General features: G+C 35.7%; 1 protein-coding gene across 5 annotated transcripts; it reads left to right on the top strand.

Annotated features, from left to right (window-relative positions):
* The first annotated feature begins 44,212 nt into the window (after window positions 1–44,212).
* On the top strand, window positions 44,213–106,441 carry LOC141506686 (granulocyte-macrophage colony-stimulating factor receptor subunit alpha-like). Of its 5 annotated transcripts, XM_074213671.1 has the most exons (13): window positions 44,213–44,411; window positions 54,427–54,490; window positions 81,652–81,756; window positions 84,995–85,122; window positions 85,921–86,035; window positions 86,144–86,267; window positions 86,354–86,532; window positions 89,148–89,281; window positions 92,668–92,694; window positions 94,381–94,510; window positions 97,811–97,910; window positions 102,292–102,373; window positions 102,998–106,441. In XM_074213671.1, the coding sequence occupies exons 3-13, from the start codon at window positions 81,657–81,659 to the stop codon at window positions 103,067–103,069; spliced, it is 1,191 nt and encodes a 396-aa protein (XP_074069772.1). In that variant the 5' UTR covers window positions 44,213–44,411; window positions 54,427–54,490; window positions 81,652–81,656; the 3' UTR covers window positions 103,070–106,441. The 5 variants fall into 5 exon arrangements, 3 of the variants coding, with proteins under 3 accessions (XP_074069772.1, XP_074069775.1, XP_074069773.1); XR_012473960.1 differs by lacking the exon at window positions 102,998–106,441 and having other exon boundaries at window positions 97,811–99,434; XR_012473959.1 differs by lacking the exon at window positions 102,998–106,441 and having other exon boundaries at window positions 97,811–100,436; window positions 102,292–102,372.
* The last annotated feature ends 37,738 nt before the right edge of the window (window positions 106,442–144,179 follow it).

Below are 144,179 nucleotides of genomic sequence, written 5' to 3'. Positions count from 1 at the left end.
CAGTTAGTAAGTGTTTGGGATCATATATGAACTCAGATCCTCCCGACTTCAGGATTAGTGCTCTATCCACTGTGCTGTCTAGCTGTCAATATTAAATAGTACATATAGTAAAAATAATAAATCAATTCTAAGAGGATAGTAACAATAATATAACAGCAACAGTCTCTCTCGGTCTTTTTCTCTCCCTCTGTCTCTCTGTCTCTATCACTATTTATACCAAACTTTATTTGTATTAATTTTATTTTCTTAACATGCAAGTCTGACCATGTAACCTTGCTACTCAATAAAATCCCGAAGTCACCCATCACCTCCAGGATTAAATAAGAAAATCTTCTGTTTAAAAATTTAAAGTTCTTCATGGTCCTATCCTATACTCTTGTACCTCATTCCCTGTCCCATACTCTTTGATCCAATGACTAATCCTTGCTGCACCATGAACAACACATTCCAACTCATGACTCCAGATCTTTTCTCTGGTCATTCCCCAAAATGGGTATGTGTTCTCTCCTCATCTCCACCTACTGGCTTCATTGGCTTCCTTTCAAGTTCCAGATGAAACACAGAAATTCCACAGGAAGACTTTCCTAACCCCTCTTAATTCTAGTGCTTCTCCTCTGTTATTTTCTGTTTATCCTGCAAAAAGCTTGTTCATTTCTTCTTTCCTTTGGCAAAGATTTTTTTTTGTACTCTCAGGATTTAACACAAGACTGGCTCATTTAACAAATGTGTGCTTATTTTTGTCTTCATAAAATATAATAAAAATAACAACAATGATGATGATGATGGTGGCAGTCTTTATATAGTGCTTTAAGCATGGAAAGCACTTTATAGATAACTCATCTTTACTCAGGTCATGCCCTTCTCCATGGGTTCATCATTAAACCCTCTTCTCATCTTCTATATTTTTTCACTTGGTATTCCCATCAATTCCCATGGACTCAATTATAATATATGTGCTGATGATTCTCAGATCTACTTATCTGTCCCTAACCTTGCTGCCAACCTCCAATCTTTCATCTCCAACTACTTATTAGACATCTCAAACTAGATATCCTGTTGACTTCTTAAATTCAACATATCTGAAAATGAACCCATTACCTTTCCCCAAAAAACCTCCCCCATCCAGACATTACTTCTACTTTTAAGAAAATCACAATCCTGCCAGTCACCCAGACTCAAAACCATCCTTGACTCTGATCTTTTGCACTTCCTGAATCAATGTATATCTCATCCTCTCTTCTGACACTGCTACTGCCCTCATCATCTTCAAGATTATTGCAGCCTGAAGGTTGGTCTTTCACAATTCTCTCCCTACAACAGCTGTCAAAGTGAGCTTCCTCAAGCAGACTTCCTCAAGTCTGGTCTCTCAGTCAGTCTGTCTGTCTGTCTGTCTGTCTGTCTCTCTCTCTCTCTCTGTAACAAAGAGTTAAGTGTCTTTCCTAAATTCATAGAGTTGGTAAGTGGCAGATCCTGCCAGTCTGATTTCAAAATCAATCATGGGTCTGTGAGAGGTATAATGAAAAGGAAAAAAAAAGAACTTCTATGGAGCACAACCATTTTAAGTCCTTTTTTTAATTCACTTTCTTTCTAAATAGTCAGATCATTGATTTCTTTTGTTTTATGAATTTACCTTTTATTTATTTTAAGCATTCTTTTAAAAAAATCAAGTTCCAAATTCTCTTCCTCCCTCCCAACTCTCCTATACCCACTTAGAAGATAAGTAATATGATACTGTTCTATATATAAAATCATGCAAAATATATTTTTCATCTCACAAAAAAATGAAAATGTGAAAAACTATACTTCAGTTTTTGCATTGCAGGGTTCATCAGTTCTCTCTCTGGAGATAGATAACTTTCTTTTCAACTTGAGTCCTTTGGAATTGTCTTGGATTATTTTATTGATCACAGCAGTTAAGACTTTCACAGTTTATTATAATTATAATATTGCTGTAGCTTTGTTCACTTCGTTTTGTATCAGTTCATAAAACTTATCCCATGTTTTTTTCTTATTTCACAGTAGTGAATTTCACAATTCACTCATATGCCACAGCTTGTTTAGCCATTCCCTAATTGATGAGTATTGCCTCAATTTCCAATTCTTTACCATCACAAAAAAGAGCTGTTTTGCATATTTTTGTGCACTTAGGTCATTTCCCTTTTCTTTGATCTCTTTGGGATACAATGTATGTATCTAGTGTATGTAAACAGTGCAGGGTGACACTGGATAAAAGGGTATGTACAGTTTTATAGCCCCTTGGGTCTAGTACCAAATCGTTCTCTAGAATACTTGGACAGTTCACACCTCCCCCAACAGTTCCTTGGTGAATCCATTTTCCCTTATCCCCTCCAGCACTGGTCGTTTTGGATAGGTGTAGGATGGTATCTCAAAGCTGTTTTAATTTATATGTCTCTAATCATTAGTGATTTAGAGCATATTTTCCTATGACTAGGGATAGCTTTGATATCCTCTTCTAAAAACCTACCTATTCATATCCTTGATCATTTATCAATTGAGGAATGGCTCTTTTATAAATTTCAGTCAATTCTCTATGTATTTGAGAGATGAGTTCTTTATCAGAGAAACTTGCTGTAAAAAATGTTGTTAGTACTTCTTTGCTTATGGTACCTTATTGCAAAGTACAGTTTCCCTGATTATCTTTTTTAAATAGGTCTATTTATACTTTCACTTCATCTGAAATCATGATTGACTTTTAATTTCAACTAAAGTACAAATGATTCTTCTCTAGCCTACTATTTTAACTCTGTGTGTCATTCTGTTACGAGTGTTTTTAAAGAACACATTCTTAGATTGTGACTGCTATCTGCTCCCATTTTAAGGATGAGCTCCTCCCATTCACATTCACATTTGTGACTACTAATATATAGTTCCCTCCACCCTATTTTCTTCTGTTTCTCCTTCTCTTTCTTCTTTGTTCAGTCCCTTCTGAAGTCTGTTTTGCTTCTCACCACTGCTTCCCTTCCTTCCGTCCTTTTATTATTCACCCCACACACAATTTTTCCTATCCTCTTGCCCTCCTCCTATTTCTCTGTTGGATAGCATATATTTCTATACTTAATGTGTGTATGTGTGTATTCTTCCATCTTTGAATTAATTCTGGTGAAAGTAAAATTTAAACATTATCTTCCACACACCCCCACATTTCCCCCACACTATAGCTCTTTTCACATACCTTTTTTATGTGAGAAAATTTTTTCCCATTCTATACATTCTTTACCCCTTCTCCCAATGCATCCCTTTTTCTTCACCCCTTCACTTCTGTAGAGATCATCCCAACATAATTGATTCATACCCAAGATTCCTTCCAACTGCTTAATAATCACAAAGATCCTAGAAGCTACATGTATCATCTTCCTGTATGGGAAGATAAACAGTTTAACCTTATTGAGTCCCTTGTGATGTTTCTTTCATGTTTACCTTTTTTTTAAGATTTTTGCAAGGCAGTGGGGTTCAGTGGGCTTGCCCAAGTACACGCAGCTAGGCAATTATTAAGTGTCTGAGGCCGGATTTGAACTCAGGTATGCCTGACTCCAGGGCCTGTGTTCTATCCACTGTGCCACCTAGCCACCCCTTCATGTTTACCTTTTTATGTTTCTCTTAGTCTTGTGTTTGAATGACAATTGCTTTTTAATTCAGCTTTGGTCTTTTCATCAGATATGCTTGAAAGTCTTCTATTTCATTAAATATCCATTTTTCCCCTGGAGAATTTTACTCAGTTTTCTGGGTAAGTTATTCTTGGTTAGGATTTATTTATTTCAAAAATGGAAGAAACCTCAGAGATCATCCAACCTAACTCCCTCATTTAGCAAATAAGGAATCTGAGAACCAGAGAGACTGAGTGACCTATCTAGGATCATATAGCTAATGAGGATTTGAACTCAGGTCTTATTGACTCAGAGTTCCATGATATATCTGTTATATAACACTGTCTTTAGGTTAAGTCACAAAAAAACTGAGCAAGATTCCAGATATCAATCATAAAAGCAATAATTTAGAAAAAAAGACTGTATAATATCCCTTTCCTACAACTTCTAGCAATCTCTTCACCATAACTCTCCTCAAATATTTCCACTCCACCACAAACAGATTTTACCCCAACCACCGTCAGCTCTAATTGATAGGTGAGTTTTTGGTCTTATATTTTCTAACCCTCCTTCTAGTAGTCTCTATGCTCCCTTCTCTACTATCCCTGCATTAAACTTTTCAACACCCCTTATGGATTGATTTCTCCCATTCAAATGTAAGCTTAATAAGGGCAGGGGCTGCTATGTATTTGGATTTCCAATATTTACTTAGTAACAGTATATAATACTTGATAAGTTATTAAATAAATTAGATAAATACATACATAGATACATGGTTACATACATACCTATACACATAGACAGACATATATAGTTATAGTTATATGTTTATATATGTGTGTGTGCATGTATACACACAGGATATAGATGGAGATATATCCTAAATATAGTTTTAATACAGGATATTAAATTTCACAGTTTTATCAAATGAGATAACTATGATTGTAAAAATAAAATGAAAGTTAAAATAGACACATGCACCAAAAAAATTTCACTTCCCTTGCCCCACTTAAATGTGTTCTCTCTAACTCAGTAATTAAGAATCTTTATCTACACTGACCTGACCTCCTGAAGTTCTCTTATGTAAGGTACTCATTAGGAAAAGACCATTTAACCTAAGTATTGCAGTGAAAATTCTCCAGAGGAAGTCATGGGAAATCAATATCTCATTTACTTAGGAAAATCTAAGAATTACATTTCCACTCAAGTTGGCCTACAGTTAGTCTGCTGAGAGAGATTAGTTTAATACAATACAATATGTCCTGAAATCAAGTAATTTCATGACAAACCTAACAGGTTTGGGATATAAATAAATGACTGAATTCATGAACTCAGCTTTCCTTTGGACTCCCTGAATGGATGAATTTGAAGATGTAAGATATAAATAGCGACATCTTCTCTCTTAGGTGATTTCACCAAAGATACTGCCTTTTACTCTCATGGAAATTTTAAAAATGAGGCTCTGAAGAGCTGACAAAACTTTATCAAAGATGGAATATTTAAAAATTAGCAGAATCCCATAAATTTCATGAGCATATGAATTATTCTTAGCTTTAACTTATTTTAAACCTTAAAAGATCCTCTTTTTGTCAAAAGTATCATTCACTCAAAAATGTTATTTTAATATATTATGCATTCCCCTAAAATATGAATAGCATATAGAATGAAGGATTAGATTTTTATAGTTCAATCTCCACTTCATGGTTTTTGTAGAAAGTAGTGTCAAATTCAACTATAAATGGGAACCCAATTCATGTGCTTGTCATGGCATCACCTCCCTGATGCCATGATCTTCAATAATGAAGGACAAACAAACAAATAAAACAAAAGGATCTACATAAGTCAGTATTAACATTGACTGTAGTCCATTATATTTTTAATTGTTTTATAAAATATTTCCCAATTACAATTTAATCTTGTCCCTAATAAGCTTTGGGAAGTATTTTAGGCTACTAGCCACATGCTTTATACCTCTGATGTAGATCATTGTTGAAGTGAGCAACTTCCACAGAACTAGACATATACTCTCTCTGCTCTTACTGAGAGAACACAGAAAAATTCTTTGTTTTAGTCCCCAGTGACTGGGCTACATCAAATTTGACTGAAAGCTAAAAATGAAATGAGGACAAATTCTTACTAAAGAAGCTTCTGCCCTCTGTTGTCAGTAGTGAAGAAGAGTGAGCTATGATAAAAGAATTTCAACCTTGAGACCCTTTTCTCCTACTCTTGAACTTTGAGGTTAGAATGCATTAAAGTGAAGGGAGGAATTAAGAAGACTACAGAGTTGTCCATCAATTGGGGAATGGCTGAATAAGTTGCGGTGTATGCTTATGATGGAATACTACTGTGCTATAAACAATGATAAACTCAATGATCTTAGAATGGCATGGAAAGACTTGCACAAAATGATGAAGAGCAAAGAACCAATAGAACATTGTGAACAGTAACAGTATATTGTTTTATGAATTAACTTGCACAACTAAGTCATTTAGACTATTATAAATACACATCAAAAAAAGGATATATAAAAAAGATGCTATCTGCATCAAGAAAAAACTAATAAATGGAAGTATGTATAGAATAATCTTCCACTTATATACCTCCCTAGAACAGGAGAAGAGAGGGAAGGGAAAAAAAGAGTGTAGGAAGAAATTTACATGCTAACTTTATTTTATGTTTAAAAGGAATAGCCATGCTACATGGCAAATTTGCAGTTTCATATGCAATCATATACTGCAATCGTGTTATGGAAATGCTTGTTTTGTTCCCTGAATTGAAAATAAAATAAATTTATTTTTTTAATGGTGAAGAAAGAAAGAGATTTCTCTCCCCTCATTTTATGTCTATCCTCTCAGCAGCAGTAGTAACTTACAAGAGATGCACATGTGCTTGTCCAAATGGGAAAATTTCCAAATCCTGCCTTTCTGTTTTCTCTTCTAAACATAGGTCTCCAACTGGTGATGCTAAGAAACTGATGATTATAGCTTTGTAGGCTACCTCATGGGTAATACTGAATTTGAGATCTCTTAAATTTGAACTTTGGATACCAAATTCTCAGAAAGAGATTTATATAACATGTTCTCAGAGAACAAAAGAGAAGAATACCCCCCCACACACAGAAACCTCTTCTAGATAAAGAATGAAAGAGACATGAATGAGCATGATATCTGAACTTTGGTGACCTGTTTTGATAATAATTGTCATGAATTGCTTTGGTAGTGCAAATCTGAGGTAAAGGGAAATATGTATTCAACATCACTTGAGGGATTTCCCAGAATGTGTAACCTGTTTTTCAGTTAACCCTATCTGTGTAATGATCCCTTTTTTGAGAGCCTCACCTATGTTTGGAAATCATCTGAGATTCTCTGAGATGTCTCTTTATGCTATTACAGGATAAATCCAAACCTCCATTTGGAATTTCCTCTCTTTTACAGAGATGCACTGAAGAAAATTTAGAAGCCCTTGGGACCCATTCTGGAGATTTTCATCCAGATCTCCATTTGGTTCTGCCCTCTTTCATAAATACATGCTAGAAATTTATAACTTATCCCATGTACTATAGGGACCAAATGGAGTAATTTTTTAATTTAGGTTTCTTACCTAAGGGTGAGGCACTGACTTCTAGTCAACTCCAGATTCTAAATCCCTATTAGAAATCTCCACTTGTCTTGGTTGTTCATCTGAAACTAGACTTTCCTATGAGATGAGAGTAACTTGTAGTGTATTGAAATTTTTGTCCCTTTTTCTTTATTCTTTATTTCTATTTTTTAATCATTTGCTTTATTTTAATTTTGTCCTCTACAAAGGACTTTGGGCCTGATAGACCCTGATCCATCCTAAGGATTTTACAGGACTCAGTTTATTTTTTCTAATTTAATCTCCAAAAATGAAACAGGACTTCAAGGAAATCCCTAAAATAAGGATTGAATTTGGTTTTGTCTATGCTTTCAAAGTAACTGAGTCTCTACCCACAAAAGTTACTCAATGTATAATTTTATTATCTGTTATAGGGCAGTTTTCTATCAAAGGGTACATAAGAAAAACTCATGAGCATCAGCAGAAGCATAAAAAGTTCAAGTAGCCCATTATAGTCATAAAACATAAAGACATTTTCTGATACCTTTAAAAAATAATGTTTTTTTAGAACTCTAAGTCCTGCTTTTCCCAAAAAGGTCAGAAGACCCAAAATTTCTGTAAAATTTTTAATCCCCCACTTTTGGGGATCCTCTTCTCTGTTAAATAAATTTCTCCCTCTTATAGATACCTGTATCTCATACTCAGGAATTCTCAAACTAGGAATTATCCATAAAATCTAAAAAGCTCCTTTTCTTGGGATCACTAATTGATGACCTGCAATCACCAGAGGAAACAGAAAGACAAAAAATTTGACTCTAGAAAGTCCCAGAAACTCAAGTCTTCAACTCACCTAGACAAACACATCTGGCATCTGGCATCTATAAACTATCGTTGCTTCTGGAAGAAAGAGGAAGGAAGTGGAGGGAAATCCCCTTCTCCTATCTCCTTGGTTTATTCTAAACACTGAGAGATAAAAAGAAAAATGTGCCAAAGTTGAAGCAGTTTCTTCACAGCTCTGTACAAAACTACAGAAGCGTATGAGTCCTCTAGCAAAAGTTGTTTATTTGTTCTTGTGGGTTCTTTTCCCCTGTCTTAGGTGCCAATCATCTTTGAGGCCACCCAATCACTTAGGATCAATCAGCAAAGAGGATACATTGTATTTCTAGTTCTTTGGGCCTGTGCTCTTTTCAAAACCTTGAAAAAAACATCATATTGAGGAGGAGACTTATAATATGAAGTAGAGATTCTTATCATCCCTGTTAAGAGAAATTGAGTTTTGTTGTGGTATAAGTTATGCCAGTGAAGAAATATAGAAAAGGAAGTTGACTAATCATGAAAAAAAGGGAATGAAGGATAACAGATAGATAGCTCAAAAGTTCCACTGGAATAATTGATTTTTTTACAATGAAGAAAAAGACCTCTATCATACTGGGCAGATCCCATGTGAAAGACATGAACAAGAATCACCCAAAATAGGAAGACAGTATTAGATTTTAATCTTTACCTTTGGAAGAAACTCTACAGGTCCATTAAAGGTCAAATTCAAGGGGTGGCTAGGTGGCACAGTGGATAGAGCATGGGCCCTGGAGTCAGGAGTACCTGAGTTCAAATCCAGCCTCAGACACTTAATAATTACCTAGCTGTGTGGCCTTGGGCAAGCCACTTAACTCCATTTACCTTGCAAAAAAAAAAAAAAATCTAAAAAAAAAGGTCAAATTCAAATAAGTGGTTTGGTTTGGGTTTCCCAGAGAGAGGTGGGGGTGGGGAGGGGGTAGGGAGAGGAGAGGAGAGGAAGAACAGAATAGCACTGTCTTTGGAAAGGGAAGAAGCACTAAACAAAAACAAAGAATATGTATATGTAACTAATGCTGATACCTTCTTTCAAAAAACTTGAGATGTGAAGTATGAAAATGTAAATGCCTGTTGCCAAAAAAATATATACTTTTTATTTATTTTTAATTTAAGGCAATAATAGGTTAAGTGACTTGCCCAAGGTCACACAGCTAGGCAATTATTAAATGTCTGAGGCTGGACTTGAACTCAGGTCCTCCTGACTCCAGGGCCAATATTCTATCCACTGTGCCACCTAACTGCCCAGATATACTTTCATAGATACACTGGTGACCAAAGTCAGCATTTCATTTCTAGGTACCCGTCCTCAATATTTCTATGCTGTTCAGAGCACTTAGCAGTGTTATTAGAAGTAACAAGGACCTCTTGGCTTTCTATCTCAGTGTCTACTTTGCTGACATTTTATGTTAAAAAAAAAGACTATTCAACCATTCTTCCAAAAGATCATGGAACACATTTTAAAATACCTTCTAATTCTTATGTGCTATTAAAATTACAACTCAAGATTCAGGAATTGTAAAATAAGTGACCATTATGAGTCAGTCTCCTGACATTTGAATTCTTTACCTTGAAAATTGATATTATATCCAAGAAAATTTCTCTCCTGGGAATCATCATAAATGCTAGCTCACAGAAATTTAGCTTCATAACCTTCAGAACCACATACCGAGCTTAATCTGTTGGCTCAGAAATGGCTTTTTGAAATCCCCAAGTGCTCTTTTGAATTCTTCTTTTCCTCATTTAGAAATCTTGTGAGGTAGTAGGGTGAGCCAGGTAGTCAATGATGGCCATTTCTTGTGAGCTGTACTGCTCTAAAAGAACCAAGGATGAGGGAACAGGAGAGATACAGAGGACCATAAATGTCACTGGACAATCATAAACTGTAAATTACTAACTAACAGCATATTCAATGTACCACTAGTAGTATCTAACTTACTATCAGTTGCGGAAGGAAGATAAAATAATTACTGAAATACTTTGACTTGGAACACTTCATAGCTTGATATCATCTCAAAAATGACTTTATTCTTTGCAAAATTTAGGCAAATCTCAGACTTCCCTTTGGGGAGGGAGGGGTTAACAAGTCGGGGAAAGTATCTTGATTGTACTTCAATGTTATAGCTACACTTTTAAAGAGAAGTAGGAAAGTTACAGCAATCATCCCAATAATTCATGTCAACATAATATTACCTGAACTACATTTAAACAAAAATAACTGATTGTTCTTACATTGTTTGATTATACTATATTTCATGCATAGATTCTGCCTTAAAAAGAAATCTGAATTTCGTATATAGTTAGGATTAACAAGATGAAATGTATGAATGTGAGTGTGTTTTGAAAAGTGGTATCCTTCATTTTCAAGCAAGTTTTCAATATCAGTATTTGGAATTCCTGACATGTTAATTCCTAAAGTGAGGTGCCATTCCATAAGGGAATATTTTAATGAGAGTATTCAAGGGGAATCAACTCCATGTAATTAAATAAAATCTCCCTGTACCAGGAAGCTTTCTATTATGAATAGACTCATGGAGCCCTGAAAGGAAAAAAAGTAAACAAACAAAATCCTTAAATTTAAGAGACAGATATGTGAGCTGTATTTTGTCATCAAAATAACACAACTTAAAAATGGTCATTATATTTTTTCCCTCTCTCTCCTAGGGCAAGGAACAAGAGAATGGAAGCTTCAGAGAATAGATGTACATCTTAGAGGAAAGACTTATAAAGAAAGCTAGGAGTAGAAAACAAATCAAGGAGTTGTTTTCATTTGCAGTCTAGAATCTCCTAAACTTTCTCCTATTTAACTCAAGAATCACACTTCACAAAGCTACCAATCACATCTTTGTTCAGTTACTTTCAGTCAAGTCTGACTCTTGGCCTCCCCATTTGGAGCTTTCTTGGCAAAGATATGGGAATGGTTTGCCATTTCCTTCTCCAGCTCCTTTTACAGATAAGAAATAGAGGCAAACAAGATTAAGTGATTTGCCCAGGGTCACACATTCAGGAAGATGACTCTTCCTTACTCCAAGCTAGATATTCTATCCACTGCCCTCCATAGTTGCCCAATGTAATACTTCATTTCAAAGTAACCTGAAAAACTAAATTTTTCTTTTTTATAACAACTGGTGTTTTACCAAAAAGATTATTTTCTGGAGAATTCACACAGGGTAAGTGCTCATAATTGGGTCAGAAGAAGCAATACAGGGACACCCTTAAGGTCTCTCTTAAGAACTTTAGAATTGATTGTGTAGCATGGGAAACCCTAGCACAGGGCTGCCCAGCATGGTGTGCCCTCATCAGTGAAGGTGCCGGGCTCAATGAGGCCGGGCTCAATGAGGAAGGCAGAATGGAAACAGCTCAACGGAAACATGAGATACATAAGTTTAGAGTAAGCAATCAGGTGGTCACGTGACCAATTTGTGCCCAATTTGTCTAGAGCGTCCTGAGATCATATTGGTCAGATTAGCCACAGTCAGACACACTTTAATTTGTCTCTAACATGGTGATGTCATTCTGGTCTTCTTCAATAATGAAGGACAAGAACCAATCAACCAGCCAACATTTTTGTTCCCAGTAACTCAAATAAGTCTTTGAAAATGTATTCAGCATTTGGATTTTCAATACAAAAATCTAGTTGCATTTATAGGGAATCATGACATGCACTGGTAAGAATGTTACATTCAGCATAGGAAGACCTGGGTTTGAATCCCTGGTCTTTGTGATTTCCTGTCTCTATGACCTTGCACAAGTATTTCTCCTCCCTGGGTCTTAGGTTCTTCAAAAAGGAAAAAATTGAAAAAGCTCTAAATTAAAACATGGCATCCAATTTCACAGCATTTCACCAGCCATAAATTAATTCACTTATGATCTGAGAAAGCCTCAATGAACCCACTTTTTACAATGAACTTTATTAACCAATCTGTTGAGCTTTCTGTGTTAATAGAGATATCCACAGATGCTCCTTGAGGGCAAGAAATGTTTGTCATTTTTATCCTTGTATTCACTGCATCTAGCACAGTGACTCTAAGATAGTAGCACTTAATAAATACTTAGAGATGTGGATTGAATTGGAAAGTTTTACTTTGATGGGTCAAAATGGAATCTGAGTTGCACAGTCATGACATGGGTTGATATTTAAATTCAAAGGTGACAAACCACCATATTGCTGAATGTGACTACTTAAAAGTCAGAGGTATAACCAATAGAATAGAGTCTATGTGAAGATCAATTTTTTTTCATAGTTGTTTGCTTCATTCAGTCAAAATTCAGATAACCTGCTAACTAACCTGTAGTTTATCATTCAAATCCTAGACCTAAAGGAATTGGAAAACATTGAAGGGACTTGGCTCTGCTCCATTGATATATGGCTATGTGTGTTTATCTGTGATCTTGGGCAAATTAATGACAGGTGAGAAACAACAAAATCCACACACTGATGGGGAGAGAAGGAAGGGTATATGGGCAGAAAGGGTTCATAGGAAATAAACTTTGTCCATGATGCCATTCTGCCTAAGGATGCTATAGGCCTAAAGTTTCAGAGCTCTTCTTTTTTTTCTTACTAGACTATTTGTTCTTGCTAGATTACAACTATTAACTCCTTACAGACAGGGGTTGTGTTTTATCACAAATTCCTATTACCATAAATGCCCAAGACAGTGCATAGCAGATGCTGCCTGAGAAAGTCACTTTTAACCTCTCGGACTATTTCTTTTTTTATTTTTAATTTGTGGAATAAAAGAAGCATTTCCATAAGACAGTACAATAAAAAGATACTTGGACATGGAACTGCAAATCTGATATGCACAATTTGCTATTCCTTTCAAATATACAACAAAATTTTTATGTAAATTTCTTCTTTCCTTTGCTCCTCCCCCCATTTCTTTAACTTTAAAGTAAAGGTAATATGTTATAGGGTTGTTTTAAATATTAGCTGAGATAATTTCTATCAATTAGCTGAGATAATTTCTATCAAGAACTTTGAAATTCTTAAAGTATTATAAAATATCAGTTGATTTGCAAAGTATTATATTGTCTCTGCAAGACTGGTATAAAGATAATACTTGATAAATCCCTTTTAAAGAGGGAGAGGGCCTGGAGCTGGAATTTCATTGATATAAAGAACTTCAATATGAAAACATTTCCTCTACCAATGTAATTTGGCAGTTTCTCTGCAACTTTTAGTTTTGGGGAGCTAACTAGAGCATTGAGGGACTCGATGACTTGCCCAGGGTAACACAACAGGTTTTTGTAAGGGCGGATCTTGAATTCAGATGCTCTTGACTCTAAAGTCAATGTTTTGTCTACTATGCTATTTCTCAAAACTTATATAAATAAGAGCAACTTGAGAGTTGGGAATTTTTTTGTGTAATTTTTATTTTGTTCTCCAATATGAAAACAACCTAGCAACCAAAGTTGAATAAGATGAATTGCTGAATAGAGTTCTATACCGCCAGAAATACCCCTTGGGTATATAAGAGTGAACTTACATAGCAAGTGAAGCTTTAAACTGATCCCAAATACCTCTCATGTACAGCCAAACTGGGAGATATTGTGGGTTTGGTTCCAGATTACTGCAATAAAACAAATCACACATAGTTTTTTATTTCCTACTACAGATAAAAGCTATGTTTATATTACATTGTAATCTATTATGTGCATAGTGTTTTTCTTTTAAAAATTATGTATATACTTTAATTTTAAAATACTTAATTGCTTGGAAAAAAAAGGAACCACCATAAGAGCCTTCAGTGAGATTAATTCTTTTGCTGGTGGAGGGTTTTGCCTCAATGTTTATGGCTACTGACTTGTAAAGGTGGTGGCTGATGAAGATTGGAGTAGTTGTGGCAATTTCTTAAAATAAAATAATGATGCTTGCTGCACTGATTAATTCTTCTTTTCACTTGAAAACTTAGAGGCCAAAGTAGGATTATTAATTTGCTTAATTCCAATATTGTTATGTCTCAAGGAACAGGAAGGACTGAGGATAAGGAAAAGAGACAGCCAATCAAGTGGAGCACTCAGAACCCACTCAACATTTATCAATTAAGTTGATCTCAGTCTTATGTGGGCACAGTTCCTGGCATCCCAAAATAATTGCAACGGGAACATCAAAAATCACTGATCACAGATATAATAATAATGAAAATGTTTGAACTATTGAGAGAACTACCAAAATATTATACAGAGTTACAATGTGAACATATGCTGTTGGAAAAGTGTTGTCTATCAACTTGCTAAATGGAGGATTGTCATGAATTTGTAAAATCACAGTATCTGTGAAGTACAATAAAGCAAAGCACAGTAAAATGAGGAATGCCTATACTGAGTCAAGAGAAATTCATATGCATAGCAAGGGTAGAAAAACTTAAAACAAGTAAATGCAAATGTCTTAAATTATATGTCCAATTTTTAATCATGAATGAATAACAGTCCTACCCAAGGTTGTACTGCCTTAACTCATTTTACAGATTAGACATTGTAAGCATCTAAACCTTTTAAGAAAATTTAGACTATTGAAAGTATCAGGGCAGCTAGGTGGCACAGTGGCTAAAGCACTGGTGCTGGAGTCAGGAGTACCTGGGTTCAAATCTAGTCTCAGATATTTAATAATTACCTAGCTGTGTGGCCTTGAGTAAGCCACTTAACCCCATTTGCCTTGCAAAAACCTAAAAAAAAGTTATCATAAGACCACTTTTTAACTTTTTCTCCATTAAATAATCAAAGATTTAATCTTTGGCGATCCTAATTTTGACTGGGTATATCAGTCCTTGAAGAATATGAGATTCATATCAAATTCTTTCATTGGAGAAATATATTATAAAATAATATTCATTCCTTCTTAAATTAAATGCATGTTTATGCAACCATTCTTTTCTTTTAAAACACCTGTAAAAAACAGTAATAACAAAGTAACTACTATGAGTCAGGCACTGTGCAAGATAGTGGTGGTATAGATAAAAATGAAAAAATAGCCCTGTGCTCAAGAAGCATACAAATTTACCTCTTCTTCACCTTGAATTCTTCCTGATGTATAGTGCTTATAGGCTCTAACTTGTTCTCTCAGTCCTCACTTGTACTGGCAGATTGTGGCTCAGAAAGTAGATGCTGTTTCTCTCCCTTTCTTCAGATATCTAGAGGTAGACCTTAGAAAATGAGGATATTGTTCTAATGCAAGAACCCCACTGTTATACTCCCATTAATTTGATTAAGTTGATTAATATCAACTCTAGTTGATTAGGTTTTAATTAGGTTTTAGAAAGAGGTATTGACCATGTTTATAGAATAAGAACTGTTGGTGTATAACATTCCCTACCAAAGTCTATGACAGTCCAAGAAAGGTAATCTCAAGCTTAGAAACTACTTATGACAAAAGAACAACTCTCAACTTCTGGTTGTTACCAGTCCTTTTCTGCCATTTGATGATACTTACTGAAATTATCTTTCAACATGCTAACAGCTTTCTGTTAAGTTTCTTATAAAGTCTTGAAATTGCCTTTACTCCATGCATTTAATTTATCCTTAGCTTCCACTGCTTCAATCTCCTTTACCCTGGAGGTTCTGAGAGGAACCCAGTTAAAAAGTTCAAATTTTCTGACCTTTAGTCTCAAAATCACAAAAGGAAGTAGGTGATTAAGACCAAGGTCCGGTTCTCCTCTGCCCCCTACAAGTGATTCCTTCTTAAAGAAGGTTTGGCTGAAAGTCTTCCATCCTGTGTTTCCAGTTGCTCAAATGTTCCTCTTGGTTCTGATGCAGAACTCACAGAGCATAATGATCAAGTTTCCACTACCAGTCTGTGCACAATACTCCAGTTCATCCAACTGATTTTAAAGACATAAATATAGCTAAGATCTTTTTCTATAATTAGCCTAAAGGTTATGATTGATTAAACTGAGAAGGGTGTTCACCTGAATAAGATATTAAGATATAGCACCCTGCTCATGTTATTAATTACTTTAGAATAGATAAAGTAAATAATTAACTCTCATCCTTACATTTATATAACTTTTTAAAATACATTCACCTTTTCCTTATAGCCAGTATACCTATCCTTATTTTATGAGTGTGACAGAATAAAGTGATTTGTGTATGATCATAATATCTTAAACTTTCAAGCCAAAAAGATAGTTTTAAAATCATCTATAATTCTCTCATTTCACAAACAAGGAATCTAAGGACCTGAGAGATTGTGATACACATCTAAAGTCACAGAGGCAATGAGTCTCATAATCAAGATTCAAACCTAAATCATCTTAACCTTCTCACAGTCAGCAAATGGTAGAACTGAAACTAGAATCCAGCACTTCTGCTTCCTAATCTTGTACTTTTGCACTCCAACTCTGCATCAGATGGGCAACAAAAGGTCTGATATGAAATTATTTTTTAAAGGTTTGCTTTTTTTTTCTCCCAGAAGCTTGTATCTTCAATCAGAAATATTGTCTTGTCATCTAAATGCTCAGAAAATGAGTCTTTGTAAGCAATTTAAACTTTTACCACTGTGTTGTTTTTCTTTATTACAATATAGTGATGGTTTGCCTCATAAAAATGGAAAACCTTATCAGAGAGCATCTGGTCCAAACATCTCATTTTATGCTTGAAGAAACTGAGACTAAAAAGAGGTTAAGTGGCTTGTCTGAGATCACACAACTAATTAGCAGCAAAGTCATATCTTGGAAATCAACATACCTAACATCTAGTCCAGGGTGCTTTTTCAAACACCACACTGCCTCTGTTTTCTGAAACTATTACTGGATTTTAAACCTACAGATTAGGGGATATTTAAAGGGGTATTCTCTTCTCTGAGAATTTCCTCTAGCGATAGTAACTTGAGACTGTGATCTGATTTCATTCTAACTTAATAAGATCAAGACATTTAAAACAGAGACTTTTCAAATTTCTGATTAGACTATACTCAGATGTTTTCAGGAGATACCATACAAAAATCCTTGGTTCTGGAGTCAGAGAAGTGAATTCAAGTCCTACCTCTAATACCAACCATCTGTGTGACTTTGGGCAAATCACCCTTGATGGGTTTCCTCAACTGTGAAATGAGGGAATTTGAGTAGATCACCTTTGATCACCTCCGACTGTAGAATTACAATTCTATGAGGTGCTGTACCATACATCTAGCACCTAAGTGGCAGCTCCTTATTTCCTACTAGAATTCACTAAAGAATGCTAACTCACTGAATTCAGAAGACATCAGATCTATGCAACAGGCAGTATCTAGATTGTTTCTCATTATTGTTGTGTCTCCAGTGGTCAAGGATCTCCTTCAAGGTTGCAGGTTACAGTGTTTTAAAGAGTTCTTATTGATACCTGATGAAGCTTGTCCTCTGTTCTCAAAGAAGACCATGACATCAGGGAGGTACTGACACCTAGTGTCTAAAAAATAGTATTTAAAAGAATAGTGTTAAAATTGCTTTCCACACAAAACTTTCATACATCAATCCTGGGTCTAACAACTTTTCCCTAGCACATTTCTTTTGTCCTTTAGAACTATATGAAACAAATTACAAGTTTTTAAAATGCTTTGTCATCATTACCCATAATATCAGCCCAAGATTTAAAACCCTTAATAGAACAACAAGCATTTATAAAGCAGTTACCATATTAAAAACTGGAGATACAGACGTGGTTACTGCCATTGAGGATCAGACATTCTAATAAGGGAGATAACATGCAAATAACCGGGTGAAGATAAAATACAAACTATATATGTATATGGTTGAGAGAGAATGTCTGGAGGAGTGAGGAGGAAAGGGAGCTAAAGCTGAGTAGAAGAAAGGGAAAGGTAAGGGGAAATAGAGACAGAAGAAACCAGATGAAGGTCATCTGAAAGGAGAAGACATCACTTGAAGTACAGTAAATTTTTATTTACATACTCCCAAAGAGCCAGCCACAAAGCACCAGCCCCTCATCTCACAACACGTACACACACACACACACACACACACACACACAAACACACAAACACACACAAACATATACACGCCTTTGTCAAGTCTAGAGAGGGAAGGCAAACATTCCCATATACTTTACCAGAGATCTATGTTTAGCAGTTTCCCACAGATATGTGCACCAACTTCTGACCCTCACCCTGATAGATAATACATACTATTTCACTAACTAGTATTATCAATCAAATATATTGTCAAGTCCCATATTTATGAAATGGTACTTCTAACACAAACAATTCTTAACACTATTTCTTTGAGGACCACCTAAGCCAAGCCATGAATATCAGTGCCAGAGAAGGATCCTGATAAGAATATGTAACCAGAAGAAGGAAGGGAAGAGAGAGTAAAATCACATACAGTTATGGGTCAGCTTCCCCACCACAAGAATCTAACTCTAATACATAGTCCAATCTAACTACAGATGTGTAGGAAAAGGAACAGCTGCTGAATGTACTCCTGAAGCAAATATTTTTTGTTTTCTATTTGGCCTACTCTCTAGACAAAGATCTCTTAAAAATAACTGGTAATTTACTTTTCTGTAATCCAATTGACAAACCCAATCAGCACATCTTTCATTCTCACAAAGGTATCAAAGCTTGTATGTTAGATAAAATTGCGAATGTGAAAACAAAGTATTGAGTTGAATTTATCTTTTGTGATAAGAAAAATATTATTATACTTGGTATGGTAGAATTTCCCACCAGCTAGAAATATAGATTGGTGATTTTGGTCAGTGAAAATTCAGATCACAAGGTTAGAAATGGATAAGAGGACTATTACCAGATTGTTGGCTGTTTAATAAAATTTTAAACTTTTCAACATGGTAAACATAGGAAATCAAAGTTAGGGGAGACTAGTTCTGTATAGAGGTGATCCTGGGAGGAAAACAGAAAAATTGTATAGGAAGCATGAAGGAAATAAAGATTCATTAAAAGTTTCTCCTGATCCAAGATATTAGGTACCCTATGTTGTATAGGGACTGACCCTAAACTGATACTGAAAAGGAACTAGGTAATCAAGTTGATTTTATAAGTCTATAAACTATCCATAATGCCATAGGCAGATTTTATATTACAAACTTTTGATTGCAAAGGAAACCATTTATTTTAAAGTTTAAAAAAAATTTAAATAAAAAAAATTTTTAAAACATCATTCCTCTTAAGTATTGATGTTTTCCCTTCTCTCAGATCCAAACTGTATCTTTGACAGTTCAATCCCCTTGCACCTACCTCTGCTCTTTGGGATTACCAAAACAAGTCTGTCCCTTCTTCCACAAGGCAGCTCTGAATCATATAGTTGTAGCAGACATTGATATACTTCTTGAAGGTTGGTAAAACATTTAAAAATACTATTTTTAACCACTGTACCACCTAGCTACCTTCAGATTCTTGAAAAGCACCATCATATCCTCATTAATCTTTTATTTTTCAGGCTAAACAGTTTTATTTCTATATATAGACACATCTGGAGTTATTTCTTCATATAATCTCTCCTTCTTTCTCTCCCTTTCTCCAACCATCCATCCATCCATTCATCCACCTGTCTTCCTATCCTTCTAATTCTCTCTCTGTCTCTCAATATATCTATCTATCTATTGATTGATCGATCGATCTAAAAGGAACCTCACAAATCAATTCTCTCATTTTACAGATGAGGAAACTGAAGTTAAGGGATGTTTAATGATTTGTCCAATACCATACATAGACATCCATTTAAAGAATATCAAAAGTGGAATTTGAGGTCTTCTGACCCCAGGGTCATTGCTTTTTCTTTTGTGCTATCCCGATGAATTAATTCTTTTCTTGTGAATAAATCCCTGAAGAGTGGATAGAACCCTGGCCCTGGAGTCAGGAGGACCTGAGTTCAAATCTAGATTCAGACAATTAAAACTTGCCTAGCCGTGTGACCTTGGGCAGGTCACTTAACCCCATTACCTTGCAAAAATAAAAAAAAAATCCTGGGGAAGCTGGAGTGGGGGAAGGGGTACTGGACTGCACTTGGACTCAATAATGTATTGGTAAAAGAAAAAAAGAGTAAAGGAGGTTAAATGCTATAGTGCTATCAGCAGTTTGGAGTTATACTACTTACTGACTATTGTGAACTTGTAGATGCAGGGGTCCCTAATTTGGAATATTTTCTTTAAAAGACTTTTTGATGGCTAATTTAATATAATTGGTTTTCTTTGTAATCCTATTAATTTTATGCATATATAAGCATTATTGTGAGAAGGTGCAATATTCATTAGAATGCCAAATTCACTAGAATGCCAAAGGAATCCACCCAAAAATGACTGAGTTCCTAGGGTAGAAGAATACTGAGCATCAATTATTCTGAATAATGAAACAGAGATTTAAGATGTGTATGAAGTAACTGAAACTGCACTTTCCCACTTGAGATAGATCTGGTATTTGAGCTGTGCTGTAGAAAACTAATACGTAAGGGTAGGGAGTCTTTGTCAGTCATAAGCAACCATAAAAGTGTGCTGCTACCCTTTCTTGCTGTTACTCATATTCCAGAAGCCTCTGCTCCTCCAGGCAATCAGATTTAGCTATTGCTGAATCAAAGTAAATCCCCAGTGGGTGGCAGCAGTCTCCTAGAAATAAGTATAAAGTACAGTGCTATTAAATATTGGTATAAGAGTTAATAAGTTAGAAAACCAAAGAGGGGTCAACAAGGTGCTGGAGCAGTCTTATGACTCTGGATAAACATACTGAATTCAAAAGAATAATAGGTAATATTCTAACCGGTCTGAACAGTGAGACATCTGAATCAAATAGAGGAATTTGTTAAATATAGGTAGAAAATGACTATGAAACCATAACAAACATAGGAAATTCAATACTAGGTCAAACTCCCATCCAAGCAGTTTATGGAACTATTTCTGACACCAGCATCAAAGAACATGTCCTCCTGGATGTTCCACAAACATCTTAAATTCAACTTGAACAAAATAATGCTCATCATCTCTCCCACCAAATAAGCTTTCATTCCAAACTTCATAATCCTAATTGCCTGAGTTCTTAAATAGTCATAGAATCATCCTAAACTCACCCTTCTCTCTCACATCCCACTTTATAATGAGTCAGAACATATTGTTCATTCACAACATCTGCCTCCTTTTCTTCACTCCTCTGGTCACTGTTCACAGGTCCTCACAATGTCTCAAATAGAGTTTTTTTTAATTTTTGTATATTTCTTAGTTTTATTTATTTAAGGCAATGGGATTAAGTGACCTGCCCAAGGTCACGCAGCTAGGAAATTATTAAGTGTCTGAGGTCAAATTTGAACTCAGCTACTCCCAACTCCAGGGCTGGTGCACTACACCACCTAGCTGTCCCTAGAATTTTGTAATAACTACCTAAATGACTCCTCTTTCCCTCTTCAATCCTTCAACCACCAGAAAGTTTTCAAAATAATATTTGGAAGATATAAGTCTGACAATGTTATACCCCCCGCTCAAGAATTTTTAGTGACTCCCCATTACCTCTAAGAGAAAAAGCAAGTTTCTTTGCCTGACATTTAAGATCCTCCATAATTTGGTTCTAGGCTACATTTCCAGTATTATTGCATACAATATTAGTCCTTCATTCTCTATTTTAGCCACTTTGGACTACTAATCTGCCTTTGACAATTTACCTCCTCATTCTCTGCATTGGCAAAAACTGTTTTTTTGAGCCTGGAAAGGCATGCCCTCTTCATCCTTGCCTTTCAGAATCCTTCCAGTCCTTGAAGGAAACTTCAAGGTTCAACACAGGAGTCTCCTCCATGAAAAATGGGAGGTTTTCTTTCACTTAACTCTAGATTTTACTGGGTATTGAATTTGAGGATTACTATTGTGTGTCTGCATGCATGTGTGTGTACACATACATTTTTATATTTTTCTAAGAAAGGAATGGGAGAGAGAGAGAGAGAGAGAGAGAGAGAGAGAGAGAGAGAGAGAGAGAGAAACAGAGAAAGAAACAGAGAGAGAAAAAAACTTTTGATAGATTGGATAGGTAGATAGATAGAAACAGAGAGAGATGATAGATAGATAGATAGATAGATAGATAGATAGATAGATAGATAGATTTAAGCAAAATAGTTGAAATGTAACCTCTATACTACATCTAATTTCCAGAATTGTTTAAATACCTAACTGCACACTCCTGAGATGGAAATGAGGACAGTTATAAAAAAACAGCCGTTCCTTAAAATAAAAATCAGGGCAGATTTATTGAAATTTAGACAGAAAGACTAGGAAATTCTACTGTTTTCTAGTTTTATGTTTTGATGTTTTAAACCTCAAGAGAATTTGAGTTGCAAAATTCTCTCAAATCTATCCAATTATTTGTATTCTCCCATTTCAAATTATCTTTGAATTTCTATCATCCCAGTCCTAGTAGAATTTAACCTCCTTGAAGGCAAGAATCCTTTTTTTATATATTCTATGGTGCCTAGAAGAATGACTCCCTCATACCTAGCTGCTTAAGATTTGATTATTTGAATTAAGTGTTACAAATGCTCCTAACTTTTCCTTACAAGCTCTTCACACTAATTAGTGAAATCTTCTATGAAGTCATGTTTATATGACTGTTACAGTTATTCTTCTCCCGACTGACTCATCTTTGGTCATCAGAGCCTAAATCAAATCCAGGTGTCTTTCTTTTTTTCTTTTAAAGATTTTATTTATTTTGAGTTTTATAGTTTTTCCCCAATCTTGCTTCCCTCCCTCCACCCCCCACAGAAGGCAATTTGCCAGTCTTTACATTGTTTCCATGGTATACATCGATCCAAATTGAATGTGATTGAGAGAGAAATCATATCCTTAAGGAAGAAAAATAAGAGATAGCAAGATTACATAAAAAGATATCAGGGGTTTTTTTTTCTAAATTAATGGTAATAGTCCTTGGTCTTTGTTCAAACTCCACAATTCTTTATCTAGATACAGATGGTCTTCTCCAACGCAGACAGCCCCAAATTGTCCTGGATTGTTGAACAGATGGAATGAGCAAGTCCATCAAAGTTGATCATCACTCCCATCTTTCTGTTAGGGTGTACAATGGTTTTTCTGGTTCTACTCATCTTGCTCAGCATCAGCTTATGCAAATCCTTCCAAGTTTCCCTGAATTCCCATCCCTCCTGGGTTCTAATAGAATGATAGTGTTCCATCATGTACATATACCACAGTTTATTAAGCCATTCCCCAATTGAAGGACATTCACTTAATTTCCAATTCTTTGCTACCATAAACAGGGCTGCTATGAATATTTTTGTACAAGTGATGTTTTTACCAGGTCTCTTTCTTATCTACAAGTCTTTATTCCAGGAAGCCTCTTCATCTCTTCTCTTGGTCCAGTTCAGCTGCCTTCTTTTTTTTCTAGTTCCATTATTTCTAACTTGAAACTCAATAATAGAACTAAATACAATATTAAAGCTTCTTCCCTCAATAAATTGCATTGTTTTACATCTTATCAAGGGTTTGGCTAGTCTGAAGGTATGGGAGTGAAACTCACCAATTTGTAGTTCCAGTTCCTAAGGATGATTGTTTCTGAAGTTTTTCTTAGAGCTAAGTATACTTTGCCAATTCATTGATATATAGTGGTCATTTCCAATAGCAATTTATCTATTTTAGCCAAAATTCTTCAATTTTAGCTTTAAGTTACTTTGAAACTCTGTAATAGATGTTAACTTGTACCCTCATGCTTAATTTGACTATTAGGAAGAGAACATCCTTTGTTTAACAAACAAAATGCCATTTTTAGTTCATCTGCTTCCTTTGGGTCCCAACCTATGAATTCATGTCTATGGGGAAACTTCCTTAGCAATAGTGATCAGTAACTGGTGTATGATCTTACAATTGACTGAGGACTTTGAAAGGTTAATAATTGACTTGCTATGCCATACAGCCAATATGTTTCAGATACAAAATTTGAACACAGATCTTCCTGCTTTGCAGGCCAGCTTTCTACCTCCTATGTCATTTGGCCTCCAAGAAAACATAATTTGGATATCTTCTCAATAAAGATGAAGTTGAAAAGGGAGACAGGATAGTTCAGTGAAAAGTATATGAACTTTGAAATCAAAAAACAGGATATAGCATATAAGATGCATGGAAAGAAGTGAAATGATTTACTGATGTCAGATAAAGAAAGCAATGCAGTTTGTACCCTCTGATCTCTGTCTCATTTCTATGGTCTTTATGATTCTTTTCCATTTCTAGATCTATAAATATTGAGGCTCTTTTACTCTTTTTTTTTCACCTGAGCACCTACCTATTTGAAATAGACTTACCTCCTTGATATAGGAACTTCCCAGGGTAAAACATAATATCCTTTGAATTGCCCGGTTGCCCCACTGAAATGAAATACACAGATTTTGTTGCTGATACTTAGTTCCCTTCGTTCAGGGAGATATCCCTACCTGCCCATCAACCATCTGCTTCTTATAGTTTCTACAGAATACCAGTACCTAGTCATCCCAAATATCCGAGATGCCAATTACATAGGGGTAGGTTCCTCATTTGTTGCTCAACTTTCCAAGTTACAGATATCTTAAGAAATAGTTCCTGGCATAGTCATAATTATTACACATTTTCAAAAATATGTTGCATTTATATCCTATGTTTTCATGCCCATAAGAAAAAAGAGACTAACAGAGCAGTTACTTAATGAATCACAGTTAAAAATGAAAGAAATTAAAAGGATAACCTTTTGTTTGGTATAAGGCTACTTTCTGTAGCAAGACACCTAAAAAAGGGACAAGGACTAGCCTTGAAATGATAAGTACCAGTTAAAGGAAGAGAAGTTGAAAGATATTCCAAAATAATGATAGATCATTAAAAATTAAACAGTAATGCAATCCAATAAATTAAGCTGACATCTAACACTCATGATATAGCATATAAGATGCATGGAAATAAGTGAAATGATTTGCTGAAGATGTCAAATAAAGAAAGGCAACTTCAGACTTAAAATCTGAAATTCCTATTTTCTAATAATTTGGCCTTTAAACCACACCTTTCTCTTGGAATTACTTTGATTTGAACAAGATCATAAGATTATAGGTGTAAAATAAGGGGACTGGAGTACATGATCTTTGATGAAGATGATGATGAAGATAAGTTTGTCCTTCATCCTTAAAAAAGATCATGACATCAGGGAGGTGATGTCTGACAAGTAAGTGAATTGTTGTGCTAAGTCACCAATCTCACTTTCTCCTCTAAAGCCATTGGGGTCCAAGAGTCAGATATAAATCATATGGCCAAAAAGACCATTTAATCCACCTCCCTCATTTTACAAATGAGGAAACTGAGACCAAGAAAGTTTGTGTTTTGATAAAAGTATCATAACTGACTGAGCCATGATTTAAATTAATGTTCTTAAGCTGACAATGGCAACAAAAGCTAGCATCTACATAGTACTTTAAGGTTCTGCAAATAATATCTCATTTTATACTCACATTTCTAAGCAGAAGCTATTATTACCCCCATTTTACAGATAAGGAAACTGAGACAGTTAAGTGATTTCCAAGGGAGACACAGTTAGTCTCTTTATTCTAGGGTAAAATTTTTTCAAAAGAGAAACTTGTAAGTTGGTGGTAGACAAGAATGGAACTCTCCACAGAAAGTAGAGAAACAGTATTAAGATTCCAGAAGGTCATCAGATCCTATTTTTAATACTTGAAGGAATCGTGGAAGCTATCTAGTCCAAACCCTCAATTTAACAGGTTAGAAAATTGAAACTAAAAGTTAAAAAAAATCAAATTCATACAGATTTTAATGGCAATCCTGGGACTTGAACCCATGTCTCGCAGTTTCAAAATCTATTTTCCTTCCTTTACCCAACTGATAAAAGGCCAAAGGAAGAGAATAAATAATTTTCAGAAAAGGAACAAATCCAAAACTATCATTAACCATATAAAATAGGGCTTTAAATCACTATTAATTGAAGAACTAAAAATTAAAATAATTCTGTCCCACCACCTCACACCATCAGTTTGAGAAAATTGACCCCCCCAAAAATAGAAAATGACAGAGGCTAGGGAGAAGTTACATTAATGTAATATGGTGGAACAATGAATTGTTCCAGTCATGCTATGCTAGAAACATTTTGGAAATACCCTGGAATTAGAAAGACCTAAGTTCAAATCAGACCTCAGACACTTAATAATTACCTGATTGTGTGGCTTGGGCAAGTCACTTAACCCCATTGCCTTGCAAAAATCTAAAAAAAAAAAAAAAAAAAAGCTATTAAACTATGTATATCCTGTGACCTAGTGATATTACTAGCAGATCTATATCTCAAAAAGATCAAAGAAAGAGAAAGTGAATCCATATATGCAAAAATAATCATATCAGCTTTTTTGAGGTAGTAAAGGATTAGAAACTAGGAAATATGCTAGCTGACTAGACAAGTTATAGAATAATATATAATTGTATAACAGTTATGTGAATGTGATAGAATATTCTTGTGCTATAAGAAATGATGAAGAATGACTTCAGAAAAACCTAGAAAGACTTGTATGAACTAATGCAGAGAAAAATCAGGAGAAAAATCTATACAATAATAATAGTATCATAAAGACAAACAACTTTGAAAGACTAGGGAATTGATTACCACAATGATATGTCAGCCTTGATTCCAGATGACTCATGATGAAATAGGCTCCTCACTTCTTCATAGAGAGTTTATAAAATCAGTGTAAATTGAGGTGTGTGTGTGTGTGTGTGTATGTGTGTGTGTGTGTGTAATCTATACACTCATATGGTATCTATTACATATATAGGATATAGATAATGCAGAAATTTGTTTCACTTGACTACATATGCTTGTAGCAAGTTTTGTTTTTCTTATTTTGGGGGTACAAGGGGGGAAGAATTTGATGCTTAAAATAAAATTGAATTTAAAAATTATCATAGATTAGTTGTGTTTAATTCTTCAGCAAAATTTCTAACTAGTCTCTAACTTTCACTTCCAGATTTTACCAGGTGCAATGTTATTAAAAGCCCCAAGAGAAAGAGGTACTGGAATTCTGGATTCTTACCTTCAGCTCAGGCTTGTGTGTAAAAGCTGGGTCCTAGGTATAAGCATTTAGCAGATGATCATCTATAAAACAGATCCCAGTAAAACAAAGGAGTTTTCTAAGTGTGCAAGTATTTGCTTTTACTTTTTTTCCTATGTAAGACCATCTCTGTTGCTTTGTAGGAAGGCATTAGGTCAGGGCAGCTAAGTTGTATAGTGGTTAGAGCACTGGCCTTGGATTCAGGAGGATGGGAGTCCAAAACCGACATCAGACATTGTCACTTACTAGCTGTATGACCTTGGGCAAGTCACTTAATTCTCGTTACGCTGCATCTAGGGCCATCTCCAGTTATCCTGATTCATATTTGGCCACTGGACCCAGATGGCTCTGGAGGAAAAAGTGAGACTGGTGATTTAGCACTGCATCCCCCTCACTCAGATTCAATTTGTGTGATTGTCATGGCATCACCTCCCTGATGACATGTTCTTCTTTGAAAATGAAAAACAAGCATTATTTGGGTGAGTCACTTAACCCCACTGCCTGGCAAAAAAAAAAAAAAAGGGGGGGTATTAGGTCATGGGTCATGGTTTGAGAAGTCCTGGCCAGGAGGATAAAAGGTAAATAGTAATAAAATAATGATAACAATACCTTCCTTCATGTAAAACTTTACCATTTCAAAGTGCTTTTGTGTGTATTTTATCATTTGATAGTCATAACAGCTCTAGCAAGTATTAGGGATCTTTAGCACAATCAATGGGATTATGCTTCCCCCTTGAGTTCTAGGGACCTCATCATATCCTCAAGAAACCCTATGCCCTTGCAAAGACTATAGGAATTCAGAAAATTTACCTTACTAATTTAGTATCCAATCCAACTTTCTTATCATGGGCACACTATAAGGGTAAATGTAAAAGTTTCTACAATCTAGACACAGTGGTGTTAAACTCAAATAGAAATAAAGCTATTTGTCTGTATATATAAGGATCCCTACAGGTTATATATGGGCTTAGTTTTTAAATGTGATTTTATCTATGTTTATAATATTTTTATTTATGATTCAGAATGGGAAAAGATGATGGCTTCTATTCTCTCAATAAAGTCTCATATTTGTTAAAATATTTCCCTATAACATTTTATTCTGCTTCAATAGTAGGATGGAGTGTTGTAGACTGCATGCAGCTGGCGAGTCATATGTTTGATACCTCTACCCCAGAACACAGTTCAAACCCCTATCCTCACATCTCCTAAAAGTACAAAGTTTAACACAAGAAACCTAAACACAAACACTAGGGAAAGGAAGGAGATAATATGGCATAATTAAAGCAGCCTTGACTCAGAAGCCCTGGGTTCAAATCCTCAGAAGTTTGTATATTCAGGCAAATGCCTTAGCCTAACTGGACCTCAGTTTCCTCATCTGTAGGAAACTGGATGACTTCTGAGGTCTCTTCTAGATCTATGAGCCTAAGATCTCAGCCTTAATTTAATCTCTTCTGTCTTACACCATGAACTTTCTTGTCTCACTTCCTTCATTCTCTTCCATTCATAAACACCATTCTCCTACTCCATGCCCACACATACCCAACACCCCTTCATATATACTAAAATGACTCATTTGTGATACTATTCTCCTTCCTCTCACACACCACACCTACTCAATCACTCTATGAACATAAGTTCTCAGTTGGCAATCCTTCATCACACCCAAGCATCAGCTGCTATCACTTCAACCTCTTGCAAACACTAACAACAGGATTATGATTAACCACAACTGACAGCTATAAATAGTTGCCTGCAGAAAGTAGTAAGGGTTGCTGAAAAGCTGACTTCTCTCCAGAAAACATTTTGTCCTTGATGTCCCTTTAGAGCCGACATCCTTAACACTTTTTTTTTCTGTCATGGACCTTTTTGAAAATGTGACAAAGCTTATGACATAGGTTTCATAATAATATTCTTAAAAACATAAAATAAAATACATAATATTACAAAGGAAACCAATTATAATAATATACAATTATCAAAATATTTTTAAAGTGATGATGATGTTTGTCCTTCATTCTCAAAGAAGGCATCAGGAAGGTGATGCCATGACATACACATGAATTGAATTTGAGTGAGGGGATACTATGCCAAGTCACCAGCCTCACTTTCTCCTCCAAAACCGTCTGAGTTCAGCGACCTGACATGAATCAGGACAATTGGAGATGAACCTGGATGCAAATTCAAATCCAACCTCAGACATATGTGTGACCTTAGGCAAGTCACTTAACCCTGATAACCTTCCTGATGTGATGGATTTTTAAAGTAGATAATAAGAGAGCATCTAGTAGTCATTGATTAATTAATTAATTTAATTTACCCACTCCAGATGAATATCCATGGATCTTGAAAGAATTAGAAGATATATTAGAAAATAATAACAAAATCCATCTGGAAAAGCAAAAAGGCAAAAATATCAAAGCAAATAATGAATCAAAAATTATAAAAATGGGGCAGCTAGGTGGTGCAGTGGATAAAGCACTGGTCCTGGAGTCAGGAGTACCTGGGTTCAAATCCAGTCTCAAAAATTTAATAATTACCTAGCTGTGTGGCCTTGGGCAAGCCACTTAACCCCATTTGCCTTGCAAAAATCTAAAAAAAAAATATAAAGAAAGGAGGTTTAGCAGCACCAGATCTTAAACTGTTTTATAAGGCAGTAATTATCAAAATTATCTGAAAAAAATAAAATTAAAAACAAATAAATAAAACCCATCCAATACTGGCTAAGAAATAGAAAAGTTGATCATTAGAATAGAGTAGACATCCACTTTATAGAAACAATTAGGAATAATAATCTTGGATTTGACCATTGTAAAGACAAGATTTGGGGATAAGAATTCATTATTTGGTAAAAAAAAAATTGTTGGGAAAATTGGAAAGCAGAAAAAACAGAAACTGGGCATGGGTCAAAAATCTCCCAACATTTACTAAGATAAAGTCAGAATGGATACATGACCTAAATAAAAAGAGAGATTTTATAAGGAAATTAGAAGAACATGGGATAGAGAGCAAAATTAGGTGTAAATGGATAATTTTGACTAAATTAAATAAGAAGTTTTTAGTACAAATAAAACAAATATAGCCAAGATTAGAAAGAAAATAGAAAATTGAGGGGGAAATTATAGACAGTTTAACAGATAAAGGTTTCATATTTAAATATATAAAAAAAACTTTATCAAATCTATAAGAAAACCAATCATTCCCCCAATTGATAAATGGGCAAAGGATATGAACAGGCAGTTTTCCAATAAATATATCAAAATAATTTATAATCATGTTAAAAGTATTCTAAATCCTTATTGATTAGAAAAATGCAGATCAAAACAAATGTTGGAGAGGATGTGAAAAAAATTTGGATCCTAATTCATTGTTGGTGAAACTATAAATGATCCAAACAATTTGAAAAGCAATATGGAATGATGCCCCAAAAGTTATTAAACTGTGAATACCCTTTGACCAAACAGTATTACTACTTGCTTAGGGAAAAAGGAAAAGAACCTATATGTTCTAGAATGGTTAAAACAGCTTTCTTTGTGGTAGCAAAAAAAACTGGAAATTGCAGTGATGCCCATCAGTTGGGGAATGCTGGACAAGTTGTATTATATGTTTGTGATGGCTATTAATATGCTATAAGAAATGATGAGCTTAATTTTTTAAATATGAAAAAACTTGCATGAAATATGAAGAGTGAAATGAACAGAACCAAAAGAACATTATATACAGTAATAGCAATGTTGTTTTAAAAACAATTTTGAGTAAATAAGTTGTATTGCCTATTATAAATATCCAAATTAACTATAAAGAATATATGAAGAAAGGTGTTATCTGTATCTAGAGAAAGAACTATTAAACAGAAGTATGCCTATACTAATTTATATATATATATATATATATACATTTATGTACATATAAGCACATGTGCATATATATATATATATTTATCTATTTGTGTCTAATGGTAACCATCTCTAAGGCACTGTGCAGGGAGAGAGGGGGGAAGAAAAAAGAAATTTACTTGATAAATTGTTGTATATTTAAAATGAAGAGTGAGTTGTGCCTAGTAGAGCTGCAATTTCTTATACAATCATCTTTTTGATTGTATAGAGATGCTTGTTTTGTGACCTTGAGCAAGTCACTTAACCCCATTGCCTTGCAAAAACCAAAAAAATGCTTGTTTTATATCATAAATTAAAAATTAAATTAAAAGATATGATTGCTAAGGCACTCTTTGTAATAGTAATCCTCCTTAGTATCCTTTGCTGGATTATCATACTTGTTTCATCCCTTATGCACTGGTGTTCCCCAGCAGTCTTAGTTGGTCTCTATTCTCTCTCTCTCTCTCTCTCTCTCTCTCTCTCTCTCTCTCTCTCTCTCTCTCTCTCTCTCTCTCTCTCTCTCTTCTTTTCTCTTTGATGAATTCATTAACCATAACAGAATCAGTCATCACTCCTATGCAGAAGATCCCCATCCCTCATCTCTCTTCAGCTCGATTAGAGCTCCTATTTGACATTTCCACCAGGATATCTCATAATCATTTCAAACTCAACAATCCAAAATTAAACTCATCATCTTTTCATCATACCTCTTCCTAACTTCTCTATATTGAAAGCCCCACCATCTCTTCAATCTCTTTAATGATCTGTTCTAGAAGCTTCCCAGAAATCAAAGTCAAATTCACTGGCCCATAGTTTATAGACTGTTCTCATCTCCCTTTTGAAAATTGAAATATTTACCCTTATGCAATTTTGTGGCATAATCTTGCTGCTGCTGCTGTTGTTGAGACTATGGTTGCTGCTGTTGAGGCTACGGTTGCTTCTGCTGCTTTAGTTGGTTGGTTGGTTGGTTCTTGTTCTTCATTATCAAAGAAGACCAAAAATTACATCACTATATTTGAGACAAATTACAGTGAGTCCAATTGTTGCTGATCAGACAAACATGAGCACGGAATGCCATTGTCTCTCATGCTGTACAATCACTTCTAAAGTTCTTAAGAGACATCTTCAAAAGGTCCCAAAATTATTTCTTCTTAGCCCCCTTGTGAGTGCTACCTTGTATGCGTTCTCCCTAAAAAGTCTTTTTTACAAGCATTCGTATGGCATTCTAACATGTCCAGCCCATCATAGTTGTGTTCTCTGTAGCTCTGTAGTAATGTTGGAATGCTAGACAGTTTAGTTCGAGAAAGAACCTCAATGTCTGGTATCTTCTCTTGCCAGGTGATCTTCAGAATCTTCCTAAGACAATTTAAATGGAAGCAATTCAGTTTCCTGACATAGTGCTAGTAGACTGTCCAGTCTCTTAGTCACACAGCAATGAGGTCAGCACAAATGAGTTCATTTTGGTAGTCAGTTTAATACCTCTTCTCTCCCACACTTCAACCCATTTCTCTAGAATCATTTCCCCATTACTAATCAATGTGACTCCATCAATACCAAGTAGTTGAGAGATATAGCATAGGTCTATTGGATCTTGTATTGTCTATGTGTGTGTGTGTACATTCCATGCTCCAATGGTGAATGGAATCTTCTTTGAAGAAATTTTTGTAGATTTTTTGTGTCTCAACAGCAGGGTGTGAATCCCCTACCTGCCAAGGTAATCAGGTCAGGGTTGGGTAATCAAATAATTTTTATAACACATTTTCTAGCCCCTTGCTCAACCAGGTCAAATCTCACTGCTGCTTTCAGTGAGGAAACAACCCCTATGACCTGGGCCACCTGTGTACAGGGTTATGACTACAGCTCCCAGTGTATTTGCACCTGCTACTTCATCTCTTGCCTATTGACACAGGACTTTGAGATAGGAATGGTAAAGTGGTTTGGGTGGTGTCCTGATTCATGCATATATTGAATGTGAGTGAGGCAGAGTTGCACAAAGTCTAGACCTCACTCACTCTTCCAAAGTCATTCTGATCCAGTGGCAAGACAGAGTCAAGACAACTGGTGATGTCTCTAGATGCAGTGGATGCAGTTTTGTTTGGTTGTTTGTCATGGCTTGGAAAGGAAGAGCATCACAGTCTCATGAGAGTGACTAGACAGCTCAAAATGCTTCTCTAGATCAGAGATCTAGATCCTAATATTCTTTATATCATGATTTCCACAACCTCAGCCCTCATACATCCTCGATGTCTAACCAAGCTCTAAGCACTACACAGCACCTGCTTCAGCTGCCTTCTTGGTCATTGGAATGAAGTGTTCTCATCTGCTCATTCCACTAGTGGAATACTTCACATGCTTGGGATAGAAACCCCTCTTCCCATTCCTCCCAACTCATCAATGAGTTTAAGACTCCCTCAGTTACCCTCAACCAGGCTTAAGCCACCTGCTGAAATGGTTTATCAGGGTGTGGCTGCTGTGTATGCTATAGCTTCTTGGAGTCACAGGTGAGAGTTAGGTGATTCAGATGAGCAGCAAAGATGGAAATTAGCCCTGAAAAGAACTCAGCAGTCCTCAAACCAGAGATTAGATTTCCTTGAACACACCCTCCCCACCCCCCCATCTTTCACTAGATAGATAAAAGAAGAACAGGAGATCCCTGTCAGAGAAATCAAGGGAGTAGAAAACATAGTAGAGAAGAAGGTGATCAAAAGTCTGAAACACTCAGAGAAGTCAATTCGGATGTGGACCAAGAAAATAACATGGATTTTAGTAGTTAAGGGTAAACTTAGGGAGATATATATCAGTCAAGTAGTGAAGTGGAAAGCTAAATTATAGAGAACTGAGAAATGAATGGAAGGAGTGGAAGACAAAAAAGGGCAATACCTTTAAAAATAGCAGAGTTGGGGGCAGCTAGGTGGTGCAGTGGATAAAGCACCGGCCCTGAAGTCAGGAGTACCTGGGTTCAAATCCGGTCACAGATAATAATTACCTCGCTGTGTGGCCTTAGGCAAACCACTTAACCCCATTTGCCTTACAAAAAAACCCTAAAAATTCAAATAAAAAAAGATTATCATTTGATATGATAAGAGTGACAATAAAACAAGGGGACAGTGAATTCAAAGATAGTTGATCATGAATATTTAAGATGATCTCAACCATAAAATAAAGACTACAAAGGGAGACTTGAACAGGGGTGAATGAATGAAATAAAAGGGTGAAATGGAGGGAGAAGGAAGACTAGAGATTAAGATGAAGGCAAAGAATAATTTTAAGAGAAAAGCACAAGAAGAAATGGAAGGATATTTTTGAAGAGGAATTTTAGAGGCTTTTTTTTCTGACATTGCTTCCATACAAGATCCAGGAATCTTAGTCTCTATCATTCTCTGTCTAGATTACACACACACACACACACACACACACACACACACACATAGTTGTCATGCTGTAACCACAAACTCCCCCTACAAGCACAAAGGCTCACAAGATTTAAAGCATAGATAATTTTCATTAGGAATTGAGGGAAACCAGTGAAACACAACAAAAACCTATCAATGGTCAACACTATTCCTGGAACTATAGAGTCTTGGTTACTTACAGTACAGCAAAATAGGAATCTAATAAGGGTAAATGGGGAGTTTCTCTGTTTCTCTTCCCCATAGATATACTTCCTTTGATACTCCTCAGTATTTTGCTTTGTTTTGTTTTTTTTCCTTTGAAAGTTCTTGCCTCCAGAATCATCAAATGGACCTTATCTCTGCTCCATGTCACAAGCTTCCTTTGCAATTCTATTTCTTGCTGTTTTTCTCAGTATCTAGCAGAAGCTACTCATTTGCTATTAGTTTTGTTCCCCTCATATCTCTCTCTCTCTCTCTCTCTCTCTCTCTCTCTCTCTCTCTCTCTCTCTCTCTCTCTCTCTCTCTCTCTCTCTCTCTCTCTCTCCCCAACAGATAAGCACTAGAAAATTCTTTTATATAGGCTCATATCTTGCCATTTCTTCACCTACAATTTTCCTCATGGTCTTCATTTCTTTTCTCAAAGAAAAAAATGTTTGGGTTTTTTGTTTTGTTTTGTTTGTCAAAGCTTGTAAGGGAAGAACATGAGATTGATTAGACGGCTCAATATGCTTCTCTAGATCAGAGATCTACATCCTGATATTCTTTATATCATGAGTCCCACATCCTCAACCCTGGTTTCCTAGGGGGTTAGAGACACTATCTTTCCTTAAATATCTCAAACTGATCTCTCTCAGCTCATGAGAACTCATCAGTGTATATTTTCTCTCCCACAAAACTCTGGCAATGTGCCTCCCACCTACCCCAGCACTTTCCTAACATCTAAAAGCTCAGAGAGACATATTATTTCATTGTCTCCCTAATTGCCTCTCCGTCATCCAATTATCTCTATAACTATAACTATATAGTTTGTCCTTGATTCAGAACCAGACCTTGATTTGAATTCCACCTCCAACCCATAATAGTAGCTATGTAACCATAATCAAGTCATTTAATCTTTCTAAGCCTCATTTTATCATGTGAAAAACAAAGATAGTGATATTTACAGTACTTAATTCAGCAAATTAAATAAGTGAAATAAGATGATCTAACACTTTGAAAACACCAGACAATATAATCTATATAAAGAACTTTGAAAATCTTAAAGAATATATAAACTTTCATCTATCATTATTATTGAAACTATCCAGGGTTACTTCTCCAAACATTTAAGAAAGGGAAGGAGGAGGAGCTATGTACATCCCCAGACATTTCTGTATACCAAATAAAGAGAAAAAAATGTATAATCCTTACACAAGAGTGGAAGTAATAAGGTCGTTTTGTCACACCAGGAACTTGACATTATGCATCATAGGCTAAGTATAGAACAAAGTGAAGACATGGGGAGCACATTAGATTATTAGTCAAAGGGCCTGGATTTGAATTACAGTTTTGAACCTAATTCTTTTATAAATTGGGGTATGTCACATATGGGTTATACATATGGGTTTCAGTTTCCTCATCTTAAAAGAAGATGAGAATACATAAACTCTGAGATCTTTCCAATTCTAAATCTATATGATTCCATATATTTATGACAAATCTCTTGGTCATTAAGAGACTAATTTCCTAATATGAAGTCCACAAGTGATTTAAATAGTAATGAATAAGCTACAAAAAGGAAACAAGTTTTTATTCTTTTCACCTGAAATAAATGTACATATTTGGCACTATTACCATTTTCTTTTATTTTTTCCTACCAGTACTTTCTTGGCAAGAGCAGAGGAATAGAATATATCTGTAAAGTTGGACTTTTTTACCAGGTTTTCCACAAGACTGCAAACATATTGAAAGAAATTCAGAATTATTTCCATTATGCCTTCTCTGACTCTAGGGGTTTGGGGGGAGAAGGTGTAATTGTACTTCTGAAAAAAAAGAACATGAGTCCCTAAACTTTCTTTTGGTGTGTTCTTGGGGGTGGGAGATGGTTTAATAAATTTTATCTATTCTGAGCATTTTCCATAGTTTCAATACTTGAGTAATGGAAACAACTTATATAATATGTATGATCTATAGCTATGTGCCAAAAGCAATTGTTCACCTCTGTTTCCCTCTTACTATTTCCTATCTTAAGTGAAACATCCAATGAAGTTTCAGAATGATTTTGTCTTTAACTTAAAACTTTCTGCAATCAAGATTTCTCATAAGTCATGTGATTAAAAAAAATAAGAAGTTGAGAACAGCAGTCTTTCTACAGACTCTTACACAGGGTACAAGAGGTAATTCTTAATGCCACAATCCAATGTGATGCAAGAGTTTCCTGAGATGGAGTGTGTTTATTTCACTTACTCCTCTCTTCCTGCATATATATATACATATATATATATATATATATATATATATATATGTCTAGAATCTCAGAATCCCAGCCTTATCTGAGACCTCAGAGACCATACAGTTCCACCTGTACATAGCACACATGCCAGCAATTAGATGACACAATAGCTAGAGAACTGGACTTGAGGTCAGCACTTACTAATTGTGTGATCCAAGGCATATTTCTTTCTGACTCATTTTCCTCATCTGTAAAATGGAATAACAAAAGCACCTACCTTTCAGAATTGCCAGGCAGATAAAATAAGATAATATGCATATAGAACTTTATAAATCTTAAAGCACCAGAAAAATACGAGTTAGCATTTGTTTTGATATCTTGGTATATGTCTTATTGAGGTATGGTAACTTCAGTTCCTTAAAGGGGTGAATGGGGGGGTATAGATTTTAGGATTATAGGATCATAAAAATCAAGTCTAATCTCATTTTATAGATGGAAAAAATTGAGGAATACATTAAATGAATCACATAGTAAGTATTCTAATTAGGATTTGAGGCTAGGTCTTCACGTTCAGTACCCTTTCTGATAGGACATATGCTTGTGCATGTGTGTCTATGTAACATCTTTTGCTCAAATGACTTGCTGAATAGATGTAAGCTGCTCAATTACCTTAAACTACTCTAGCAAAAACTTAAAATTTTCTTTTTTTAACATTAATTTTTTAAAGATTTTATTTATTTTCAATTTTACAATTTTTCCCCTAATCTTGCTTCCCTCCCCCCACCCCCCCCATAGAAGGCAGTCTGATAGTCTTTACATTGTTTTCATAGTATACACTGTTCTAAGTTGAATGTAAGGAGAGAGAAATCATATCCTTAAGAAAGAAACATAAAGTATATGAGATAGCAAAATTACATATTAAGATAACTGTTTTTTTTTTTAAATTAAAGGTTCTTTCTCTGGATAGAGATGGTATTTTCCATCACAAATACACCAAAATTGTGCCAATTGTTGCACTGATGGAATGAGCAAGTCCATTAAGGTAAATCATCACTCCCATGTTGCTGTTAGGGTGTACAATGTTCTTCTGGTCCTGCTCATCTCGCTCAGCATCAGTTCATACAAATTCTTCCAGGCTTCACTGAATTCCCATCCCTCCTGATTTCTAATAGCACAATAGTGTTCCATCACACATATATACCACAGTTTGTTAAGCCATTCCCCAAATAAAGGACTTTTACTTGATTTCTAATTCTTTGCCACCACAAACAGGGCTGCTATAAATATTTTTGTACAGGTGATGTTTTACCCTTTTTCATCATCTCTTCAAGGTATAGGCCCAGTAGTGGTGTTGCTGAATCAAAGGGCATGCACATTTTTTGTTACCCTTTGGACATAATTCCAAATTACTCTCCAGAAAGATTGTATGAGTTCACACCTCCACCAACAATTTATTAGTGTCCCAGATTTCCAACATCCCTTCCAACATTGATTATTGTCCTTTATGGTCATATTGGCCAGCCTGAGATGTGTGAGGGGGATACCTCAGAGATGCTTTAATTTGCATTTCTCTAATAAGTAGTGATTCAGAGCAATTTTTCATATGACTATGGATGGCTTTGCTTTCCTCATCTGTAAATTGCCTTTGCAGATCCTTCAACCATTTGTCAGTTGGGGAATGGCTTGTCTTTTTAAAAATTTGAATCAGTTCTCTATGCATTTTAGAAATGAGTCCTTTGTCATAAATACTAGTTGTAAAAATTGTTTCCCAATTTTCTACATTTCTTTTGATCTTGGTTACAGTGGTTTTGTCTGAGAAAAAGCTTTTCAATTTAATGTAATCAAAATTATCTAGCTTATTTTTAATGATGTTCTCCATCTCTTCCTTAGTCATAAACTGCTTCCCCTTCCATAGATCTGAAAAGTAAACTATTCCTTGATCTCCTAGTTTGCTTACCATATTGTTTTTTATGTCTAAATTCTGTATCATTTTGATCTTATCTTGGTATAGGATGTGAGGTGTTGGTCTAACCCAAGTTTCTGCTATACTAACTTAAAATTTTCCCTACAGTTTTTATCAAAGAGAGAATTTTTATCCCAATAGCTTGATTCTTTGAGTTTATCAAAAACAGCAGATTTCTATAATCATTTTCTGCTATTGCACCTAGTCTATTCCACTGATCCACCACTCTATTTCTTAGCCAACACCAGTTTTGATGACTGATGCTTTATAATATAATTTTAGATCTGGTAGGGCTAAGTCATCTTCTTTGGTACTTTTTTTTCATTAAATCCCTGGAAATTCTTGACTTTTTATTTCTCCATATGAATTTACTTATAACTTTTTCTAACTCATTAAAGTATTTTTTTGGAATTTTGATTAGTAGGGCAAGGAATTGTCTTGATCTTTAAGATCAATTCCTTTGTTGATTCATCATGGCTTCTTCTAATTTTGCCATCTTTTGATTTTACTCCAAAATTTACTGTTGTTTCATTGATTATTTTTCTTTTGAATTCTCATCTCTATCCCCCCCCATCCCCACAAGTATATCCATTCTTTTGCTAACTTATTTAAGCCTTTATCCCAAGTTTTAGGTTTTCTTTCCAATTTTTTTTAATTAACAGTGTAAATTTCATTCCTCAATTCCTTCAGTTTATAAGGTTTTGGTAGTCATTCTCTTTTTTCAATTTCAAATTATAATTCATAGAATTATAAGTCTGCATCTAAAAGGGACCTCAAGGATCATTTACAGACAGGAGAATTAGGAGGTTAATTGACTTGCCCAAGGTTACTCATGTTAAGCATTGGAGGTGGAATTATTGAAACAATATCCTCTCTAGTTTTCTCCTGGAATTCTCAAGCCCTGTTGTATTTCATTGCATTGTGTTTTGGTCTGTGTCTTTGCTTGATCATTTCCTCAAACTCTTTTCTAAATTTTCCTGTCTCCTCATGGAAATTTATTGCTGTTTCCTTCTTTTCACTGCTATTGATATTGGTGTTTTTCTTTTTTAAATGTAGTTTATTTCTAATTGTTCTGAGGCAGTGTAGGGAAGAAGAATTACACACAATCGCTTACCCCAATGATCTTGCTATTAGTCCCCTATGTGTCTTTTAGCACATCTCTAAATTATTGTCCAAATATGTCATGGGTAACCTTAGGAGGAGAGTAGTTATGCATCAAATGAAAATCATATGATCAAGAGTCTCTTCCTTTTCCTCTCTCTTTCTCAATACCACTAGTAGACTGATCCCCAAAGGGATCAGAGATAGAAGGAAAGAATCTATATGCAATAAACTATTTATAGTAATACTTTTTATTATAGCAAAGAATTGGGGGGAAAGTGATGTCCATTAACTTGGAAATGGCTGCACAAAGTCATTATTGGCTCTTTCTTCTTCAATTCTACAAGGCCATTTAGATGTCAAGTCATTATGATTCTACACCATGACAATGCTTTCATTCCTCCATTTTCTTGTCCCATGTTATCACCATGATTATTATCATTCTGATACTATTACACCAACCTCCCAATTGGACGACTGGCTTCTGGTCTCTTTTCTCTATAACCCATTTACCACTGGCAAAAAAAAGAAATCTTTGCAAAAGTCACATCTTCTTATGTTGATCTCTTGCTTGAGAACTTTTAGGTGCAGTTTTCCCTCACCTGCTTTTATATACATATTTGTATAGATTTTTTTTTAAAAATCTAATACAAGAAAGAAATAAATACAATAGACAAATCTAGGGAAAATATCATGGGAAATTTTGGGGTAATAGATCATTTTGGCCTTTTGGTGGCAAGAAAAGTTTTCTAGAGGCAGAGCCAAAATTAGAAATGTTTACATCTGAGATGAGCCAGGGAAAAAAACTCCTTCTGGAGGGGAGATGGTGCAGAAGGCAGGACAGAGAGACCCTAGAACAGCAGAGTAAAGAAAACTGAGAGGAACCAATGATCTATAATATAATTTTACATCACGTAGGGCTAAGTCACCTTCTTTTGCACTTTTTTCACTAAATCCCTGGAGATTCTCGATTTTTTATTTCTCCATATGAATTTACTTACAACTTTTTCTAACTCATTAAAGTAAATTTTTTGGAATTTTGATTGGTAGGGAACTAAAAAAAGTAGTTTAATTTTGGTAGAATTGTCATTTTTATTATATTAGCTCAGCCTGTCCATGAGCAGTTGATATTTGCCCAGTTATTTAAATCTGATTTTATTTGTGTGAGAGGTGTTTTGTAATTGTTTTCAACAAGTTTCTGAGTCTACCTTAGCAGGTAGACTCCCAGGTATTTTATATTGTCTGGTTACTTTGAATGGGATTTCTCTTTCTAACTCTTTCTGCTGCATCTTGCTAGTCATATATAGAAATGTTGAGGATTTATGAGGGTTCATTTTATATCCTGCAACTTTGCTAAAGTTTCTAATTATTTCTAGTAGTTTTTTAGATTATTTTTGGGGGATTCTCTAGGTATACCATCATGTCATCTGCAAAGAATGAGAGTTTTTGTCTCTTCCTTCCTAATTCTAATTTCTTCAATTTCTTTTTCTTCTCATATTGCTGAAGCTAACATTTCTAATATGATATTGAATAGTAGTGGTGACAGTGGATATCCTTGTTTCACCCCAATCTTCTTGGAAATGCCTCTAGACTATCCTCATTTCATATAATGCTTGTTGATGGTTTCAAATAGATACTGCTTATTATTCTAAGGAACAATTCATTTATTCCTATGCTCTCTAGTGTATTTATTAGGGAAGGGTGCTGTATTTTGTCAAAAGCTTTCTCAGCTATTGATAGAATAGATGTCTATTGATAGAATCATATGATTTCTGATAGGTTTGTTATTGATACAATTAATTATGCTGACAGGAAAAAACTTAAAATTTTCAATGGTCCAAATCATCATCAAGAAATTCAATAGGAAACTTAAAGAGCTACAGCAAGTTTTTCTATTTTATAACTTCCCCAAAAGTCAATTTGAAGCCCCCAGCAATAGGAAAGGGCCTTATACTTCCTGTGAGACCAAGGAAGGGCTAAAGACACATGGAGCCTGTAGGTCTTATCAGGCAGATAGGACAGCTCCCTGAGAAAGTCCCATGTTATCACCATGATTATTATCATTCTGATACTATTACACCAACCTCCCAATTGGACGACTGGTTTCTGGTCTCTTTTCAAGTACAAAATTGTACCCTTGGAAGTTCTAAGGAGCAGCAGCAGCCAGTGGGGACATGGTAACATAATAGAACAGCCCAACGCTTTCTACCACCTTGTCCTGAGATGCTATAGAAAGCCCTGAAGATTGAGTCTCTGCTCCTTGATAGCCAGAAGGACCTAATCCTATGAGAAAATAATTGTAGGAATTCAGGGGGTGTAGGGTGAGACCAACAAAATCAGTACTTGCCCATGAAAGGGAATGAAGTATGATTATGGGGTAGTCCTTTAAACTCTAATTGTCCCTACACAGCTCCCCAAGACGATAAGTTATAGAAGGCTAGTACTGATGGGAAGAATTTACATAAAAGCAGTTTCCTGCACTAATGAAATTACAAGTTAGAAAAGGAAAAATAGAATAAAATCACAATTTGAGTTCAAGAAATAAATTTCCTGAGATATAGCTAGAAAGAGGCTTACCTAAAAAAGTAGCTCAAAGGTTGAGTGAAGTTCAGTATGATTCAATAGTTCATAAGATAGCCATATGTATGCATGCCTGTATGCACACATATATAAACACATGCATATATATAAATATAATGTGTGTATATGTATATAATATATACATAGATATATAAAACATATATACACATATAATTGAAGGCCAATGGAGACTGACCCTAGTTAAACCATAGCTGTAATATTACTATCAGTTCTGAATTCTCCATTTTAGAAAGGATATTAATAAATTAGAAACAGTTTAGAAGAGAGTAACCAGGTTGAAGAACGGTCTCAAATTTACTGACTATATAAAAAGACCAGAGATGCTTATCCTGGAGAAAAGATTTAGAAAATACACAATTGTAGTTTTCAAATATCTAAAGAATTGTCATATAAAAGAATAATGAAATTATTTCTGCTTTGTCCCAAAGGACTAGAATAAAAGTAGTAGGGAAAAGATATAAAGCAGCAAATTGAGAATCAATAAAGGGGAAAGCTTCCTAATATGCTGAATTGTACAAAAATGGAATTGTTGGTATTGTGAGTTCTCCCTTATTGAAGGTTTGTGAAGACTTTATGAAGACTTTATCCTGGAAGTCCTTCTAACTCTGAGATACTGTGGGCAGATTCTTTGTGGTAAATGGACATTTGGCCAGCATCAGTAAATGAAACCAGCTTCTGTTATCTGAATTTTACCATCCTTACATTTCATTCTTTAGAATCAAGTAAGTCTCAAGAATGGGAGGGAGGGAGAAAAAAATAAAGTTATGTAATAACACTTTATTATATATTTAAAAGGGATGGCAATTTCATGTACAATCATCTTTTTATTCTACTGTTTTAGAAATGTTTGTTTTATTTCATAAATTAAAAATCCAAATAATAATAATTTTAAAAATTGAGTCAATCACTTTAATAATGCAGCACATCCAAGACATACAGAACAGATTTTAACTAATTAATCACTGAAATGGAAAGAAACAGAAGAATCATTCATTTTTCTCCACTGGTACTGATTATAATAACAAGATCTGCCATCTAACTTGCAATTCATAAATATAAATTTTAATTGATCCTTCTGCCTCCTGGAAGGTATTATATTATTATATAGTGTTATACATTTTATTAACCTCATTCTACAAATGAGAAAGCTGAGATTTAAGAAGTGAAGTGACTTGGCCAAGATCTCATTGCCAATAAGGACAGAGAGGGAATTAAATACTTCTGTGTCCACTTTTCCACAGACTACTGCTGCCTTTTTTATTTTTAAGAAAAATCAATAATACTATTTCTTTTTCCTCAAAAAGTGATCCTTATGATAAAATACAATCCTTCTGTCATTAAAAGTAAGTCATTTCCTTTAAGACTCTTATGATGTCATTAACACCAAACAATAATAGGAATTTCCTCAAGTACAAAATCAAATGTATCCATGCATATGTGCATTCTAGAGAGAGGATGTCCCTCCAAAGAGTCTCTACTATCTATCCTGACCCTACATCTTGTCAATGACTACTAAGAAATAGAGCCTCGTGGTGCCAGTGACTTCCAATAGAGACAGAGACAGAAAGGCAAAGAGAATGAGAGACAAAGATACTGAGACAGAGATAGAGATACAAAGAGACACAGACACAAAATGAGAGAGAGAGAGACAGACAGACAGACAGAGAGAGACAGAGGGAGAGGGAGAGAGAGAGAGAGACAGAGACAGAAAGACAGGGCGGGGGGGGGAGAGAGAGAGAACATGCCATCAATGTTGTACAGGATAAGGAAGAGGAAATTGAATCATTCAATCATTTTTAACTCCTGCTATTTTGAAACTTTTCACTAAGTTTGCTTCTGTTTTAAGAGAAAGCAGTGTGGCTCCCACCTGAGATTCCTAGACCCAACATTCCTCAAAGATTTTACTTTCTTGAACTACTGCAATTGGACCATCTATCTCTGGAGAACACTGAAGAAAAAAAGGTTTTTTACAACTTTCTTCTCTTGACAAAAAAAAAAAGAAAAAGATGATCTAAAGAAACGGGTAAGTGTGAATAATTACAGGGGAAAAGAATTTTATATAGTCAGCTTTTTAGATTTAGCAAAAGGGGTAGGTCAAAAGGTCATTTCAGTGGAGCAGGGTATTTCAATGGAACAATGTGTCATTACAGAGCAGACACTGAGATCTTTTTTGGAAAAACTTAAATAGTATCAAGGAAACAGATTAGTTCTAGAGAAATAAAGTATTAATTTTCTAAAATAACTACATCTCTGGAATTCTATGATCTGTTCCACCTTCAAACCTGAGAACTTATGAGCCCCTATTTAAAATGAAACAGAATAGCACAATGGAATAAGCTTTGGACTTGGAGTCAGAAGACATGACTTCAAATCTAGTTTTTGTTACTTTTTATCTATATATGAGGGACTTGGATTTAGTTAGGTATTCAGGCTCTTCCAATTCTTTTTGATCCCATAGACCTCATTACTATTCTTGCTTTTTCTTAGCAAAGATTCTGGAATGGTTTGCCATTTCCTTTTCCAGTGTATTAAGGCAAAAATGACTTGCTCAGGGTCATACAGCTATTGAGCGTCTGAGGCTGTATTTGAACTCAGTTTTTCCTTATTCCACCTAGTTGTATTCTCCAGGGTATTAAACGAAAAGTTACTTTCCAGGGTCATGTAGCTATTGAGCATTGAAGGCTGTATTTGAACTCGGTTTTTCCTGATTCCAGACCCAGTGCCTCTATTCTCTAAATCACCTAGTTGCCTTTGTAAGTAACTCCTCTTAACTACTGCTGACAATGTTGCTAACAGTATTTGCAGGTGGGATTGTTCCTTTTATATTAAAAATTCACTGGGGAAGTTTGACATATCAAAGAAAGGTGGAGAATATCACAGACAGATTGGTCTGCAGCCAAGAAGAAACTCAGAGACAAGATGTCTTTTTTTCCCTAGTAGTGTTGTAATATTTCATGATGAAACCTCATCCAATGTCGAGGACTGGCAGAATTTTGCATGGTATCTTGCTCCTATCAATGCCCGAGAATTTATCGACAGTCTTTAAAAGTGCTGAAAACTTTCTCTTGAACTCCTGAAGGAAGCCCTTGTGAGATAGTGTTTTATAGCAAGCAGTAGATAAATTATAGTAGGTGACTGAGGTCTGAGGAGTCCCTAGGACTCCTCATAATTTTGTACATGCAACCTTTCTCCTGGATAAAGATGATACATCTGTTTACTCAGCAGTCATCCAATGGTGTCATAGGATCAAACAGTAAGTAGAAGTCTCAAAGGAAGAACAAAGGAGGTATATGAACATTTTAAAGTTTCTCGAACAAAGATCTTACATCTGACTGGTGAAACAATCTGGGGAGTCATCATAAACTGTCATAAACTAAGGTGCTGACTTAAAAAAAAACCTAAGGTGCTGACTATGTGCTATGTCAAACCCAGATGTTTATTGACCATAAATGTTGCAAATTCTTCTTGGAATTCTGTTCCAATTGTTGCAATACTGAGAGCTCTGGGATCCAAGATAATAAGACAGCAAATGGCCTGCAATTGTGTTTCATGCATAGAGAAAAGAGATTGTGGGTGTTGTCAGATAATCTAAAGGGGAATTACAGCAAATGGCCTGACAACTGTGTTTCAGACATAGAGAAAGGAGATTGTGGGTGTTGTCACATAATCTACAGGGTAATCTACAGGGAACAGTAATTAAAGTAATTGATGGACATTAGGGGAAAGAAAGAATGGAGGAAGGAAGGAAGGAAGGAAGGAAGGAAGGAAGGAAGGAAGGAAGGAAGGAAGGAAGGAAGGAAGGAAAAAGAAAAAAAGAAAGAAAGAGAGAGAAAGAGAGAGAGAGAGAAAGAAAGAGAGAGAGAGAAAGAGAGAGAGAAAGAAAGAGAAAGAGAGAGAGAAAGAGAGAGAAAGAAAGAGAGAGAAAGAAAAAGGTAGAGAGAGAGAAAGAAAGAAAGAGAAAGATAGAGAGAGAAAGAGAGAGAGAAAGAGAGAGAGAGAAAGAGAGAGGGAAACAAAGAGAAAGAAAGAAAAAGAAAGAAAGAGAAAGAGAGAAAGAAAGAGAGAAAGAAAGAAAAAGAAAAAAGAAAGAAATAGAGAGAGAAAGAAAGAAAGAAAGAGAGATAGAAAGAGAGAGAGAGAGAAAGAAAGAAAAAGAAAGAAAGAGAGAAAGAAAGAAAGAGAAAGAAAGAAAAAGAAAGAGAAAGATAGAAAGAGAAAGAAAGAAAGAGAAAGAAAAAAGAAAGAAAAAGAGAGAAAGAATGAAAAAGAGAGAGAGGGCGAGGGGAGAGAGAGAGAGAGAGAGAGAGAGAGAGAGAGAGAGAGAGAGAGAGAAGATTGGGAATGAAAATGAGCTTGTAACCCAGGGACCTAGTCAAGATCAAGAGTTTCTCAGAAGGAACAAATACTAAAGAACTGAGACAGAAGAGGAAGCCATGAAAAATGGAGAGATTTCAAGCTAAAGGAGTCTTAAAGAAGATGGTGTGCTCATGCTACAATGGACATCACCAAAATTATAATTTTGTACATGCAACCTTTCTCTTGGATAAAGATGATATATCTTTCTAGTCAGCAGTCAGCCAATGATGTCATAGGATCAGACAGTAAGTGGAAGGAAGTCTCAAGAAGCGGAAACTCAGGCAGTGAGGTTTGCGGTTTTGCAGTAGGAGACATTTGACCAGGGCTCTTGACAAAGATTCTAAAGAAGAGGTCAGAACAAGAAAGAGGGTCAACTGATTTTTGTATAGGCTGACTATGTTCTGTCTGACTCATCTTATCAAAGGGTTAGGTCTCAAAGAACTGAATGAGGCTTCAGTTCCCTAACAACTAATGTAACAATAGTCCATGCTGCCTAAAGGCAAAATATTTGACCTTTTATCCCTCCAGCAAGCTTAAAGGAGTTCTGGGGTGTCCAATCTCTCTGCCATTGGCTCCAGCCCAAACCAATGGTATTCTCTAAATTGCAGGGATCCCCTGAGCCCAGTTTCATTTAATCCCTTAACAGATTAGCTTTCTTTCTTTTTTTTTTTTTTTGCAAAGGAATATTTATTTCAGAGGCATAGGAAGAAGAAACATGCAAACATCCTTCCCAACACCTGGAGGTATTTATAACTCACCCCTCTCCATCACTTCAATTTCTGGGAAGGGGTTCATAATACCAAATTCAAACTACCAAATTCAAACCCAAAGCCCCCTTGGGCTCAGATCCCAGTTCCCTCACTTCTCAGGGTAATGACCTGTAGCAATATCTACTCTAGAATCTGACCTCCAAGTTTCCCATATCTCAATCCTGGGTCCAAGGATTCCCCCCTCCTATGCCTAAAACTGAAAATGACCAAGAAAAGAAGACAAAAAACTCCAAGTCTATTTGTCAGGGCCTAAAAAAAGAAGAGGAGGAAAGGCAGCCCTTTCCTTTGCAGCCAGGTGAATGTATGGATCCTGTTTTGTAGGTGAACTTCAGTCTTCACCTTTTTGGATGTAAAGGCAATTGGTAGACTTGAGGGGAAAGAAAGAAAGAAAAGGAAAGGAAGGAAGGAAGAAAGAAAGGAGAAAAGAGAAAGAAAGAAAAAGAAGGAAAGGAGAAAAAGAGAAAGAAAGAAAGAAAGAAAGAAGAAAAAGAGAAAGAAAGAAAGAAGAAAAAGAGAAAGAAAGAGAGAAGAGAAAGAGAAAGAAAGAAAGAAGAAAAGAGAAAGAAAGAAGAAAAAGAGAAAGAAGAAAAGAGAAAGAAAGAAGAGAAAGAGAAAGAAGAAAAAGAGAGAGAAAGAAAGAAGAAAAAGAGAGAGAAAGAAAGAAGAAAAAGAGAAAGAAAGAAAGAAGAAAAGAGGAAGAAAGAAAGAAAGAAAGAAAGAAAGAAAGAAAGAAAGAAAGAAAGAAAGAAAGAAAGAAAGAAAGAAAGAAAGGAAGGAAGGAAGGAAAAAAGGAAAAAAAGAGAAAAAGTAAGAAAGACTAGATTGGGAATGAAAGTGAGAGTATAAACCTGAGTCCTGAGTCAAGTAGCAAGTGTTTGATTACCAAATAAATGAATGAACGACTGCCTTTTCTGCAGACTTGTTGAGTACAAAGTACAAAGAGAGCTACTTTTCCCAATATCATCATTTTAAAAATGCAAACTGTTCCAGCTAGGCAACCAATGAAAAGAGGCTACTCCCAAGCACATGGTAGAAGAATGCAGAATTTAATAAACTGGTAGTTGATGTCTCCCATCTGACTGCTTCCATTTCAAGTAATCTGGACATGCTACAAAAACTTGTTAGACTAATGTTACAGATAAAACTCCTAATTCTGGAGGGGCATTGTAACTTCTGCACCAACTTTTGTTGCAAAGAATAAAAAATTGGAAAACTGCTGTGGCCCTTTCTCCAGCTAAACTGCCAAACATTCAAACTCTAATACAGAAAGTGCAACTACGATGGGTTGGACATATTGTTAGAATGCCAAGTGTACACTTGTCCAAAAGACTATTTTAAGAACTCACAAAGGGCAAGCACTCACAGTGGGTCAGAAGAAGTGATACCCAGATACCCTGAAGGTCTCTCTTAAGAACCGTGGAATTGATTATGCAGTACGGGAGACACTGGCACAGGACTGCCCAGCACAGTGTGCCCTCATCAGAGAGGGTACTGTGTTCTATGAGCAAGGTTGAATTGAAGGAACTCAAAGGAAATGGGAGATACATACCTTTAGGGTACCCACCCCAGGTGTTCACAAGGACCATTTGTGCCCAACCTGTGGTAGAGCTCATATTGGTCTGATCCGCCACAGTTGGACACACTGTAAATTGTTTCAAATATAGTGATGTCAGTTTGGTCTTCTTTGATAACAAAGAATAAGAACCAGCCATTCCAGGTGCTATAATAGAAATAGCTCCCTGGTTTGGCTGGTATCTTTTCTTCTGCAAGTCTGCACAAAAGGCAGTCACTTCATACATTTATTTAATATGAACATTGTCCACCAGGCGGCACTAACCTCAAGATACTAGCAAAGTGATTTTCTCATAGATTATCAGTGGCACAGTATGTGCTTTCTCATGGTATTTGTACTGTTCAACAAGAACATTCATGGGGCAGCGAGGTGGCACGGTGGATAGAGCACAGGCCCTGCAGTCAGGAGGACCTGAGTTCAAATGCAGCTTCAGACACTTAATAATTACCTAGTTTTGTGGCCTTAGGCAAGCCACTTAACCCCACTGCCTAGCCAAAAAAAAAAAAAGATTGAAAAAAACAAGAACATTCATCTACAAAGCATTGCTCCTACCATGAGCAAGGCTGAGCAACTTTAATTGCTCTTAGTGATAGGTTTTGAAACAGCCTAGGGGATGTGATAAAGGAATATCACTCAAATATAAAATTATGGAGAAATCTCAATTAGTTTTCTTAGTGGCTTTTCACCTGCCCTGAATCTGGAAAATCTGCTATCAGTTGACCTGATTTAGATGCTTGAGTTATCAGTGGTCACATAGTTTAGTGGAAACATATAGGAACTATTATGCAGCAAAAATGTGAGGCAATTTGCTTCTCTCCCCCCCCCCATCACATTACCTTCATGCCCCTACTCCCATCACTCCCACACCAAACCTATAAATCAGCTCTGAAAACAGAAGAAATAGGGGAAGTAACAGGTGTTAGAAGCTGTCTCTCTTACCAACACTACTGTGGGTCTAATATTCATTCCATCACTGAAACACTCCAGTATCTCTTTCAACTTATGCTTTGCCATACCTACCTTTGACTTCAGTAGCAGCAATAAAAATTTTCAACAGAGAACAGCAGGAAGGCAGCAAGGGTTGCCCATCCCATCATGGAAAGAATGGAGTGATGCCTTAGAAGTAGGGATATGCTGATACTAACCCAAACAATGTTCTCAAGAGCTGATTATTAAATTTTCAGGGAGATTTTGCACCTAAGAAATTGGTAAATGTTTCCTATCAGGGATTGATTTATTTGTTATTTATTTTCACTATTTTTATTTTTATGATTCACTTATTTCTAGGCTAAAGAAAGTTTAGAGAAATTATTTATAGTCCAGATTGTTTTAAAGTGTATTGTGAATACATTGCCATCCAACCACCCTAGAGTCAGTTGTTCAATATTTTCCAATACTTCATTGCCTTCAGTCCATTCAAGAGCAAAGTAACAGGAAACTTGGTGATCTTGATCTAAGGAGTCTTTGTCCCTATATATAGCCACCAGTTTTGCCAACAGCACAGACAAGAGCAAAATAACATCTACCCATAGGGAACTTACATTCACATGGAGAAAGATTTAAAAAAAAACTAAAGAGATTGGGAAAGTGGAGAAATTAAGGTACTAATGAAGGAATATGATAGAAAAATCCAGAAAATGAAGTATGACTGTTCTGGATTCTTTCTCAAAATAAAAATGTTGAGAAGAACACAATGATGGAAGCAAGAGACTAAAGGAAGAGAGGGAGAAGGCATCTGCTATTTTGTGACAAAATGCAATGTAGCATGACCCTTCCTTTTAAATAGAGATTCTAAAAGAATTCACCAATAGGGATTTATCATGCCAAGTAACTCCTAAGGCTGATTGCCCATCTCATTTTTTTCATGGTCTTCTATAGCTATCTATAAAGAATTCATCAAAATGCCTACAGTTTATCTCACTGAAACATCTTAAAATTTCTGAGTTTACAGAATTGTTTCCTAGAGCTGAGAGAAATGTATTTAACCACCAGCTAGCACTTAGTCCAAGGTCACACTAACCCTGGTAGTTTGCACATCCTAGGAGGGTGAAGGTGGTGCCCTTATTTACAAAGTGCAAATGACCTATCACTTAATTCTACTTCTCTGTGAAAAGTAATACTAATTCTTTTTTTCTTTTTTGATTTTTCAAGGCAATGAGGTTAAGTGGCTTGCCCTGGGCCATACGGCTAGGTAATTATTAAATGTCTGAGGTCGGATTTGAACCCAGGTACTCCTGACTCCAAGGCCAGTGCTCTATTCACTGCACCACCTAGCCGCCCCTAGTACTAATTCTTAGTGAAGGAATTGTATGAACTTGTGAAACTAGCCAAGCAGAAATAAGCACTTAAGCCCATACTCATTAGAGAATTCTTCCACTTTTCTATCATTAGTTCATAGATATTTAATCTTTGCATAATGAAGTTAAATTTCCATTTGTTATTGTTAAGTCATTCAATTGTGTCCAACTCTTCATGACTTCCCTGAGTTTTTGAGGAAAAGATACTGGACTGGTTTTCTATCTCTCTTTCTCTAATAAAATCCAGAGAATCCCCATAGAAACAGAAAAATAGGCCTAAATACTACATGCAGTTGTCTTTACCCAGTACAGGACTGATAAGCAAAAAAACTGAGTTTTAAACCTCAATTCTATAAGTTTCCAACTCAAGATCTAGAATTTCTGGTCAAGGCATATTAGTTATAAGGGTTCATTTCTTTCTCCTTTTATTTCTTATTTTAATGGGTTGGACATTGAGAAGTGGGAAATAGAAAAATATATTATTTTTAAAATAAGATAAAATAGATTTTTAAACAAATTAGAGGCATATAAAAACAAAAGAAACCAATAAAAATAAATTTTAGCCTAGAACTATCCAGAGGATCAAGATGAACCATTTGAGTCCCCCTTTGAGTGTGTAAAAGAATATGAACAATTGAGTTTTCACAAAAGAATTGATTCATGTTTCTAATAAGCCTAATCCTCAAATGGCCAATGCAGAAATTGAATCTGAAATTCTAGAAATAGGAAATGAACTTGGGACCTCAGGGGATTCTGGAGAAGAAAAAGTTTTTCTCAGCCTGGACTGTCCTCTTGCTGTCAACAACCTCTGATTTTTTTCTGATTACTCTTTGTTTTTGTTCATGGAATAGGATGGAAGAGCCCAACCTATAATAATCTACCAAGTAACCAGTTTCCCCCTCCCCCATGAAGGCAATGTGAAGGGTACCACTCCCACTCCCCTAGCTAACATCTACCTAGAATGCAAGCTAGAATCTGTTACAAGAAAAGAAAGAAGTGTTCATTTAAATATGAATTAATCAGTTTCTATCTAAAAACTGAATAAAGAAATAATAGATTTCAACTCTCTACTCTCTTGTCACTGTTACTTATAGCTGCTCCTCATGTGAAGCAAATTGGATCTCCACTATCTAGCCTGCAACCTGGATATAGAGCAAGCACTATAAATGTATAAACCAATACAGCAACGTGTGGCCATAAGTAGTACATGGCAATCAGGTTTTGTCCTAGGGTACTGACATGGGGGGGAAGAATAGGGCAGAGAAGGATATGTTTCCCCTTGAGACGGTTGTGCAGGATGGTCCCGACAAAGGGACAATATTTTCTTCTTCAAGTCTACTTGCAATCACCAACATGTCAGTACAATAGCACCCTATCAGGGTAGTCCACCCCTATCAGGGTATCACACTGCAAGCCTGAATTTGGCAGCAGGATCATCATGGAAAGGCGCCTGAATATTTCTTTCCTCATCTAACTTTTCAAATCAATTTATCCCTGCATAGCCTTGGGGAAGAAGAAGGAGTTGAGGTTAAGATGGCATAAAACTCTTTTAAAAAGAAAGAAAAGAAGCAATATGCCTATATCCAGGATGGTTTGGTTTGGTTTTTTCTTTGTAGGGAATAGGGGCAGAGTTCATATCTCTGATTTCACTGATGTAGGAAACTCTCAGTAAGAAGGATGACCCTACCAGTTCACATCTGTACCTGTACACATCTGAATTTTTGACTGAGATTAGAGAGCTGACTGGGAGACAATAAGTGATTAAGTGACTTTTCAATGATCAAATAATCAATATGAATCCAAAAAGGGACTGGAAGACATGTTTTATACTGTCTCCCAGGCTGGCTCTCTATCTGTCAAACTAACCTGACTTACTGAGTAATCAGGAATCAATAGAAGTTCTCATATGCATGTGATAGGACTCTAATGTTTATCAAATATGTAAAGTAATTAGGTGGTGCAGTGGATAGAGCACTGGTCTAGAAGTAAGGAAGACAAGAGTTTGAATCCAACCTCAGACACTTCTCACTTACTACCTGGTTTGACCTTGGGTAGGTCACTTAACCCTGGTTATCTTGTATCCAGGGCCATCTACAGGCATCTTGATTTATATCTGACCAATGAAATCAGATGGCTCCAGAAGAGAAAATGAGGCTGGTGACAGCACAGTACCTCCTCACTCAAACCCAGTTCATGTGCTTGTCACAGGATCACCTCGCTGTCATGGTCCTCTTCTAGAATGAAGGACAAATATTATTACTATTACAAAGTATATAGTTCTTTTCTTTTTAGTTTTTTTTTTTTTTTTTGCAAGGCATTGGGGTTAAGTAGCTTGCCCAAGGCCACACAACTAGATAATTATTAAGTGTCTGAGGTCAGATTTGAACTCAAGTACTCCTGACTCCAGGGCCAGTGCTCTATCCACTGAGCCACTTAGCCACCCCTTACAAAGTATATAGTTCTATAAGCGCCCTGAGGGCAGGAATGATTTTGCTATTTCTTTGTGGCTTGTATTTCTTTCAGTATTTTATATTTTTCTCTCAATATTTTCATTTTCTTCAGGGTAGGTAGATATTTTCATGAGACAGCTAAGTGGTATAATAAACAAAATGCTAGACTTGAAATAAGGAAGACCAGAAATCTGGCCTTAGACACTTACTAGCTATGTAACCTTGGGCAAGTCATTTTACTCCCATATACCTCCATTTTCTCACCTTACCCCACCAAGGGGGATGATCAATGAGATATTTACAAACACAATTTGTAAATCTCAAAGTATCATATAAACATTAACTAGTAAACTAACTGTGACCAAAATATTCATCTCATGATGAGCCTATTTGAGCTTACCTGAACTGACTTTCAATCAACAATTTGCTCCCCATATCTGATGCCTTTATAATCTGGAAGAATCCTTTACAGGAACAGCCATCCAGAACCCAATCAAGTTCACGTCATGATGACTTTTGGACAAAGACAGATACATTTATATAAACACAAATGAAATACAAATACACAAATGTATTTTCTTTTTTCTTGTAGGACCACTTTCACCAATGTGCAGTGCTTCAGACTGAGGACCTGACAAGAGCAGGGTACAATAAAGGTAACAAGTTAGCAAAGGATTCTAAATTTTTGGATATCTTATACATGCTTGCCTCTAATGTATGCATTGTAGTATCTAAGCATAAGTCTCTTTCTATGGAGATTCTCTGGATTTTATTAGAGGAAGAAATGGAAAGGATGTGAACCCTAATGACAAAGTGGAAAAGGGAGAGGTATAGTGGTCTATTCACCTTTACAATCTCCCTCCTCACAAGAGGTTTGGAAAATAGTGCTGGGTTATAAGGAGCCACTAGAGGGCAGCACAACTTCAGTTGTGAAGTATGAACAAGGCGGCTTTAATTATTAAGGAAGTAAAGGAAACATATTTTGTCACCTCCTAAAGCAATAAACGATATTTGTTACAAAAAAAATGACTTGGAACCAGTTTCATAAATTAGGAGCATAATTCAAAATATTTCAGAGTATTTTCAGTTTATTCTAATAGCAGAGTATAGTTCTGTCATTCATATATTTATCTAAAGATTTTAAATTTATTTTCAACTCTGAAATAATCTAATTCAAGAAATAACTAGCTACTATGTTCTAAAATGTTTTTAAAGATTTTTATTAATAAAATATAGCCTTGTACAAATACATTTATTTATACAAATATATCATATATTATTTAACATATATTTATACTTGATATTTGTATAATATATTATATCATATTAAAAATATATAATTACATATGTAATGATTTTTTTACTGATTATACTGAGTCTTATTTTGCTAGTACATTTTTTCTTCAAAGGTTTTCATCATTTTATTTATCTTACATAAATTTATTATCTCTTCTTTTCACATCCCCTCCCAATTGGATCAATGGAAAAAAAATTTAAATAAATCTTCATGAAAAATATGCATAATCCAGCAAATAAATTCCCAAATGTCCATGGTCAAAATTCTTCATTTTGATTCCATCACCTTCTTGGTAGGGCTTCATCTTCAGTATTTTGCTATCATTTGCCGATGACCTACGATTGAAATAGATATTTCCTAAAGATCGCAATATTTCTCATTATTAAATGGGAATGATATTGTATCATATGTCTCAAAGAGTTGTTGTGAAGAAAGTGCTTCATGAACTTTAAAGAACTATATTCTAAAATATTTATGGCATCTGTCTTTGTGGTGACCAAGTGGAAATTGGGAGGATGCCTAAGAATTGGGTAATAACTAAGCAAGCTGTGGTATATGATTTTAATGTAATACTACTGTTTTGTAATAAATGATGAGCTCAATGTTCTCAAAAAAAAACATAGTGAATATTGAAATGAGTAGAACCCAGGCAATTGTATACAGTAACAGCAATATTGTTATAAGAACAATCTTGAGATAATGAGTCATGTTGACTTATTATAAATACCCAAATTAGCTACAAAGACCATATGAAGGAAGATGCTATCTGCATCTAAAGAAGGAACTGAAAAATAAAAGAATGTGTAGAATATACTATCAGTATATGTATATATGCTTATATACATATTTGAGTCTAATCCTAGCCCTCTCTAGGGTAGGGATAGGGAAGAAAAAAGGAGGGGAAAATAAATTTACATAACTTTATTACATGTTTTAAAAGAATCAAAAGTTGTATATAATAGATTTATAGTTTCATGTGTAATTATTTTTTTAATTATACTTTATTATGGGGGAATTCACATAGATAGAAAGTACCAAAATTAGGGTGTGAACTCAGACCCTCTCATTCTAGGGTCAGTGTTCTTTACATTGTACTGGGATAGATCTATATGTATAATATAGATAGGCAACAAAGTGCAGAGTACAAATAAATTTTCAGGACAGCACAGATATTCTTCATCTATAAACTGCTTCCTATCCAAGGTACAATGTAAATTATTTGGAGCTATCACAGTCACACATATTTAGACAGGGAATTTGGATTGCTACCTGAGGTTGCAAAATCCTCCTTCTTGGAAAGAGCGCCTGACTAATCATTAAAATGTTTTAGAAAGGATTTTGGATTGAAGTTGAGGGGTGATCTAGATGCCCTTAAAATCATATAGGTGGCACAGTGCATAGAGCATTGGATCTGGGGTCCAGTCTCAAAACTAGTCTCTGTCACTTACTAGCTATGTGATCCTCATCTCTGTCAGCTTCAGTTTCATAGACTGTAAAACAGGGGTAATAATAGCCCTACTTCCCAACACTGCTATGAAGATCAAATGAGATATTTATAAATGTGCTAACACATAGTAGGAGCTTAATAAATGTTCATTTCCTTTCTTCCTTTCTCTTGTCTCTGATCATACACACACACACACACATATATATGTATATATATATATATATATACATATATATATATATATATATATATGGCAATGTAAACATGGTGTCATCTCTACTTTCAAAAGGTTACACTCTGACAGAGAGGGGGAGAGCCTGAATGAGGCAAATTCTCTGGAAATGAGCTTCCAAGATAGGATATTAAAGCCAGATGGGAGCTACAAAGAGCACTGGTGGGGGTAACAATTTCTCTTAGTTTATTTCTGGATCTTTCTTTAAAAAAAAAAAAAACAACTTATCTTATCAAAGTTCCTCTGGGTTGGGTGTGAGATCAAACTATCAGGCTCCTCTGTCATCAATTTCAGTGAAAACAGGCTTCCTCCTTTACTCTAGATGAACTTGACTTGAAAAAAGCATTACCCTAGACTGCAGCCCCATCCTCTCCCTGCCCCTCACAACATCCAAACTACTCTCACCTAAATCCAAAGACAGACTATCTGCCTCCTCTTCTACTTCAAAGGTCATACCACTACACTCTTGAGACTCCTACTAAGTTTCTGATCCTGTCTCTATATTTCAGTTTCTCTTCAGAACTGAGATGATGCTTTAGAACCAATGAATGAGTATTCTATTTGCAAAAGTACAAAAGTCAAGAGTGCAAGTCATTGCCCTTTAGCTCTTTGGTAAATTGTTTAAGTTCTCTAAGCTTCTTTTTTTTTTTAAGGTTTTTGCAAGGCAAATGGGGTTAAGTGGCTTGCCCAAGGCCACACAGCTAGGTAATTATTAGGTGTCTGAGGCAGTATTTGAACTCAGGTACTCCTGACCCCAAGGCGGGTGCTCTGTCCACTGCACCACCTAGCCACCCTAAGCTTCTCTTTTAATGAAAATTGAGGTGAGAAGAAGAATTTTGATTCCATCTCACTTTCTCTCAGATGATCAGTTCTACTCACTTCCTCAGGGTTTGAGTTCTCCCTAAAGATTTGGGGGTTTTTCCTATCTTCTCAGCCTCTCCTTTTATCACTACCAGACTAACTCAGAATTCATCCTGGCAGTGGGGGAGGATCCACCATCACTAGGACACCCTACCTAACTTCCCCCCTTCTTTTCCTTGGGCTGAGACTACTCACAAGATTTGGAAGAGATGGGAAACAGCAAATTAATTTCATTTGATGACTGAAGGACCATCAAGCATTACCAAACTACTCTTCCTCTACAACCTGTAGTGTGACACTGTCATGTCAAATGCCTATATAATGTAAGGATCTTTCACCTCTGCATCTGTTCCATCATTACACCCTCAGAATTTGGGGTTCTTTTCATCTTCTCTACAGCTGAATTTTCTCTTGTCTCCACAAATTAGAGCATGAATAACTTTTTTCTATAAGTGCAAGCAGTATTTGTCAGAGTAAAGACTTGTAAATACTTTTTCATTCAATTACACACACACACACACACACACACACACACACACACACACACACATACACACACATAGACATACACTACCCTCATCATCCAGGGAGAGATTGCAAAATGGAGAGCAACAGTCTCTTTATCAATAGTAAGGAAAATATAATTTGAGGAAAAAAGTCTACACCCAGCAATATGACCTGGATGTGATTAATTAGGGTTTCTCTAAAGAACAGAAGAGACAAAAAAATAGGTTACCTATAGGATCTATTCATTAAAAAGAAGTGACCCATAGAGTTCCATGGAGAAATGCTAAGGTGATAAGAGAGCCTGAAAAATATTGTGCACTGAATTTTCACAAGGAGTTGGAGATAACTGTTGAAAGTTATGAGGACACTAAACTGCCTGCCCACACTTACCTTTCTAGATCTAGCCAAAAGAGGTTATTAGTTTTAAAAGCTGAAAGAAGTCACTAGGACCTCTTATTTAGTGTTTCTCAATCAAAACTAGGCTAAGAATCACTAAGTTGTCTAAATCTTGTGTAGGGAGGAAAGTACTAAGCCTCCATAATATCAGCAGCTTCCTGTGACTCAGAAAACAAGGATAGGGAGCCAGAGAGAAGGAATAGTCGGAAAAAGAGGACAAAAAAAAAACAGAAGCCAAGGAGGACAAGTCTACTTCATAAGTTTAAAGGTCTTAAAAAGGTAGTAAAATTTTACTCTAGTCTAGCAATTGGAAAATTTCTTATTCTAACTCTCTCCTATTAGCGATGAGGAAACTGACCCACAGAGCTTTAGAGGTTTGCCCAGGCTGAGAGAATAAGTCAGACAGAAGGAACAAGATCAATGATGATTTTGTCAAATTCTTATCCACATCCCTCTCAGGCTGTCATCTTCATTTCATCTATATTCCATGATACAACTACACTAGAAGCCATCAGTTAGTGATGGCTTATGGATTCTGGATGAGGTCACATTGCCTCTGTTGTCTCTTAGGTATGCCACTCTTATAAGTAAAGAGGGCAGGTAGGTAGCACAGTGGATAGAATACTGGGATTGGAGTTAAGAAAACCAGTTCAAATCTGGTCTCTGATGCTTGCCAGCTGCCTGGGCAAGTCATTTAACCCTCTTTGTCTCAGTTTTCTCATCTCTAAAAACAGCTGGAAAAGGAAATGGCAAACTGCTTCAGTATCTTTGCCAAGAAAATCCCAAATGGGGTCACAAGGAACTGAACACAACTGAGCAACAATAAATTACAGAAATTCTAATATAGGAGACCTTTGCTACTTCAAAGATGAATGAGATTATTTTGTTCATAATATTTCTCTTGGTCTTTGTTCAGGTGAAAAGAGGAAATTTTTCTAGAGTTAATATAACTAATAAAATCCTGTTTCCCTCTACTTCTTCCCTCTTCTTCTTTAGATCTTGGAGACTCATGAATATGCATTTCCTTTCTTTTCATCCTAATCTTCTTTTCTGGGGAAAGGTAAAGATAGATGAACTGCTAGAAAAAACCATACACATCTGTATATCTCCCCCAGAACCTTGCACAATCCATAAGATTAGCACATGACGGATGCCGAAAAACAAAAAAATTCACTGTTACAGTCCAGAAGTAAAACTCTGCTTGCATGGATAAGGTTCAATTTAGAAGCAAGAACAGTGGTTCTCGGTAGTTATATCTTTTGAACTTATGCCCCCACCCAATATTTCCCAGAATCATCAGAATTTGATTTACTTTGAATCTTCCTAGAGCAGCTAGAAGGAGCTGTGAATAGAGTTCTGGCTGGAGTCAGGAGGAACTGATGTCAAATTTGGCCTTAGACACTTAATTAGCTGTGTAAAACACTTAATGCTGTTTGCCTCAGTTTTCTCATCTGAAAAATGAACTAGAGAAGTAAATGGCAAACCACTCCAGCATTCTTGCCAAGAAAACCCCAAATACATTACAGTCAGACACATCAAAAGGCGTTTCTGAAGCATTTGACAAGTATTCATTTGTATGTCCCAGGGCCACAGGCAGTCCTCCTGACCTGTGCCTTGCCACTAATCTTCAATGATTCTAAGTCTAATGACTTTGCTCAGTCCTGCCTCACTAAAATCTGATTCATTTGCAAGTTGAGACCTCACCTTCCTGATGTCATTGATCCTCTTCGAGACCAACAACAAATGGTGTCTACATAACTTTCGGGAGAGACCCCTTCAATTCCTTTAGAAGCAGTCGGGCTATAAAACAGAACAAATAAAAAAAATAATAATAATCTGCAATAGTATAGACAATTCTCCTTCCTGCTTGGTGATTACAAGGACCTATAGAATTTTATAGACTTATGTAACTCTCTGGGATCCACTGCCAACAAAGTGAAATCATTAAAGTTCTAGAGCCAAACAACCCTTCCCTATTGATGAACTCAACCTGCTCTTAAGAAACTTATAAGTCTTTAAAAGTTATAGCATCCTACAATTGAACTGTACCTCCCCACCTCCATCTTGAGAAAGCACTTGGAATAACTAGATTCAAACTCCCTTCTCAATTCTACACAATACACATAGCTCCAGGGAGCAGCAAAGACAAAGTTTAAATTTCTTCCTTCCTATCCCAACTCAGTCCTTTGTTATTTACTCTTCAGGTCCAGCTCCTGAGTTGAGAAATTTCTCTTTGTCAAAAACTCAGACACTTCACTGTACTTATATTATTCCAGCAGGTTTCTGCTTAGGCTAACTATCTTTCCATCTGGCACCTTGCTTGAGATGCATATGGTCTCACAGATGGCTAGGGAAGCCAAGTGGCTGTGTGTAGCTGAAAAGTTCTTCCATGTCTGATCTCCCAAATTTCATGCCCCTTCTCCAAACACCCTTTTAAAGAGTATAGTCAAAGTTCCTAGCTGTGAATCTATCTGTATGACCCTGGGAAAGTCACTTAACCTCTGCTTGCTTCCATTTTCTCATTTGTAAAATGAAGACAATTATAGCATCTACCCCCCCCCAGAGTTATTGTGAGGATAAAGTGAGATGATATTGGTAAAGTGTTTTTGGAAAACTCAAAGTACAATGCAAATATTTGCTATTATTCCTATATGATGGAGACCTATCTTAAGTAAATAAAATACCTGAAAATCTAGTTTTATAAAATTCTTCTAGGATTCCTTTAAAATAATGAACTCCCATAAATATACAACCAAATGAGTTCTACTATATCAACACCTTGATTGGGTTCCCCAGATGTCTTTCCAGAAATGCAATAGCCCTTCCTTTATTTGTCTAGACATCATGAAGCTATATTTAGACATCATGATTATCTTCCAGTCATCTCTTACAGTCATAGAATCCTTGATGACATGCTTTACTCCTCTTGGGAGTTCCTCATAGAATGCTCCCACCAGCTGTATACTTTTACATTGACTTTCTGTGATACAAAGGTCATAGTTCTTCAGTTTTTTAGAAGAAATGGTTCCAGGTTTCACTGACATATAGAAATATTAGTAAAACTTTTATACTGAAAAATAGTTCATTGCTTTTATGGAAAGATTGGGGTCACAAAAAAACCTGGCTTTGCATTCTCCCATTGCAATTTATCCCAACTCTTTTCCAACTCTGGACTCAAGTCACTGTCCATCTGCATTGTCTACCTAAGTTATATAGATAAATATAGATAGATAAGTTATATAGATAGAGTTATAGTTATATAGATAAAGATAGATAGATAGATAGACAGATGGATAGAGATGGATAGAGAGATGAGAGAGAGAGAGAGAGAGAGAGAGAAATTTTGCAATCTTTCTAAGATATTCATTCAAATACACAATGAAATCTGAGTAATGGACATCCTCCATCCATTTTGTCTTTCCTATGTAAACAGATCAAACTTATTGGAATGATTACCAATCTCTTCAAGGAAATTCTGAAGTGGTTTAGGGCATGATGGTTTCAGTAAAATGTCATCTGCAAATAAGAACATCTGAAGAATCTCTCCATCCCTAGGAAAGGAAAGAAAGAGTTCATTTTTGTTAATGGACTTTTTGATGAATTTTGATTGAAATTCTAGTTATAAACATAATATACATGCTTTTTGATAATATATATTGAGGAAAGCAAACCATACTTATATTTCCTTTTTGTAGCCAATACTAAACTTATAGATTATACTCCATACACTCTTAAGTAGTCATAGTGGATATTGTAACTATGAAACAGATTGTGGTCTATGTAACTATGAAATAGATTGTATTTCAGATCCATAGATAATCATTAATACTCTCTATAAAAGGGACTACATAGTAAACCAACAATACATGATGACTGGAGAACATTTTTCCACCCTCTAGACCACAAAAATCTATTTATTACTTTTTTTCCTTAATGAATCCCATGCATCTCCCATATAGTTGTTGGTTTTTCATATTTAAATATTTCCATTGACTTCTGTGGGAAAAAGACTGCCCTAGCCAATAGAGATACAATGATAAAAGCAAGAGTCTCAGACCTCAAATAGTTCACATTTCATTGGGGAAATATAGCATGTAATCAGAAAAAATGATAATAGAAAAAGCAAAGGAGGGGAATTACACTAGAAACTGGTGTGAGCAAAAGATATGAACCATAAGAGGTGGTATCTGCGTGAGTCTTCAAGATAGACAATAACTTTTAAAATGAAAACTCCTGCTTCTGCACCAATTGGAAATCCTAGACAAATAAACTTTGAAGGGATCAACCCATAGTCCCTCATACCATTCTGCCCTATTTTTAGTTGTCTTACCCCCCCCAAAAAAATGTATACTTCCCTCCTTCCCAGAAAAAGAGCAGTTTTCATCACCAAAGTTAATTCTGCCTAGAAAGTAAACTCTATGTTTCAGGGCTCTGTGGAACATATTTATATTTTCCCTTTTAGAAGAAGACAGACCTGAAGCTTCCTTGAAGAGCCTGCTTAGAGTGAGTTCTGACCAAGACAGCAACCCATAAAGGTTACAGTCAAGTCCAGGTTCCCTAAGAAACTCCCAGCAAATATTTAAAAGGGCACTAGAGGAAGCAATGATCAGTAAAAAAAAGGGAAAAACCAGAAAACTTCTCCATTCAGCCAAGGATTATACTAAAAGCTCACCAGAAGCCAGACTGCTCTGAACTTGTGAAGCCTAGAGCTAGTTCAATCTCTAGTAAAAGTGACACTAAATAGACATTGTTACTTATGCTCTAGTCTATTGGAGATATATTAAGGATTAAAATTCATTCCTAACAGGTCACTACTAAAATATACATATGGATCTGTCCCAAGCAGTACATCAAGGACCAGTAACTGAGGGAAGAGATAGATCTAAACACAGAAATCTAAATATGACGAAAAACCACTATTGTTAAACAAAGCTGATTTGACTAATCTGGACTAAGACAGTATCACCACAATTAAGTAATAGCAGAATCCTAGAAAAAAAAGAAAATGAATCATTTGACCACAGATACCAAAAGCAAATTGAAGAAATGAAAAGAGACAAAAATAAAATTAGAATTCCCAGATGAATCAGGTGTTTTCCACCCTCTGCTCTTCTTTCCTCGGACTAAATGATTTAGGAATTAAAATTAATGTTATATTAAATCCACTCCAACAAGAACTTTAGATTTAAAAAATTTTAATAACACCCCCTATTTTTAAAATATGTCTTAAATTAAGCAATGAACTACCACCAGGACTTAATAGAATTCAGTCCTCGTTTTTTAGTTTGTTGTTTTTTCCTTTTTTTCTTTTTTTGCTGCTGCTGATATATGTTTGAAGAAAGGATGCATATTATATGAAAAAATATGACTACAAAACATCCTCATTAGTTCTGTAAGAAAATCAGTCAATTCGCTCAAATCTGATCAGGTTTATTAGGGCAGTCACAATCAATAAACAAAATTACTCTCCAAATTCTGTAGCAAATTTTTATATGCAAGATCATTGATCTTAATAAAAATATACTTTAACAAATTGAAAACTGTTAACTCAGATTTCTCCTTTAAAATATGGGTTGTATCAAAAGCACAAAATTAAAAATCATGATAGTAGAGGGAAATATGAATTCCATTCTTGCTGAATATTCATTAATAAAAATTAATTTGAATTATATGTCTCTCCAAAGTTCTCATGTTTGAGATCCATGAACCCAGAATAATTTCCAAGGTCATGAAACAAAAGATCTACATGCCACCAGCTAGTGGATGTATATTACTCTCAGTATGAAAATAAAGAGGAAAAGTGTGTAACTATCTTTAAATCCTTCCATATGAATTTCCAGTCTATCAGTTTTCATTCTAGGCCTTAATTTTATTAAAGTCATGCACACAAATATTTGGCATTGTAATATAATACCATTCCCCTATCTTGTGATACCATGACATTAACAGCATAGGGGGAAGTCTATAGATCTAACTTCATTACTTTACCTTCTTTCCCTCTACCAATGTATGAATTAGCTCCTTCTTGAGAAAAAAGATGATTATATTTTGATATATTCTCATGATATTTTTATGATCAAATTTTATATGAATCAAAGCTGGCTGAGAGCAAAAAGAGCCTTCTCCAGTTTCCTCAAAGAGCAAACTCTTCAATCTAATCACCCTATCTGCCCACGAATTTCTCTTCCTTAGACATCTTTTCAGTCAGATACTATTATTCATAGATAATCCAACAAGTAGGTTGAATTGAAAAGGGGAAGGCTTGATGGAAAAGATGAGCTCAATTTCAAACATGTTATACCTCAGATGACTACAAAATGTTCAGTTTGAGATGTCCAATAAGGAGTTGGAGATGAAAGCTTAGAGTTTAGGAGAGAAATTAGATCTTAAAATCATTGGCAAAGAGACAGACTAGAATTAAATCCATGGGAGTCAATGAGATCACCAATTGAAGTAGTATAGATGGACAGAAAAGGGTTCATGAAAAGAGCTTTGATGCCTACATTAGAATGGCCTAGATGAAGTTCCAGAAAGGAGAATGAGGAGAGAATTGTAGACTGGTATAAAGAGAACAAGGAAAGAACAATTTCATGGGAATGAAGAGAGAAGAAAATATCAAGGAAAAGAAGGGGATTAACAGTGTAAAAGGCAGTAAAGTAGGATGAGGTTTGAGGAAAAAGCTAACAGATCTGTTGGTTAAGAGATTGTTTGTAATTTAGGAGAAATTTAAGTTGAATGGTGAATGTGGAAGCCAGGTTGTGGAGAGTTTAAGAGAAAGAGAGCAAAGGAAGTACAAGCATTAATTGTAAATGACCTTCCCAAGGAGTTTAACCATGAAAAGTAGGAAAGATAAAAGAGATAGCTAGTGTGAACTGACAGATCAATTGAGGCTTTGGGAGAATAGAAATGTTTGTAGGCTATACAGAAATAGCTAGAAACAGATTAGTGAGAAAGTTAAGCTGAATTGTTAAGCAGAGAAAGGGGAGAAGAGGGAGGTAATCTGCTAAATCATAAGACAGAATGCAATGGGATCCTTCTTGTGTAGTGTTTGCCTTGGTCATGAAAAAGGCAACCTCTTTGTCAGAGACAGGGATTAAAGAAGAGATAGTGAGGGTAGACATAAGGTAGTTACTTTCAAAACTCTAATTAGGAGGAGAAAGAACATATACAACAGAGTTCAGCTATGGAGCAAAAAGAAAGGTCCAGAATTCTTCAGACAACCTAAATAATTAAGATAACAGTACTGAGAGACTGAAAGGAAAGACACAGAAACAAGGAAGATGGTAAGATCTGGAAGATAATAGAAGGCAGAGGCAGAGCAGATGTAAGGCTCCTCATCTCATTAGAAAGAATGGAACATGACTTTCATTTCATTCAAACTGTCACGAGTAGTCCAACAACCCAGACAATGTGTCATTCCTGTGCAATCATCCCAGGTGGGTTCTCAACTGGCCAGGCCAGGGGAGGAGCAAAAGTAAGAAATTTGATTGATTGAAACTGCTCTACCCTCCCCCAGACAGTTCCCATGCATACTGGGAGTAGCTGGGTATTGTGGGAGGAGGAGAATCAGGGAACAAAAGTGGGGTTAGAATTGCCTCTGGTGATGGCACTTCTACAGACTTTGTGGCCATTCCAAATAGATTCAGAGTCCATATATAAATTATGTCATCCAGATGTAATCACAACTACCTATATGGAGTAGGCAAACAAAAACAAAGGCATAACTAATATCTCCTTGTTCCTAAAGATCATGCCTGAGGGGGTTAGTCTGCTGGACCCATAGACAAATCAGATCAATTAGATTAGAAGATCAATTAACTTTATTGACAGCCAGATCATATTATTGCATTTGTAGTCCTTTAAACCTCTGGAGCTTTGTCAGATAAATTGCCACATAGCTTCACCTTTCTTTGTGAAGTTAATTTTTTGAAACTCAGTTAATAGGATGTTAAAAAGTGACAGGGTCAGACCGGCAGAATAAACTGTCTGAGGTTAGCCACAATAACTGCAAGAATGCCTTGAATAAGGGGGCGGCTAGGTGGCACAGTGGATAGATCACCGGCCCTGGAGTCAGGAGGACCTGAGTTCAAATCCAGCCTCAGACACTTAATAATTACCTAGCTGTGGGCCTTGGGCAAGCCACTTAATCCCGTTTGCCTTGCAAAAACCTAAAAAAGAAAAAAAAAGAATGCTTTGAATATCTTCACCACACACACACACACACACACACACACACACACACACACTGACACTTGTGCCCCTTTCCCTCTCCATGCAGTCTCCTCTGATACATAACAGGAAATCAACTCAAGTTCAGCTAACATGGATTCAGATAAGGAGCATGAGAAATGTCATTGCTATCATCTTCACTTGCTCCCTTACCAAGCTGTGTGAGAGGGAGTTGAGTAAGAAATTCATACAACCTGCCTGGGACAGAATTCATGAAAACCCATCTCATACCAAGATGATATCAGAGGGGAAGGAGATCCAAGGAAAATAGTAGCCCTCATACTATTGTACTTCCTAGAGCTCACTTAACCTCTTACCAGGGTTTTTCTACCTACTGAAATCAGGTTAAGGGAAAAAACTAAGTGCAAGAATTTAACATAGCAAAAGTAAGAAAAGGGTAATAACAACACCCAATAGTTTCTACATGGAATTTGGGTTAACAATTAAAGTTAACTGAGTCAGAAGATTGCCCCAAAAAGAAGACTCCTTCATGACATAAAAGAACTGGGTATACTTAGAGACCCCTCTTTTGTATAGCTCATTACCCTCAACCACCTTTAACCTAGGAACAGAAGTAGTTGGCACTTCCCAACAATGGCAATCAACTACAACCTTTCCAAGAACTCAAGGCTTTACAAATATCAAAACTTTTTAAATCTTAACTTAGAATACAATAGATATATTTTACATTTAGGGATGGATATAGAAATAGCTCATATCTCAGTCACTAATCAATATATGTACCCCTGAAGAATAGCTAACCCTCCCCATAAAAATAAGACCAGGACTTTGTGACTCAAAATTTACAGTAATTTCTGATTATCATTTACCATCAATCTTTCCGTTGTACTTCCTAGAACTCCTCAGGAAGAAATAAATTGCTACCATTCTGCAGTAAATAGCATTTGTCACCTTCCCCAAAGATCAAACAGTTGTCCTGTATAGAGAACCACTCTGAAGTAATAATGACACCCAAGAGTTTCTACATGGAATTTGGGTTAACAATTAAAGTTAATTGAGTCAGAAGATTGCCCCAAAAAGAAGACTCCTTCATGACATAAAAGAAGTGGGTATACTTAAAGACCCCTTTCTTGTATGGATCATTACCCTCAACCACCTTTAACCTAGGAACAGAAGTAGTTGGCACTTCCCAACAATGGCAATCAACTACAACCTTTCCAAGAACTCAAGGCTTTACAAATATCAAAACTTTTTAAATCTTAACTTAGAATACAATAGATATTATATTTTACATTTAGGGATGGATATAGAAATAGCTCATATCTCAGTCACTAATCAATATATGTACCCCTGAAGAATAGCTAACCCTCCCCATAAAAATAAGACCAGGACTACTTTGTGACTCAAAATTTACAGGAATTTCTGATTATCATTTACCATCAATCTTTCCGTTGTACTTCCTAGAACTCCTCAGGAAGAAATAAATTGCTACCATTCTGCAGTAAATATCATTTGTCACCTTCCCCAAAGATCAAACAGTTGTCCTGTATGGAGAACCACTCTGAAGAATCTCAAGGAAGTCAAAGAAAAGTTCACTTTTTAGACTGTCCAAATAAATCTTTGTTTTCAGTTCTAGATTGGGTTATGATTTGTTAGCATAGTACCATGTTTTATCTAATGGAAAAAGCAGTATTTTTTAAATATGTCAATGCACTTGAATCTTAGTTCTGTCAATTTACTTGTATGACTTTGAGCAAGTCATTTTTCTCATCTGTAATATGAGTAGGTTGGAATAGATGACCTCTAAAGATGTCTTCCTGTTCTAATGTTATAATTCTAAGGTCTGTGGATTACAAAAAAAAAAAATAGACTTTGCAAGACTATTATTTCAGCATCACTCCCCTTTGAAAATGAAACCTTGCCCTGGGCAAACAGATATCTTTGGGCTATATAGATGATATTTTTATCCATTAATCCTAGGAACATCATATGTCACTAGCCAGATAGTTAGGACAACTCTCCTGTGACTCAATGTCACTTCTGCAAACTTAATATACCAACCCTCTCAAAGGAAGCACCTGTCCATGAACATGTTGGTCTATAGACCTACATAAATGGGGTTGTCTCATAATGGAGGAGGTGGTGCTTATACCCTAGGGATCTTCAAGAATGAAGAAAAGGAGTTACTTCTGAAATTCCAAAGCCCACACCACTAGACAGCTATGGTTCTCATTCCAAAACAAACCTGTATAAAGCCAAGCTTGATGAATAAAGGCATTTTTGGTACCATTGAAATAATTAAAAATTAACATTTATTATTTATTAACATACCATTAGCGATACATATTTTAAAAGCTGCTTTTTGATACCACTAAGCCTGTCCTGAGAATATTTAGCAAAGTGTGGTTAAAATATTCTGGTTTGATATCTTCATGAGGATAGTATAAAATGGGTATAAATTTCTTAATTCCTACCATAATGATAAATATTTATTTATAAAATTTATGGAGGCAACTAGGTAGCATAATGGATAGAGTACTGGACCTGGAATCAGGAGGACCAGAGTTCAAATGTAGCCTCAGACACTTAGCAATCACTTAGCTGTGTGACTTTGGGTGAGTCACTTAACCCCATTGCCTTGCAAAAACAATGAATAAATGAATAAATGAATGAATGAATAAACTAATGAATGAGTGAAATTTATGGAATAAGCATGCATTTGTGTTACATAACATAAAAAAAGATAGTTGCACATGAAACTGCAAATCTATTATATAAAACTTTCTATTTCCTTAAAATATATAATAAATTTATCATATAAATCCCTTCTCTTTTTTTAACCTTCCTTCCTTCCTCCTCCCCCCCCTGCTCTGGAGATAGCTGCCATTAGAAATAAATCAGATAGCTACTGATAGATATCACTGTCTATATATTTTTATGTGCATATATAGATATATACATGCATTTTCATATGCCATATACATATTCATACCTTCATATATAATTATCCTATACATACTTCTGTTTATCAGTTTTCTCTGAGATGCAGATAGCATCTTTCTTTAAATGTCCTTTATAGTCAAATTGTATATTTCTAATAGTCAAAATTATTTATTTGCTCACAGTCATCCTTAAAATAATATTACTGTTACTTTAACAGAAAGTTCTCTTGGTTCTGTTCATTTTACAATGAGACTGCACATATAATAGTATATTGTTGGAATGGAATATTACTGTGTTATAAGAAATAATCAACTTGCTGATCTTATAAAAATATGTATAAATGTGAATTCTAAATTCTCAGCTTTGAGTGAAACACATCATGACAGAAAAATTGTATACGGGGAAAAATATCAGTTGCTCTATTTTGCTTTGAAGTTATCTGGACCTGAAGGAGGGGGATCAAAACAGATAGAATCACTGTTTAAGGTGCATAGAATGATGATATGGAAGAGCTATTCCACCTTCTAGAAGATATTTGTACATTATTCTGATCAGAAGCTGGATAGTTAGTGCATCTTTGAATACATTGGCCTAAAGTTGAATTTCTGCATTCAATTCATACTTTTCTTCTGATCCCTTTAACAATGATAATGATCCCCAGACTCAGAGGGAGGAGATATGGAAGAAATTACTAACAGGAAATTGATACCAAGAGAAGTAGAATGATAATAAGAGAGTTCTAAGTTATCAGCAATAATCTCCTGTTCCTCCTTCAGAGTGACTTCTTACCTCAGTCAGGCTCACTTGCTTTAACTATAGATGCAGATTACTTTGATGTTAGAAACACAATTTGTAAATATGCTACTCTTTGGAGAGTAGTGGATGAAATAAATTTGTAACAAGTGTAATGGTCAGATCAAAAAGTCAGTCATTAATAGTGAATTATTCTATGTAATATTCATATAATAGTCTATAGTCTCTAGGCTCTCACTAGCCTTGGTGTTTGCAAGAATGTTATCCCTACTTGACTTCTGCTTGTTAAGACAGGTTTAGATTCAAAAACTTAAAAAACAAATCACAAAAGAACACATAAAACAAGGCTTCAGTATGTAACCCTTGTGTTAGATGCTTCTTGATAAGAAGGCTGTGTCTACTTTTTGGGAGACCTCTGAAATCTAAGGTTCATTGTCTTCACTTAAGGGGAATCTGGCAATATTGATATTTGGCACCAAGTCTCCTTATAAATTTTAGATTCTGGACACTCAGGTTCACAAAGTTAGGCACTGAAAATACAAGTCTCATATATGTTTATAGATAGTGCTGAGCTTGGAGTTAGGAAGACAAGTTCAAATCTGGCCTCAAAAACTGAGCTTTATAACCCTGGGCAAATCATTTAATTTCTTCTTGCTTCCCCATCTGTTTGGGACAGCTAGGTGGTGCAGTGGTCTTAGAGACAGGAGGATGGGAATTCAAATTCAGTCTCAGACACCCAACACTTACTAGCTGTGTGACCTTGGACAAGTCACTTAACCCTGATTTCCTCATATCCAGGACCATCTCCAGTCATACTAATTCATATCTGGACACTGGACCCAGATGGCTAGTGACTTAGCACAGCACCCTCTCACTCAAATCCAATTCATGTGCTTGCCATGGCATCACTTCCCTGACATTATGATCTTCTTCAAGAATGAAGGACATTAGGGGCAGCTAGGTGGCGTAGTGGATAAAGCACCGGCCCTGGAGTCAGGAGTACCTGGGTTCAAATCCGGTCTCAGACACTTAATAATTACCTAGCTGTGTGGCCTTGGGCAAGCCACTTAACCCCATTTGCCTTAGAAAAAAAAAACCTAAAAAAAAAAGAAGGAAGGACATTCAATTGGGGAAATGACTTAACAAACTGTGGTATATGTATGTCATGAAACACTTGTTCTATTAGAAACCAAGAGGGATGGGAATTCAGAGAAGCCTGGAAGGATTTGCATGAACTGATGCTGAGAGAGATGAGCAGAACCAGAAAAACACTGTATACCCTAACAGCAGCACAGGGGTGATGATCAACCTAAATGGACTTGCTCATTCCATCAGTGCAACAATCAGGCACAATTTTGGGATATCTGCAATGGAGATATCCAGAGAAAGAATTGTGGAGTTTGAACAAAGACCTTTAATTTGAAAAATAATCATTATCTTATTATGTAATTTTGCTATCTCATATACTTTATGTTTCTTCCTTAAGGATATGATTTGTCTCTCATCACATCCAATTTATATCAATGTATGCCATGGAAACAATGTAAAGACTAACAGACTGCCTTCTGTGGGGGGTAGGGAGGAGGGAAACAAGATTAGAGGAAAAATTGTAAAACTCAAAATAAATAAAATCTTTCTTCAAAAAAGAAGAATGAAGGACAAACATCATCAGCATCAGCATCCTTATCTGTAAAATAGGTATTATAATAATAGTACCTACCTTTGCAGGATTGTTGTGAAAAGAAATGAGCTATTACTGGTTAAATCACTTAACAGTGCCTAGCACATAATAAGTGCTATATAAAATGTTTATCATTATTATTGGGCAACTACTCTCCTTATAAACATTAAGCTTCACCAGTTTAAGAAAGATCTCTTGGTGGTTTACAAGTCTTATGATAGGTCTACAAAGATACAAGAACACTCAATTGTGTCAGATAAAAAATATTTTCTTCTATTCAATTTGAAAGTTAGAAAACTAAAAAGAAAAGAAAATAGTAAGAAAGCTCCTTGATGGAAGAAGTTACCTAGGGAATAGAGAAGAACTCAGTTCTAAGGCAAAAGAGGAAAAAATGTTGGTGATTAAGGGCATCCTCCGTTTATGTCACGTAGACCACAGATCTGGTGGACTTATAACAACACATAAGGTGATAGAGTGAAGAAAATGAATCAGTTTTATATGGTGCTTTGAGAGATAGTTCATTACAAGGAAAGAAAGTTGATTGAATGGCTTCATTCCCCTTTGCAGCAGTTAAGATTCTGGTATGATGGTCTGTCAAAGTTCTTACATGAGCAGAGAGCTTTATATTTGTATTGTATATGCATTTGTATTTATATTGTATGCATATTATCATTATACCACTTGATTAGTGACAAAATTTCTTCTTTGTTAAAATTTAGGAGACTGTATATATTAGTGTGAATGTGAGTGTATCTGTGTGTGTTTGGAAGGGTCAGGAGGGGGGGAGAATTATTTGCAAATTCAGAAAATAATAAATAATCTGCTTCATCGGGGGTTTTACTATAACCAAAGAACAGGAAAAAATCACTTAGCTTGAATGAGGAAGCTTCGAAAGTGGTGTGTTTGGGGGTGGGGATATGGCAAAAGAAGAACAGTGAGTCACTGTGGGTTTAAAAGAAAGCTTAAAGCTTAAAAGAAAACTTCAGTAGCCAGGAGGCAAGAAAACTGAATCAAAAGGAAAGACAGTGCTAATGGTAAGCCATTTCTTACACAATTTGATTTTATGTTAGGTGAACATGTCTTAGAATTTCTTCATCTAAAAAATGAGGGATTGTATTATATTATTTCTAAGATCCCTTCCAACACTAGCATTATCTAAAGTTATATGAAAGGTTTTTTGTTCAAAACGTCTGACTATAAACTTGGTGTTTTTGTGGGAGTAGGAATGGAAAAATGAATGTCTCAATGCAAAACAGACCATGGAGAAGAAGAAAAGCATTAAATGAAAAACTAATGGTCTGGATTTGAATGAGTATCAATAGGAAAATATAGTCTGAAATTATCTCTAAAAAAATAAAATCTGTTTCTGAGGTGGTTTGCTGGGCACACAGGAAGCTTTCTTATGTATTTAAAGACATTTCCAATTGAATTATCATCACCATGCCCTTTGATCTGTGTTTCTAATTGTGGCAATGGATTAAGACTGATAGATTCACACTTCAATATTCTTGAAACCAATAGTAAACATTTGGAAGTTGATTTACTGTAAAGCCAAGTGATGTAGACAAAGATTGAAAATCTGACTGTGGCCAAGTTTTTCTGACAACCTGAGCCCTCTATCTCTGAAAGAATTAATAGTAACTATTTACTCCTTCTTAGCATATTTACACTGACTAGTTCCTGTCAGTCAGTGCCACTGTACCCAGAGCAGAAATACTGTGATCAACCAAAAGTTCTTATAGCATCCTTGGTCAGTGGATATAGAGCTGCCTGCTTTTAACAAGGTTTTCTATATTGCAATATCTTTGGGAAGTTGTTGCAAATGGAGAACATAAAGAGAACTGGGAGTGGGGAACAGAAAATCATAACAAAAGGGAAAGAAAACTCAGAGAAACATAAAAAGTGAAAGAAGAAGAGTGAAAAGATAGCTAATTATGATGTGGGAGTTCAGAAAAAAGGATCATTAAAAAATAGTCTAGAAGGGAAGAGGCAGAGACTATGTAAAATATTTTTTAAAAATTATTACTATCCAAGTAAAAATGTGAAATGGGTATATAATAATTTAGACAAAAAATTAGGGAATTTTAGTGAAGCAAAAGATCAATACATGTCATAGTTCTCCAAAAAAACCAAAAAACTAAAATCAATGGCTAGAAGATTCGAGGAGACAAATTTAGACTCAATAGATGAGAAAACTATCTAACAGTGAGTACAATGTATGATGCTTTCCTACATAAAGTCAAATTCAGTTTACCAGATCTTTAATTGGTGTTCTTCAAATGGAATCTGAGTGACTATTTTTAAGGGGCATTGTAGTAAAGATTCCCAGTCAAGTATGGGATTGAACTAGATGACCCTTGGGGGTCCCTTCAGAGATGCAACAATTTTGTTAAAAAAAAAAAAGTGAGGGCAGAAGGAGATCCATTTAAATTCTGGTATGAAAGGTGATAGAATTGAGCTTACTTAAAAAGTTTTTTCATACCAAAGAAATGGCTTAAATTGTCTATGGAATAGAAAAGTGGGAGATTTCTCCAAAACTAGTTTATACACACACACACACACACACACACACACAAACACACACACACACACACACACACACACACACACACACACACACACACACACACACACACAGATACATTTTACATTTACTCACAATGACCCTGGCAGTCCTGAAAGGCAGAAAACTTGTTATTGCTGCTGTTGTATTCATTACAGTCTTTATTCATGTAGTTATTAGAACTTTCACACTTTCAGGAGATACAATTTCAGTTGTCTGGTTACTCTCCAAAGTCAATAAATCAGCCAGTCCACAAGGATTTATTCTGTTTTTATTATGTACCGGTCATTGTACTAAGCAATGGATTTGCAAATGGAAGTTACATTCTAATAAAGACAAGACATAATAGGCAGCTGAAAGGGGATATGGTTAGGGAAAGAGGGATACTGGAAAAAAGAAATTCAGAGACTTTTGAAAGCCCAACCCCCAATCAAGTGGACTACAGCTCAAACGCCCCCCTCCAAAAGTTATCACCTTATAGACAAATTAATGCTGATGAGCTTCTACAAAATAGTCAAGGACATTCCATAGAGGAGAGACATCCAGGATCACTGAATCTCTTCCCAAAGCTTTTCTTGTTAGGCTAGAAATATTTTGTGTAAGGCTATAGGGCAAAGAAAGCATTTTTCAGACTTTGATGAGTACATCTTGCCTATTAGAGACAAAATCACTGGCTTTGCTACTAGTTTCTTCTCATTTTAGTCCCTTCACATGTAAATGCAGTCCATTAAAGTCTACCAAAGCTTCTATTCTTCCAGTATAATTTTTGGGAACCCAGGCTCACCCCCAGACCACAATAACCCATTTGAGCAGGATGTGAATAGATGTTACTGTAACATACATACAAAAAGATTTCCCTGAATATCACCTATAGTAATTATATGATGCTCAGTGACAGATCTGCAGGTCTCAAAGACTTGGATAATTTCAACCTTATGCTACTATTTTCAGCTGACTTGAATTATTTCTCAAAAGAATTCAGTCTCCACAATGGGATCTTGAAAATAAACTTCCAATGTATGCCCATTGACCATGCAAAATACAAACTCTCATATACTCCCTGATAGTATAGATTATCAAAATTTATTGCCATAGATCTGCCTTTGAAGGAACATATAATAGATATAAATAGATTGTACCATATTACTAATAATGCCCAAGAAGTAAAATAAAAGTCAATAACTGGGAATGTTGACTAGAAAAGAGAGTAGGTCAATTGTGGGGGGAAACAAATAGTAAAAATTCTATATTAGTGCCAAAATATTGTTCCAAGTTTGAAAAGAAGGCTTTGAACATGTTAATTGACTGTTCTATGGATGATGTATGGGAGAACATGAACAAGTTTCAGAAGATAAATATGGTTCCAGAGAGTACCTAGATATCATCAGTCCTTTAGCTCAGAGCCTTTGGACACTCTCTAGTTAAAGGACATATTATCGAATCATAGAATCATAGAAGTAGAATGACCTTCAAAGGCCATCTAGTTCAATCTATATCTGAATAATAATTCTTTCTACAATGTGAATAATGAATGGTCATCTAGCCCTTGCTTGAAGCCCTACAGTGAGGAGAAACTCACACCTTTCCAAGGCAGCCCAATCTGCTTTTGTTGAACTAATAAGATTTTTCCTGACATCAAGAACAAAAGTACCTCTTTCCACTTTCATTTAGTCAATCAACAAACATTTATTAAGTACTTACCATGTCCCAGGTAAAGCAGAATAATTTTAATTCCTTAACCATTATGTACTTGAAGACAGTCATCATGTTCTCCCTAAATCTTATCTTCTCTAGGATAATTAAATCCCAATTCCTTGAACTAATCCCCATATGTCATGATCTTGAGACTTTTCATCAGCCTGGACAGCTTACTACCTTAGCAATTTCCCTTCTAGAGGCAGCTAGGTGGCACAGTGAATAGAACACCAGCCCTGGAGTCAGGAGGACCTGAGTTCAAATCCTGCCTCCAACACTTAATTGCCTAGCTGTGTGACCTTGGGCAAGTCACTTAACCCCATTGCCTTGAATAAATAATATTTAGAAAAAATTAATTTCACTTCTGAAATATGTGAATAAAAATTCAGATGTGTTCTAATGATTGCAGAGTATAGCAAACTCCACAACATGTCTTTCAATATAGTCTAAGATACCACTAGATTATAATAGCTTTATTGAGGGTCATATCTCACTGTTAATGCATTTTGAATACTAATGTATTAAATTTTTTTTATCTTTCTCAAGAGGGATCTGGTTCCATCTCTGTCCCAATAGAGATATTCCCTAATTTCACTACTTCACTCCTAAAAAAAGACCTAACTTTAAAAGATCAAGATCTTCCACTACATCCAAGGCCATCTCTAGTCATCCTGATCTATTTTGGATCTAGAGGAGAAAGTGAGACTAGTGATTTTGCAGATCCAGTTAAATTCAATTCACTTGCACATCACAGCATTCATTTACATAAATTTTCAATTATGTACAAATATACATAGCAAATAAATGACTGGGCATTTAAAAGGGAAGGAAATTGGGGCAGCTAGGTGGCACAGTGGATAGGGCACTGGCCCTGGAGTCAGGAGGACCTGAGTTCAAATGTGCTCAGACAATAATTACCTGTGTGGCCTTAGGCAAGCCACTTAACCCCATTGCCTTGCAAAAACCAAAAAAACAGAAGAAAAAGAAAGGAAATTAGGAATGATTAAGCCTATGAAATGCATTAATGAATAACAACTCAGGCTAACTGACATTCAATCCAACGCATATTTCTTTCTCAGAGTTATGCATATAGGAATCATACAGTCTAATCCCCTCATTTTACAGATGAGGAATGAGGCACTCAATGAGGCTAAGTGACAGTTAATGGCAAAACTAGGATTTGAACCCAGAATGTTTGATGGCAAGTTTAGTGCTCTTTCTGTACCCAGAAAGATCAGTATCTTTTTATGAGGAATCACAGGTCTAAAGACAGGAAGTGGACAACTAACTTGCTCTGATGTGTTCAGAATTGTTTAGAGTGCAGATGGTTAGGAACTATCCTCAAAAGACTTTCAAATCATTTACAGGGAATTAAAACACAGGTCAATTAATCAACCAGTCAACAAGCATTTATTAAGTGCTTCTTATGTACTGTGTTGAGTTTGGGACCTACAAAGAAAAGTAAAAAAATTATCCTTTCTCTTCAGGATCTTACATTTTATTGGAGGAAATGTGTTGTAGATATACAAATGTGTACAATGTTCATTAAGGGAAGCTAGGTGGAACAGTAGATAGAGAGCTGGGGCAGGAATTGGAAACTCATCTTTATGAATTCAAATCTGGTCTCAGAGCCTTACTAGCCATGCGACTCTGTTCAAGTCTCTTAATTCTGATTGCCTCAGTTTCCTCTTCAGTGAATACAGTAGTGAGCCTGAAATCAGGAAGACTCAACTTCATGAATTTGTCTGTAAAATGAGCTGGAGAAGGAAATGGCAAACTACTATGATATCTTTTCCAAGAAAACCCCAAGACACAACTGAAACAATCAAACAAAAAACATAGCTTAGTGCTGAGGATACAAAAAAGAGGCAAAAGTCAGTTATCTGCCCTCAAGGAGCTCACAATCCAATGGAAGAGGCATCAAATAATTATATGCAAACAAACTATAAATAGGATAAATAGGAAATAGTCAACCAATGGAAAGCACTAGAATTATAAGGGTCAAAATAAAAGATTTCCTGTAGAAAAAGAGATTTTAGTTGGGAATTAAAGGAGGCCAGAGAAGATAGACAAAGATAATGAGAGAAAGTAATCTAGATAAAGAGAATAGCCAGAGAAAATGCCCAGTCAAGAACTGGATTGTGGGGAGGCTAGGTGGCACAGTGGATAGAGCACTGGCCCTGGAGTCAGGAGTACCTGAGTTCAAATCCAGCCTCAGAAACTTAATAATTACCTAGCTGTGTGGCCTTGGGCAAGCCACTTAACCCCATTGCATTGCAAAAAAAAAAAACTTAAAAAATAAAGAATTGGAGTGTCTTGTTCATGGAACATCCAAGAGTCCAATGCCATTGGATCCCAATATACGTCCAGAAATAAGGTATAAGAAGACTGAAAAGGTAGGCAGGGATAGATTATGGAAGGCTTTGAATGCCAGCAGCATTTTTTATTTAATCCTAAACATTATAAGAGGAAACTGGAATTTATAGAGTAAGAGGAATAGAGGCAGTGGTGACATGATCAGATTTGTACTTTAAAAATCACTATGGTGGTTGAATGGAGGATAGATTGAAGTAAAGAGAGATCCACCAGGCAAATCCACCAGCAATGTATCATGATAATTCAAGTAAGGTGATGAGAACAAGGACGTGCCCAAGAATAAAAGCAAGGTCTGAGGAAAGGGGGAATATTGGAAAGACAGTGCAAAGTCAACAAGCCTTGATAGCAAGTTGAATACATGGAGTGAGAGATAATGAAAAGTTAAGAATGACTCCCAACTTGTGAGCATGGGAGACTGGGAGGATGGAGATGCCCTCTATAAGTAAAAGGGAAAATAGGAAGGGAGAGGAGAGTTAGGGGAAAGATAATGAATTCTGTTTTTAGACATGTTGAATCTACTTTCATGAACTACACCATAATGTGATTTAGTTTGTGATAGACATATAAATTGCATTTAAAATGTTTACTTACAAAAAGTATTTTTGTATTTAAAAGTATTTCACATTATATCCTTCCCCCCCCCCATTTACTAGATGGCAGCTAGTTTTGCCTTTCCTTAGTTTCAGAATCAGTTCAAACAAACAGAAACCAAAGTGATAAAAAAGGCAGTCTTGGGAACAGTGAAAACAACATCTTCAATAATAACAAGTTACTAGTTATAGTTCAGATAAATAGTATGGGGTAATTGATAGGGAATTAGATCTAGGAGTCAGGAAAACCTGGGTTAAAGTTCCACCTCTGACACATACTGCTTATATGACCCTGAGAAAGCACTTAACCTTTAATTAACTCAGAATATCTACCCTGGTAGGGAAAGATTCATCTCTTGACATTCCCTGTACTGATGAGACAACAGGAAGGGAAGGAAGGAAGGAAGGGAGGGAAGGAGGGAGGAGGGACAGAGGAAGGGAAAAAAGGAAATAAAATAAAACAAACATTTCCATAACATGGTACGATAAAAAAAAAGATGATTGCACAGGTGCACAACCTGCTATTTTTTCCAAATATACAACAAAATTATCATGTAAATTTCTTTTCATATATGTGTGTGTGAGAGCAAATTATTCTAAAAATACTTCTATTAATCAATTATTTCTCTGGATGCAGATATCTTTCTTAATATATCCTTGATAGCTAATTTGGGTATTTACAATAGTTAAAATGACTTATTCACTTAAAGTCATTCTTTGGATTTTTTTCCCAGGCAACAGGATTAAGTGACTTGCCCAAGGTCCCACAGCTAGAAAATTATTAAGTGTCTGAGGCTGGATCTGAACTCAGGTCCTCCTGACTCCAGGGCTAATGCTTTATCCAATGCACCACCTAGCTGCCCCTTAAAGTCATTCTTAAAACAATTTTGCTAAGACTATATGCAATATTATCTTGGTTCTGCTCATATCACTCTTCATTACTTCATACAAGCCTTTCCATGTATTTTTTAAACATTAGGTTCATCATTTCTTATAGCACAATAGTATTCTATCACAATCATAAACCTTCAGCCATTTTCCAATTGATGGACATCCCTGCAATTTTCAGTTCTTTGCCACCACAAAAAGAGCTACTATAAACATTTTAGAACATCTAAGTTCTCTTCTTTTTTCTCTAATTATCTTCAGAAATAGACCTAATCATAGTTTTGCTGGGTCAAAGGATATAAACATTTTAATAATTCTTTGGGTCTAATTCTAGACAGATCTCCAAAATGATTGAATCAATTCCCAATCCCATAAATAATGAATTAGTATGCCAATTTCTCCACATCCCCTCCAACATTTATTACTTTCCCATTCTATCATTTTAACCAATTCAATAGGTATAAAATAATATCTCAAGTTTGTTTTAATTTGCATTTACTAATCAATAATGATTTAGAGCATTTTAAAAATTAGTTTTTAAAAAAATTAAAAACAATCCAAGAAAATTTTGAGAAAGTTAACCAATTAGAAAAGGAAATAACAAAATCTTAAGGAAATTAATAACTTCTTGAAAATAGAATTAGGCAAGTGAAATCAAGTGACATTGTAAGACACAAAGATATAATAAAACTAGAAAAAAATAAAAGAGAATCTCAAACATCTCATTAGAAAAACAACTGATCTGGAGAACAGACTGAGAAGAATCTATCTGAATTGTTAGGCCACCTGAAAGTTATGACCAAAAAACATAATCTGGTTACAAAATCACAAGAAATTAATAAAGAAAATTTCCCTGAATTTCTAAAACAAGAAGATTAAGTAGAAATGAAAAGAATCTACCAATCACTATCTGAAAGAGATCCTAGGAAGAAAATTTATAGGAAAGTCATAGGCAAGTTTCAAAATTCCCAGATTAAAGAGAAACTATTGCAAGCAACAAGAAAAAAAAAGAATTTAAATAATGTGGGAAAACAAATAGCACTTCACAAGACCTAGCAACTTATACACTTCTACACAACTTCTACAAAAGACCATAGTTTATTTTGGAAGAGCAAATGAGCTGAGATTACACTAAAAATAATTTATCCAGCAAAGTTGAAGATAATCTTGCATGAAAAAAATGGATTTTTGATGAACTGACTTTCAGTTATTTTTTTTACAAAAAGACCAGCACTCATTGGAAAATTAAATATAAAAGATCCAGAAGAAATATTAGGAAATCATTAAGGACTAATTATAACACACTAGGGACTAGTACTTCTCATGGCTAGAAACATAGGGGAGTAAATTTTCTCAGAGTATGCTAACAACTGTTTCTTCTTTTTTTCATTTCAACAGTTCTAATGTTCTTAATGGTCTACTCCATGGCTGATCTCATGGTCTTCTTTATTTGGACGTCAGTGATATTAACCCCAGCATTCTGCCTGACACGGGAGCAAGAGGGTGAGTATAGTATAATAATTAAATGAATTTAGTTGAATGTCCCAAAGATCTGAGCAGTTTCCTTTATTTTATTTTTTGAGATTATTTCCTCAGGCTAGAATAGGATACCAAACCTATTCCAATTATAATTCTTGCATAGGTTTAGTCTCCTGCTTTTCTAACCTGAACCAGTTTTCCCCCTTCCTAAGGCAGCCTTGTGGCCTTCTGCTCTGAGATGCTCTCCATATTGGTTCTAGACTTAGTGAGGACATCTGAGCAACATAGCCCATTGCAGTTCAGCACTTCCAAGTTCAAACAATCCATCAGCCTCCCCAACAGCTGGGACTGCAAATGTATACTACCATGCCTAGCTGAGTGCAGTTCCATTTTATCAAATTGCCTTCAACTGGCTTCATTTATTCACTACATATATTTCAGCAAAGACATCTAGCACTATTTCTGGCATCAGTAGCAACCTTACAAATGAGATGTGCTTAACCAAAAATTGCTATGTGGATCCTCTACTTAACACTATAAACAGTAAGCTAAATTCATAGCCAGTCTCTTAAAGGTTCTACCTAAGAGATGTTGCATAAAGTAATCATGATCTCTGAAAAAATGCCTATTTTAATTAATATTATAAAGAAACAATACTTTAAGTATTTTTCTATGGTAAAAAAGAGAATAAATATAGGGAGTTTGACAAAGAATATCTTCTTTATTCATAACAATTTATACTTATTAAAATGCTTCTCTAATTTTGACCTTGGAGGAAGACAACTAAATAAACAGAACAAATGTCAGTATATCTATTTGGAAACATATAGAATTTAAATAAATTTTCTCAAGAACATACATTGAGTGGCAGCCTTAGAACAAAACCTCAAATATTTATTCTGTGATTTTCCTAAAACATTTGTAAGTAAAACTCACAATCTCCTTTTTAAAGTAATTATGAAAGGTGAGATTTCAAGAATCCCCTAAAGACAAAAAGAAAGGAGCTGGGTAAGCTAGGAAAGGGAAGTTGCTTAGGCCATATCATGAAAAATTTTAGCATTCATTTTTACAAGATTTTGAGTTCCCAAATTTTTCCCTGCTTTCTTCCTCTCCCCTCTTCTGAAAATGGCAGGCAATTTGATATAATTTATATATGTGCTATGATGTAAAATATATTTCTATATTAGTCTCAGTTGTGGAAGAAGAAACAGATCTGAGGTCAGATTTAAACTCAACTTTTCCTGACTCCAAACCCAGTGCTTTATCCACCGAATTACCTAGATGTCCAACTAAATGAAGAAAAATCAAGTAGCACCATCTAATATAGCCTAATAAGTTTTGTAAGATTTTGATATGTTGGTACATTAAAAGCTACAATGAAAAACTATTAATAAGGGTGGGGATAAATAGAGAAGTCAATTTTAGAGGAAGCATTGAGAATAAGAGAAAGACTAGAGTAATTGTAGCTGATAGATGTAGATTCAAATCTTAGCTCTTTCACTTCTTGGGCAAGTTTAGGCAAATCACATTAACTTTCTGGGAATAATTTTCCTCATCTGTAACATGAAAAGGCTGAATTTGCTAAGCTCTGTGGTGTCTCTAAATTCACAATTTTATGATATTTGGTAGAAACATAATGTAGACTGTAATAGAAGAAAGAATCAGTTATAAAAGCCCAGAGGAGTGAGAGATAATGTGGAAGTGTGTTTTACAGGAGATAGTAGCAAATATTAACAAAAAAAAAGTAAGAGGACAAGAAAGAGTTAATTTGGGCCACAACAATTCAATGGGAGTATTGAGAAAATAGGTGATATTACAACTCTGATAGTAACATTGGGTAACGAAGGAAAGGCATAGATGAAAGATACCTTTTTTTGTCACATCAGATTTGAAATGTTCAATTAGAGAAATTATTTAAATATAGCCATTGCATGAGCATAGCAACTGGGTATATGTATTGGATGGAAAGAAAATGCCTCAGATGTGATCATACCTAAACTATAGCAAAAACCCAGCAAGTTTGTACTTCTAGACTAATTGGAACCCTGAAAGATAATCCAGTTGGAGGTTAGTTAATTGAGGAGCTCCTGAGCATATGTGTTGGGCATCAACATATATGACCAAAAGAGGATATTGCAGTATGGAACCTCATTCTGGAAGTCAAGTTAAGAGAGAATTTTGAGATAAGAGCAGTGAATAACATTTAAAATTCAGCAAAGTTAAGTAGATTTGGAATTACAAAGGACTTCTTTTAATTTTAACCATGTGAAAGTCACTGAAGACTTTAAGAGAAAAAATGGATACTAGAGTGGATAAGAGTTAAGGAAGCAAGAAACCTAATGCTTTCTGGACTTAGAAGAGGTGCTCTTGTATCTCTTTGAGAACCAGTGGAATTGGAGCCTATTTTAATGTTAGGGTAAAGAATAAGAAGCAAGGGTCAGCTAGGTGGTGCAGTGGATAGAGCACCAGCCCCGCAGGCAGTAGGTCATGAGTTCAAATACAGCCTCAGACAATTAACAATTAGTAGCTCTGTGAGCTTAAGCAATCACTTAACCCCACTGCCTTGCAAAAAAAAAAAAAAAAGAAAGAAAGAAAAAGAAAAGCATCAGCAAAGACAATTCTAAAGAGTTTGTGATGGTAAATGCCATCCACATCCAAAGAATTATGGAGTCCAAATGCAGATCAAAACTTATCGTTTATCCCTTTGTTTATTTTTTTATTTTCCTTTCTCATGTTTTTTCCCTTTTGTTCTGCTTCTTCTTTTGCAACATGACTACTATGGAAATACATTAACAAAACTGTGGGTGGTGTGTGTGTGTGTGTGTATACATACATGTATACATATATATAGAATATCAGATTGGTTTGCTATCTTGAGAAAGAAAGATGGAAGGGAAAGGAGAAAATTTTATAAAAGTGAATGCTGAGGGGTGTAGCTAGGTGGCACAGTGGATATGATAATGAGATATTCATAATCAGGAGCATGAGTTCAAATGCTGCCTTGCAAAAACAAAAACAAAAAAGAGAATACCTAGAACTAACTTTTCATTTAATTGGGGGAAATGCTATTAAGATTAATAACAGAAAAAAGTAGAAAAAGAATGAGAAGTGAAGGATAAAGGATACAGGAATGTTAGAGAGGGAGTCAGGATTTGGGGAGGAGAGGATGAGATTCTAGGGTAAAGGTTAAAAAAAAAATCAGGAGTAAAGTGAAGAAGGGTGAAACTTGTGACACAAAACCTCAATGAACAATCCTTTGAAGAACTTGCAGCTAAAGTACAACTCACAACCCCGGAAAAAACTACAAGGAGAACGGAATTAACCTGGATCAATAGTGACAAGATCACAACACCCACAATTGTAAAGAAAACACATAATTTACCAGTGATGGTAAGTATGACTTCATGTCTTATTTCCTTTTTTATTGATCTCATCAAATGGAAAGTGGAAAATGGGTGTTTTTGATATCTGGTGATGTTATTGTTCAGTCACCTCCTACTCTTCAAGACCCTTTAAACATAGTTTTCTTGGCAAAGATAGCAGAATGGTCTGCCATTTCTTTTTTTTTTTTTTTTTAGGTTTTTGCAAGGCAAATGGGGCTAAGTGGCTTGCCCAAGGCCACACAGCTAGGTAATTGTTAAGTGTCTGAGACCAGATTTGAACTCAGGTACTCCTGACTCCAGGGCGTGTGCTTTTATCCACTACACCACCTAGCTGCCTCCTACCATTTCTTTCTCCAGTGTGTTCCCATTTTACAGAAAAGGAGCTGAGGCAAATTAAGGTTAAGTAAGTTATCCAGATAGGCAGCTAGTAAGTGTCTGGTCCAGGTTTGAACTCATATCTTCATGACTCCTGGACTGCTCTAGCTTCTGCACCAACTAGCTGCCACTTTGATATATCTATTAAATCTATTTTTAAAAGGCTCCTATCATTAACTGGACCTTTTCAGATATACATAATTTATTCTTCTTGGTTTCCTCATCAGCCACTTAGAACTCTTGACATGTCCTTCTGAAAATAGATCTTTAAACAAGGCTCATAATATGATTTATTCATAGCAAGATGCAATTTAAACAAGGCAAAATGATATTTAGGAATAGGGTAAAGCACCATTAATTAATTCAACTAATGATTACTACAAACATGCTGTGGTTTTGTTTTTGTTTTTATTTTTGTTTTTGTTTTTAGGACAACGAGGATAATGAGAACTTCTGTTGTGGCTTTTCTAATTGTGGAACAAAGTTTATAGATTCTCTTATATATCAGAATACATCCAAAAAAGAATTCATTTTTAATAACATTGGTAAGAAATCTTGAGTTTTAATCCTTCCTTTTGTTTCCCATCAAGAATCAGTATCAGATCTTATTTTAACTTCAAAATACATTTTCTGTCCTTTCTATATCTACCCAGAAGATACAGTTGTGAAAAACTTCTCCTGTAGAGTTTACAATGTTTTATTCATGAATTGCACTTGGACAATAAGTGGAACTGCTCCAAAGGATGTCCAATATTACCTTTTTTCACAGAATTCTAGGTAAGTTTTAACTGTAGATGAAAACTGTTAGAACTATGATGCAAAGTTATATATTCTACTAATCTGATGTATTTGATCTATTGCAGAAGACAAGAAGAAAAAGAATGTACTAGTTACATAGAGGATTCCCGGAAGAGGCATGTAGGATGTCACTTTGATGAGCTTAGTACTTTCAGAGGCAAGGCTCACTTCCTTATAACTGGTACCAGTGAAAGAACAAAAATCAAAAATTTTTGTTCTAAGAAGATTTCACTATTTTCCATAGGTGAGAAGCAAATGATCTGCCTTACTTAAATATTAATAGTTAAAAGATATGTTCATATTGATAATATATTGAATGATTTAAGTATATAGGATTCCCCAAATTAAAAAAAAAAAACATTTTTTTGGCCAATGAAATATAGGACCTCTTTTCAGCCTAGCAAATCTGTCCCAACTCTTTTACTCACACTACAACGGCTCTAATTTGGAGTCTCATTATCTCTTACCTGGACTATGACAACAGATTTCTAAGTGGGCTTTCTGCCTTAAGTCTATCCCTTCTTCAATTCAGGGTCCATGCATTTAACCACATGATTTTCTTAATGCATGGATATAACCATTCCACTAACCTGAACAAACTCCAGATGTTCCCTATGACTTTGATTTGGGTAACTGAACTCCAAGGACAAATAGAAAATAGTCTGGTGTCAATCATGAGACGCCAAAAATGGGGTGGCTGTCAAAGATTCTCACCTGTATACTGTCTATAATCCCAAGATGCTTCCACTATTTTCTAACATTTAGAGAAGCTTGAAACAGTTGATTAAGAAATAAAATCAACAAGTATTTATTTAGAACCTCTTATATGCCAGGAACTATGTAAATTGCTGTGGATATCAAAATAAAAATGAAATGACCCTGATCTCAAGGAACTTACATTTTTTTGGAGAAACAAATTAAACATATAAGTGTAAAGAAAATATGTGAAGAGCAAATACAAGGTAATTTTGAGATGATGATACTAGCACTTGGGGGGGGGAAGTGAGTCAGGAAAGGATGACACTTGAACTGAACTTTGAAGGAATCTAGGAATTCTAAGAGATAAAAGCAAGAAGAAAGTGTATTCCAGGGCTTGGGGAAAACCTTTGCATAAAGATGGGAGATGGAATACTCTGTGTGAGAAAGCAGCAAGAAAACCAGTCTAACTGAACCATTGAGTATATGAAGGGCAATGGGGCAGTTAGGTGGTACAGTGGATAGAGGACCAGCCTTGGGGTCAGAAGGACCCAAGTTCAAACTCATCCCCAGTCATTTAATAATTACCTAGCTGTGTGGCTTTGGGCAAGTTACTTAACCCCATTGCCTTGCAAATACTAATAATAATAACAATAATAATAATAATAATTACTATTATGATGATGAGTATATGAAGGGCAGTAATAAATAGTAAACCTAGAAAAATATATTAGAATCAGACTGTGGGGTCAGCTAAGTAGTGCAGTGGATAGAGTACCAGCCCTGGAGGACCTGAGTTCAAATCCAGCCTCATACACTTACTTAATAATTACCTAGCTATGTGACCTTGGGCAAGTCACTTAATCCCATTGCCTTTCAAAAAACAAAAATAAATAATCAGACTGTGAAGAACATTGTGTCATACAAAATATACTATGCTTTCAATCCTAAGAATCAAGAGGGAGCCACTGGAGTTTGTTAATCAGGAGAGTGGCATGATTTTAACCATACTTTACAAAAATCACATGGTAGCTGTAAGGTGGCTGTATTGAGGAGGGCAAGGACTAAATGGAGAAAGTTCATTTAAAGCACAGTGGTAATATTATAGGTAAAGAGATCCTGAATTAGAATAGTGGCCATGTGAAAGATAGGGACATATTTGAGATCTATTACAGAATTAGAATTAACAAAATTTAACAAATGATTGGATGTATGAGCTGAGAGAGAGAATGAGTTGTACAGAAAGATGCCATGGTTGCAAACATATGGGGTTAGAAGGCTGGTGGTGTCCTTAAAGGAAATAATGAAGTTTTTAATGGATGTACAATTTGAAGGAAAGATCTGTTTGATTTTGAGAGTTCAAAATGGCCAAAAGCTCATTTTTAATGTGGGACTAAAGCTCAAGAGAGACCAGGGCTGGGTATGTACATATACGTATATATATCTTGGAGTCATTTGTATAAATACAATAATTAAACATGAAGGAGTGGGTGAAGTACTAAAAGAAGGTGGAGAGAGAAAATCACAGGACAAAATTTTGGAATATATCTACTGGGTGGAACATGAATAATATTCCACTAAACAGTCATGAAAATCCAGAAATAGAGGAAAGAATTCAGAAATAGAGAATGACTATAAGTAAAATGCTAGATAGAGTCTAAGAAGATGATGATTATGGAGTTGGTAAATAGTAATTGTATGAATAAAGAAAAAAGAAGGGGAGCAGCTAGGTGGTGCAATGAATTAGAACATGGTCCTGGAGTCAGGAGGAACTGAGTTCAAATCTGCCCTCAGACACTTAATTTTACTTAGCTGTGTGACCTTGTATAAAGTCACTTAATGTCATTTTCCCCATTAAAAAAAAGAAGAGAAAAAAGGGAATTGGGGAAGAAGGAAGGAAGGAAGGAAAGAAGGGATTGTTGTCAGACTTTGGCAAGCAGCTGGAATTAACATGACATATATCCATTCATCAAACATTTACTGAGAACCTACTATGCATAAGGCAGTCTAAGTGCTAAGAAGAGTGCAAGGATGAATCTTAACCATAAGTTTCTTACAATCAAATATGTTAGTCAGGCTTATCAGGTGGTAAAAGTAGCAAGGAAAAAGATTTTTAGAGGAACTTTTCTGATTTGTACTTTCTCTTGGAAATTTGGGTTGCAGAAATATTTAATCCACCATCTAATATCACTGTGAACTGCTCAGAAACAAATTGTCTCATACAGTGGAAGAAACCCAAATCAAGACTTAATACTACGAATGATGAATTTTCATACGAGCTTGATATACGAAAACAGGTAAAATATGAGATAGTTTGAAGTATTTCTTTATACCACCTTTTTTATTTGTGATTCCTTCTCTGTATAAATGTTCATGGGAGGTCTGAAGGAAAGCCACACTATTTTCATAGGACAGTTTTTGAAACAACTTTGAATGCTGGAGCAAACCTGGCTAGTTACAGGGAAAGGCTATCAGCCCTGTTGGCCGACATAACAAATTGACTTGGAGCTGCCTAAGACAATGTTAGCTACGGATGTAGTGAAGTGTCCAATGTTTCACCCATGTTTAAAGAAATTTTCTAAAGGAGAGAAAGAAAGAGGTTTTTTTTGTTTTTGTTTGTTTTTGCCTCATGGACACAAAAAACATTTGATCTAATTCTAGAATTAGAAAGGGCAAATCAAGTCATTTTAACTATTAAAAATATCTAAATTAACTACAAAGGACATGTGATATAGGACATTATCTGCAAGCAGGAAAAAGAATTAATAAACAGCATTAGGTATTGAATGATTTTACATATATATGTATATATATATGTATGTATACATACATACACACATATTTGTGTCTAATGGTAGCCATCTTTAGGGTAGGGGAAGGGAAGAAAAAAGAAGAAAGGAAATTTACATGATAATTTTATTAAATATTTAAATGGAATAGCAAGTTATACAAAATAGATTTGCAGTTTCGTGTGAAATCTTTTTTATACTATGCTATAGAAATTCTTGATTTATCCCATAAATTAAAAACACAATAGTTATATTTGTAAGAATAGCTATCAATTCACACATTTCTATCTTCATGGCCATTCTTATAGGAGGGGAAGGACAGGATGATGCATTAAACTCATCTAACAACCAGTAATAATGCAAAAAATTCCAGGGGAACTGAATGAATTCAATTACACATCCAACAAAGAAAAAAGAAGGAAGAAAGGAAGAGAGGGGGAGGGAAGGAAAGGAGAGAGAGAGAGAGAGAGAGAGAGAGAGAGAGAGAGGAGAGAGAGAGAGAGAGAGAGAGAGAGAGAAAGAGAGAGACTGGGAGAGAGAAAGAAAGACTGGGGGGGGGAGAGAGAGAGAGAGAAACAGAGAGAGAGAGAGAGAGAGAGAGAGAGAGAGAGAGAGAGAGAGAGAGAGAGAGAGAGAGAGAGACTGGGAGAGAGAAAGAAAGACTGGGGGGGGGAGAGAGAGAGAGAGAGAAACAGAGAGAGAGAGAGAGAGAGACAGAGAGAGAAGCTAGTCCCAAATGTCATCGTTACCTTCCATGTGCTGGAAAAGCAGCTTCCTTCATTTCTGACTAGCCTCCTCTGCAGGAGATCTTTTTTACCCAATTAGTTGAAAGTTGTACCATTTGAACTCTTTGTTTCTTATTCTTTCTGCTTTTCCCAAGAAAGTTAGGTCATGGGAAGTATTAAGACCTCCTTCACTTACTATATAAGTTTACTATAAGAATTAAATCTAATTCAATGAGATTCAAAGGTGAAAAATGACCTAGTACATAAGAGTACTGGACTTGATATCAGTTCTAATGCCACCTTAGACACTTACTGACTGTGTGATCCTGGGCAAGTCATTTAACATCTCTTATCCTCAGTTTCTTCATTTGTAAAAAGAAGAAAACAATAGAATCTATTTCTCAGAGTTGTTGTGAGGATAAAATGAGATAATATATGAAAGTCATTTCTTTAAAGTCCTATATAAATACCAGCTACCATTATGCAAAGTTCTTTGGAGAATTAAAACATAGTATCTAAATATAATATTGAATTATTTTTATTATTTTTAAAGTGTCAAAAACATTGGTAAGAATGTTCAGAAAATGGATCATTCACTAAGTATTTATTAAGTGTGCTTACTTTAGTTTGAGACACTGTACTGAGCCAAAGACCCACACCTAAAAGCACAGGTCCACCATAATTCTTTTAAACCATGTCTCAGGTTTGTTTGTTTTATTTTTTAAGTATGTCTTTATAGGCCTGGGAAGAATTGTTCCTACAATATTTGATAGTCCAAAGGCTTTGAGGTTTTCAAACCAGTTCATATCCATTATCTGACTGTATTCTTATGACATATCTCTAAGGTAGACACTACCAGAATATTTCCCCTGTTTTACAGGTAAACAAACCTAGTTGCAGAGAGGCTAGATGACTTGCCCTTGGTCCCCCCACATAGTAATGAAGTGAACAAAATTTGACCAGCCCTCCATCCACTTTGTTGTGCTGCTATTACTGCATCTGACACAGAACTATGACAGAATTGTATAGCTCCCACACGTGCCAGGATGGCAACCATCAAAAGAGGGCAGAAGCTTAGCAGACTGGGCTAGATAAGGTGATCATATCAGCAGAGAATCTACCTCTCTCCTTTGGGCCTTCTTCCAATAGCTCAGATTTCATTACAGATGCGAATGAATCTTACCAAAGATAATCAGACAGGCTGCCAAAGGCAATGAACAGCTATACACTATCTCTACATACACTGAGAAATGCCCTCAAGCAATTACATGGCATAGATTGTTGACCTTAGAGTAGGGAAGAACTAAATTGAAATCCTACTTCAGGGATTTAATTGGTGTGTGACTCTAGCCAAGTCACTTAGTCTCTCTCAGTTCCAGTTTCCCTATCTGTAGAGTAGGATTGATAGTCAAAGCACTTTTTTCATGTTATTTTAAGAATCAAATGAAATTATATGCATAAAATTATTTATAAACTTTTAAGTACTGTGTAAGTACTATCATTATACTTATACCTTCTTTTGATATAATATTCAACAAATAAATAAAAAAATCTGGATTTTGTGAAATGAAGAGGAGGTACATCTTCACTTTCAATATGGCAAAACTGTGGAGGGATGCCCTTCAGGTCTTCTGGGAATTTGGCACAATGGAAAGATAGTATCCCCATAATCCTCCTGAACAGTGGTCAGGTTCAGATGATATGACCTGATGTCAAGGCCTAGAGATCAAGGTTAAGCTCATATGAAGAGATACTGAAAGGGAGTAAGTAGTCCAGGAAGGAGGTAGCTGGGTCTTCTTAGGTTTGTATTGGAGCCAGCTTAAAGCAACTTTGGAGAACTGATTGTTAAATTTTCAGTGTGGGAATCTATACCTCAAAATTCAAATCAGAACTTGATTTATTGTTTTGTTGATTTCAAGAAAATGATAGAGAAAAATAAGAAATTCAATTAACAATCATTTACCAGTGAATCATTAGTCATTGCAAGAGCTTGCAAAGCAGGCAAGTTCTTGAGTGGTTAGACTGGAGAGGAAGCAATTAAAACGTCTACTCAAGAAGGTTTGTTGGTAATGCCATCCAGAACACAAAAGGGGAGACTCTGTCAGACATTTTCCTAGTGACTTTTCAAAGTAAAAGTACTTACCTTATTTTTTCATGCTTTTTTTACAGCATTCTCAGTACCCTATTCATGATCAGGTAAGTTTGGTCTTTTTTTGTGACTTGATGTCAAAGTGCACCTGAAATTAAAAAATAATCACTCAAATTTATTACCATATACCTTGTGAACAGAGGGATGATACACTATAATATGATTGTGAAACTTTCCAAGATCACATATATATATTAATCAACCAATCAATGAACTTAATCACCAGTCATTGTACTAGACATAGAATATATAAAGACAAAAATGAAAACAGTCCTTGCCTTCAAAAATCTTACATTGTATGAGGGAGATACAACATATACATAGAAACATAAAATGAATATATGGTGGTGAGAGGGACAGACACTAACATCTGCGCAAATCAGAAAAGGCTTCCTGGAGAAGGGGGAATTTTAGTTAAGCCTTAAAGGGATCTAATGGTTCCAAGAGTTGGAGTAAAAAGGGAAAGCATTCCAGGTATGGGGTTTTACCTGAATAAAAACATGGAGGTTGATGATGTGGTGTTTAGTATAAGGAACAGTAAGAAAAGGAAAAGAAGAAAGAAAGGAATATGTACTTATTAAACTCCCAATTGAGCTGGACACTGTGCCCTTTACAAGTATTATCTCATTTGCTTGAAGTAGTCTTAAGGATAGAGTACATGAGGGAAGAGTAATGTGTACTCAGTTCATAAATTTTTGCTAAAGCCAGAAGGTAAGGATATTTAAATGCCAACAAGAGAAGTATGTACTTTGATCTAAAGACAATAGGAAAGACCTGAAATATTTTGGATAGAGGGGTGACATACATGGTCAAACAGATACTTTGGGAATATTCCTTTGGGTAAGAGAGGACAGAGACTGAATTCCGATACCTTATGAGGCCACTACAATTATTCAGGCATAAACTATTGAGGGCCTGGGCTATAGTGGTTGAGATGTGAGTAGATAGAAATAAAGAAGGTGGAATTGATGAGGCACAATGCCTGGCCCAAAACTGAAGTTTAATAAATTCCTGTTCGTTGGTTGACTGGTACCTGAAACTTCTGTGTTAAGTAGCATTAAGGTCATTTTACTATCACTGAAGTTCTCATTTCTGTGTCTGAAAGAGATTGGCGGGGGTGTTTTCCGCATTCCATATCTCTATAATATTCCTTTAGATAGTCTCACCTTGACCTTGAACTTCTATCTTCAAAGCCTTCACTCACCTCTATTAATTGTTTATGGCAGGAATGATGAGACCCATAAAGACTTCTTAGTATCAATTTCTGTTCCAACTTTCAGTTTGACATATCAAAGCCCCTGGGTCCTATACTGGTTGTTTTTTATTTGTGTTCATTCTCCCCCTTCTCAGAACTCACATATTCCACTCCAGATGGACAGAACTTGTCTACATGTGCCAACTTTGTCTTGAAAGACACAGTGGCGGGGGGCGGGGTATAAGTAAGGGTGGTATAGAAAAATTGCAAAGTAGCAATAAGGAACTCACTTGGATTATACCATAAGTGTGTAGATTATATTTAAATAGGTTTATAGGGAATAATTAACAAAGGTACATATTTTAATTGCAATACAATACACTCTATTTAGACATCTCAGAACAAAACTGAAGAAATGCTCACCAAAACAATTTAAAGATTTCAGAGTTGACATTAAAAAACAACCTGACATTTCTGTAGCAGACCTCATTCCAAAATCAGTGACAAATGTGTTTTTTCTATTTTCTTTTTTTCCTAGCCCCTTATTTTAAAAGGACAAAATGAATATGACTTTCAAAATTACGACAAGGCAACAAAGTATATCTTGAAAATAAAAACAAGTCGTCGAAGTCTGATTTGGGGTAATTGGAGTGAACCCATAGAGTTTGGTAAGCACATTCCTGTTTCATTATAGAGACAAGTAAATACTAGGTGATCTATTTGATATCAATTACTTTGGAAATCAAAGGCAACCTTATAGAACAAACTTGCTCCCATCTGTTCCTGCATTTTTCCTGCAGGTAGCAGGTAGCAACCACCATTGACATATCCAACACATTTCATTAGACACTTATTTGGTAAATAAACATTTCTAAATGTTTACTATGTGTCTGACACTGTTATATTCTAAGGATTTTAAGAAAGGTAAAAGACAGCCCCTGACCTCAAGGAGCTCACAGCTAAATAGGGGGAGACAATATGAAATAACTATGTATAAACAAGTTTGACACAGGATAAATTGCTGAAAATAATCAACATAAGGAAAGTCTCCATTGGGTGGAATTTTAGCTGAGTCTCAAAAGAAAGGCAGAGAATCCAGGAGTAAGGAGGCAAAGAAGGAGGGCATTCTAAGCATTGAAAGAAAACCAGTGAAAATGCCCACAGCAGAAAGACTATTTCTCCTCCAGTCTTAGTTAATTTAGCATCATGAAGAACTCAAATTCCCTTTAGATCTTTAAATTCCCTTTTCATTGATTAATTTATCTTATGAAGTAGAGCTACCTGGTACCACAGACTCATAGGTTTTTAGAATTAATAAGGAGCTTAGAGGTCATTTAGTACAACCTCATCATTTCCCAGAAGGGAAAACTGAGGCACAGAGAATGAAACTAATTTTTTTATTTTATTTTTCTCTGATTACATGCAGTTAGTTTTCAACATTCATCCATCTGTAAGTATGAGTTCCACATTTTTCTACCACCCTCCCTTCCCTCCTCACTCCCCATGACAGTGAACAATCTGATAAAAATTGTACATGTACAATCTTAACATATTTCCATATTAGTCCTGTTGTAAAAGAGGAACTAGAACTAAGGGGGAAAAATATGAGAATGAAAGAAAAAAAAGAAATTTTTTTAAATGAACATAATATGCTTTGCTCTACATTCAGACTCCATAGTGTTTTTGTTTGTTTTTGGTTTTGATTTTAGTTTTGGTTTTCTGGATGTAAATGTCATTTTCCATAACAGGTCTCTCAGGGTTGCCTTTGATTACTGAACTATTGAGAGGAGCTACATCTATAATAATTGATAACATCTCACAATGTTGTCATTCTCTTGGTTCTGCTCAAGAAGTGAAATTATCCACAACCATGCCACTAATTAGAGGGCAAAAGTATAACTAGAATCCAAGTTTTCTGACTCTTGGTTCACTTTCAGTTTACATCATATGATTATTCTTTGCTTGTCTCAAGGATAGCCTCAAACTATCTTTTCCCTATAATTATTTTGTCATTTTGCTCATCCAAGTAAGAAAGGGGGGGGGGGGGGAAGGGGGGGGGGAAGAGATCTCCTTTTCTACCCAGCTTTCACAATATTTGAGTCAAATTTCCCAAGTATTTCTAGAACATTCAGACACACACACAGAGAATTTAAAAGAACTTCACAGGTCATCTCTTTCAACCCGTAGCTCAACAACAATCCTTTCTGCAATAATGGTAGCAAGTGGTCATGTAGCCTCCATTTGAAGACCTCCAGGGATGGGCATTCCCAAAGAAACCCATTCCACTTTTGGCTAGCATTATTACTGAGTTTTTCTTACATTTGGTCTTACTGGGCTTCTGTGTAACTTTTGTCAGCTGCTCCTCATCTTATACCCCGGGACACTCATAAACTACCTTTCAAATAACCACCATGTTCCTCCACTTCACTTGCCTTCTCTAATCTTATCCAACAGGCACAGTAAGTCATTGTGCTATATTCAAAAATGTTGGACCCCGTCCTCAAGAAATTAAATTCACAATGTAAACAAGTAAATTTATACCTTACAATTTAAAAAAGGAAAAAAACTTTTACAAGTCCTCTTAGATTTAACCAATCTTTCCAGCCTATCGTATTCAGTCATTATCCTCTATGTTAATCACACTCTCCCTGCTCCCAGACTTCTTACCACCAGAGTGAGCCTCTCCTAGATGTTTCTGGGCTTATCGGACTCTTATCCTAAAATAAGGTTTCTCACAACTGAACATAAAACACCAGATGTAGTCTACTCAGGGTAGGATACAGAAGGATTATTATCTCTCATTTTTTGCATACTATCTCTTATAATATTATATATTTTTATCACTTTGATGAGCTGTAACTCTACATTGGCAAATTTCTGGCTTCTCAACAACATGATACATAGATCTCTATCTGTCTGTTTACTTGTGGATTCCTTGAACCCCAAGGTCTCTAAAAATATTATCACCTTTTGTATTTTTTAAAAACAAATTTCTACATGGGGGACATTATTAGTAACTAGGGGACACAGTGGATAAAGAACAGTCTGGAATCAGCAAAAATCCACTAGAAGGGTCTGGACAAGTCACTTAAACTCTGTCTGTCTCAGCTCCTCAACACCTATTTTCCCAAATTGCTATGAGGATCAAATGACTATTTTCTTCCTTTCCTTCTTTCCATTACAAAAGATTGCTTCTTAAAAATGGAAAGCTAGAATATTGTTTAATGATCAACTGTAAATGACTTAGCTCATTCTCAGCAATTCAATGATCCAAGATTATTTCAAAGGACTCATAATGAAAAATACCACATATATTCAGATAAGAATTGGTGAATTCTGAATACTGATTGAAGCACACTATTTTTTACTTTCTTTTTTTGTCATCTTTTTCTTTTTGATCTATTTTTTCTTTCATAACATGAGTAATATGAGAAAAATAAAGTCTGTCTTACTCCTGAAAAAAATGACATGCTACAGATCCTCCTTAAAAATATAGCTACTGCACCAGATCATCTCTCTAAGGCTAAGAAAAGGAATCTAATAGGTCTTCAAGTTCCTTCCATATGTAGAAGTAATTATCATAGGCCCCTAAGTCTCTCTCCAAGCTAAATAAATCTCCCAAGTTCCTTCATCAAACATAGTTTTGAAGTTCCCACATTATTTCTATTAGTTATATTTTGATTCCAAGATATTTTAATATAAAATTAAAGAAGTTAACTACCTTTTAAGATCATGATAAAATTATGTCATGAAAGATGTTGGTTGTTTGCTTTTTTAACTTTACCAATAACATTGGACTAATGAATATTTATTTCTTAACAGTAATGGGATTACAACCAACTTTGCATTTTTATTGAAAACAATTTCTCAGTAATTCATCATAATGGCCACTAAAAACTGAAATAGTTAATGCTAATACTTATTAAATGGCAAATTAATTTGGATTTTTCTTCTTTTGTCTTTTACAGGTGGTACTGGAAAGCAAAAAATGAATTCTTTATATATTTATATATTGGTAGTATTGGGGACAGTTATCTTTGTACTAATTATCCTGTTTTTTTTTAAAAGGTACTATTTTGTGATTAAGCTTTATAAATAAATGAGAAAAATAGTGTTTGGACTATATAGGCACTTTGTGAGTTATATTATTTTTGTTCAGTACTTTCAGACTCTTCATGGCCCCATTTGGGGTTTTATTGGCAAAAATATTGGAATGTTTTGCCATTTTTCTCCAACTCATTTCATAAATGAGGAACTAAAGCAAATAGAACCAAGTGACTGCCCAGGGCCACAGAGCTTGTAATTGTCTGAGCCTGTGTTTGAACTTGTCTTTGCAATTCCAAATGTAGTACTCTAGTCTCTGCCCCACTTAGCTGTGAATTTTGTGAATTTGTGAATGAGAAATATAGTTACTAATAGCTGCAGAAATTCAAAGCAATGTCTTTACTTTCTAGTAAGAAACCAAATTTAAAGGGCAACTAGGTGGCACAGTGGATGGAGCACTAGCCTTGAAGTCAAGAGGACCTGAGTTCAGCACACTTGATATTTACTAGCTGTGTGACCTTGAGCAAGTCACGTAACCACATAGCCTTGCAAAATTGTAAAAAAAAAGAAATCAAATTTAAGATGAGAAAGTAGCTTGAAAAATATAAAATCAGAAACAAAGTTAAATAGTCTTTAAGAAAGAATATAATCTCTGATATTCTTTATAGTCTTCTAAAGGGAATTACCTACTAAGACAATTAGTATATTCATATCAACAGATCATGCCATCTGTGTTGCAATAAATTAAAGAGGACTTTGCAAAAGGATTAGACTATATTCCAATACAATGCAATTAGTCTTCTTAAGAATGCATTTTTAATCCTCAAGATAAAACTTACAGCTTAAAATCAGAAACTTAAAATTAGGTTTGTTGACCCTGATCCAAGTTGGATCAACAGGAAAAATGATAAAGATAAATTCAAGCCACTATCATTGTAATTTGAATTCAGAGAAAGAAAAATACATAGGGTTCAGGACTTGAATATATTCCTCTTTAGGCTATAGTGGGAAAAAGAAGAGGATCTATGTTAAAGTGGGAAAAATTGTCCCAATTATTAAGTTTTCATCACTCCTTCCAAGTGTAGTATGAGTCAATTCCATAAGATAAAATTGCCATCAGATTTAAAATTATTGGGCCGACTAGGTGGTGCAGTAGATAGAGCACTAGCCGTGGAGTCAGGAATACCTGAGTTCAAATCCGGCCTCAGACACTTAATAATTACCTAGCTGTGTGGTCTTGGGCAAGCCACTTAACCCCATTGCCTTATAAAAACAAAAACTTAAAAAAAAAGATTTGGAATTATTTTGATAGATGGGACTAGGGGAAAGGAGGGCTTTACATCAAAATTCTGATTACTTCCAATTCTGATTCTCTAAGGATCTAAATTTCATCAAAATTGTATAGGAGTCAGTAGATTCTTGCTTGGAAGGTTACAAGATTGCAAAAAATAATGAAAGAGAATACTGGGTATTGAGGGTAGAACAACATGCTTCAAGAAAGACTAAGCCACAAAAGAAAAAAAACAGAAGTTCCTCCAGCTATTACAGGTATATACTAATAAATTCCCACTCTGCCAGCTTCATACTAATAAATTCTTATTTTGCCTAGCATTCATCTCAGTTGTTTCCCTGAGTGCATCACAGAACAATTTAGTGGAAAGTATTTTGGAATGAGAGTCATATAATTTAGATTCAAGTATCAGTTCTTCTACTGACTAACCATGTGACCTTGGGAAAGTCTCTTAAATTAATTTATCCTATAACTTGTTTATAAGCTAAATATAATAATCCCTGCTCCTCTTACCTACTCAAATCATTTGAAACTCAAATGAGAATTTGAAAGTATAAGAAAGTACTTTACAAACTGCAAGGCAATATCAGACAGTCGGTTCTGCTATTAATTTTTTATTTCAAAAAGCAAAATGGTTCTCAACACAATTGATTTGTTATAGAACATTTTGATCATATTTCAAATTTTGACTTTATGCAATTTCTTCTGGGAGAAACATTGAAAGAACTCAAGAAAGTGATAACATCCCAATAATTCACAAGTGGTAATCCTCCCAATGCCCAGTTCCACAAGCAAATTTCAGGTCTTTGCCACAGTAAAGTGCCTTATCTTCTGGTGAAACAAGAGTTGTAGGCAGAGAAGGTCCGCACACCACCTTCAGCCCCTTCCACCTGGCCTCCTGTCCTAAGGTACAGAGTTGTTGCCTGCCCAAATCAAGACACAGCAGTAGCCAAGGCCCAAGTCAGATGGAACCAGGGCATAGCATTTATTTATTTACCAACTATTCAACATGTATAAAACTGTGCTACCCTTTCTATTAGGTTTCTATCTTTTTTTTTGATGTGTCACTGACAAAGTTTTTTTATCATATTTGACTGAATTTTATACAAAATTCTTTATTTATTGGCAAGTAGGTTACAAAGTGGGAACCTGGACACAGGAAGACATGAGTTCAAATGTAGACTCAGACACTTAATAGATATGAATTTGGAGAAATCAATTAATTTCTGTCTGCCTCAGTTTCCTCATCTGTAAAACAGGTACAATAATAGCACCTATAATTCAAGGTTGTTCTGAGGATCAAATGAAATATTTTTAAAGTACCTTAAAGCATTATAAATACTAACTACTACTACTACTACTACTACTACTACTACTATTATTATTATTATCTTCAGTATTCCAATACTGTCACCCAACACAAAAAAAACAGATCTTTCTTATTCCAATACTATTTACAATATTGATATAGCTACAAATCTTAGAATATTACAAAATCCAAAGAAGCAAAATTCCAGGTTTCACAAAATGCAAAAGACAGATAGGAGGCAAGAGTAGATTGCCCATATTTCCAATGACAAGCTATCAAAAAGGTCATAAGGTAACCTCCTTGAGATCATGTATGATTAGAAAAGGAGGGGGCAGCTAGGTGGTGCAATGGATAGAGCACCGACCCTGGAGTCAGGAGGACCTGAGTTCAAATCCAGCCTCAGACACTTAATAATTACCTAGCTGTGTGGCCTTGGGCAAGCCACTTAACCTCACTGCCTTGCAAAAATCAAAAAAAAAAAAAAAAGATGAGTTAGTCACAAATAATATAATATAATACTATAATAACATTATGCAATACCAGTAATAATAATAATGATAATATAGCCTAATATAATAAAACATACCAGGGAGATTCCCCTCTATAAGAATGTATAGTAGAACATAAACATGAATTACACATGTTTGAATCGTTATTGTTCACTATTGTTCACTACAGCTGGTTAGCGTATTTTTTTTCCTAACTAGAAATTAGAATATACATTTATTGATACATTGAAGTATTTTCCAATGAGTATATTTTCTTTTTTTTTTTTTAGAATTTCACAAGGCAAAATGGCTTGCCCAAGGCCACACAGCTAGGTAATTATTAAGTGTCTGAGGGTAGGTTTGAACTCAGGTACTCCTGACTCTAGGACCAGTGCTCTATCCACTGTACCACCTAGCCACCCCAAATGAGTATATTTTCAGAAAAGGGTCTTCTGACTGGTCAATTTGCCTGAATCAGGCAAGTATAATTTGTAATGTAATAAACTCAGAGAAGATGTCCCACCTCATTAACCTTTTCTTGACTTTTGCCTCTTTATCTTTTGCTGTCCTATTGTCTACAATAAGATTAGAATGATAGATCATACATGAGAATAGTTGAATAAGGTACAGAGGCCAGAGAGAACCATATTATTCTATATAAGTGTTCAGCAATATAGCATTGTCTAAAGTTAGCATGCCATCAGGAAATATCTGCTACTAACATTTTATGCTACCTCATTATTGACATTCTCAGTACTTGGTTATGTGATGAATTATTTCTATTAATTGAATCATCTCTCTTGACATATTTTAAATCTGGGGATGGTTGAGCCCAGAATTTTATCCCTAAATAATAAAGTAAATATATATGTTAGAATACAAATAGTTCTATCTTAACCACAAAAGAATCTTTTCTTTTAGAAAACTCACAATACTTAATCATGAAATTAAATAGTTTACAGAACCTAAAAATGATATATAATTAATATTGTTCTCTATGACTAGATTAAAGGTGACAAAGAACTTTGAGCTGCCTAATCCTTTAAATATAGGTTACTTGTCAGATACAATCTATATTCCCTTACCTTTAAAATATACCCTTCTAGAATCTTAACTCAAATTCAAGTGTATCTAGAATGTTCAAAGCACTGGTGGATAACTGGACTGGATTTAACAGCTCAGTTGAACCCTCTCTGGTCTTTATCCCATAGGTCAGTAGGGCATTGGCATTAATGGCCTTCCTTGGCAGAGCATTATTGACTTTGGCAGATCAGAAGTGTAATAATGCACAGTTTTCATTTTCTCCCTTCTTCCAAGGTATTTTGTTGTGCAAAGATTATTCCCCCGGATTCCTCAGATTAAAGATAAAGTGAATTCCTGTGGTCACTTGGATAAACAGGTAGTATATCCTTGCTATACCACTTACTGTCCTTCAAAAACTGTGACAACTAGACAGATATTTGTGTTGGGGAAGATGGGAGGAGGGGGTAGCTCTCTACTTAACAATAACAATCATGGGAAATGGGGTCCTTGTTTATTGTCTGAGCTACCCCATAAAAGGACACAGAGTAAATGCTTTGGGTGAACAAATGTCAGGGCCACCAATGAATAGATATCTCCCTGTTTTTGGTCACTAGAGATATCATAGAGTTAGAGCTGGAAGAGAACTCAAAGGTCATATAGCTCATCTTTTAGAAATGAGAAAACTGAAGCCAAGGAGGCAAAGAAATGTTCTCATGTTCACACAGATTTTAAGTCAAAGGCAGGGCTTGAACTTAACCTCTCCCTCCAGAACCATTGCTCTTTCCATTCTATCAACATTTCTCACAAGAAGAGAGTGAGAACAGGTTTCCATGTCCTCAAGTGAAAAGGGTTTTCCATTTCTCCCATTCAAAAAGCTCTAGTTGCAAGCCCTCCTGGTCCCAGGTCATTCAAACCACTATCAAGTGGCAAACTAAGACCCATTTATGAGACTAGCAAAAATCTACTAAAATGTTACTTTTGCTTTTCTTTCTTTCCTTAGATCACCTGGGAAGAATTTAAACATTGTCCAGAAAAATATGAAGAAATAATTTCTATAGATGTAATAGAATGATGTCAAATAGCCAAAGGAGCATGTGAAGTTCCCCGATACTGCTAAATGTTGGAGTTTTAGGAATTTGTTTTATTCTCCTCAACAGAATGATGGGAGATCAACCTTCAAAGACAAGAACATCCTCTTCTTATTTCTGTTAAGGATATCATTACCCTTCCCATCATCTCCTGTGTTTGCAATCTTGGAGTCATCATTAATTTTTTCCTTTTGTACTCCCCATCTCCATCAATTCTACTTCCACAACTTTCTATTCCATTCCATTCTCTCTATTCATATGACCACTATACCTCTGCTCAGTTTCTTTACTGTTTTCCTAGATAACTTCAGTTTTCCTTCTTTAAATCTTTCGCCCATCCCATCCATCCTACATATAGTTTTAAAATTGTTTAAAACTTATAAATACTACTGAGCCCAAGGGCTATTGCATCCAATCCTCCTCCACTAAGGAGCACCTGACTGAATCTATGCATGTGGTCCAGAATGAGTTCAGTCTGTTCAGACCTTGGTGAGAGAGAATCAGATTCCTTTTTTTTTAACTCTTCAGTAGTTTGTATGCCTACCCTGGCAGCTAAGTGGACAGTTGACAAATTCTGAAGTCAGGAGGGCCTGAGTTCAAATCCAACCTCAGACATTTACTGTGTGACCCTGGACAATTGCCTCAGTTCTTCATCTGTAAAATGAGGTGGAAAAAGAGATGGCAAGCCACTCCAGTATCTTTGACAAGAAAAACCCAAATGTGGTCATGGGATTCAACAATACTCCTACCCAGCCACCTGAGGGGAAAGTTTACTTAAAACTTAGGTTTTGGTTCCTGTCTAGAGTCTTCCCAAAGGCAAAAGTGGAGAAGTACCCATAATTAAATATAATTCATCTGTGAGAGACAGATGGGATAGTTACTAGACTTGTGATTTCATTGGTAACGCAAACTCAGCATGGAAACTACCTCTTATCAATGTAGGTTATCACCTTCTCTGCAATTTATTGATTTAAGGAATTATTTAGAAACTTGAGAAGTTAGGTGACTAGCAGGGGTTATATAGCAAGTATATGTCAAAGGCAGGACTTAATCCCAGGATTTCCTTACTTCAAGGCAAACTTTCTATTTGCTATGCAAATATTTTTATTTCCTATACAAAAAAAATGCTTAACATAAAAGGTTCTAAGAAGTGTGTATTGACAACAAACTTGAACTCAACAATCAACACTATTAGCTACTGAAATACTCTGCCAAGAAATTGGGACTTAAAATCAACAAGACGGGGTGGCTAGGTGGTGCAGTGGATAAAGCACTGGCCCTGGAATCAGGAGTACCTGAGTTCAAATCCAATCTCAGACATTTAATAACTACCTAGCTGTGTGGCCTTGGGCAAGCCACTTAACCCCATTGCCTTGCAAAAATTTTTTAAAAAATCAACAAGACATAAAGCACTTTCCAGAACTGCTGAATAGTCATTTTACATTTCATCTCATCTCTGCACTAAGCTTCATCCTATGGTCAGAGATCACTTTCTCTCCAAGAACATTGGGAATAGTTGGCAAATCCATCTGACAGTATCTGGTGATCAAAAAACCTCCAGACCTTCAGACCTTTGATTACTTAAAGGTAACCTTTAAGCACCTCATGGTCAATGTTTGGTCACAAAGCAGAAGAGGAAGCCTGAAAACCTGATCAAACTTGACTAACTGATCCCCATACCCCGGCTTCAAATGCCACACAGAGGTTGACATGCTGTTGGAATGAAAAGAAAATATTTCACCTCTCCACATTTATCCTTTATGGGATAGGCTAGGACAGTGGTAATACGATCTGCAGTCAGAAAAGAAGAAAACTGAGAGAAAATCACTCTTTTACAGATATCCTGAATCAGTATTTCTTTTCAAAGTAAGCCATGTGTTCTGAGATCCAATATAATAACCTTGAATGTTCCCTATCTTTCCCTCTCTATTGCATTGAATTTATTTTATAAGTGTGACTTGTGGACACTTTTCACATTGCTTGTCCCAACCTTTTTATGATACTTGCTGCAGACAATTACTATCTGTGGCTCTATCTACTTTTCCAATTATTTCAAATTACTATCCTAATGAATTTTGCATTCTAATTAAACAATTCTACTAGCTGTCTTATTTAATCAACATGCCATCTCCCTCTCTTGTACCACTGAACAGATTGTCCTCCATTCCTAAAATTCATGTCTTCCTCATATCTGCCTTTTAGAGTCTCTAGCTTCTTCAAAGTCTAGCTCAGGTGGTGCAAAATCTTTACTAAATTTCCCTTGATTGTTAGTTCTCTCTTCTTCCTGTAATTAATTGCCCATCTGAAGAATACAGACCTCTTATGTTTCTGTAATTACTATCCCAGTTACTCTATTTCTAAGACAGTGGGTGATTTTTAAGGTGACAAGCTATAATATACTTTGGAGCTTTGATTATCAGAACCATTTGGAACAAAGTAACTTATCCAATCTCTTTATGAGAGAGTTTCGAATTTGGTTACCTACCATGAACTAAAGTTGGGTATGGCATTCTCAGAACAAATAAGAATATGAATGAGAGAATAGAACAGAACAAAAAGATGAAAGAACCAATTCCAGCTAACCTTGATGTTATGTTTGAAGAATAAGTTCAGCTGATCAGAGGAAGAGTTGAAGAAAAAAGAAGTCAATGATGACATCCAATTTATTGACTCCTTTGACTAGTATGTCATGTCATATGAAGAGTTTGTTAAGGATAGCATGAATTGACTCAGATTAATAGTGAAAATATCTCCAACACAGAAATTTTTGTAGACCTTTCCTGAATCATGAATAAGGGTACCAAAGTTTACAATTCCAATATTTTGAGTTACCCCCAACACATGGGTTTTTTTTCATTCATACCCCAAACACATGGGTTTTTTTCATTCATATACCTCCTTGGCAAAGAAAAGACACTATATGCCCATTCTCCCTCAGAGATACAGAGTACATTGTTGAAGAGTATGATCCAGGTATTTGAATGGGTTGAGGTGTATTTATTATTCTTTCATTTATTATATGAGCAATTATGGTGTAATCATTATTTCTTTTGCATCGATGTTAAATAAATAATGTGTTTAATATATAAAAGTGTTATTATTAGTGGTTAATCTGGGCAAATGGTTGCAAATCAATGGGGATTTAAGAGCTGAAGTTACAATTAGGGTGAATGTATTCCTCCCATAGTAGAGTTACCCCTTAGACTTTGGATGAATTTGAGTGTAACTACTCTGTGATTTGTCTTTCTCCAAACAAATGAGGCATTATAGTGTGAGAATATGTTCAGTGAGTAATCCATCTCACTAGTAGAGTAGATGATCACATGTCAAGTGTATTCTAAGAAGGCTTTAAAAAGTTATCTAGGGGCTGCTAGGTGGCGCAGTGGATAAAGCACCGGCCCTGGAGTCAGGAGTACCTGGGTTCAAATCTGGTCTCAGACACTTAATAATTACCTAGCTGTGTGGCCTTGGGCAAGCCACTTAACCCCATTTGCCTTGCAAAAAAAACCTTACAAATAAAGTTATCTAGGCCAAATCTATACCTCAGAAAACAATTCTTCTTAGCATACTAATAAATTCATTTTCCTTTCAACTTGACTACTGACTTTACTTGCTCTCAGGGACTTGGGGATTCTGCTGATGGGTGAAATTCTCTCTCTGGGGCCTTAAGGAATTCCATCTAAGAAATCTTCCAGGTCTCAAAATTTGTGATGAAGAAGAGGAAAATCCACATAAAGTCAAATACGCACCCTACACTTTAGGAAAGCAGATATCAAAAGGCTCAGAGGAGAGTTAGACTCCCATTGAGTAAGATACTGCAAGATGTTAAAAAAAATATCTGTACTCAATGTTTTAGGTACAAGCCTTCTAGAAATAGTTTTTATTAGTTTAGATTATCCTAATCTAAACATGTAGACTTAAAGAGAGGGGGGGAAAACATAGATGCAAATCCTCATGACTGAAAAATCTCTAACAAATTATTTTGATATTATAGCTATAATATTGCTATGTAATATACAAATTCCACAGGGGTTAAATATAGCATTTTACCAAACAGAATAATCACAACTTTCAGTTAACAGTTGGTTAATTTTCAGTTAACATTCATTCTCTTTGTGACACTCCCTTTAAGGATTCTCTTTTCAAGTCAAAGATGATCTGAGGAAATAAGTCTATTAACTGAAGTAATAAACTGAAAATATTAAGAAATAATTTTTTTACAACTTGAAATCCTTTCAAGAAGCTTTTCTATTAGGAAAGTGGGGGAAACAATGATTCAGGTCTCAGGAATGAATCAAATCTAATTACCCAAATTAAATTTTGTCTAGCTAGGGGAATTGGTTCTTTATCCTGTCAACAACCTAGCCCTCCAACCCCCACAACAACACACTTAAGGTCAGTGTCTTTTTGTACATTCACAAGGATTAAGACATTGAAAGCAAGGAAGATCTTTCATTTCTTGAGGTGAATGTTCAAATTAGTCCAGTAGTTTGAGTAGATCAAATTCATCTAAACTGTATTTTAACGTATTATCAATTTTTCTTTATTTGAGTCCAATAAAAGTTTATTGAGAGAGACATGTTTGAAAGTGGAGGCAGGGGAGGAGGGAAAGGAACTGTGCCAATTGGAACATACTCTCTCTTTTTTTATTAGGCTAGAAATGGTTTATGTATAATTAGATTACTATTGAATTGTTTCTGGTAGACCTATGCCTTAAATATGGAGTGCCACATTAATTTTTTTTTCCTTCAACAAACTTGTCTGGTTATTTACCAGAAAGTTTCAGTAGTACTCTATTATCTTCCAGGAACAGATAAGAAATCCTCGTTTTTTCTTCATACCTCTAACCTATGTAAATAAGTCCATGTTGATATCCTTAGCATTCCTCAACAACTTCCACTCATTCTGGTCTTTAGAGCTCTAGATAGTCTTTTATCCAATCAGAATATACTTCTTTTTTAATTCATCTTCTATTAACTTACCTTGCTTCCTTCTTTTATATGCACCATTTTAAAATATAAGTTCATCACTCAGCTCCTCTCAGCAGCTCAGTGATCAAGGACAATCCTAAGAGACTTGTAATGGAAAATGCCACCCACAACCTTAGAAAAAGCTATGGAGTCTGAATACAGAGCAAAAACTAATTTGTTCACTTTTTAAAGTTCTCTTATGATTTTTCATTTCTTCTCATGGTTTATTTCTTCCCCTTTCATTATAATTCTTCTTTCACATGACTAATATGGGAACATGCACAATAGTATATGTACAACCTTCATCAGATTACTTGCTTCCATGGGGAAGGGAGAAGAAAGGGAGGGTGATAGAAAAATGTGGAACTCAAAAAGCTTACAAAAAGATGAATGTTGAAAATTATCTTTGCAAGTAATTGGAAAAAATAAAATAACATTAAATAACTATGAGCCCAACTGTGAGTGCATTCCTAGTATGTATACATAGCAGACTCTTTTTGATGACTCTTTTTGTCTTAATCAGAAATTATTTGCAACCTGAGAATTTCTTTTTTTTGGGGGGGGGGGGCTTTCCCATACTTCTTATTTGAGCTGACTTCAATCATAAAATTTTAAGCCACATCTTACTATACTTTCTCTGGATTTTCTCTCTGAAATTCTACAATATGTATCAGACTATATCCAGCTTTCTTCTCCTTTCTCATCATGAACTTTAAAATGGAGTTGGCATTTTCCCCCAAGGTCCCTCTTTTTTTTTTTACTTTTCAACAAGTTCCTTCTTGTTGGTCACAGTCTTACCCAAAATAGAAGTTCCCTTTATTGTTTCCTCTACCTTTCAAAGAATTAAATTTCAATGATTACAAGTAATTTTATCAGCTGTTTTGTTTTTTTTCCAAGAAAGCTCTAATATGTCCCACTCTTCTATAATGCTTAATTCCCAGGTTTATAAGTTTCCCAATTTATCATCTATTTCTTCTTTCTTTCCACTATTTACTAAAGAAGGTGACTAGCATGATAATGAAAATGTCATTTCTTTTTCCTCTCTCTAATGCCTATCATATCTATTGCTATTTCATCAAAGTCTCTAGTTAAATGGTTTGTTCAAATTTTAAGTGCTTTCCATGTATAAGGTTCTATGTAGGGAAGATAAAACTGGAATTAAAGGCAGAAGGGGAGAAGGAGCAAGTATTTATTGAGTTCTACTATGTATCTAACATTCTGCTAAGTGTTTTACAAATATTATCTTCTTTGAGTCATTCAACAATGCTGGAAGTTAGGTACTATTATCCTAATTTAATGTGGAGGAAACTGAAGCATACTGGGCTAAGTGATTTGCCCAGAGTCACATAGCTACTAATTGTCTGAGGCTGGATTGGAACTCAGATCTTTCAATTCTAAAAGACTTGTGATGAATAATGCCATCCACATTCAGAGAAAGAACTATGGAATCTGAATACAGATCAAAGCACACTATTTTCAATCTTTTTAATTTTTTTTTTTTTGCTTTTTTCCATCTCAATGATTTTTCCCTCTCGTTCTCATTCTTCTTTCACAACATGGCTAATATGGAAATATGTGTAATATGATTATACAAGCAAAACCTATATCAGATTACTTGCTATATTAGATTGGGGTAGGGAAGTGTGAGAGGGAGGGAGAAAACCATAAAAATGAATGTTGAAATTTATTAGATATAATTAGAAAAATAAATATTTTTTAAATGAAAGAAAATTATCCTCACATTTAATTGGAAAAAATAATTAATTTGTTTATTAAAAGAATTTGGGTCATGACCATTGCTCTAACCAGAGGGCCAACCCCCATTCTTTCCATCTATTTCTTTCTACCCTTTCAACCAATTTTAATATCAAATGACCCCAAGATATAGACCTTGCTGTGAAGGCAAAATCTAGTAAATTTTCTTTTTGTCAATGAATCCATTCATTCATTATAATATTAGAATTTAAATAACTGGTATAGTTCAAACCCATAGAAAAAACTTAATATGCCAGTTTTCCTAAATTTAGAACATGATCACCCAAACAAATATAAATGTGCCTATGTCAATATACAGCTATATAATCTGAATTATAGAATAATGTGAAAATCAAATTATTTTTTAAATTATCTTTATCTTCTTCACGGTCAAAAATATACTAATATAATTTTCCAGTGGAATTAGAGAGCAGGTATGAAAAAACCTATACAGATCCACCAGTTATTAGCCCCCTTTTCCTCTCTGAATTATTTTGTATTACATTATATTTAGTCAATTGTATGCATGCTGTATCCCTCTGAAGAATGAACACTCCCTGAAGGTAAGGTCTGTTTCATTTTGAACATTGTATCTCCAGTCAGACAGTTATTCAATAAATATTTTCACTTAGACAAACACCCATCCCTACTTCTTCCAAATGGAATTCAGAATCCTTAAACTCCTCCAATGCTTAGACTAACTCCCAGTAGTGATGGGTTTCCCTACATATTACTTATCATGAAGGGCAGATAAACCATGCCCTCACAGGATTTCTGGACTTTTATAACTTCCCTACAATTAGATTTTTCCATATTACCCTGATTAGTGTGTAAGTTCCTTGACATGAGGGATTGTCTTCCCTTTCTATTTCTCATAGACACAGTGCCTATCACATAGCAAGCCCTTTAAAATGTTTGTTCCCTGCTTTTTATCTATTTGAATCCCTAGAACTTAGCAAAATTTAGTTCTTAGAACAGAATGAGGATCTAATATTCATTCATTATGATACTTTATACTTGTAGAGACACAAATTGTGGTACTTGTTGCTACTGGTCAAAAGTTTAAATAATATATACTCATATATTTGTGTCTATCTGTACTGAAACACTTTGGCCATATTTCTTTTGTGTATATATATATATATATATATATATATATTTATATGCATATAAATATATATATATATATATAAACATATTGCTTCCTCCTAAAAGTAGTAAGGGAAGAAACTTTCATTTCTAACTTTGCTTCCCCAGAACTTATCACAGTGTCTTCCACAAAGTAGGGGTTTAATAAAGTCTTATTGATTGAGTTATTCAATTGCCTGCATTCTTGAAATATGTAAATACGCTTACTATGCTAGGCTTCCCTTTAAGGTTGTACATATTGTGTTAACCAGCTATCTAGTTATCACAAGCTAGCCAAATTCCCATTTCCAACCCTTCAACAAGTTTCAGTACTCAAAGATCCCAAGTGATAGATAGATATAGATCTAGCTGTGAAGGGAAAAGGTAGTAGCATTTCTCCTTGCCAACTAAAATGGTGAAAAATCCAGAAAGGCAAGAGAATGAGAAAGATGAAATTAGAAAAACCATTTCCCAAAGCAGCCCTAAGTACCAATAAGGTTAAGAAAGTTGTGTCATCATATTCATTATCTTTTCCCCACATATGTCCACATTTTGTGTTGACATGAAACTACATGGGTTCAGAGAAGAGAGGACTGAAAAAGATGCATCAGGGTTCTGAAAACAGTCATGTTTTACTCTAAATAAGCACCTGTCTACAATGAGCAACTATCCATCCTTGCTGTGTCACTAAAATAAAGGAAAAACAAGGACTTGTAAATTTGTGTATTTTTTTCATGAAAGGTAATTAACTTAATGTTTTGGGATTTTTTTTACCAAAATGAAGAAAGAATTCAGGGAAAAGTTGATCACCCCATTTACCTTAGCAAAAGGTGAGGAAATTGTCAGCCAATAGCATGACAGTATCTTACCAGCAACTCAGTGCAATGTCCTCATCCTTGAAGGAACTTCAAGGGTTCAGAAAGTTAATTTCTGATTGTTTTAGGTTCAGAAAATCAGCATATGTTTGTTTTCAGAATAGTTTCATCCTGTTCAATAATCTTACAGATGAGGAAACATTCACTTCACTACTCAGTGACAGAGATGGAACTTGAAATACAGTTTTCTTTATTCTTTTTTTTCTTGACTTTTAACTGGATGCTTTGGAAAAAAAAATTTTTAAAGGGGAAAGCTGATTGAAAATATGGTACATAAATATAAGATTTAGATTCCTGTAATAATGATGGGTATTTGGCCACCAATGAAGTGTACCTTATGAAAATAATGATTTTTTTTTAGTATCTTGTGAATCTCTTTAGGAGAACTTCTAACTAAAGATAAAAGATCAATAGATAAATGATCAAAGGAAATGAACAAATTTTTCTCAAAAGGGGAAACTGCAAATAATTATTGACAGTCATATGAAAGATTGCTCCAAATCATTAATACCTAAAGAGATACAAATCAAAACAACTCTGAACATGCAGAAAGTTCCCAAAGTTGACAAACAATGAGAATAATCAATATAGGAAGAATTGTAGAATGGCAGGTTCTCTAATAACCTCTGGTTAGGCTAACAGTTCTAGAAAGCAATTATAGTTATAAGCATTCATATAGCACCTACTATGATGTACTATGTTAAACATTTTTTAAATATTATCTCACTTGATCTTCACAATAACCCTGGGAGATAGGTTCTATTTATCCTTATTTTACAGCTGAAGAAATTGAAACAGCAAAAGTTAGATGACTTCCCCAAAGTCACACAGCAAATTAAGTTTCTGAGGCTTAACTTGAACTCAGGTCTTCCTAGCTCCAGGTATTCTGTCCACTCTACCACCAACTGGAAGAAGGAAGGAAAGAAGGAAGGAGGGAGGGAGGAAGGGAGGGAGGGAGGGAAGGAAGGAGGGATGGAGGGAAGGAAGGAGGGAAGAAGGGAAGGAGGAAGGAAAGAAAGAAAGGAAAGGAAAGGAAGGAAGGAAGGAAGGAAGGAAGGAAGGAAGGAAGGAAGGAAGGAGAAAGAAAGAGTAAAGAGAAAGAAATAAAAAAGAAAAAGAAAGATAGAAAGACAGAAAGAAAAAAGAGAAAGAAGAAAAGAAAGAAAGGAGGGAAGGAGGGAGGAAGGAATGAGAGGGAAAAAAGATGAGGAGAAAGAAGATGAGGAGGAGGAGGAGGAAGAAGAAAAAAATACTTCACCTTAAGAAATTATGAATTTGAAGAATTTAGAAAAGCATGAAAAGGTTTATTTTAACAGTTCCTATAAAGCAGAATAAATAGAACAAGGAGAGCAATAAAAAAAATGTACTACAACAGTGGGAATCGAATGAATTAAAAACTATGTAATTATAATGATCATTTGGAACCAGAGAAGAGATGAGAAAATGCATTTCCCTTCTTTCTAGAGTTGGGAGACTAGGGTTATAGAGCATAGCATACACTTTCAGAGTTGTTTAAAGTGTTGGTTTAATTTAATGAACTATTTCATTTCTTCCTTTTTTATCTATCTATATAAGAGAAGTTTCATTTGGGTACAAATAAGATAAAAATATCTTTGGAAATTAATGTGATTAAATAAAGACAAAAGCTATCAACAATTATTTAATGGAAAAAAATAAATCAGAAAGTTGAAATCATGTCAAATGTACTTTCTAGTCAGATACTAGAAAAAATATCAACCCTCATTAAGGGTTTTATTCACCTCATAGTATCTCCCCAGATTGCAGCCATCACAAGATTTGAGAAGTTATTCTTAGTCCAAACTTCAGTGATAGAGTCGTAAAGTTTGTTTTATCCTACAGCTTGTTTTAATGTCTTTACCTTACTACTTTAGACAGGTCCCAATTTACCCTTTGGCTAAATGTTGGAAAGACCAGTGAAAATGATCAAGCAATCAAAAGTAGTATATCTAAGTTCTCATATAACTTACTCACAAACTAAGTCCTGACTAGGAAATTCAAGAAAATATATCAGAGTGAGTATTTTTTCTCACTTTTATCTCAAGTTGGAATAGGGAAACCAATAGCTAACTCTGTGGCCACCAAAAATATGTCACTAGGAGTACAGTTTCAGAACTTAAAAAAGATTCTGCTCAAAGCTGTATGTAAGGCCAAGAAGAGGACCCAGACCCAGAGAAAGAACCTTGATCTTGTGTAAGGAGCAAGAACAAGGGTCAACTAGATGTTTTGTGGCTTGCTACCCAACAGAGGGTCACAAATTTAGTGGGGGAATGAGGAGAGAACTGGCATTTAAAAATGGTGACCCAGGGAAAGCAGTGGCCACAGGCTCTAGACTATGTACCAAGCAAGGAGGAAATACAGCAACAAGCAGTAGCTGTGGAACACTGACCCCCCCACCCCAGGAATGGACCAGGGTCTCAATTTCATTCTTCAATAGAGTCTGAAACCTGAAGTGGAATAACTGAGACAGGAATCCCAGACCAAAGGAAAGCTCTGTATTCTGAACCCGCAGCTCTCTAATTGACAAAGCCCATGGTTGTGCTACTCAGATTCAATCCATGTGAAAAACTTGTAGAGAACTAGAAGTACAGCAGTCATATTTTGCTCTGGATCATACTGTTTGGAAAGCAATTAAAGTTTGCTGATTCTAAGGCTGAACTATCCCTAATAGTTTTTTTTTAACATTTTAATTTCTTTTTAATTTTTAGTTTTATAACTACACACTGGACTGAATTTTGCCTTTCCTGTTTACACTTCACTGGTACATAATTTTTCAGTTCCTCCACACAAGTACAATAAGGTACTTTGTTGTATCCAAAAAAGCATTTTCAGCATGTCTCAACTTTCTGGACTTTTCTTCACTTCCTTTTACCAACTGACTTAAAGAATTGTGTTAAGCTGAACTAAGTTGAATAGAACTAAACTGAACCTAAGTGACCTTTAATCATGATGATTGATGCTATATTTGGGTTAGGGGCTGACATGTTTTTGTGTGTGTGTGTGTGTGTGTGTGTGTGTGTGTGTGTGTGTGTGTGTGTGCATGTGTGTGTGTGAAATTATACCTTATCTTACGGAAGTGAAAATATAGAAAATAGTAATTATTATGCTCATTATTGACTTTACAAAGAATTATTGACTTTACAAAAGAATCCAGTATAAAAATACTTTGAATATCAAGTTTATTCATTGTGTTTAAATTTTAATTTTGTTCAAAAGAAAAATAATTATTTAAACCTAACTTATTGGGAGATAGATCTTCAACCTATCAATAACCATTTATTAAGTAACTACTTCCCAGGCTTCATACTAATTAAGAAGATATAAAGAAAAAAGTGATACAATTTTTATCCTCAAGAAGTTTTAAATTCTAATAGAGTAGAAAATATGTATATTTAAGTATATATATATATATATATATATATATATATTACATCTTAAAATATCCTTTTCTCAACCATTATTAGCTAATACAGTTTTTCTGGAATAATTAGCATTATTTCTATACCCTCTGCTCAGGAGTCCACAATAAAGGATTCATTCTATTGTTAATACTATGGACCCAGATGAAGTTCAGTCCTGGGATGACTCTCTTTGGAGAACTTCAAATTGAAACTGTCAGATATATTAAAATAGGGATTCTTTTTGTCTATGGGTTGAACTCAATGACTATTAAAGTCTCTTCTAACTCTTAAATTCTATGATTCTGTGATTCTGAGGAGGGAGGTCATATTTCTCTTTCCAGTTCTACCCCTACCCCACAGGGAACTCTCTCAAACAAAGCTGAGGATGATTCATGTGTATTAATATATATATAATCTGTTAATACTCCCCACACACACACATATATATAAAAATCAGGAATAGGATAGCTACTTATTTCCTCCACCACAGAAACTTCATTAGATGCTAAAACTTGTGACTATATTAAAACAAAAATGGATACACAAATTATTTCCAAAAGACTATTACAACTGTTCTTACTCCCCGAGAAAGCAAAATCAACTCTGTGGGTCTTTAGATACTTCACATTAAATATCTCACAATGAGTAACTCACAATGTTCAAATTTCCCATACTACTAGTCCATGGTTTACTTTAGTTCTTCAGCAATAGGGTGATACTAATGATGGTCATCTTCTCCCTAAAGATATACTATGGAGGAAATCATCTGAACAGCCATCTCTGGATTCAAAAACTTGAGAACACTTTGACAAATTAGGTATCCACCTAGACTGGAAATGTCCATGTCTCATCTCTAGAGATTGATTTAAGTTCAGAAAAAGAAAGAGAAAGGCAAAAGATAAGCAAGGTTTTGTGGGGCAGCTAGGTGGTTCAGTAGATAGAACACTGACCCTAGAGTCAGGAGGACCTGAGTTCAAATTCAAGCCCAAATACTTAATAATTACCTAGCTGTGTGACCTTGGGCAAGTCACTTAACCCTATTGCTTTGCAAAACAAAAAACAAAAGATAAGTAAGGTTTCCAGAGCTCTTTCCAGGGCTCTTTCAATTCAATTCAATCCAATAAACATTTAGAAAGCTCCTAATATCTGTTAAGTACTGAGGATATGAAAGAGGGCCAAAGATAGTCCCTGCCCTCAAGGAGTTTTAAACCTAATGTTGTCTCCACAACATACAAGCAAATATATAACAAAAAAAAAAATCTATAGACAGAATACAAAGGATATTGTTAAAAGCACCAGAATTAAGAGGAATATGGGAAGGTTCTTGAAGAAGGTAAGGTTTAAGACAAGATGTAAAGGGAGGCAGGAAGTTAGTACTTGGAGCAGAAGAAGAACAATTCAGACATGGGGTCAGAGAAAATGCCTAAAGCCAAGAGATGGATTGTCTTGTTCACTAAACAGTCAGGAGATCAATGTCACTGGAGCAAAGAGAACATTTTGGGGAATAAGATGTACGAAGAATGGAAATGTTAAAGGGGGATTAGATTATAAAGAGCTTTAAATACCATAAGGTACATTTTCCATTTGCTCTTAGAGGCAAGAGAAAGACACTACAATTTATTGAGTAGGGTGATGGGGTGACATGATCAAATCTACATTTTGAGAAAGTCACTTTGGAACTGAATAGAGTTTGGATTGGAGTGGGGAGAAACCTGAAGCAGGAAGACTGGAAGATTATTACAGCAATCAAGACATGAGGTAATGAAGGTTGGCACAAGAAGAGTGGTGGTATCAGAGAAGAGAAACTATTTGAGAGATTTTGCAAAGATGAAATTAATAAATCTTGGCAATAGCTTGAATATGGAGGGTGAAACAAAATAAGAAATCCAGGATGCTTGGAACAGCAAAGAATTCCAAGAGCTGGGAACAAGAGAGACTGGAGGGATTTACATTAAAGAAAGGTTGGGGAAATGGTCCAGGGAGAAAGATAATTAGTTCTGTTTTGAATATATTGAGTTCAAGATGTCTACTGGACTTCAAGTTCGAGATGTTTGAAAGGCAATTGCATATATTAAAAAATTAGAGGTCATCAGAGAGATCGGAACAGGAAAGGGAGATTTGAGAATTATCAGCATAAAATGGTAACTAAATCCATGGGAGCTAATGAGATCACCAGGTGAAGTAGTATAGAAAGAGAAGAGAAAAGAGCCCAAGACAAAATCCTGAGGGACACTCAAAGTTAGAGGGTATGATCTGGAGGAGGATATGGAGGAGGAAACAGAGAAGGAAAACAGATAAGCAGGAGGAAAAGCCACCATTTCTAATGCAGAAGAGAAATTAAGAAAGAAATTCCCTCTCCCCACCAGACTGAAAAGCCAAGAAAGAGAAGGTGCTAGTCTAACACAAGAGTGACTAAACCCCATCCATCTCAAGTCCCAGGATCAAGAGACCTATGCTATTTCCTTCTATCTCAGTTTGTTCCAAATTCATCATTTTGGGATAGGGAAAGTAGGTTCCCTATTTCTTTTATTCATTACATCTTTATCCCAACTACATTTACTCCAGGGAAACTTGATACTTATAAAGTTGCTAATTATTTTTTTAAATGATTATGGGCTATAGGTTCTCCACAGAGGCTAAAGTATGAATATGAATCAGTTATGAAACACATAGTATATTTTCCCATTGAAAGGAGGTTTAGCAATAAAGAATTACAGAATGATTATCATAGAATCCATTTACTTATTATTATCAATATTACCATCAGGAAAATTAATATTTAAATCTTTTTGGGCCAAAACGACCTTTTGCAAATCAATAATAATAGCTAACAAATAGTAGTCCTATTGCAAAGTATGTATAAATATTACTTCATTTGATTCTGACAAAAAACTTGGGGGTAGGTGTGATTGTTAATTTGATTTTATAGCTTAAGAAATCAAGTTAGAGGCTAAGTGACTTAACCAAGGTAGTAAGTTTCTGAAACTAAATTGAACTCAGGTATTCCTGAATGTAGGTCTAGTTCTTTATCCACTGTGCCACCGAATTATCAGTCAACATTTCACCACCACTGAGCACAATCTAATCAAAAACAAAATGTTATTGTCCTAGTTGCTTTTCTCTCCAGTGTTGCTGTTTTCTTTCCCATAGTACTAGTGTCTCTGTAACCACAAGCATTGTCTCTGTTGCCATCATTCACAGACCCTCCAGAACTATTTAATGTTTACAAGGTCAATGTTAGAAGACTGGAATAACAAAAGGAATAGCCAGAACTCTTTAACATAAGCCTACCTATTTGAGTCTAGTTGGGGAGCTATGGTCCTGAGTGCACCATCCATCTTGTTTCTTAAAAGTTGGCACCAAATGGTTTTAAGACATTAAGTTTTTTGCCTCGTAATCAATTGAAGTCATTTAACCCGGTGATGAGTCATTAATACACAAAAGCAGAGGATATCCATATATGTTCAGGTTTTGGTGCAGTTCCCTGGGATTGGGCAGAAAATAAGGGTTGACAGGGTTGAAGGGGCAGGAAATCTGCTACACTAGGGGGAAAAAGTCCACCAAGAGCAAAGGGAAGGAATGTTCCTCAACAAGGATTCATCATTCCCATCCCTCAGGATATATCCAGGGTCTGTATCCAGAGCTACCATCAACCAGCAAATCAATCCTCTGATCACTGTTACTATTTTCTCTACATATATTAATCTCATTGAGCCTCACAAATAATTCTGAAGTGGGTACTACAGATACTATTTTCTTAGTTTTCAAATGAGGAAATGAGATTCATTCAAGATAAGTGGTCACAGGTTAGTCTCAGAGGTAGCCTCTTAAGTTAGCCTTTACACTTTCAGAATTTGATTCTTCCTAGAAAGCATTTGGTACAAATCTTCCATACCAGCAAAGTTTCATCTATTTTGATGAATTGGACCTAATATTGCTATTGTCTTTCCCTAACAAGAAAAACACCCCTGCAAGTCCTTCTACTTTACAATACTACAAATATCACATACACAACCACCTATAGTTCCTCCAGAAATTAAATGAATGGTCCTTTCTTCATTATTTCTCAGACATAGATGGATATATGGCTCTGATGTTTTCCTTATATGCATGGTCACTCAGTGCCCTGAATTTCCATTCCTTTTTTCTTAGCAAAATAAATTCCTTTCACCATCCTTTCAAATTTGAGACTTAGTCATCTTTACTAAATCTCTAACACTTCATGGATCTTTTCTCTCCCCTTTTGTTCCCTCTCTTCTGTCCTTTCCTCTTCCTTCCTTTTGATTTTCTTTCCTCTCTCTTCCCTTTTTTTCCTTTAGCCCCTCTAACCCCACCCCTCTCTCTCATTTTCTTTTGCTGACTCTCTTAAGTCAAATGAATTCCTTTTGTAACAGGAATACTGAAGGAAACTATGCCTGATCTATTGGACTACAACATTTCAATGCCATTCAATAGAGCACAATTGGATTTGAACCTGGACTCTAGGTCCTTCTGGCATGCCCAGGTTCTTTGTTAAAAGACATGTATTATCAGAGGTTTCTGAATGCTTTATATATTCACTGACTCAAGAGACTATGTTAAAGATCTTTGGTTACTGAGCAGGATGTGCTAGACATTTTTATAGGTTTTAAAATGAAAATCAACTTCTATTCACCTTTATTGCTCCCCTCTTCCAAAAATGTGGATTGGGATAGTTCTCTTTCTTTTCCCCAGTAGCAACTATGGAGGTTACATGCACATAGCAATGAGTACATACATGAGCCTGAGACACAAATCCCTAATTACTACTTCTGTTTTGTGACAGATTGAACTTGAACAGCATTTACCTTATAAAAGGGAGGTCCATCACCCTGGACTATGAACATTTTCTAAGTTCTCCTTTCATCCTACCCTATTCTGTCAAACAGCATGGCAATACTACTTATCCCTAACTTCCAACTCCAACACAATTTTCAAAATGGCCACAGAAGCTTCACCCCAAGTAGGGCACAGCAAATCTATAAAGTATAGAAAAAAGTTGTGAAATATTCTTTTAAAGGAACATGCTCTATAGTAACCCCCAGCAGTCAGTGTTTTTCTATAGATGACCCAGAAACATGTGTTTACATTTCTGGGGGAGAGAACAGCCTCATTATCAGGACAAATAAAGAGAAAAATAGCATGCAAAGGAAAGCCAACAACTGGGAAACAATGTTTAAAACCATTGTTTCTGATAAAGGCCTCATTTCTAAAATATATAAAGAACTGGGTCAAATTTGTAAGAACATACATCGTTTCCCAATTGATAAATGTCAAAGGATATGAAGAGGTAGTTTTCAAATGAAGAAGTACTCAAAAGCACTATCAGAAAAATGCAAATTAAAACACCTTCAGTTTGGCTAAAATGACAGAAATGAGAAATAAATGTTGGAGAGGATGTGGGAAAACTAGGACACTAATGCACTATTGGTAGAGTAGTAAACTGATCCGACTGTTCTGGAGAGCAATTTGGAACTTTGCCCAAAGGGTTATTAAACTCTTCATACTCTTAGATTTAGTAATATCACTGCTGGCTCTATATCCCAAAGAGTTAATAAAAAAGTAAAATTTCACAAGTACAAAAATATTCATAGCAGCTCTTTTTATGGTGGCAAAGTACTGGAAATTGAGGCAATGCCCATCAATTGGGGAATGACTGAACAAGTTGTGGAATATAAATGTCATGGAATATTATTGTTCTATAAGAAATGATGAGCAGACATCTCAGAAAAACATAGAAAGATTTACATGAACTGATGCTGAGTGAAGTGAGCAAGACCAGGAGTACATTGTACATAATAACAGCAACACTGTATGATGATCCACTTCGATAGACTCAGCTCTCCTCAATATAACAGTGATCAAAGGCAATTCTAAGAGACTTGTGATAGAAAATGCCATCCACATCCAGAGAAAGAACTATGGAGTCTGAATGCAAATAAAAGCAAACTATTTTCCATTTTTTTATTTGTTTTTGGTCTTACTTTCTCATGGTTTTTCCCTTTTGTTTTGAATCTTCTTTCATAGTATGACTAATATGAAAATATATGTAACATGATTGTGCATATATAAACTATATTGGATTTCTTGCCATCTTAGAGAGGGGAGAGAGAAGAGGAAGAGGAAGAAAATTTTTCAAAAATGAATGTTGAAAATTTATCTTTAATTGGAAATAAATATAAATAAACAAAGGTAGAGAAAGAAAAGTTTATAGAAAATTTCTATATCCTTGAGACTTTTCTTCCATTTACCATGAACAAAGTGGTTAGTTATGAAAGTCATATAATTATATGAAGTATATGAAAATTCAGAGGCATCCAAAGGCTCCTTTCTCCATAAAATCTTCCACAACCTCCTCTTCTGATATGTGAAATTTCTTCCATGAGAGACAAATTCTTTCATTCCATATCCAAACATGGTTTTTTTTATGATTTCTCCTATTTCCTGTCATTTACTACTTTGTATGGTAATTATTTCGGTATATGCTTTACACTGCTTACTAAACTGAAGCCCGTGGAGTTTAAGGACTGAATTATTATTGGCTTTCCTATGTGGCATGGGAATAAAACCTTTCATTTAGAAGACAGTCTTTTTTGACAACAGGTTTCATTTGAGAAGACAGATAGTAGGAACCCACACATCAAGAGCATCCGGGTTACAGAAGTGGGAAAGGAATACAGAATGGAAGAAAGGGCAAAGGAGGAGGAAAACACTAAAGCAAAATTTCCCTTTTTTTTCACAATTTTGACAAAATTTCCCCTATTCTCCTGACCATCAAATAAGCAGAAAAGAAACTAGCTTGCAATTTAAAATTTCAGTATGCAAGTCCCATACCCTTGAATTCTTTCAACACAAATTACAAACTCTCTATTATTTAATAATAATAATAATAATAAGGGGCAGCTAGATGGTACAGTGGATAGAGCACCAGGCTTGGAGTCAGGAGGACCTAAGTTCAGGCATTTAATTACTTAGTTGTATGACCTTGGGCAAGTCACTTAATCCATTGCCTTGAAAAAAAACAAAAAAGAATTAAAAAATAACTTAATAAGATGATACAATTGTACTCATTTTATTAAAAAAAAAAAACCTTTGTCCAAAAAATGGTATGCTTAAGATTCTACAAGTTAGGCTTCAGTAATATTTGAATGGAGAATTACCATAAAAGAAGATTGGTTTTTGAAGTGGCAGAGAAATTAGAGAACAAATTGCCAACATTCACTGAATTATGGAGAAAGCTATCTACAGTGATCTTTGAGTTGAAGAACATAAAATCAGACACTCCTTCCATTCCTTCTCCCTCTATTTTCTAGGAAGTGATAGAACCAATTTCCATGGTCTCAGGGGATTTTTTTTAACTTAAAGAGAGATAGAAAGACAGAGACAGAGAAAGATAGTTCTATGCATTTAGTTTTATCTATATATAAATGCATAACATGTATATGTAATATATACAGAGAAGAGTAGAGGGGAAAGAGAAAGATTTGGCCTCAACAACAGTATAATCAGATGGCTTTTGACTTGATTGAATGACTAGATCCAATATGCAAAGGCAATTTACAGATGAGGAGATCAAAGTAATCTTTAGCCATATGAAAAAAATGCTCTAAATCATTAATTATTAGAGAAATGCAAATTAAAGCTTCTCTGAGGTACCACCTCACACCTCTCAGATTGGCCAGTATGACCAGGAAGGATAATGATCATTGTTGGAAAGGATGTGGGAAATCTGGGACACTATTACACTGTTGGTAGAGCTGTGAACTCATCCAACCCTTCTGGAGAGCTATTTGGAACTATGCCCAAAGGGCAACAAAAATGTGCATACCCTTTGACCCAGCAATACCACTACTGGGTCTATACCCTGAATAGATGAGGAAAAAGGGTAAAAACATTACTTGTACAAAAATATTTATAGCAGCCCCGTTTGTGGTGGCAAAGAATTGGAAATCCAGTAAATGTCCTTCAATTGGGGAATGGCTTAGCAAACTGTGGTATATGTATGTCATGGAACACTATTGTTCTATTAGAAACCAGGAGGAACTGGATTTCCGGGAAACCTGGAGGGATTTGCATGAACTGATGCTGAGTGAGATGAGCAGAACCAGAAAAACACTGTACACCCTAACAGCCACATGGGAGTGATGTTCAACCTTGAAGGACTTGTTCATTTCATCAGGGCAACAATCGGGAACAATTTTGGGTTGTCTGCAAAGGAGAGTACCATCTGTATCCAGATAAGGAGCTGTGGAGTTTGAACAAAGTGCAAGGACTATTCCCTTTAATTTAGGAAAAAAAACAGATAGCTTATTGTCTGATCTTGTTACCTCTTAGACTTCTCTTTAAGGATATGATTTCTCTCTCATCACACCCAATTTGGATCAAGGTACAACATGGAAACAAAGCAAAGACTGACAGAGTGCTCTCTGTGGGGGCAAGGGGGAGGGAAGCAAGATTGGGGGGGAAATGTAAACCTCAAATAATATCTTTAATAAAAATAAATTTAAATTAAAAAAAAGAATGACTAGATCCAAGAGGAATCATTAATTGTTCAAGGTCAAATTAGAAGGTCTCAAATGGAGTGATCCAAGGATTTGCATTTGGCCTTCAACTATTGAATATTTTTATCAATGACTTGTATTTTTAAAAAAGAGATAGCATGGGGCAGCTAGATGGCTCAGTGGATAGAACACTGGCCCTGAAGTCAGGATGACCTGTATTCAAATCGGTCCTCAGACACTTGATATTTACTTAGCTCTGTGACCTTGGGCAAGTCACAACCCCATTGCCTTGCCAAAAAAAAAGAATTAATCTTGATTAATTCTGCCTAGTTTCATGGTCTTGTCAAGATTCTTCTTTCCAATATTTTAACCCTCTTTACTTGTTTTGTGCCATCTTCACTTTTGATTAGCAGAATTAATCAAGATAAAATTTAATTCAATAAAAGATAAGTTCTTACATTTAAATATATTAAGTGACTACTATGTGCTGGGAATATTTCAAGGTGCTGGTGATATAGGAGAAAGAATAAATAACCCTTTCTACCTTTTATTCTAATTCAGAACACAATAATTATGTATATAAATGTATATAACAAATATAAAATTAATAAATTCAAAAATATACAAAGTTGTTCATTATAAGGTAGTTTTAGGGTGGACACTAGAAACTAAGGGGATTGGGAAAAGCTTCATGAAGGACTAGGAGTCTAAGCTGTGTCTTAAAGAAAAGAGGAACTCTATGTGACAAAATTGGGGGGTTTTTTTGCATTCCAGACAGGAGGAACAGAAATTCAAAGCTATGAGATGGGAGATGGAATGTCAAGAGAGAAAACAAAGATAAAATTAGTTTGACTGGATCACAGACTGTATAAAAGAAGTAATGTTCAATGAAGTTGGAAAGATAGTTTAGGACCAAGTATAATAGGGTTTTAAATGCTATACATCGTTTATACTAAAGGCAAAAGGAAACTTAACAAATATGAGGTCCTCAGAATTTTTTTTCACTTGAACTACTCTCTAGCTAGACAATCGTTCAAGTGAAAAAGTTCTTGAGGATTTTAGTAAATTGTAAACACAAAATGAGTCAACAGTTCAAAATAGTGGCCAGGAAAGTAGATACATGATTCTCTTGTTATTGTTCAGTCAATTCAATTGTGTCCAACTTTTTGTGACCCCATTTTGGGTTTTCTTGGCAAAGATACTAAAATGATTTCTCATTTCCTTCTTCAATTCATTTTACAGATGAGGAAACTGAGACATTTTACAGATGAGGAAGCTGAGAGTTAACTGACTTGCCCAGGGTTGCACAGATTCTAATTGTCCAAAGACAGATTTGAACTCAGGAACACAAGAATTCCTGACTCCACATCTGGTACTCTATCCACTACACCACCTAGTTTCCCCATATGCTTTAACAATTTAGGATTTTTTTTTAATAGATTGTGAGCTCTTTGAGGAAAGAGCTGTCTCTTTGCCTCTTTTTGTATACCCCTATTCTTAGCACAGTCCTAGAACATAGTAAGCAATTAATAAATGTTTATTGACTGACCGACTGGATATGACCAGCTTTATTTTATATCCCTTCAACAAGAGCGGCAACCTCACTATGTCCTTCCCTAGGTTAACTTTCTGTATTCACCACCATCTATACTATAACTTATAGAACTCATCAACTATTACCCATTAACCATCTCAACTCCTTCTGTCATTGGCTAGGCACAGTTTAATTAATTTGACAAGTATTTATTAAATATTTAATATTAAGAAATAAATAAAGAGATATATATAGTAGAGATGATGAGTCTAACTAACAAGACAGGTTATGGATGTCAGATGTAAAGACAATTAATTGCAAACAAAGAAATATGCACTGGAAAGGGATAAATGGAATGAAATATTTCTTTTTATTTATTTAAGGCAAGGGACCAAACAATAAAAACATAGGCCATAAAAACAAGATTATTATGAGAATGGAAGGAGATTACCTAAAAGAAATGCTCTGCAGACCCTTAGAAGTTAACTTAGAAACCCAGTACTAGGGCAGTGAGGTAGTACAATGGATAGTGTCCAGATCTGAGTTAGGAAGATCTGAGTTCAAATTCAACCTCAGACACTTATTGTATGATCCTGGACAAATCACTTTACCCTATTTACTTCAGTTTCCTCTTCTGTAAAATGCATGGAAAAAGAAATGTCTAACCACTCTAGTATCTTTGCCAGGAAAACCCCAGTAGGGTCACAAAGTGCTGAACAAGACTAAAAACAATTCAACACTAGTTTTGTAGATGAACAAAGTGAGATATCAAAGACTTTGGGTGAGTTTCCCAAAGTCATCCAGCAGAATACACAATTACTGCATTTATTCATTTATTTACTCACTCATTCACTTATTTCCAGTCACTCTAAGCCTTCATTGTTTTAAACATTGAGATATTAAAGTATGCACTATCTTTACCCTCTGTCTCTGTCTCATGAGGTACTTCCAGATTTCCTTAGGTTCCATCTTTCTATCATCTTTCTTCTGAATTATGATAGGATTAAAACAATGATATTGGACTTTGTCCATCACTCAAACCAATAAAATTCAGTATACCTCCTTGGAGCAGAAAGAAGGGAATAAATTGGTTCACTATATTTAGATTAACTCCAGAAGGGAAAACTTTCCATCAGTCCAAACAGTATACAACTATAATGAGTCACCAATAATGACAGCCTCATCCCTGGAGTTCCCCCAAGAAAATAATTAATGATCACTTGCTTTAAATATACTGTTATAAGGTACAGTTTGGACAAAATTATCTCTGATAAAAGTAAAATGGAGTTTAAGTTACATTAGAAATTGTGGGGTTTTTTCTTTGCTGTGTCTATTTTGTCCAAGGGTATCGTTTTCCTTTTTTCTAAGGGGTGGGGAAATGTAGAAAAAAATTAATGCTTTTTTTTAGAAAACAAAATAAAAGTTATCCAAATTATATCTGAAATCTCTTCCAACTCTTTGATTCAATTAAATTTTTCATTGTCTCCATGCCTTTTGCTTTTGTGGGAGCTTTCCCAGATCCTCTGCTGCATTTTCTATGGAAAAACATTCTACTCCAAGAATCACTGAAAAAAAGGTAAAAAAGGTAAATGACATTAAAAAGGTAAATGACAAATAGAGACAGGTGTAGAAGTAGGGGCAACCTTTGATGCTTAAAAACGTTTCAGAAGAAATAAAAAAAGAAACGTTACTTACCTAGCAGAAACAAACTTATCACATTGTTCAGTCATTTCAGTCATGTCTGACTCTTTGTGACTCTACTTTGAGGTTTACTTGGCAAAGATACTGGAGTAGTTTGCCCCATTTCCTTCTTCAATCAAACTCATTACTCAAAACTAAAATTATAAAGAAGAATAAAAAGTGTTTGATGGATTCTTATGAGTTATTGGATGAAACTTTGCATGTCTATGAGAGAAAGGGTATATTCTTAATATTGTGAAGCTGCTGTCAGTGAGGACAATGACATACTCCACAAAATATCTTATGATGCCAATGTTGGAGACAAAATATGGGCCAGGATAAACTAAGAATTTAATACAGAAAACCAATACAGAAAAAATTAGAGGCAAAATGGATTAAGAGTTAGTATCTGAGTTGAGATTTTGGTTATTTCTCCCTGGAAAAGTTATTTAATTGCTCAGCATTCTTCGCACTCTAAGACTATAATTAACAACAAACATGTTACTCTGCATTGGTAAAGAAAGTTTTCTCACCTGAGAGTTCTCAATCATAATGAAAATTGTAAAGGTCTGTGATGGAAAATGCCATCTACTGGCTTAACAAACTGTGGTATATGTATGTGATGAAACCCTATTATTCTATCAAAAACCAGAAAGGATGGGAATTCATGGAATCCTGTAAGGATTTGCATGAATTGATGCTGAGCAAGATGAGTAGAACCAGAAGAGCATTGTACACCCTAACAGCAACACAGGGGTGATGGTCAACCTTAATGGACTTACTCATTCCATCAGTGTGACATTTAGGCACAATTTTGGGCTATCTGCAATGGAAAATATCATTTGTATTTGGAGAAAGAATTGTGGAGTTTGAACAAAGACAATTATTAACTTTAATTTTTTAAAAACCGTTATCTTATTATGTAATTTTGCTATCTCATATATTTTATGTTTCTTCCTTAAAGGATATTCAACTTAGACCAATGTATACCATGGAAACAATGTAAAGTATAACAGACTGCCTTCTGTTGGGGGGGGGGTAGCAAGATTAGAGGAAAAATTGTAAAATTCAAAATAAATAAAATCTTTTAAAAAAAGAAAGAAAATGCCATCTACATCCAGAGGGAAAAAACTATAGAGTATGAATGCAGAGCAAAGCATAGTATTTTCACTTTTTAAAACATCTTCTATGTTGTTCCTTCTCTCTCATGATCTCCCCCCCCCCAGTTCTAATTCTTCTTTTACAACATGCCTAAAAATAAAATATGTAAAACATAATTGCACATGTACAACCAATATCTGATTGTTAGTTGCCATAGGAAGGAGGAAATAAGGGAGGATGGTAGAAAAATTTGGAACTCAAAAGTTTGTGAAAGGATGAATGTTGAAAATTATCTTTATATACAACTAGGAAAAAATGTTTTAATAAGATAAAAAAAAGAAATGATGAGCCTGTAGACTTCAGAAAAACTTGGAAAGACTTACATGAACTGATGCTAAGGGAAATGAGCAGAACTAGGAGAACATTCTACACTTTAACAATAACATTTCCCAATGATCTACCATGATAAGCTTAGCCATTCTCAGTAGTGGAGTGATCAAAGACAATTCTTAAAGACTTGTGATGTAAAATGCCATCCACATACAGAAAAAGAACTATGGAATCTGAATGCAGAGCAAAGTTTACTATTTTCACTTTTTTTTTAATTTGCTTTTGTTCTATCCTTCACATGTTTTTCTCCTCTTGTTCTGATTTTTCTTTGTGTGACTAATATGAAAATATGTGTTGGGGTGGCTAGGTGGCGCAGTGAATAGAGCACCGGCCTTGGAGTCAGGAGTATCTGAGTTCAATGCGACCTCAGACATTTAATAATTACCTAGCTGTGTGGCCTTGGGCAAGCCACTTAACCCCATTGCCTTGAAAAATCTAAAAAAATTAAAATATGTGTAACAAGATTGTGCATGTATAACCTACATCAGATTACTTGTAATCCTAGGGTGGGGAAGGAAAAGGATGAGAGGGAGAAAACTTTAGAAAAATTAATGCTGAAAATGATCTGAATGTCTCAGTATAGTATATTAAAAAAAGGATCTTTGATTCTGAAAAGCAAAAACAAAAGGGCAGAAGCAACAACAGGCTTTACCAATCTGAACAGATTTCCAGTATGATTGAATTGATCTGCTGAGGACTGATATTGACTGGCATGAAAAAGTTTATCACCAGCAGGCTAAATAATGAGAGATTTGATCACGGCACCTCAAGAAACATATATCTTTCTGGACCAGTGGGGTTTCCTTTTGCTGTCACAATAACAGTGCAGGTATGGTAGAAAAGGACATGGGAATGCTAAGATTCATACCCTTAAGAGTGTGAAAAAGTAATCCTGAAGAGTTACATAGGAATAAATAAATTTTTTCTGAAAAATGATAAGAAGCATATAACTTAAACCAAAAGCAAATTTTTATAGCCACTATTCCATATTTTCTTCAACCATAGTAATCTTCTAAAAGTAAAAATACTAATCATACAGATATAGAAGCCAGAGTCCATTCCCATTGTACTATAGATAAAATAATACTGTTGCTATTTAGTCATTTCAGTCATTTCTGGCTCTTCATGTCCCCATCTGGGGTTTTCTTGGCAAGATACAAGAATAGTTGACCATTTCCTTCTATGGGTCATTTTATAGATGAGGAGCTGAGACAAATAGGCTTAGGTGACTTGCCCAAGTTCTTACATTTTAATGTATCAGAGGCCACATCTGAACTCTGGAAGAGAAGTCATCTGACTCCAGGCCTGGAACTCTATCCACTGTGCTAACTACACAAATAAGCTGAGTTAATGGAAAAAGAGGTAACCTGTGGCAAATTTTTCTTCATTATTCCACTTTCCTCAAAAACAGAAAATAGATTTTAGTCCTTTGAGAGGGTAGGATAGAAATTATTAAGTCCATCTCATTTCTTCTTGTACTTACCTATTCAGAGACGAAAACTCAATGAATACTTTAGGTTCAACAAAAATTATAGAGCTTAGACATATAGCACATCACAATGTATTTAAGTAGAGGAACAATGATATTGTGCTCACTCAGTTGTACAATGCCATCATGATCATACTTTAAGATAAGAGAACTTCAAGATATAATTTTTATGTAGTCATTTCTCAAAATGGGTTTATCCACTACCCGTTGACTGACCACTTCCTAATTTTAGTCTACATGAGAAATAGACAAAATAGATAAGTGAATTCCTGAGAACAAACTGTACCATAGGAAATTAGACAATAATTTTTAAGGCCTTAACCTTACCATTCTATGATGATATGGAACTTCCCCCTCCTTTAACTCCCTTTCATACCCAAGTGAGTACAAACTATTCTGCTAAAAAAATAATAAAAATAAACTACTCTCCCCAAAAATCACTATGTAAGGACCCTTGAAAATCTAAATTCCATGATTTTACAGTATGATACAAGAGTGAGGGACTGATGTGATTAACACATAAGTTGGGATTTTAAACAGGGATATACTAGTAAATATTTAACAACTGGCTCTCTAAGCAAAAGAAAATGTACCCACAACTCACTTTTAGGTTTAATCTGGATTATTAACATTTTCTCTATCACATTTTTAAATGAAAAAGCTACTAAAATACTCTTTCCCTTTCCAATTACATATCTGTGTGAAGCCAGTTTTTTCATACATTTCAACCAAAACAATGTGTGTCACATTGTTTTGTGACAATGAGAATCCCCAACTTCCACTAAGGCAAGCATTAAATTAATTTGCAAAAATGTAAAATGATGTCACTTTTCTATTTTTTGTCACATAAGATACAGTTATTTATTATAATGTTATTTATGTTAACACATAATTTGTTGTTATAAATCAATAAATAAATAATTTTTCATTTCTAATATAGTAAATATTGATAGATATAACTCACATAAAAAGGTCTTTGGGATTCCAAATAATTTTTAAGATGAAGAAATCCTGGGGCGGCTAGGTGGTGTAGTGGATAAAGCACCGGCCTTGGAGTCAGGAGTGACTGGGTTCAAATCCGACCTCAGACACTTAATAATTACCTAGCTGTGTGGCCTTGGGCAAGCCACTTAACCCCATTTGTCTTGCAAAAACCTAAAAAAAAAAAAAAAAAAAAAAAGGATAAAGAAATCCTGAGACCAAAAAGTTCTAGAACTGCTAAATCAGAACCATCATCATAATAGTATTGCATATCTTTGCCCAATAATCTAGACAGGTAACCTGTGCTTTTAGAGTATCTACTAAAGAAATCCTTAGAGGACAATTAGCCTTGAAAGCTATGCCTTGAGCAGTTTCACAGCCTGCTTGCTGGACATAATTTATCCAGCCATGGCAAACAATACACAGATCTGAGTGTCCAGTTAAAAGAACAGTCAAGATGAGAAACAGAAAAATGCAAATACAGAAGGGGAGTGACATTTTATCAGAGGTCTGCTTCAAAGTCTCAAAGAAATCATTCAGATTCAGACTTGAATTCTTCAGGGAATTGAAACTATGACATACTAGAAAGAATGTGCTTATTATAAAGAAGAGTAGACAGGGAGCACTTATATTTTGATTCAATTCAGTAAAATTTATTGATAACTTACTGTGTGCAAAGCATTGTGCTAGACAATGGGGCTACAAAGAGGAAAATGGAACTGAACTCAAGGAGGTTGTATTCTACTAGGGCGAGATGTAGAACACAACATAAATAAGCTTGGGAAAAATAAGATTGGGCATTAAAAAAGAATGATAGGAAATTAGGAGGAGGGAGAGAACATTAATAGCTTAGGAGTTCACCCGAATGAAGACAGCTTCAGTCCCAACAAAGATATATTCGATCTTCCATTGCCAGGTGATATGGACAGTGACATTGGGGTTTTAATTACGGGGAACCTCCATTCCTCTCCCAATTCCTCCCCAGTCCCTTGACCAGGCTCTCCTTCTAGCATGGACTTGGGCTCCCACTTCCAGCATAGTCAGAGGCAGGGGGAGCGACTTTCTTCTGAAGAAGCCCCTGAGGAGCTGAAGCAGCAGCCCTTGCTCTGGGCTATTTTGTGTCAAGCCAAAGCTGAGAATCTTCCCCAGTGGTTCTGGTCCTCATGTCCACAAGCCCAAACCTAGTGCCCTCTCTTCCTAAAGGCCTCCCTGCCTTGGATGTGATTAACACATAAGTGTGTTCCCTGCCAGGAACTCCCAGAGCGTGCCAGACCCTCTGCTCTCCAAAACCACCTCGGACATCCTAAGGTTCGTTCTGGAGCAGCACCACGCACTGTCCTGGCTCACGTGCAACCTGCCACCCAGGACCTCACCTCCTGCCTTTCTGTCCACTTTGTGGACAGTTGTACAGTGCCATCATGATCATACTTTAATTTGAAAAGCACAGTCTTTCCTCAAAACCTCAATCCAAGAAATGAGCTACTCTGCGAATGGCCCCTCGTCCTTTCTCAGGACCAGCCTCCAGGAGCCCAGGCTGGGCATTGGTCAAATCGGTCGTGGGAGCTCCTGGATGCAGGGACAGTCAGCTAATGTTAATGTCCCCCATGGCCCAGGCCTGCTGATCGGTCAAAAGGAAATTTTGTGTTTTGTGTGTAAATTTTTTTTTAAGGAGGAAAACATGCAGAATATGATGTCCTTTTCCCTAGGGGATTGATCCTGTTTTAAGTCTCTGTTTAAAAGTAAGGGCAGGGGCAGCTAGGTGGTGCAGTGGATAGAGCACCAGCCCTGGAGTCAGGAGTACCTGAGTTCAAATCCAACCTCAGACACTGAATAATTACCTAGCTGTGTGGCCTTGGGCAAGCCACTTAGCCCCATTTGCCTTGCAAAAACCTCAAAAGTAAGGGCACCTGAGCAAGATGAGCAGAACCAGAAGAACATTGTACACCATAACAGCAACATGGGGTTGATGATCAATCTTAATGGACTTGCTCATTCCATCAGTGAAACAGTCAGGGACAATTTGGGGGTATCTGGGATGGAGAATACTATCTGTATCCAAAGAAAGAATTGTGGAGTTTAAGCAAAGACCAAAGACTATTACCTTTAATTTAAAAAAAAAAAAAGTTATCTTATGTAATTCTGCTATCTCTTATATTTTATTTTTTCCTTTAGGATATGATATTTCTCTCAACACATTCAATTTTGATCAATGTATAACATAGAAACAATGTAAAGACTATCAAACTGCCTTCTGTGGGGGATGGGGGAGGTAAGCGAGGGGGGGGGGGGGAATGTAAAATTCAATTAAAAATAAAAATAAAGTAAGGGCACAGAGGTCTAAGCCCTCTAGGGATGGGTAAGGGTTTGAACTCCATAAGTTGGGGCTTTATGAAACATGAACCAGCTCAAGTACATTATAAAGAAAATCAACAAAACAAAAAAATAACTAGGAGTTCAAATAGAAACAGCCTTAAATGAATATATTTCAAAAGATAAAGCTGAAGAGAGTGGATTCCAGGCATAGAGGATGGCTGAAAAAAACATGTTCAAAGCAGAAGGTGGAACATAGAGTTCAGGGAATACCTGAAAGGAAATAAAATAAAATAAACTGAGATTGGGAATGATTGTTGAGAGCCTCAAACTCTAAGTTAAGGAGATTGTATATTATCTTAGAAGGAATAGGAGAGGCTATTGAACATGTGAGTGACATGATCAAACCCACACTTTAAGAACACTATTTTTCCAGTTTGTTTTACTTTTTTCCCTTTTGGACAAGACTTTGTGGTTTCATTGATATGAAAAACTCATTCATTGATACAGATGATTACCTCTCTGCAACTTATATCTGTAAAAAATTGCATAAGGGGGAGGCTAGGTGGCCTAGTGGATAAAGCACCGGCCTTGGAGTCAGGAGTACCTGGGTTCAAATCCGGTCTCAGACATTTAGTAATTACCTAGCTCTGTGGCCTTGGGCAAGCCACTTAAACCCATTTGCCTTGCAAAAAAAATTGCATAGGAATAAAGGGAACTTTTCTTAAAATGATAGGTAGTAACTCTTTAAAGCCAAGAGCAAGTATTATTTGCAGTGGAAAAAAATTTAAGCTTTTTTGGTAAGATTAGGAGTAAACTAAGGAAGTCCATTATCCCCACTACTATTCAATATTGTACTAGAAATGTTAGCTATAGCAATAAGACAAGAAAAAGACATGGAAGGAATAAGCATAGGTAATGAATAGTCACTTTTTGCAGTTGATATGATGGCATACCTAGAGAATCCTAAAGAGTCAGCTAAAAAACTAGTTGAAATGATTAATAACTTTAGCTAAGTTGCAGAATATAAAATAACTCACACAAATCATCAATATTTCCAAATATTAACAAAACTCACCATGAAAAGATAGAAAGAGAAATTCCATTTCAAATAATTGTAGTTGGGACAGCTAAGTAGCACAGTGGATAGAGCACTAGTCCTGGAGTCAGGAGAACCTGAGTTTACCTTCAGCCTCAGACATTAATACTTATTAGCTATGTGACCTGGTGCAAGCCACTTAACCTCATTGCCTCACAACACCTGCCCCCCAAATAAATTAATAAAATAATTGTAGTCAGAACAAAATACTCCAGAGTCTACTTGCCAAAGTTTACATGAAATTATTTTTAAAATACTTTTCACAAATATAGATCTGAATAATTAAAGAAATATTAATTGCTAATTAAATTGACCTGGTCAATTTAATAAAAGTGAAAATACTATCCAAATTAATTTACTTATGCAGTGTCATAATCCAAACTATTAAGGAATTATTTTATAGAGTTAAAAATAATAAAATTCATCTGGTGGTAAAAAAAAAAAAGATAAAAAATATCAAGAAAATCAATGAAGGAAGAAGAACTCTCAGTAGCAGATTTTAAACTATCTTACAAAACAGTAAGTTTTTTTAATGATACTGAAAAAGATATAGAATAGTTAATCAGTGGAATAGATTAGGTTACATGAAACAGTAGATTACATGAAATACAAGAGCAAATGAGCAAAGTAGCCTAATGTACAACAAACTCAAAGATCCAAGCTTTGGGAGCAAGAACTCATTATTTAATAAAAACTGCTGGGAAAAATGGAAAGTAACCTGATAAAAATTAGGAATATACCAACATTTCACACATACCAAGATAATGCCAAAATGATTTAGACTAATATTATTTAGGCAATATCATAGACAAATTAGAAGAGCATGGAAAAAAATACCTGTCAGCTCTGTGGATAGGGGAAGAATTTCATGACAGAAGGTATAATTACTTTATGTCTAAGGTACAACTGTAAGGTACTGCCTCATACCTACCAGAAAGGAAACAACAAATGCTGGAGGAGGTATAGGAAAATAAGTTTATTGAGGTTTGGTGGAACAGTATTCTAGTCCATCTACTTTGGAAAGCAATTTGGAATTATGCCAAAGTATTTTAAAACTTCATATACTCTTTGATACAACAATACTGATACAAGTAGATCAAAGGAAAAGTACTCATTGTACCAAAAAGCTCTTTTTATGATGGCAAAGAGTTGGAAACTGAAAGGAAGTCAATCAATTAAGTTATTACTGAACAATTAGGGAATATTACTGTGCTGTAGGAAATTATGAAGAAGACAGTTTTAGAAAAACCTGGGAAGACCTATATAAACTGGTACTTCACTGGTGAAGTGAGTAGAACCAGGAAAACAATAAGCACAGTAACATCAACATTGTAACAATTTTCAACTGTGAGAAACTTAGTAATTGGTCAATAAAGGGTTATCTACTTCCATAAGAAGAATTGATTAACTCAGAGTACAGATTTCTTTCCTTTATTTTCCTTGCTTTTTTATGGCTAATGTAGAAATGTGATCTGCATGACTTTTTTGTATAGTGGATGTCACATATTTTTTGTCTTTTCAGTGGGTAGGGGAGAGTGGATGGAGGGAGAAAATTTGGAACTCAAAATAAAAATAAATATTTTTAAGAGTTACACCCTAGGGGGCAGCTAGGTGGCACAGTGGATAAAGCACCAGCCCTGGAGTCAGGAGTACCTGGGTTCAAATCTGGCCTCAGACACTTAATAATCACCTAGCTGTGTGGCCTTGGGCAAGCCACTTAACCTCATTGCCTTAAAATAAATTTAAAAAAAGAATTACATTCTGAATGTGTAAATAACTTGATCAGGATCATATAGCCAGATATGTTTACATATGCACACACAAACACACATACGTACACACAGTGATTATAAAACAAATATTTATAACATCAAATTGAACATAGCAATCACTCCATTACTATTCTTGAGTTTTGTTTATTGAATAATTATTCTCATGTATAATTTTTTGTAATTATAAAAGTTAATCTTATTCATTAGAAAATGAGGTATTTTAAGGGTAGTATTGTAGAAAAAGAATTAGATTTATCTTATTTGACCCAGAAGACAGAACCAGAAGTAATGAATCCTAATCTTACTCCAAAATATATAGAGAGACATATATATAATATATATATATATATATTAATCAGAGTAAGATTAGGATTTGTTTAAAGTACATACAAAAGCTCAAGCCTTTCTAAAGTTAAGTTGTCCAGGCAAGGAAGTTTATAATATCATGCACATATAGCTGTTTTAAAAAATCTCAGAAAATATCTTGTCTAGGGAGGCACTATTAAATGTTTAAAATGGGGGGGGACAAGCAATGTATTTATTTTTAAGTTTAATCTTTAACCCACAAAATAATCAATCAATCCCTGCAGAGAATTTTAACAATTGGCTATCCCAAGCCTTCTTCAGCTAACTCCAATACACCTCTGGTCAAGTCCACTTATTTTATAGATGAGAAAATTGAACCCTAGGGAAATTAAATGTCTTGCCCAAAGCCACATTGATAACAGTCACAGTGAGATTTGAACCCAACTCCTCAATCTACCAAGTCCAGTATCTTTCTGCTGTTCTCCAAAGGCTCTTTAGATCCAGAATGGTCTCTGTTGGGAAAGAGAAAGTGTTTGCTTTTGGCACCCTCTGGTGGTCAAATTGTATCAGAGTGCAGAGTGACTTTTTTTTCCTTTTTTTTTTCCTTAAAGTATAGGAGGAAACCTCTGAACTAGCCATCAAAGGATTTGAAGACTTACAATGAATAAGAGGGGTGCAATTTTTTGTGCTTTTCCCCTTAAAACTATGGTTAGAAATTTCAGAGTGGTAGATTTAGGCTCAATTATAAACATTTGAGCTATTCAACCATGAAATGGATTACTTTAGGGAAACTTTTCCTGTCCTTTCAGGACTAAGAGGAGGTTGAATAACCACTTCTTGAGAATACATTGGTTTGTTTCAGCATTAATAAGAGGGGTATAAATTCAAAAGAAAAGAGGGAAGGCAACTCCAAGCAAGAGCATTTGGTTGACAGCCTGTAACATGTTGAAGATGAAAAAGTAAAAGGAATATTCAAGGGATAGTATAGGCCCAGGATTTCTCATGAAGAGGAACACATCAAAAGAGTCAGTGTTTGGAAATTCCATTGTGCCCTGGCAACTATCCTTTTATTTCTTAATTTCACCTTGGTAAGGACCATTTCAACTTTCTCATATAGTAGTCTGAAAGCTGAGTGTTAGTATCTTTTTTTGTTGTGGTTCTACCATCATGAGTGATGATAACAGTTGGGCTTTTTTTTTAAAGAAATGTAGGGGGACTTCTGGTCAAGATGGTGGAGAAAAGACAGGCACTGCATTAAGCACTCCCTGTGTCACCTCCAAAATAACATGAAAGAAACCTCCTAACAGAAACTTGATCAACAAAACCCAGAAAAAAAAGCTAGGAGATGAAAACCTAACAACAAGGTCTGTCACAAGGGAACTGGTGAACCAGGAGAGGAGACCAGAGGGTTAGGGCAAGAACAGCAATTGGGGGGAGGGGGGACATAGGCAAAGGACCGGCCACAGAAACTTTGTTGAGAGGCATTATCCTCAGAGACTTTGGTGAGAGGCAGATCCAGAAGCAACTTTAGCCACAGAGCCTTTGACCTGAGGGAGGGAAGATCTGCCTGGGGATCTTCCAGCTCCATGCAGGACCTGAGTTCCATACTTTTGGAGCATTCCTCCAGGAACAAATGGTAGGCCCCCCCCCCCCAACTCCCCTATCCCCTCAGGCATAGGTGTGGACTAAGCAGCACACTCAGCTGAAAAGGAGATTGACTTCCAGCCCATTGTTCAAGGTCAACTCAGACCCTGCTGCCCTTCCTTACTCCCTTCAGGCTAGGGAGAGTGCTTCAATCACTCCAGAGAAAGCAACCGGCACTCCCTACTGGCCGGCCCTTGGAATTACTAAACCAAGTGAACAAAGCCTCTTAGGATCTTCAAAAGCAAACCTCTGAGAGCCAGCCCCCCAAACACAAGATTCTAGAATAATAAAGAAAACCCAGTGAAAAGGGGGACCCATGGAGAAATATTTAGAAGAATCAGATTCTAGTCCAGAGAGAATTCAATGCAATTCTAAGAATTCAAATTCTTAGAGGAAAGAACTGAAAGAACTACAAGAAGACATAGATAGCAAAACTCTACTAGTGGGAGACCTCAAACTCCCATTCTCAGATCTAGATAAATCGAATCATAAAATAAACAAGAAAGAAGTTAAGGAAGTAAATAGATTGTTAGAAAAACTAGATATGATACACTTATGGAGGAAACTGAATGGGGATAGAAAGGAGTATACCCTTTTCTCTGCAGTACATGTAACTTATACAAAAACTCATCATGTACTAGGACATAAAAAACTAATGATCAACTGCAGAAAGGCAGAAATAATGAATACATCTTTCTCAGATCACAATGCAATAAAAGTTATATGCAATATTGGGCCAAGGAGATATAGACCCAGAACCAATTAGAAACTGAATAAATCATTTTAAAGAATGAGTGAACCAAAAAACAAATTATAGATAGAATTAACCATTTTATCCTAGATAATGATAATAATGAAACAACATACCAAAACCTATGGGATTCACTCAAAGCAGCTCTCAGGGGATATATTATAGCTTTAAATGCTTACATGAATAAATTAGAGAAAGAGGAAATCAATGAACTAAACATGCAACTAAAAAATTAGAGAAAGAACAAGTTAAAAACCCCTAATTAAATACCAAATTAGAAATTCTAAAAAATTAAAGGAGATTAATAAAAGCAAAAGATCTATTGAATTAATAAATAAAGCCAAAAGTTCGTATTATGAACAAACCAATAAAACTGATAAATCTCTGGTCAATTAGATTTAAAAAACGAAAGAAGAAAATCAAATTGCTAGTATCATAAATGAAAAAGGTGAACTCACTATCAATGAGGAGGAAATTAAAGTAATAATTAAGAACTATTTTGCTCAACTGTATGCCAATAAATTTGATAATCTAAGTGAAATGGATGAATATTTACAAAAATATAAGTTGCCCAGGTTAAATGAAGAGGAGATTAAATACCTAAACAACCCTATCTCAGAAAAAGAAATTCAATAAGCCATCATTGAACTCCCTAAGAAAAAAAATCTCCAGGACCAGATGGATTCACAAGTGAATTCTACCAAACATTTAAGGAACAATTGGTTCCAAATCTATATAAACTCTTTGGAAAAATAGGGAAAGATGGAACTTTGCCTAACCCTTTCTATGAAACCAATATGGTGCTGTTACCTAAACCAGGAAGAGTTAAAACAGAAAAAAAATTATAGACCTATCTCCCTGATGAATATAGATGCAAAAACCTTAAATAAAATCTTAGCAAAATGATTACAAGTTAATCACTAGGATAATACATTATGATCAAGTAGGATTTATCCCAGGAATGCAGGGTTGGTTCAATATTAGGAAAACTGTTAGTATACTCAATTATATCAACAACAAACCTATCAGAAATTGTATGATCATATCAATAAATGCTGAAAAAGCTTTTGACAAAATACAGCATCCATTGCTACCAAAACACTAGAGAGTATAGGAATAAATGGACTGTTCCTTAGAATAATTAGCAGTATCTATTTGAAACCATCAACAAGCATTATATTCAATGGGGAGAGGTTAGAGGCATTCTCAATAAGATCAGGGGTGAAACAAGGGTGCCCATTATCACCACTACTATTCAATATTGTATTAGAAATGTTAGCTTCAGCAATTAGAGAAGAAAAAGAAATAGGAGGAATTAGAATTGGGAAGGAAGAGAAAAAACTCTCACTCTTTGCAGATGACATAATGGTCTACCTAGAGAATCCTAAGAAATCATCCAAAAAAACTACTGGAAACAATTAGCAATTTTAGCAAAGTTGCAGGTTATAAAATAAACACTCATAAATCCTCAACTTTTCTATATATGTGTAGCAAGATACAGCAGGAAGAGCTAGAAAGGGAAATCCCATTCAAAGTAACTTTAGACAATATAAAATACCTGGGAGTCTATTTGCCAAGACAGACTCAGAAACTTTTTGAAAATAATTATAAAACACTTCTCACACAAATTACATCAGATTTAAATAACTTGGCAAATATCAACTGCCAGGGGCCAAGAAGCCCCCATAAAAAGAACAAATTCCAGACATACCAGGAGCCAAGAAGCCCCATGTCAGATAAGATAAAACGAGCAAACAAAATTCCAGGTGTACCAAGAGCCAAGATAAAGGAAAGTCACCCTCCGTTATCAAGAACAAACTGACCACAGACTATCCCTTCTCTCAGGCCAAGGCATACCAACTCCACCCCTAAGCTAACTCCCTTGTTCCTTCTCTACAATATATAAGCATGTACTTTTTTAAAATAAACTCAGACCTTATCCACCATCCTTGGGTCTCACTCTCCTTATTCTCACCCATTCCTTTTCAGGCTGGGTCCTCCTCGACACCCCACTTTTCTGCCCCGCGGGTCGGGGCACGTGGCGCCCAACGTGCGGCTCGAGGCACGGACTCTTGCCAGGCAGACCCGTAAAGAAGAATCGTCGCGACCCCCTCTGATGGCTCCGGAGAGCCCCACGAACAGGTAAGTGACATCTGCCTCATTCTTTTCTCATGGGTTCCAAGCTGTCTAAAGAACAGGTCTTTATACGGGACCTCAAACTGGCACTTAAAGACAGGGGAGTTAAAGTAAAGAAAAAGGATCTTGTTAGATTCTTCCTTTTTATAGATGAAGTATGCCCGTGGTTTCTGGTAACAGGACCTGAGATCCACCCAGGCAAATGGCAGAAAGTAGGAAGAGATCTTAATCAGAAATTGAAAATAGAAGGACCCGATGCCGTCCCTGTTTCAGCCCTTTCTTACTGGGGTCTTATAAGAGACATAGTGGAAAGCGCCACCAGGGACCCCACAAAACAACAGCTTCTTTCAGTTGTGGAGTCCTGCCTTCGCCCTCTTTCGCATACAGCCTCTATAAAGTCTTTGAAAGAAGAGGAAGCGAAACCCCCTAAAACTCCAGCTAGATCTTCCTCAGCAGCTATTGAAATCCCCCCCAAGCAAATCCCTCTATCCTCCTCTCCCTTCTGAGATAACACCAGCAGAGGAGCCCATAACCTGCCCAGTGTTTACAAGAAATAAGAATCTCCGGTCCAGTCCAGAGATGGACCCAGATTCAGAGCCTCTAGACCCAGGCAATGAGGCAGAACTTGAGGAAGAAGCTGCTAGATATAATAACCCAGACTGGCCCCTAGCCTCCGCTCCCCCTCCATACCTAACTGCCCCTGCCTTCCTGCCCCTGGGGCCTAATATGACCACACTCAATAAGGCACGGGAGCAACTATCCGTGCAAGTAAAAGAACTCCGTGAGGTTTTAGATCTCCAAACACAATATGCGCAGCTCTCTGGTGAGTTGTCTGCCCTACAGGATTCATTACAAAGGTCCCTTAAAATCCCCCTCTTAAAAAACCAGTTTAATTCAAAAACCAGAAGTGAAAGCAAAACAAAACAGAGACACTCTAAGGCAGGAGCTGCCATGAATTATAAAAAACAGATGGCATTCCCTGTCATGACAAGATCCCGCCAAGATGATAGTGACCCCGATGCAGGAGAGGCTGAGCCCCCCGAGTCTTCCCATAGCGAAGGAGAAGAGGAAGAGGAGAATAGGAACAGGGAAGATGAAAGGGAAGTGGCAGATAGTTTAGGGGAACAAAAATCACTAAATTATAGAAAAATCCACTTCAAAAGCTTGAAAGACTTACATACAGCTGTTAAGACCTATGGGCCTAATGCCCCCTTTACTCTCTCCACACTAGAAGCCATCTCCTGTGGGGGATATCTTCTCCCCTCCGAGTGGCTCAGGGTCGTCCAGGCAGTACTTACACAAGGACAATTCCTCACCTGGAAGGCTGATTTTTTTGATCGTTGTCAAACCATTGCTTCAACTACTTATAAAACTTCTAAGGGAGCTTATGAAAAACTCACAGGGCAGGGCAAGTACGCTAGTGAAACCCGGCAGTCCCATCTCCTAATTGGATTGCTTGCTCAGGCAGCTAGTGCTGCCATTTCTGCCTGGCGGGCCCTTCCCAACACTGGCTCCCCTTTTGCACCCCTCAATAAAATTGTCCAAGGAAACCAGGAGGAATTCTCAGAATATGTAAGCAGGCTCCTGGAAGCCACAGAGAGGACCCTAGGGCAGGAAGCGGCTGATGACCAGCTTGTTAGACGCTTAGCCTACGAGAGAATGCCAATGCCACTTGCCGCTCCATTTTACGGGGAAAATGGAGAGACAAAACCTTAGATGAAATGATAAGACTCTGTAGAGACATAGACCCCCTTACGCAGGCAGTTCATTTAGCTGTTGGGGCAGCCCTTCAGCACTCTGACCAATCTAAGACCTGTTTTAGGTGTGGCCAGGAAGGCCACTTTGCCAGCCAATACCCAATTACCAACACCAACACAGGAGGTTTTTACCAAAGACCTAATCAACCACAGACCCTCTGCCCCAGATGTAGGAAAGGAAAGCACTGGGCCAACACCTGTCGATCCACCACCAACGCTGAAGGCCAACCCATTGTCCCGTTTCTGGGAAACGGCAAGAGGGGCCAGCCCCAGGCCCCTCAAACAACCCCCAACCCGCAAGCCTCAGGGAACAGCTTGCCCACCTACCATTACGCAGAGCCACCACAGGGAGCGCAGGGGTGGACTTGTGTTCCTCCTCCTGTACAATATTAAACCCCAAGGATGGTCCCAGTATGATCCCCACTGGCGTCTATGGCCCCCCCCCCCCCCGATTCCTTTTTCTTATAATTGGCCACACCTCCTCCACCTTGGGTGACCTTATTGTCCACCCTTCTCTTGTAGACAATGATTATACGGGAGAAATTAGAATAATAGCGTCCACTCTTAATAACTCCATCACTATTCAGAAAGGACAACGCCTTGCCCAAGCACTCCCGCTCCCCCTGCAAACCCAATATTCAACAGTTACACAAAGGAGCTGAGCTTCCAACCCAGGGTCTTCAGATGTTTTTTGGGCTCAAACCATTTCACAGGAACACCCTACACTTAAATTGGCCATTCAGGGCCGGATCTTTTCCGGCATACTAGATTCTGGGGCGGACTCCACAGTCCTCTCCAAAGAAAGTTGGCCACCCTCCTGGCCCCTTCAGCCCTCTATGACCCACCTACAAGGAATAGGACAATCTCAAAATGCCCTACAAAGTTCTCAATGGCTCCCCTGGAAAGATGAGGAAGGAAATGTAGGTACTGTTCGACCCTATGTAGTCCCTGGCCTCCCTGTTAACCTCTGGGGAAGAGACATTCTCTCCCAAATGGGAGTCATTATGTTCAGCCCTAATTTTACAGTAACCCGCCAGATGCTTGCTCAAGGATTTCTCCCTAGACAAGGCCTTGGAAAAGAAAAGCAAGGTCAACCGCTCCCTTTGCAAATTACAGGAAAAACAGGGCGCTTGGGATTAGGGTTTGAAAACCATTTTTTATAAGGGCCACTGGTCCCCCTGCACTACAGGCGGAAAAAATATCATGGAAAGATGACCATCCCGTCTGGATTGACCAGTAGCCCCTTCCTAAGGCTAAATTGGATGTAGCCTTTAGATTAGTGCAGGAACAATTAGATGCAGGACACATCGAACCTTCTGTGTCCCCCTGGAACACCCCCATTTTTGTCATCCGAAAACGCTCAGGTAAATGGCAACTTTTACATGACCTCAGAGCGGTTAATAAAACTATGATCCCCATGGGGGCAATGCAACCTGGTCTTCCCTCGCCTGTAGCCATCCCTGAAGGTTTTACCAAGG

This window comes from Macrotis lagotis, chromosome 1, assembly GCF_037893015.1.
Source record: "Macrotis lagotis isolate mMagLag1 chromosome 1, bilby.v1.9.chrom.fasta, whole genome shotgun sequence".
Taxonomy (NCBI): domain Eukaryota; kingdom Metazoa; phylum Chordata; class Mammalia; order Peramelemorphia; family Peramelidae; genus Macrotis; species Macrotis lagotis.
This window is presented reverse-complemented; position numbering and strand designations above follow the sequence as displayed.

What these genes read in the sequence shown, in the direction of transcription:
- LOC141506686 (XM_074213671.1), top strand. Translation starts at nt 81,657, where the DNA reads ATGTTCTTAATGGTCTACTCCATGGCTGATCTCATGGTCTTCTTTATT. An exon ending in ATTCATTTTTAATAACATTG is followed by an intron (nt 86,036 to 86,143) that starts GTAAGAAATCTT and finishes ATATCTACCCAG; the next exon opens with AAGATACAGTTGTGAAAAAC. An exon ending in ATCCTGTTTTTTTTTAAAAG is followed by an intron (nt 97,911 to 102,291) that starts GTACTATTTTGT and finishes CCTTCTTCCAAG; the next exon opens with GTATTTTGTTGTGCAAAGAT.